The sequence below is a fragment of the Coregonus clupeaformis genome, unplaced genomic scaffold (assembly GCF_020615455.1).
Source record: "Coregonus clupeaformis isolate EN_2021a unplaced genomic scaffold, ASM2061545v1 scaf0023, whole genome shotgun sequence".
Taxonomy (NCBI): domain Eukaryota; kingdom Metazoa; phylum Chordata; class Actinopteri; order Salmoniformes; family Salmonidae; genus Coregonus; species Coregonus clupeaformis.
In genome coordinates, this window is record NW_025533478.1 from 274583 (window position 1) to 418761 (window position 144179).

A 144179-nucleotide genomic window follows, 5' to 3' on the forward strand; every position below is an offset into this window, starting at 1 on the left:
ATAACCCCGAGTCACATCTTGCTACGTGGATGGGTCTCTACAGAAGGTGTAAACGGTACAGTGAAATGGTTACTTACATAGTAGCAATATCAAAAATAGAATGTATCAATATAATTTTTTTAAACAAAAAGTGTCAATGCCAGTAGAGAAAGAACAAAATAATATACAGTATGTACAAGAACAATATCAATAATGATATCAGTGATACTGGTGATAGACAAGGTAGTTATATGCATACAATAAGGGGTAAAGTGGCTGAGCAGCAGGAAAAAAAAATAAATAAATAGTAGCAGCAACGTATGTCGTGTGTGTGTGTTAGGAGAGAGTCGTGAATATGCATAGAAGCACTGTAGATAGTCCGGATGACTGGGAACTCGTCCCCAGTGATGAACTGGTCCGTCCGCACCACACATGAACAATGGGATCTACACTGAACAAAAATATAAACGCAACATGCAACAATTTCAATGTTTTTACTGAGTTACAGTTCATTTAAGGAAATCAGTCAATGAAATCAGTCAATTAAAATGAATTCGTTAGGCCCAAATCTATGGATTTCACCTGACTGGGTAGAGGCGCAGCCATGGGCCCACCCACTTGGGGCCAGGCCCACCAACTGGGGAGCCAGGCCCAGCCAATCATAATTTTTCCCCACAAAAGGGCTTTATTACAGACAAAAATACTACTCAGTTTCGTCAGCTGTCCGGGTGGCTGGTCTCCCACGATCCCGCAGGTGAAGAAGCCGGATGTGGAGGTCAGGGAGGTGACCAAAATCTCTAAAACGACGTTGAAGTACACCGTTAGGTGTTTGTTGCCAGCCATAACTTTCCACCAGCGCCGTACCATGCTCCAGTCCATCCAGCTGTGGGATACCCCTGTCACAGTGCTGTCCTTCACCAGCAATCTCTCCACAGATTCCTGAAGGAAGACAGCCTGACTACACGTACCCCTGAAAAATACACAAATAATGTGAAATCAATAAAAGTAGTGCCAATCATGTTGGAGGTAAATTAAATAATCAGAAGATGTGTTGTTTATGCTTTACATACCAGGTGTTGTCATCGATTCCTTGTAGAGACGCCGCGCCACAGTTTTTGTCATGAGATGGCAGCAGCTTTCCACCAAAGTGTTTGTTTCCTGGGTGGCGTCCTGGTAATACTATTGCATTATCCTCTGCATAGTTGTTGATGAAGTTCACAACTTGTTGCAAGTCCTCATGATTCAGGTGTAACCTGTGCTTGCTTGGGCTGGCTCTCTTTTTGATGTGAGGCATTAGACCATTCTCGTTGTATGACTGGTGGAGGAGAGTCAGGCGTGTTCTACTGACACTGAAAGACAAATTCCAGATACAAATATTTTAGCATTATTATACAATAGATAGCCGTAATCACCACCAGACACACCTGGCTAACTTGATGGGCCATGTAATCATCTGGCGAAGTGGAGTCTTTTGTTTAGACATGCAGCTTGCTAGCTAGTTAAACAATTAACCATAATCCCAATCCATAGAGTACTAGCAATACAAACCAATTGTCATTGCTATCTTAAGATAACCAACTAGGTTCAATGTTAATTATCTAGCTAACGTTAGTCTATAACTAGCAATGTAAGTTAATTTCTGAGATAATATTACTACACACATCAAACACTTAATGTTAGCTAGCGAGCCAACCAGCTAACGTTGGCTAAGTAGCTAAAAGTACGCTTTAACTTGCAATGAAAACGACTTTATGACTAAATTAGAAACGTATAATATCTAAAAATGTAGCTAGACTCTTACCTGTGTACATGGATGAACGTTTCAGGGCAGAATGCAACCCCTTTCATTAAATAAGACGTCCTGTGTCATTTTGGTTTGTTTGTACAGCTTGCTTGGCTGTACAAGTCACTCTGTTTCACACTGACCGTATGCAATGCCGTAAGAATCAACAGATGCCATGGTTGCCCTTGGCAACCTTTACCAGTAGATGTACCGTTAGAGAGAGAGCTGGCTAAAAGTTGGCTAACGTTAGCTATTCTTTTTACCTCAATCACACTAGACCTGAATCAAACAATGAAACCAGCGGCAATTCTGACTTTTTTTAGTGCTATGTGAGTTTTTATTTGTCAGTATAGCAATGTAACATTATTGATCTGTCAGTTTCCCTAGCTAATTCCCTACTTTTCACACAAACACAGTAATAAACAGCTCTCCAGGCCTCACTGTCATGTTGCACAGTCAGAACACAACACTACGCTCATCGTGTCTTAGCAGGATTTGATGGTGACAGGTGTCCCAGCAGGGCCTACGGAGCTCAGGTGAATTTTGCAGTATATTAACAATATCAGTGAATTATACAAAGTTCGATCTTGAGTTGATGGGTAGACCTACAGTAGCTACAAATAAAATAAAATGAATTCCCCGACAGTACAGGACAGCAGCTTAATCTTAAAGTTACAGTCTGGAATCTGGGAATAATGGTCATTTCCATTATTGAACCATTGATTATATTCATGGAAATAAAATGTATAAATGTACACCAAAGTAATTATTTGTCATGCCTCATCTTAGGAGGATCAGATGATGACAGGGGTCTCAGCAGGGTCAGGCAGCCAGGGAAGACCAGTCTGTGACGGAGCTGAGGTGAATTTTAGCATTTTAAATGTTATTCTCTCTGTGCAGCAAACACTGGACAAGCCAGATGCTTCAAAGCTTGAAACTATTTTAAGGCAGTCTGACAAACCTCCAAAGTTGATTTCCAAACTGTATCATGGGTTGAAAGAGTATTTTCCCGATGGCACAAAACATGTAAAACAAAAATGTGAAAAATACCTGGTAGAAGCTATTGATGATGATGAATGGAAACAGATATGTTTGAATGCCCAGTCATGTTCATATAATCTCAGACATAAATTACTGCAGTTTAAGGCCATCCATAGAACATACTATATGCCAGTGAAACTGAATTACATGCACTCAGAAATGTAATTCCTCTGCTGGAGGTGTAAAAGACAAAAGAGGATACATTTGCATATGTTATGGTCTTGTGAAGGCTGGCTGAATTCTGGCAAAGAGTATGTTATTTTATCTCAGCATGTCTACAGATTCTCCCTTCTCCCTGTTTGTGTTTGCTTGGAAATGTTGATACTGGAGACTGTTATCAGAAGAAACTGTGTAACCAAGCATTTATAGCGGCTAAGAAATGCATTTTATTAATTGGAAGGTTGGTTATCCTCCCACAATATTACAATGGATGGCAGAAATGTCAAGTTATGTATCACTAGATTTGATTTATTACAAGATTAAGGGTTTAGAGGTTAGCTTTCGTTAGGTCTGGATGTCTTATATGGAATACACTACGACAAAAGGAGTCTGTATTAAAAACATGCCCACGTCAGGGGAGATACAGTGCATTCAGAAAGTATTCAGACCCCTTTACTTTTTCCACATTTTGTTACATCACAGCCTTATTCTAAAATGGATTAAATCGTTTATTATCCCTCATCAATCTACACATAGAACCCTATAATGACAAAGTGAAAACAGGTTTTTAAGAAATGTTTGCAAATAAAAAACAGAAATATCACATTTACGTAAGTATTCAGACCCTTTACTCAGTACTTTGTTGAAGCACCTTTGGCAGCGATTACAGCCTCGAGTCTTCTTGGGTTTGACGCTACAAGCTTGGCACACCTGTATTTGGGGTTTCTCCCATTCTTCTCTGCAGATCCTCTCAAGCTCTGTCAGGTTGGATGGGGAGCATCGCTGCACAGATATTTTCAGGTCTTTCCAGAGATGTTCGATCAGGTTCAAGTCCGGGCTTTGGCTTGGCCACTCAAGGACATTCAGAGACTTGTCCTGAAGCCACTTCTGCGTTGTCTTGGCTGTGTGTTTAGGGTCGTTGTCCTGTTGGAAAGTGAACCTTCACCCCAGTCTGAGGTCCTGAGCGCTCTGGAGCAGGTTTTCTTCAAGGATCTCTCTGTACTTTCCCTCGATACTGACTAGTCTCCCAGTCCCTGCTGCTGAAAAACATCCCCACAGCATGATGCTGCCACCACCATGCTTCACCGTAGAGATGGTGCCAGGTTTCCTCCAGATGTGACGCTTGGCATTCAGGCCAAATAGTTAAATATTGGTTTCATCAGACCAGAGAATCTTGTTTCTCATGGTCTGTGTCCTTTAGGTCCCTTTTGACAAACTCCAAGCGGGCTGTCATGTGCCATTTACTGAGGAGTGGCTTCCGTCTGGCCACTCTACCATAAAGGCCTGATTGGTGGAGTGCTGCAGAGATTGTCCTTCTGGAAGGTTATCCCATCTCCACAGAGGAACTCTGGAGCTCTGTCAGAGTGGCCATCGGGTTCTTGATCACCTCCCTGACCAAAGCCCTTTTCCCCCGATTGCATAGTTTGGCCGGCGGCCATCTCTATGAAGAGTCTTGGTGGTTCCAAACTTTTGTTGGTCCCATTAAAGAATGATGGAGGCCACTGTGTTCTTGGGGACCTTCAATGCTGCAGAATTTTTTTGGTACCCTTCCCCAGATCTGTGCCTCAACACAAATCCTTTGACCTCATGGCATAGTTTTTGCTCTGACAGGCACTGTCAACGGCCTTTCCAAATCATGTCCAATCAATAGAATTTACCACAGGTGGACTCCAATCAATGTAGAAACATCTCAAGTATGATCAATGGAAACAGGATGCACCAATTTCGAGGTATTTAAGTTGTTCATTTTTAATACATTTGCAAAAATTCAAAAAAATTGTTTTCGCTTTGTCATTATGGGGTATTGCGTGTAGATTGATGAGGGAAAAAAAGTATTTAATCAATTTTAGAAGAAGGCTGTAACGTAACAAAATGTGGAAAAAGTCAAGGGGTCTGAGTACTTTCCGAATGCACTGTATCTATTTAGGCAATCCCTAGCTGTTGGGCTGCTCAGTCCTGGCCCTGGGGGTCTGCCGTCCTGTGGGTTGTCACTCTGGGCTTAGCCTAACACACCCGAAACCAATAATGAATGTTTCACTAAGATCCTAATGCTGAGTTGGGTGTGTTGGGTTGGAGCGCTGCAGGGCGGTGGATCCTTAGGGACAGGACGGGGCGACCCCCCCACACCTCCCCCCTCCCCAAGGTGGCTTATGGTAGACAAATGAAAATTAAATTCTCTGTCAACAGCTCTGGTGGAGATTTCCTGCAACCATCATGACAATTGCACGCTCCCTCAAAACGTGAGACATCTTTGGCATTTGACAAAACTGCACATTTTAGAGTGGCCTTTTACTGATCCAAGCACAAGGTGCACCTATGTAATGATCATGCTGTTTGATGAGCTTCTTGATATGCCACAGCTGTCAGGTGGATGGATTATCTTGACAAAGGATAAAATGCTCACTAACAGGGATGTAAACACATTAGTGCACAACATTTGAGAGAAATAAGCTTTTTGTGCACATGGAACATTTCTGGGATATTTTATCTCATGTAACATGAGACCAACACTTTACATGTTGCTTTTGCATGTATATTTTTGTTCAGTGTATGTGGAGGATTTGCTGATTCTGTGTGTCAATGTATATTTGAGGTGTATGTGTTTTTTGTTGTTATTTTCTTTACTTTTGTTTCCAAACCTTTCCCTTGGGAAGGTTGGCTGGAAATTGTGTTGGGAGAGAGTTTAGTTATATACTAGAATGGTGGGGGTCGGGCATGCAGGCGGCTCGGGCTGGCTGGGCAGTCTGTCCCCCACAATTATAAAACCAAAGTTGCGCCCCTGCTCAAAACATTCAAGAAAATAGTCCTGGCCTCTAAACCTTCCAGCTGTCTACTGGACCCTATTCCAACTAAACTACTGAAAGAGCTTCTTCCTGTGCTTGGCCCTCACTAAAAGTGCCAGTAATAAAGCATCTCCTGAAAAAGCACCCATTCCTTTCATTAAAAAATGAAGCTGTTGCTCAGTAACTCACTGCCTTCCTGAAGACAGAAAATGTATATGAAACGTCTGGTTTTAGATCCCATCATAGTACTGAGACCGCACTCATGAAGGTGATAAATGACCTTTTAATGGCGTCAGACCAAGGCTCTGCATCTATTCTCGTGTTCCTAGTCCTTAGTGCCGCTTTTGACACAATTGATCATCACATTATTTTGGAGAGATTGGAAACTGTAATTGGTCTACGCGGACAAGTTCTTGCCTGGTTTAGATCTTATCTGTCGGAAAGCTATCAGTTCGTATCTCTGGATGGTTTGTCCTCTGACAAATCAATGATACGTTTTGGTGTTTCTCAAGGTTCTGTTCTAGGACCACCATTTTTTTCACTATACAGTGGGGGAAAAAAGTATTTAGTCAGCCACCAATTGTGCAAGTTCTCCCACTTAAAAAGATGAGAGAGGCCTGTAATTTTCATCATAGGTACACGTCAACTATGACAGACAAATTGAGAAAATAAAATCCAGAAAATCACATTGTAAGATTTTTAATGAATTTATTTGCAAATTATGGTGGAAAATAAGTATTTGGTCACCTACAAACAAGCAAGATTTCTGGCTCTCACAGACCTGTAACTTCTTCTTTAAGAGGCTCCTCTGTCCTCCACTCGTTACCTGTGTTAATGGCACCTGTTTGAACTTGTTATCAGTATAAAAGACACCTGTCCACAACCTCAAACAGTCACACTCCAAACTTCACTATGGCCAAGACCAAAGAGCTGTCAAAGGACACCAGAAACAAAATTGTAGACCTGCACCAGGCTGGAAAGACTGAATCTGCAATAGGTAAGCAGCTTGGTTTGAAGAAATCAACTGTGGGAGCAATTATTAGGAAATGGAAGACATACAAGACCACTGATAATCTCCCTCGATCTGGGGCTCCATGCAAGATCTCACCCCGTGGGGTCAAAATGATCACATGAACGGTGAGCAAAGATCCCAGAACCACATGGGGGGACCTAATGAATGACCTGCAGAGAGCTGGGACCAAAGTAACAAAGCCTACCATCAGTAACACACTACGCCGCCAGGGACTCAAATCCTGCAGTGCCAGACGTGTCCCCCTGCTTAAGCCAGTACATGTCCAGGCCCATCTGAAGTTTGCTAGAGTGCATTTGGATGATCCAGAAGAGGATTGGGAGAATGTCATATGGTCAGATGAAACCAAAATATAACTTTTTGGTAAAAACTCAACTCGGTCGTGTTTGGAGGACAAAGAATGCTGAGTTGCATCCAAAGAACACCATACCTACTGTGAAGCATGGGGGTGGAAACATCATGCTTTGGGGCTGTTTTTCTGCAAAGGGACCAGGACGACTGATCCGTGTAAAGGAAAGAATGAATGGGGCCATGTATCGTGAGATTTTGAGTGAAAACCTCCTTCCATCAGCAAGGGCATTGAAGATGAAACGTGGCTAGGTCTTTCAGCATGACAATGATCCCAAACACACCGCCCGGGCAATGAAGGAGTGGCTTCGTAAGAAGCATTTCAAGGTCCTGGAGTGGCCTAGCCAGTCTCCAGATCTCAACCCCATAGAACATCTTTGGAGGGAGTTGAAAGTCTGTGTTGCCCAGCGACAGCCCCAAAACATCACTGCTCTAGAGGAGATCTGCATGGAGGAATGGGCCAAAATACCAGCAACAGTGTGTGAAAACCTTACAGAAAACGTTTGACCTGTGTCATTGCCAACAAAGGGTATATAACAAAGTATTGAGAAACTTTTGTTATTGACCAAATACTTATTTTCCACCATAATTTGCAAATAAATTCATTAAAAATCCTACAATGTGATTTTTTTTTCTCAATTTGTCTGTCATAGTTGACGTGTACCTATGATGAAAATTACAGGCCTCTCTCATCTTTTTAAGTGGGAGAACTTGCACAATTGGTGGCTGACTAAATACTTTTTTCCCCCACTGTATATGCTACCTTTTGGTGATGTCATTCGGAAAACATGATGGTTGTACAGTTGTCTCAAATAAAACTGTGAAGGACCTCTGCTACTCTGGACCCTGATCTTTCTTTTGACGAACATATCAAACATATTTAAAGAGCAGCCTTTTTCCATCTTTGTAACATTGCAAAAACCTTTAACTTTTTGTCAAAAAAGTATGCAGAAAAATCTAATCCATGCTTTTGTCACTTCAATATTAGACTACTGCAATGCTCTAAATAAACTTCAGCTAGTGCTAAATAGGGCTGCTAGAATCTTGACTAGAACGAGAAAATTTGATAATATTACTCCAGTGCTAACGTCGCTAGGTTCATGGCTTCCTGTTAAGCCTAGGGCTCATTTTCAAGGTTTTACTGCTAACCTACAAAGCAATTCATGGACTTGCTCCTACCTATCTCGCTGATTTGGTCCTGCTGTACATACAGTACCTGTACATACGCTAGTCACAAGATGCAGGCCTCCTTACTGTTTCTCGAATTTCTAAGCAAACAGCTGGAGGCAGGGCTTTCTCCTATAGAGCTACATTTTTATGGAATGATCTGCCGATCCATGTGAGAGACGCAGACTCAGTATCAACCTTTAAGTCTTTACTGAAGACTCATCTCTTTAGTAGGTCCTATGATTGAGTGTAGTCTGGCCCTGGGGTGTGAAGGTGAACGGCAAGGCACTGGAGTGACGAGCCACCCTTGTTGTCGCTGCCTGGCCTGCTCCCCTCTCTCCACTGGGATTCTCTGCCTCTGACTTTATTAACGGGGTCACTGGCTTACTCGTGCTCTCCCAACCTTCCTGTCCTCAGGCTTGTGCAGTGGGGGAGCTCTTCATGGGCTATACTCCCTTGCCTTGTCTCAGGGTAGAGAGTAAGTTAGTGGTCTGTTGATATCCCTTTAGTGCGGTGAGGGCTGTGCTTTGGCAAGGTTGGTGAGGTTATATCCTGCCTGGTTGGCTCTGTCTAGGGGTAACTTTGGATGGGGCCACAGTGTCCCCCAACCCCCCCTGTCTCAGTCTCCAGTATCTATGCTGCAATAGTCTATGTGCTGTGGGGCTAGGTTCAGTCTGTCATATCTGGTGTAATTCTCCTGTCCTATCTGGTATCCTGTGTGATCTTTGGTATGCTCCCTCTAATTATCCCCTTTCTTTCTTTCTTTCAGGTCCCGAGGACCTGAGCCCTAGGACCATGCCTCAGGACTACCTGCCATGATGACTCCTGGCTGTCCATGTCCCCAGTCCATCTGGTCGTGCTGTTGATCCAGTTTCTTCTGTTCTGCCTGCGGCTGTGGAACACTGACCTGTTCACCGGACGTGCTACCTTGTCCCGGACCTGCTGTCCCCCCCTTTATAAAGGGCTTTATAAATACATTTGATTGATTGATTGATATAGAATGTTGTAGTATACTGTAGAATACTATAGTAAATACATAGTATAATATGATTGGCCGTGATTGGCCGTATCAATACAAGGATGTAGTGGATTGTTTTTCCCAACAGCGAAGCGGCTAGCTATGTAAGTGCAGAGCTTTCATTAACACTTCAGCTCACAGCAAGATTAATGTACTGTATGTAGTCTTCGGTGGTTTAATCTTATAGTACTTGACAGAGAGAGAGGGAGGAAGAGAGGGATATATATATATATATATATATATATATATATATATAGAGAGAGAGAGAGAGAGGAGGGTGAGTCACAGTCAAACCCTTCTGATCACAGGTTGTATAATGAAAGATGGAAAAAGAGGGTGATGACAAAGGGAGGCCCCTATGCTCAAGTGTCAATACGACTACACAATAAGGCAGTTATTTTGGGCAGAGTAAATACAGCTAACGTCATACTGTGCATAGCCTACTGTAAAGACACACACAGGTTAGATTTGTGATCTAGCGAGTACTCCCGGTTTGAAAAACGGTGTAATTATCAGGCGTGTGTGTGTGGAGATGTCTGCTGCTGTCTGTTGTGTACGAGTAATGTGTTTGCTGCAGCCAGCCATGCCCTCATTCTGTTTTCAGAGGGATTTATCGTGGACGCCATGAGACATAAGTTCACCCTCTGTCGTTACAATGTGAGGCGTGGCCACTTGCTCACCGCCCGCCACTCTGGAACAGTGGTCACTATGGAGACGGCACACAGCAGATCAGACACCGGCCGCGGATAATTAAATTGGCAACCCAAAGCAAAAGGCTTCAGCCGGCCAATCACATGGCCTGAATGTGTTTACCTGTGTGTGTGTGTTTTTGTGGGTGTGTGTTTTTGTGTGTGTGTGTGTGGCTGTGGCTGCAGGGTAGTGTCAGAGAGCTCCAGGTGCTCTGTACATAACCAAATGATAATGACGCTGTCCAACAGTGTTTGGAAAATATTCAGCATGCTTGTCTGGAGCTGAGCGCAGAATAGGCAGGGCAATTACTTTACCCATCAACTCATGTTACATCTCTGCTTGTGAGAGAGAGAGAGAGAGAGAGAGAGAGAGAGAGAGAGAGAGAGAGAGAGAGAGAGTTCAGTTCAGGTTCAATGAGTACACATACTGCACCTGCGTGTGGCTGTTTGGAGCCAAGAACAGCAAGAAAATACTTTCTTAACCAGCGGGGAAAGAACCCTAACTATTTCAGGTAGTCTAGACTGGAACTTTTTCACTCAGGCCCACCTTCCAGCATTGGGGAACATCAAGCGGCGTTGAGCTGGACATAAAGTTATAAATAGCTCTCTAAGGTATCCAATGACTGACATGACAAGATGAAAACTGATGATGCACTACCCAATTTCAAAATTGCGCCTTGTGCATTCTACTATTACAACCTTCAAGAGTAAGTTTAAAGCTGGACTGAGTTCCTTAAAAATAAATTGTTTTTGTTGGAGGGTGGGGCGCGCCCCACAGTTTGGGAACCACTGGCCTAGACGATCAGTAACAACCTCAGACCGCTGCAATGAGAAGCATGATGAAGGTCTGGAGGCAAAAAGTTAACAATTTTATTACATTAAAATGTTCCATACAAACAATGCATACACACTATTTAATATTGCTTCAGATGTACGTTTTTTTTCTTTCTGTTAGAATAATTCCAGTTAACAACTGTGTAACAAAGTGCAAATACAACATTTTTGAAAATATAAATATCTCTAAACAGGTAAGTCAGTCCTGACCATACAAAGAATACCGTAGAAACATTCATTACCAGTATGTCAACTGTGTCGCAAACATGTACGTTATTAAAAGTAATTCAAGTTACATGACATACTATAATACCATCTACTGGCTTCCATATGGACACATTCAAATATACTCTTAAACTGGTATTCCAATATATTATAAGTGGACTCACTTAAACGTCTTCTTTAGCAAAGATAGTACATTTTCTCTATAATTGTTCAACATAATCACAGTAAAACACTCAAATAATTTGGTCATGATGTAAGTTATACAAGCCTTAAAACAAATGGACCATTGTCAACAGAACAAAACAAACTAATATCTGGAATTTATAAAAAAACTGTTTGATAGTTCTAGATTTAGAATGTTTGCTTTGAGAGCAGTGAAATATGCTAAAGCTTAATACTGCTACTTAAGTCCTTAAATTACCCTTGGACCAGCGTCTCAACTGCTGAAAAGAAGGTGATATACAGTTAGACAGAATAGCCCTGAAAAGGTGTAATGGAAAACAAAAACGCTAGGGTTCTGATGAGTCATCCTTGACTGATGATATCCTTTAATTTAAACTCCCTGTGACTGTGTGGTAAACAAAAGCAAAAACCAACACCTGTTTTAAGAACAAAGACACACAAACAATTATCAATATGACTAATAAATAACACTAATATTTTTTTAATCAGAATCCACATGAACACCTTTCCCGAAAATCCTTTGATATTCTCACACACATGTAATTCTCACACACATGCTCTCTCTCTCTCTCTCTCTCTCTCTCTCTCTCTCTCTCTCTCTCTCTCTCTCTCTCTCTCTCTCTCTCTCTCTCTCTCTCTCTCTCTCTCTCTCTCTCTCTCTCTCTCTCTCTCTCTCTCTCTCTCTCTCTCTCTCTCTCTCTCTCTCTCTCTTGTAAAATGTGGTGTGGATGCGTACAGTGGTGTCTGCTTAAAAACAAGGAATTCATGAACCAGAAACTGCAGGTAAACTTAGACCAGCTGTTAATAGATGTTTATACATGGATTTATAATCTCCAAATCTCCTCCTCAAATTCAACACTGCCACTAAAGTACCTTAACTCTCAATAATTTTTCTTCTTTGATAATTTAAATCAATAAAATGTATTATGTATGCTAGTATATGTATCTCTGTATATACTGTGTTTACAAATTCCCTGCATCTTCGTAGTTCTCAGTAGTCTGCATGAAAATAAAATATATTTTTTAATCCAGGCACTCACTTTGATTGCATTAAGCACAACATAACATTTTTTAAGGAGTTGCACAAATTGCAGCAGCCAAAAGAGATATGAACACATATTTATAGTTCTTCCTTTTTTTTTGCACAGTACCAGTAGACGTAAATAAAACAAAACTAAACATTTCTTAAGAATTACATGTATAAGGAAGAGTATTCAAGCTCACTGGAATGGCTTTGGATATGTAAAACAGATAAATGTAAATAGACTTTGTTCTTCGAATGCAAAAGGACACAATGGCAAACCAATAGATTAAATATATTTTCTATATTTCCTCGTTTTCAAACCATAAAAAACTACTTGAATTCTAACAGTCATCACGTGAAGAAAAAAACTAAAATGACACCATAAAGGTTGTAATACATGACTTGAGTGCAACGTTATAGTAGCAGTCAGTTCATACCCAGAGGACTGACATCTGCAGCTGAATCAGGCGACTGTAAACAAGAGTAAACTTCAACACCCCAAGAAACATCACACATCCACCTAGCATCTTCACCCATTGCTCCACCCTCCCACACTCTCACTGCAACAGTTCGCTCTTTTTGGTGGGGATGGTGGTCTCAGCCTCCCCAGAGTCAGACACATTGATGGGGCTATCCCTGGAGAAGACCTCGGTGGACTCCCTCCACACGCAGTCTGCAATGGTCTTGAAGGTGTGGTTGCCACACTTGGGCCTTATCTTTTGTGAGGCGTTGTTGACAATCTGCCGACTGTTGGATGTGGCAATCTTGATCTTGAGCGCGGCATCCACCCTGTCCACCACCGTATAGGTGCCGATGCTGCCATCCTCGAAGCCGATGATGATGTTGAGCGCTCGCTGGCACAGGCAGAGGAAGGTGGGCGTCTTGTAGAGGGAGCATGTCCCGATGCTCTTTCCGTCCGCCAGACGCATCACGATCAGGTTGGACACCACGCCCGCCTCATCGTCCTCATCACTGTTCCGGAAGCAGACATAGACCAGGTAGCGCCCGTCCCTCGACAGCTTCTGCCGCCAGATGATACCGGCGGCGTGGACAAGCCTCAGCTTCCCGCTATGAAGATCCAACACGTTAATGTTCTCGTCGCCTTTGGAGATGATGCCCAGTTTCCCATTTGGTGAAATTTGGAACTCCTCCAGATTTTTTAGGAAGTTAGTAGGCAGCTGGACCCGTCTGCAGACAGACTCATCTGCCACACTCCATATAAACACAGTCTCTGTAGATGTGATGAAGACAACAAAGTCAGGGCAGTCAGGAATGAGCTTGAAGTTGACAATGCTAATGCCATCGTCACAGACAAACTTCTTCGAAATACTGCCTGACCAGAGGCTCACGGCGAGCAGCTTGTTTTTAGTGGTCCCCACCAGGAAGGTGTTTGCAGTGGTGATCAGTGCATTCTGGAGGGTCACCAGGATGTTGCACACCTTGTGTCCAGTGGCCAGCCTCCAGACTCGGGAGCAGTTCTGTTCACAGAGGGAAACCACAAACTGGTCGTTGTGGGTCATCAGGAGTTGGGATATCTTCTGTCCGTTAATGCGGAAGATGTTTTCGCCAGTGGCCGTGTGCCAGATGTACTGGCTGCACTTGTCATCAGACGTCACCATGAGATCCCCGGAGGATGTCAGGACACAGTTTTCCACCAAGCCCTCATGCTTGAAGACTGTCTCTATGAAGCCTGTGCTGAAGTTCCACTTGTGGATGGCTTCGGAGCCGTCCATGGTGAACACAAAGTCCTCCCTGCCAGAGAGCTGTAAGCTCTGGATCCTCTTGCCTGTTTTGTCGATGTTGGACATGGCTGTAATGATGTCAATGTCCCAGACTGATAGCACGCCACTGCTGGCCACAGACAGGAGCAGGTTATGGTGGGTGGACTTGATGAGTTTGACGATGGCCCCAGAGATCTCAATCAGGCTGGCCATGCACTGCCCACTGTCCCTCCTCCACACAAATATGGACGACGTGTTCTCCATGGAGGCCACGATACTTTGGCCATTTTTGGAGAGGACTGCAGCCACGAATCGCTCAGCGCGCTTGGCCTTGAACTTCTCTGCCATCTTCCACAACTTGGTGTCTAGGACCTCGATGCTCTTGTCTTTGCAGATGAGGATGGAGCGCTGGTCTTCTGACAGCTCGATACCTACCACCTCGTTCTCGTCCCCCCGGCAGTCATAATCTTCCATCAGTCTGGGATTGGTGATCTCTTTGGTGTTCCACACTGACAGGCTCCCCTCATTATCGATCATCACCATCTGGTGAATGGTGTCCAAGACCAAGATGGACTTGACAAATCCCCCGGAGAACTCTGACGTGACCGTAGCTAGCTTGTCCCCGGTCCCCAGATGGAAGATGGATGTGGTGTTGAGGTACTGACCACAGAAGGCATACATTCCATCCGGGGAGCATTGGACGCAGGTGACCTCATACCAGCAGTGGAACTGGTAGAGGGGCCAGCCATAGAGCAGATCGATGACATTGACATCTTTACTGGCCTCTAGCCAGGCCAAGGCATGATGGCTGGACAGGTTGAACCCGTTGATGAAAGCCACCCCTCCTGTGATACCACACTGCTTGGAGCCTTTGATGTCCACTTCGGACAGCAGGCAAGACTTATGGTTGTCATATATGAGCAGTGTGTTCTTGGTGGTTGCCACGACCAGGTACTTCTCATCGCTGGTTAGCCTGATTCCCAGGACAACCGAACGGGCCGTGTCTATCTGCCGGAGGAGCTGCCTGCTCTCCACATCCCATGTGCTCACGGACCCATCCTCCAGGGCCACAAGTACGATGTTGGGGGCTAGGGTGGGCAGGATCTCCACGATCTGCATGTAGCTGGAGCACAGCGGCAGCCTTTCAGGGCTGTAGGTGACATCCATGGAGGAGTGGAGGGGCACAATGGAGCAGTATTTGGGTCCGTCCTTGTCGCACTCCAGGAGGAGGTGTCGAAGCTTGGGTAAAGAGGTGACCACGGGGAGGAGCCTCTGCTGCAGCTCTGCGGACAGGGACGCCGGGTTCTTCATCACTTTGACCTTGATGCTGCGCAGCGTGGTGGCCAAAAACTTTAGTTCTTTCTCCTGGGAGTAGCTGTAGGCTACATCTATGTCAGTCAGTGCCTTCTCAAACTGCCCTATCTTGATCATGGTGTAGAGCCAGCTGAAGTTCATGATGATCCCGTACATGAGGTCATCCATGCGACCGCTCCTAGTTAGGTGGTAGAGGAGCTCGGTCATCTTCCTGTGGTTGACAAAGAATATATCAGGCTCCAGGAGGTTGCACTGGAACACCCAGGGCTGCTCGGGGGTCTGCCTGTCATAGGAGTACTTCTCGGCGGATGCTTCTTTGTGGGACGGCTGCTGGGAGTGTGGATTCTTATGTTGGGAGATGTTAAGCGAGGCAAAGTGGTTGTTGTCACAGTGGAATATCTTTTTCCTGCCGCCCGACCACGCCCCCAGGAAGTATTCGGCCAGGAGGCTGTGCATCTGGTGCACGTCCTCCTCATTGCTAAGATACAGCTTCTGGGCGATGAGTTGCAGGTGTCTGTTGGCCCACACCATCAGGGTAACATTATGCACCTGCCTTTCCAGCAGGTACCCCTCCAGTTCCTCTTTCAGCCTCGCCACCAGGTCATAAGAGATCCTCAGCGGGTTTTTTAGATTTGAACTCACCATGATATCTCCCAACACACTGTTATCCAATGACAGAATATCCTCCAGCTCTACCTCCGTTAACCCCACCTTGGCCATGGTGATGTATCCTAGCGCCCTGAACACAAACCGCTGCCCCAACTTGTTCTCCACCGAGTAGAAGAGCTGCTCGATGCTCTCATGCACGGTGGAGCACAGTGAGCGGTCATCCACATCCTTGTGTGAGCGCCAATGCACCACCTCCCGGTAGATGAGGTTGACAAACATGGGTAGCGTGCACTTGGCCAGCGCCTCGTTGACGTAGATCTGCTGTCCCGAGGTCACCTTCCTCTTCAACCCCAGCAACTGCTGCTTCAGTATCTGACTACAGGCCTTACGGTCCCGCTGCACCAGCTCTACGTAGCGTCCTTCATCATGAATCAAACAGCGGAGCTTCTGGAGGATTCCGTGCTTGTTGGGTAATGTGGAGACCACGATGCGGACAGTGCGAGGCAGGTGGGTGGGGAGCCACCACAGCTTGCGGGCCTCGTCGGCCTCTGAGAGCTGCTCCAAGGCATCCAAGACGATGACCAGGGGCCGGTGGAAAGAGGGCTCCCCCAGGAGGTTGACTAGCAGCTCCCTCATCTCCTGGATCTTGTTGGGCAGGAAGTGGATCAGGCAATTGTAGTTGATGGCTATCTGCTCACAGATGCTCTGGAGGAGGGTGCACAGGTTTGTGGCGAACTCGGAGGAGCCCACAAAGCGGACAATGACAACCGGGTCTGTTTCAGGGCCCATCTCCGTCTGGAGCCACATGTAGGCCTGGAAACAACAAAGAGAGAGAAAATAGATTTTGTCACTTTCTCAAGGTTGGGTGTCTTTCATGAAAGAGCTCAACACAGATACCAGGCCATGTTTTCAATAATGGATTGCATTTATAAAAAAAGTTTTCAAAGTCTCAAAGTATCTCAACCCTTTCCTCAAAGTGGAAAGCACTTTATCTAAACTGAGAAAGGACTTCTGTGAAAGAAGTAACTAGTTTTGTAAAAATCGAATCAAATTTCAAATCAAATTGTATTTGTCACATGTGCAAAATACAACAGGTGTAGGTAGACCTTACAGTGAAATGGTTTACTTACAAGCCCTCATTTGAGTAATTGTGTCATTTTTTTACAAGCTTTAACTTTTTGCAATCATTTCCCACACACGTTACACTTTAAAATGAGTTTCAATAATTATACTGTATGCAATCCATATTAACCCGGTCTGACTCAGGAGACAATAGACAATCAGCAGGCAACATAAAGCTCTACTAAAGTGGAGGGAGCTGAAATATGATGCCATGTTTGGAGTTTCAAGTTGTATTAGTCATATGTACGGTATACACTGTCCAACGAATCAATCAATCAATCAAATGTATTTATAAAGCCCTTTTTACATCAGCAGATGTCACAAAGTGCTATACAGAAACCCAGTCTAAAACCCCAAACAGCAAGCAATGCAGCTGTAGAAGCACTTACTTGCAGGTTCCTTCTCGACAATGCAACAACAATAAGAAATAAGAAAAAAAAAGAAGAATACGAACATAAAGTAAATGGCTCAGTAGAATAAAATAAACATTTTAGCATAAATATAATACAGGAGCTTCCGATTCATGATCCAGAAGTGTTTGTCGATCGTAGGAAATAATTGCACGAACATCTGAGCAAATAAAGTAATAATGAACGCAAACATAGCCATAAAAAAGCAAAGTCGAGCAGGAACCGGCAAGATGCGTGCAGAGAGATATTTGCTTCAATACCGGGTATTTTGTCCCCTGAGGCCATATACAGTGCCGTGAAAAAGTATTCGCCCCCTTTCTGATTTTCTCTATTTTTATCAGATCTTTAACCAAAACCTAATATTAGATAAAGGGAACCTGAGTTTATATATAAAAAATAGACTTATTTAATTTATTTAATTATCAAAGTTATGCAACATCCAACTCCCCTGTGTGAAAAAGTAATTGCCCCCTTACACTCAACAACTGGTTGTACCACCTTTAGCTGCAATGACTGCAACCAAGTGCTTCCTGTAGTTGTTGATCAGTCTCTCACATCGCAGAACTGCTTTAACTCAGCGACATTTGGGGGTTTTCAAGCATGAACTGCTTGTTTCAAGTCCTGCCATGTCTCAATTGGGATTAGGTCTGGACTTAATTCCAAAACTTCAAATTTGTTGCTTTTTAGCCATTTTCATGTAGACTCAATTGGTAGAGCATGGCGCTTGTAACGCCAGGGTAGTGGGTTCGATCCCCAGGACCACCCATACGTAAAAATGTATGCACACATGACTAAGTCGCTTTGGATAAAAGCGTCTGCTAAATGGCATATTATATACTTGATTGTGTGTTTTGGATCATTGTCTTGCTGCGTAACCCAGCTGCGCTTCAGCTTACAGACGGATGGCCTGACATTCTCCTGTAGAATTCTCTGATACAGAGCAGAACTCATGGTTCCTTCTATTAAGGCAAGTAATCCAGGTCCTGAGGCAGAAAAGCATCCCCAAACCATCACACTACCACCAACATGCTTGACAGTTGGTATGAGGTTCTTACTGTGGAATGCAGCGTCTGGTTTTCACCAGGCATAATGGCACCTATGTCGTCCAAAAAGTTGACTCAAGTTTGCCAAAAAGCACCTGGAAGGACCTAGATGATCATCAAGACTCTTGGAAGAATGTTCTATGGACAGATGAGTCAAAAGTATAACTTTTTGGACAACATGGGACCCATTATGTCTGGCAAACAGCAAACACTGCATTTGATTCGGTAGACCATTCCATTCTGGTGGGTCGGTTAAGGAGAATTGGTGTCTCTGAGGGGTCTTTGGACTGGTTTTCTAACTACCTCTCTGAAAGAGTGCAGTGTATAAAGTCAGAACATCTGCTGTCTCAGCCACTGCCTGTCACCAAGGGAGTACCCCAAGGCTCGATCCTAGGCCCCACACTCTTCTCAATTTACATCAACAACATAGCTCAGGCAGTAGGAAGCTCTCTCATCCATTTGTATGCAGATGATACACTCTTATACTCAGCTGGCCCCTCCCTGGATTTTGTGTTAAACGCTCTACAACAAAGCTTTTTTAGTGTCCAACAAGCTTTCTCTGCCCTTAACCTTGTTCTGAACACTTCCAAAACAAAAGGTCATGTGGTTCAGTAAGAAGATTGCCCCTCTCCCCACCAGTGTGATTACTACCTCTGAGGATTTAGAGCTTGAGGTAGTCACCTCATCAAGTACTTGGGAGTATGGCTAGACGGTACACTGTCCTTCTCTCAGCACATATCCAAGCTGCAGGCTATGGTTAAATCTAGACTTGGTTTCCTCTATCGTAATCGCTCCTCTTTTACCCCAGCTGCCAAACAAACCCTGATTCAGATGACCATCCTATCCATGCTAGATTACGGAGATGTAATTTATAGATCGGCAGGTACAGTAAGGGTGCTCTTGAGCGGCTAGATGTTCTTTACCATTCGGCCATCAGATTTGCCACCAATGCTCCTTATAGGACACAACACTGCACTCTATACTCCTCTGTAAACTGGTCATCTCTGTATACCTGCCGCAAGACCCACTGGTTGATGCTTATTTATAAAACCCTCTTAGGCCTCACTCCCCTCTATCTGAGATACTGACTGCAGCCCTCATCCTCCACATACAACACCCGTTCTGCCAGTCACATTCTGTTAAAGGTCCCCAAAGCACACACATCCCTGGGTCGCTCCTCTTTTCAGTTCGCTGCAGCTAGCGACTGGAACGAGCTACAAAGAAAGCTCTCAAACTGGACAGTTGTATCTCTATCTCTACATTCAAAGACTCATTCACTGACACTTGTGGCTGCTTCGCGTGATGTATAGTTGTCTCCATCTTTTTGCCCTTTGTGCTGTAGTCTGTGCCCAACAATGGTTGTACCATGTTTGTGCTGCTACCATGTTGTGCTGCTGCCATGTTGTGTTGCTACTGTGTTGTTGTCATGTTGTGTTGCTGCCATGCTGTGTTGTCTTAGGTCTCTCTTTCTGTAGTGTTGTGGTGTCTCTCTTGTCATGATGTTTGTTTTGCCCTACATTTCTATTTTTAATCCCAGCCCCCGTACCCGCAGGAGGCCTTTTGCCTCTTGGTAGGCCATCATTGTATATAAGAATTTGTTCTTAACTGACTTGCCTAGTTAAATAAAGGTAAAACATTTTAGAATAATAATTCACCGTTGAAGATCTGATAATATTCAGTATCAAAAATATGCAAAAGTAGAGAGAATTAGAAAGGGGGCAAATACTTGTTCACGGCACTGTAGGCCTACTTAGCAAATAGCACTTCCTTAGTCTGAACTCAGTTTGTAGAACGAATACATTTTTCAACAGATCCAATCCTGTGAACATTTTAAGCTGTCCTCTCCTTGCCAAGACCATGAGCTAAACAGAAATACAACAAGTGAAAATGAAAACATTCTCAAGAGTTAGATAGAAATAGCCTGGTCCCAGATCTGTTTGTGCTTTTGCCTACTCCATTGTCATTGTCAAGCCAAACATGTTTTGCAAGACAATTCCATAAGGAGTTGGCAAGAGAGCAGAAACAGACTGGCACCCAGGCTAAGATAGAAACGCCCAATGACTTTCCCATAATGAGAGAGATTTTATGAATCAGCGCTCCTCCCTGTTTCCCTTGTTTCATCCATATTCATAGTTTAATTCCAGAAATTAATGAAGACCCCTGCTGTGATTCCTAGAATCATTAAACATAATTTGATACTTTTGGAGCAATTCTTGAGGCTCTGAGATAGGCTACAGAAGTATGGGTGTGTGAGTGGGTGTGGGTATGGGTGTGTGTGTGTGTGTGTGTGTGTGTGTGTGTGTGTGTGTGTGAGTACGTGTCTGAGCAAATATGTATGTGCATATGTGAGTTGGCGTGTGTATCTCTGTGTGTGTGAGCAAATATGTGAGCATGTGTGTGTGTGGTATGCATGGCAACTCCAAGGAGAGTACGGCAGGTCTCAGAGGTCATCATGACAGAGCTAGCGTTAGTGACTAAAATCTGTGAGTCTGCTCCGGGCGATAGGCTGTCGCAAAAGACCCATCATTCCATACTTCCCTCCATTCCCCCATCACTCCTCTTATCCAAAAACACAGACCACCTCCCCACTCATCCTCGCAATGTATAACTCCAGAAGCAAATAAAGAATAACAGGGGTATCACACTTTTATATCTAGCACTGATCTCTGCTGGAGTTATGTATTCGAAAGCAAAGATCTGAACAATCTATTTCACCTATGATAAATTATGTGTCAACCGTAATATATTACAGGTGAAATAATCTTACTGTGTGTGTGTACACAACTATGCTAATGTAGCCTACCACAGTCCTCCTCTAACTCCTTCTATCCATCCCTCTCATCTCCTCCGTTGGGCCCCGTGTAGCTCAGTTGGTAGAGCATGGTGCTTGCAATACCAGGGTTGTGGGTTCAATTCCCACGGGGGACCAGTATGGAGAAAATAGAAAAAAAAAATGAAAAAAAGGTATGCACTCACTAACTGTAAGTTGCTCTGGATAAGAGTGTCTGCTAAAATGTAAAAATGTTGTTCTGTCTCAATCTATAAACAGCATTTTGCAGCACTCCGCTTGCCTGCCTTTCAGTGAATTAGGGGATAAATCACAATGGAGCAGCAGAATGAAAGTGTGCGAGTTTGGCTTTGTGCCCAAATATGTGTGGCTTAGTCGAGCGTGGCTCCCTGCCTGTATTCCATAAAGTAAATCACTTTATCTTACAAGAAGGCAATTTCATGGCATCCATTATAAAGGTTGAAGAGAGACGCAGGGTAGAGCCGCCCCGGGCAACTGCACTGTGGGCTTCCTGGAACATGACCCTAATGGGCCCGACTGGCCGGGCAGCCAGATGGCCCAGCAACAGACAGGCCAGTGAGTGAACACTGACCTGACACACACATGTAAGGGCATACAGGCACACATCCATGAATTCACAAACATAGGCACCTGTGCATAGTGATGGATGGACTCACGTGCATCAAACAAACACATACAGATGGATAATGCATGTGTAGCGAGCATACGCACACCCTTGCATACTCTCGCGCACAGAAGGAGGTACACACACAGATGGACACACTCACACGGACAAACACAGAGAGACACAAAAATGCACATTCTCTCTCACATGAATGCCTGTTGTGCTAGCTAAAGCCATCCTTTTATTTCTTAAATCAACATTGATCTAAACCAGGAAGTCCCATTAAGTCCCAAAGACCAGAATTCCACCCCCCACAGTACAATGGCATGACTCTCACCTGTTTGGCCACCTCCGCTAGCAGCAGTGTCTTCCCCGTGCATGGCCCGCCGTAAACAACCAGAGGACTCATCCTACTCCCCTTAGACGGCAGCAGATACTCCTGCACGAGGTCCAGCGTCTCGCTCGTATAATCGTAGAACGCAGAGAAGTTCTTACACAGGGACAGGTGCTGGAGGATCTCATCGTACAAGGGGTCCGTCTCTGTGTCAAAGTTCTGCTGGACTGTGGCCTGGATGATGTCCACCATATCCTCGTAGAACTGTTTACACAAGCCTTCGACGTAGTGGCTCTCCACCTCCTGGGAGTAGCCTAGCTTCATGTCGCAATGCGTCACAGAAGAGTAGACGCGGAGGTTCGACGAGGCCACCACTGTTGGGATAAACTCATCCCGCACCTTTAAGAGACGTTCGTAGGCTTCCTGGTTACGCATGACGCGGTCCTCAGCGACGACGATGTCCATGTACTTGGCCATCTCCGGGAGCTTCGCATGTCGGTCGAAGTTGGAGATCTTGCGGATGTAGCAGACACACTTCTTGAGGAAGGCTGGCGTTTGTTTGCCCAATGCAAAGTCCAGTTCATCCTCCAAGGCTGGAAAATAGGAAAAAAAAAACATACAGTCAATCAATTCAAAGTTAGAAAGTTTTAACCATAAAGAAACATTGCTATATAATGTTTCTGAGGAGTTAGGCTAACCTTGTGCATCCAATGCTATTATATAAAACCCACGGATGATTTGGAGTCCTAATATTGTTCAAAGTTACTTGAAAATGTGTCCCTGAAGTAGCCAGGCTACTAACAGGCCTACCCATTTTCTAAGTAGCTTGAAAAGGCGAGCACTGGATGCTGTTGTGTGCTCCAACGATTGTCTTCAAAACAGACACATTTTGAGATTTGGGAGGCTAAAGTAAAGCTGCACAGATTCTGGCAGTCTTTTTTTAGCCTGTCTTTAGTCTGCGATTAGATATGTTTCCCCTAAGCCTTGTTTAAGGAGAGATGTTTCCCCTAAGCCTTGTTTAAGGAGAAACATGGTTGATACAATCACATAATCCAGCATTGCAGCCTTATCAAAGACCCCCAAAGAGCCAGCTCTACACTCTTAGAAAGAAAGGTGTTATCTAGAACCTTAAAGGGTTCTTTGGCTGTCCCCACAGGAGAACCCTTCGAAGAACCCTTTTGGTTCCAGGTAGAACACTTTTGGTTCCAAATAGAACCCTTTTGGGTTCCATATACAACCCTTTCCACAGAGTTCTACATGAACCCCAAAAGGGTTCTACCTAGAACCAAATATTGTTAACCTATTGGGACAGCCGAATAACTGTTTTGGAACCCTTTTTTCTAAGAGTGTACTGAAACTCTGCCAGCATCTCCTGTGTGGTATCGCTCACACTGCAGCGTGCTATAGAAGCAACAGAGAGAAAAGAAGGGGAGAGCGGCTGGAGGGGGAGAGAAGCGAGCGTATGAAAACACTGTTTGAAGCTCGGTATAGTCAATAACTGGCATACTGAATGTATTTTTTCCTTAGGCTACACAAAGGCCTTGGCTATGCCTTTGAATGAATCAAACATAGAAATCTGCATGGTAATTAAGTTAAATTACTTTGTGTGAATTTGTAATGTCCACAGCGTATATGGCTCAGCAGGGGAACATAGAAAACAACCTCGAAATTCCCCATATATTCATTAAAAAGTAGGCTGCCGCTAGCAGTGTTGCTGCTTTCTCTCTAGGTACAAATGCCTGGCCTACAAAGAAACCCAGCCGGCACCCATGATGCCAATGTCCCACAAAACACAACAAACATTGCACGGTACAACAGCCAAAAAAAGGCTACAGAGAGATGCTAGAGAAATGCCTTGCAGATAACGGGAATATACTTATTTTTCTCTCACCCTCAAAATGGATGATCGTGCCCAATTGGATCAGTGTTTATTAGATTATCCCAAATAGAGTGACCTTTAGTCTAAATAGACCCAATTTTGAGAACTCTAGGGCATACATTTACATTTACATCATTTAGCAGATGCTCTTATCCAGAGCGACTTACAAATTGGTGCATTCAACTTATGATAGCCAGTGGGACAACCACTTTTTTTTATTTTTTTTAATGGGGGGTGGGGGAAGAAGGATTACTTTTATACTATTCCAGGTATTCCTCAAAGAAGTAGGGTTTCAAGTGTCTCCGGAAGGTGGTCAGTGACTCCGCTGTCCTGGCGTCGTGGGGGAGCTTGTTCCACCATTGGGGTGCCAGAGCAGCGAATAGTTTTGACTGGGCTGAGCTGGAACTGTGCTTCCGTAGAGGTAGGGGAGCTAGCAGGCCAGAGGTGGATGAACGTAATTCCCTCGTTTGGTCAGAGCCTGAAGGTAAGGAGGTGCCGTTCCCCTCACAGCTCCGTAGGCAAGCACCATGGTCTTGTAGTAGATGCGAGCCTCAACTGGAAGCCAGTGGAGTGTGCGGAGGTGCGGGGAGACATGAGAGAACTTGGGAAGGTTGAACACCAGACGGGCTGCAGCGTTCTGGATAAGTTGTAGGGGTTTAATGGCACAGGCAGGGAGCCCAGCCAACAGCGAGTTGCAGTAATCCAGACGGGAGATGACAAGTGTCTGGATTAGGACCTGTGCCACTTTATGTGTAAGATAGGGTCGTACTCTGCGAATGTTGTAGAGCATGAACCTGCAGGATCGGGTCACCGCTTTGATGTTAGCGGAGAACGACATGGTGTTGTCCAGGGTCACTTCAAGATTCTTTGCACTCTGGGAGGAGGACACAATGGAGTTGTCAACCGTGATGGCAAGATCATGGAGCGGGCAGTCCTTCCGCGGGAGGAAGAGCAGCTCCGTCTTGCCAAGGTTCAGCTTGAGGTGGTGATCCGACATCCACACTGATATGTCTGCCAGACATGCAGAGATGCGATTCGCCACCTGGTTATCAGAAGGGGAAAGGAGATAATTAATTGTGTGTTGTCTGCGTAGCAATGATAGGAGAGACCATGTGAGGATATGACAGAGCCAAGTGACTTGGTGTATAGAGAGAATAGGAGAGGGGCTAGAACTGAGCCCTGGGGGACACCAGTGGTGAGAGCACGTGGAGCGGAGACAGATTCTCGCCACGACACCTGGTAGGAGCGACCTGTCAGGTAGGACGCAATCCAAGAGTGAGCAGCGCCGGAGATGCCCAACTCGGAGAGGGTGGAGAGGAGGATCTAATGGTTCACAGTATCAAAGGCAGCGGATCTGTCTAGAAGAATAAGAACAGAGGAGAGAGAGTTAGCTTTAGCAGTGCGGACAGCCTCCGAGACACAGAGAAGAGCAGTCTCAGTTGAATGACCAGTCTTGAAACCTGACTGGTTTGCATCAAGAAGGTCATTCTGAGAGAGATAGCAGGAGAGTTGGCTAGAGACGGCACGCTCAAGAGTTTTGGAGAGAAAAGAAAGCGATACTGGTCTGTAGTTGTTGACATCGGAGGGATCGAGTGTAGGTTTTTTGAGGAGGGGTGCAACTCTCGCTCTCTTGAAGACGGAAGACATGGCCAGTGGTCAAGGATGAGTTGATGAGCGAGGTGAGGTAAGGGAGAAGGTCTCCGGAAATGGTCTGGAGAAGAGAGGAGGGGAGGGGATAGGGTCAATGTGGCAGGTTGTTGGGGGGCCGGCCATCACAAGTCGCAAGATTTCATCTGGAGAGAGAGGGGAGAAAGAAGTCAAAGCATAGGGTAGGGCAGTGTGAGCAGGACCAGCGGTGTCATTTGACTTAATAAATGAGGATTGGATGTCGTCAACCTTCTTTTCAAAATGGTTGACGAAGTCATCCAGAGAGAGGGAGAAGGGAGGGGGAGGAGGAGGAGGATTCAGCAGGGAGGAGAAGGTGGCAAAGAGCTTCCTAGGGTTAGAGGCAGAGGCTTGAAATTTAGAGTGGTAGAAAGTGGCTTTAGCAGCGGAAACAGAGGAAGAGAATGTAGAGAGGAGGGAGTGAAAAGATGACAGGTCCGCAGGGAGTCTAGTTTCCCTCCATTTCCGCTCGGCTGCCTGGAGCCCTCTTCTGTGAGCTCGCAATGAGTCGTCAAGCCATGGAGCAGGAGTGGAGGACTGAGCCGGCTGGGAGGATAGGGGACATAGAGTCAAAAGATGCAGAAAGGGAGGAGAGGAGGGTTGAGGAGGCAGAATCAGGAGATCGGAGGGAGAAGGATTTAGCAGAGGGAAGAGATGATAGGATGGAAGAGGAGAGAGTAGTGGGAGAGAGAGAGCGAAGGTTGCGACAGCACATTACCATCTGAGTAGGGGCAGAGTGAGTAGTGTTGGAGGAGAGCGAGAGAGAAAAGTATACAAAGTAGTGGTTGGAGACTTGGAGGGGAGTTGCAGTGAGATTAGTAGAAGAACAGCATCTAGTAAAGATGAGGTCAAGCGTATTGCCTGCCTTGTGAGTAGGGGGGGACGGTGAGAGGGTGAGGTCAAAAGAGGAAAGGAGTGGAAAGAAGGAGGCAGAGAGAAATGAGTCAAAGGCAGACGTAGGGAGGTTAAAGTCACCCAGAACTGTGAGGGGTGAGCCATCCTCAGGAAAGGAACTTATCAAGGCGTCAAGCTCATTGATGAACTCTCCAAGGGAACCTGGAGGGCGATTAATGACAAGGATGTTAAGCTTGAATGGGCTAGTGACTGTGACAGCATGGAATTCAAATGAAGAGATAGACAGATGGGTCAGGGGAAAAAGAGAGAATGTCCACTTGGGAGAGATGAGGATTCCTGTGCCACCGCCACGCTGACCAGATGCTGTCGGGGTATGCGAGAACACATGGTCAGACGAGGAAAGAGCTGTAGGAGTAGCAGTGTTTTTTGTGGTAATCCATGTTTCCGTCAGCGTCAAGAAGTCGAGGGACTGGAGGGTAGCATAGGCTGAGATCAACTCTGCCTTGTTGGCCGCAGAACGGCAGTTCCAGAGGCTGCCGGAGACCTGGAATTCCACGTGGGTCGTGCGCGCAGGGACCACCAGATTAGAGTGGCAGCAGCCACGCGGTGTGAAGCATTTGTATGGCCTGTGCAGAGAGGAGAGAACAGGGATAGACAGACACATAGTTGACAGGCTACAGAAAAAGGCTACAATAATGCAAAGGAGATCGAAATGAAATTAACTAAACATCTGGGAAAGCGAGAGAGCGGGGCCTCCCTCACTTACGTTTCACCTGAAACACTCAAATATAACTCTCCCAACTTCCACTTTAGAAATTATAATTGTTGTAAACTACAGCGGTTCAATGTTTTCAAGGAATAGACTCTAACTTAGTTTATTCAGCTAGCTAACTTGGTACAGCATACATACTACAGCATACATACTTTAAAATGGTAAACACAGAGGGTGACAATGAATATTCAATTACATCTGTTTAGGGTTATATCTGGGCTTTATGAGAAGGCTTATCTGTATTTTTCTTTAAACCGAAGACTCTCTGATGGTATATGTGCATTGGCTCATGAGGAAAACTGATTGCTACCATAAAATAATCATAATAATTGCTTAAATGTTTTAACTAAAGCCTGAGAACTACTCCCCCAGTTAAATGTTCTCGGCACAATTAATGGACCCACAAACATATCTTGGTTGTACAGTATGGCTCAATTAACATAATGATGTAAACAAGAGAACACCACAGCACTAAATAACACAAAGTACTATACTGACTTTCATGGTACAACACTCTAGTAGAAGAAGAAGAAGGAAAAAACTAAGAAGAAAACAGACGTAGAAGAAGAACAGCAAATAAACACAGAAGAAGAGGAAGAAGAAGAGAACACAGGAGTAGCCTACATACCAGAGCAGAGGAATTTCTTGGCTTGAGGGGGCTTCATGGTGCCCTTCTCCTGGAGCTGCAGGACAGACCTACGGAAGATCCTCTTGATCTCCTCAGACACGTTCCTCCACGCCTTGTCGTTCTTCAACTTGGCTGCACTGCTCGACTCCATCTGTAGAAGAGAGGGAGATAAAGGGAGTTTTTAATATTGAAATTGGCACACAGTGTATGTTCAAAAAAGCGGAACTATCTATACAAAAGTATATGTAAACAAATTAGTGGATTACACTATTTCAGCCACACCTGTTGCTGACAGGTGTGTAAAATTGAGCACAAACATTGGCAGTAAAATGGCCTCACTGAAGAGCTCAGTGACTTTCAACATGGCACCGTCATAGGATGCCACCTTTCCAACAAGCCAGTTCGTCAAATTTCTGCCCTGCTAGAGCTGCCCCGGTTAACTGTAAGTGCTGTTATTGTGAAGCTCAAAGAATGGGACCGCCATGTGCTGAAGCGTGTAGACATCCTCTGTCCTCGGTTGCAACACTCACTACCGAGTTTCAAACTGCCTCTTGAAGCAACGTCAGCACAATAACTATTCGGACGTCCCTGACGTGCTCCTCGAACGTAGCCGAGTAGATCAGGATATCGTCAATGTACACCACCACCTGTCTACTCAGCATGTCCCGGAACACGTCATTGACAAAGGACTGGAACACAGAAGGTGCGTTGGCGAGGCCGTAGGGCATGATGCAGTATTCATAGTGGCCTGAGGTAGTGCTGAATGCCGTCTTCCACTCGTCTCCTTCCCGGATTCGGATCAGGTTGTAGGCACTCCTCAGGTCCAACTTGGTAAAGTACCGGGCCCCTCGTAGCTGCTTGATGGCCAACGGAACCAGAGGGAGGGGGTACCGGTACTTGGTGGTGATTGCGCTCAGCCCCCTGTAGTCAATGCATGGTCTCAGTCCTCCGTCTTTTTTGGCCACCCCTGTTTCAGGGTCTCCGCCACATACTTCTCAATGGCCTCAGTCTCCGCCATGGAAAGGGGGTAAATGCGACTCTTCGGGGGGTGTTGTCCCTCCAGCAGGTCAATGGCAGAGTCCCAGGGCCTGTGAGGAGGGAGACACGTAGCCATTAATGAAGAGAAGACATCGGAAAGATATGCGTACTATCATTGCGGTAGAAATGGAAGAGAAGGAATAACCAGTCACTGTTATGGGAACTAAAAACAATGGTTTTGTGACAGGAGCTGACGTAACACTCACGGAGCGGCGACGGGAGTCATACCGCCTAGATAGGGAGCCGCCAGGAGATCTGTGGTCGGTGGTGGTGTAGGGGGTGCTGCCCACCACCATGGGGTGAGGACTCGGAAGCAGGGCGGCTTCCATAGCTCAGATGGGGTGAGCGTCTATGCGCCGGGAGGTGTTGGGAACGCCGTCTCTCTCTCAACATGTCGTCAAGACAGATGGACGTGGTGATGAGGGTATCAAGGTCCATCTCGTCGTCCCGACATGCGAGTTCCGTCTTGATGTCCTCCCGTAAGCCTCTCCTGAAGACTGTGTGCAGAGCACGCTCATTCCAGCCGTAAGACGCCGCCACCGTGCGAAAGCTTAGAGCGTACTCGGACACAGGCCCCTCTCTCTGTTGTAGATGGAGGAGACGCTCACCCCCGTCCTTCCCCTCCGTGGGATGATCAAACACCGCCCTGAACCTAGCGAGGAAGGTGGGGTAGGGAAGCGCCACTGCCTCCTCTCCTTCACAGACTGCCGTGGCCCAATCCAGTGCCTTTCCTTTAAGAAGCGAAATAACCAGCACTATCCTGGCTTGGTCAGATGGATATGCCCCAGGCTGACACACCAGATAAAGGGAAACCTGTAGCAGGAAGCCGCTACATTTAGTAGTTTTAACGTCATAGCGCTCCGGTAAGGCGAGGGTTCCCGCAGGTGTGGGTGATAGCACGGGAACAAGTGGATTGGGGGCACTCGCCTCTCCCTGAGGTGGAACCGGAGTGCTGGGCAGATTATGCAAAGTTTGGAGCACTTCCTGCATGGCAGCGTTCAACTGGGCAAGCTGCTGCTGGTGCTGGTCGAGGCACTGGGTAAATCCTGCTGCATCCATTTTCGTTTGGTGTGTGATTCTGTGACGCGAAGAGGCAGACGCAGGAATTAACAGGGTCAAGGTTTACTTAACAATGAGCAAGAGAAATAACAAAGATACAGTAAACGACACGAAGCTAAACAATCACACACAACATCATCCAGAACTAAATAGGGGTGATGATGAGGTGCAGGTGCGCTGGAGGTGATTAGGGTCCGTTCGGTTTCCATTCCGGTGTTGCCGAGGTGGTGCGCTCAGACCGGTGGCTCAGTAGACCGGCGAATCAGAGCGCCGGAGGGGGAGGAGACGTGACACCAACTGAAAGTTTGGTGGAGTAATAATGGTCTGGGGCAGTTTTTCATGGTTCGGGCTAGGCCCCTTAGTTCCAGTGAAGGGACATTTTAACACTACAGTATACAATGACATTTTAGAGGATTCTGTGCTTCCAACCTTGTGGCAATAGTTTGGGGAAGGCCCTTTCCTGTTTCCGAATGACAATGCCACCGTGCACAAAGTGAGGTCCATACAGAATTGGTTTGTCGAGATCGGTGTGGAAGAACTTGACTGGCCTGCACAAAGCACTGACCTCAACTCCATCGAACACCTTTGGGATGAATTGGAAAGCCAACTGCGAGCCAGGCCTAATCGCCCAACATCCGTGCCCGACCTCACTAATCCTCTTGTGGCTGAATAGAAGCAAGTCCCTGCAGCAATGTTCCAACAGCTTGTGGAATGCCTTCCCAGAACAGTGGAGGCAGTTATGGCAGCAAAGGGGGGACCAACTCCATATTAATGCCCATGATTTTGGAATGTTTGACGAGCAAGTGTCCACATACTTTTGGTCATGTAGTGTATATAGTAGATTAGAGAGTACGTAGCTAGCTCAATTGATAAACTAACAAAGCCAGAGACCTATAGAAGTTGGCAAAAGGAAGAAAGTTGAGTTGGTATATAGTAGAAACTGTTGGAGTTGTTTTGGCCCACGGCAAACCGATGCAATATAGTGCATTATCTCCACAAGCTGAACTGGACCACAGAGTCACAGTATAGAAGAAACACAATCTATACCTGCTGATCCTATTGTGTTTGTTTTTGTGTCCAATACCCTAGAGCTGCAGTAGACATCCCTGGAGAGAGGAAGTCAATGAGATTCATGAGATAAGTTTCCAGGATGCAAACCCTGCTGTTTTTCTCATTTCCCTCCTACCTCCAACCAAGAGGAAGAGCCGCATTGAGTGACAAAAGCGCTAATGTTTAGCTAGCTTTCACAGCATGCTAACCTAGCACACAGTGACACAGGCGCTAACGTTTAGTTAGACAAAACAGCTGTACTTACATGGTGACTGTTACACAGGTATACACAAACATTTAGCTAGCGACTACAGTATATGTAATATGTTTACCTTAAAACTAACTGGCCTAGCACTATAGTTAAATGGATAGGTAGATATCTGCAGATATGTTTACTGCTAGTCCCAACTCACAGTAAGATTACCAAGCTTTTAATTATTTTAAGAAAATATAGGGAAAATCTTTATAGCTCTCATAAACCTTCCACTAGGCCAACACATTCTAATGAGGGCAGAAAGTTGAAGTTTAAACGTTTTGTATAAAAGAAGGGTTGAGAATTGTTGACAAATGACTTCTATTAGCTAGTTTTACTGGCGCTTTAAAAAAACTTTTTGTGAATGTTAACCCAAGGACATTTGTTCAAGCATAACAGTTGGCTTAGACAAAAACACAGCAGAAAAGCTCGCTCTTCAAATGTGAATGTGATACTGAACAAAGTTTTGGCTGTCCGTAATGATGTTTCAGTATCTTGGGTAAGTCTAACCGAGACCTACTCAGTTAGTCTTTGCCATGATCCAAGTGAAACTGGCCACGGCCCACTCAACTACCATTCCAGAACAACTGGGTTAGGGTCTTGGCATAATGTTCTATTGGTTTAAGGCCGAAGGGTTCAGGGTTCATTTTACTGAGGTTTGTAGTTCGGGCTTTGGGTTTAAAGTAGTATGGTTTGGAGTGGCAGGGTTTGAGGCAGAAGGGTTCAAATCTTACTGAGTTCTGGTAGTTCTTCAACATCTGGGCTTTGGGTTTGAGGTAGTAGGCTGGTGGCACGGCATTCTCGTCTCGGCAGTACCACTCCTCCAGGACGTGTGTGTCCAGCCCCGCCTCCAACGCCGCATCCAGGATCATCTCAAACTCTGGAGCCTCCACTTCCCCTGGCACGCGGATACTGCCATACTTCTCCCCCACCAGCCCCTATGAGCAAGGAAGGAACGAGGAATGAAGGTAGGAGGAAAGAAAGATAGAGAGAGGTAGAACGGTCATCATCATCACCGCTTGACTTTCTATGATCATTGGTTTCAAGGTTTATAGTTACACTCAATCTTGGAGTATCTTTGAGACTATGATTATGACTTTCTGCACTGCCTTTCGCCTTGAAGTGCTTATTGTGTGAAGGCATCCAGGCAAACAGGGAGACAATGACAGCCTTTCATTTGTGTGTCTCATGTGTACCGGTCTGCTCTGTCAGCCTGGGCTTAGAGTTCATTTTTTCTGTTTTCTTTTCTTCCTTTTCGAAAGTGAATTCACAGTACACGGCTAGACTGAAAGGTACACAACTAGGCAAAATAAATGGTCAGGGCCAGCCATTGAAGGGTGACGTGCTGAGTGTATCAGAATTGTATTGCTTTTGCTATTCATTTGTCTGTGTTCTTTGTCAGTGTGTGGGTAGCTGCTTTGAATGTAAATTAATTGTATGGAATGGAATAATGGAGAATGGGTATGTCTGTTGGTACAGAGTGGAAGATACCCTGGTGGTTAAGAGCATTGGGCCAGTAACCAAAGATTAAAGGTGTACTGTTGTCATGAATGCCATAATCTTCATCATTATCATTGTCAACAGCAACACCACCATTATTGATCATCACCACGGTCTCCTATAATAACTTGGCCAGGGATACAAAATTATATAAAGCCAAACTGCTCGCACATGCTTGATAGAATAATAGTGTTTTATTTAATCATACTTTCTTTGCCTACCACACTGAAATAATTTGCACTAGCTCATTCTCTTTCTTATCACACAGAACCACACTTCTCAATATTGTCACACCCTGATCTGTTTCACCTGTCTTTGAGATTGTCTCCACCCCCCTCCAGGTGTCGCTCATCTTCCCCATTATCCTCAGTGTATTTATACCTGTGTTCTCTGTTGCCAGTTCGTTTTGTTTTGTCAAGCTTACCAGCATTATTCCCCTTGCTCCTGTCTTTTTCAAGTTCCTGTTTTCTAGTTTTCCCGGTTTTGACCATTCTGCCTGCCCTGACCCAGAGCCTGCCTGCCATTCTGTACCTTGTCACACCACCCTGGATTATTGACCTCTGCCTGCCCTGACCCTGAGACTGCCTGCCGTTCTGTACCTTTTGGACTCTGATCTGGATTACTGACCTCTGCATGCCCTTGACCTGTCATTTGCCTAGCCCCCTGTTTTTGTAATAAACTGTTGTTCCTTCGACACGGTCTACATCAGGGTCTTCTCCTGAAACGTGATAGGACGAACTGTCCATGACTGACCCAGCAGACTCGGACAAGCCCCGCAACGCCATCTCCTCCCAAGGAGCCACCATTGGAAGGCACGAGGAGTTGCTTCGTGGGTTCATGGAAGGGTTCCAAACCTTGGCCGATCGCCATGACCGAGCGTTTAACACATTGCTGGAAGCAATTCCGCGGGTTGTCTGTTAGGCAGCCTACCATGACAGTAACCTCCCAGCCCCTCAGTAACCCAGCTGTTAGCAGCGCGACCACCCCGGTTTCCAGAGAAACCCGCTTACCTCCCCCGTAACGCTTCGCTGGAGAGTCAGGAACCTGTCGGGCATTTCTCGCTCAGTGTTCGCTCATCATCGAGCTGCAGCCCTCCTCCTTCCCCTCGGACCGCTCTAAGATAGCGTACCTCATCACGCTGGTGTCCGGGAGGGCTCTCGCCTGGGCTACGGCAGTGTGGGAACAACAGTCGGCCGTATGCTTCAGTCTGGAGGAGTTCATGCAGGAGGTAAAAAAGGTTTTCGATGCTCCATTGTCTGGGAGAGAGGCTAACCGGAAGTTAATTCAGCTTCGGCAAGAATCCCGCAGTGTGGCAGACTATGCAGTTGATTTCCGCACGTTGGCAGCTGAGTGAGCTTGGAACCCGGAAGTGCTGTTCGACACGTTCCTGCAAGGAGTATCGGATGAAGTAAAGGACATGCAGCCTGTGAACTACTGACGGATCTCGCTCATCGCTTTGACCATTCGGAACAATGGGAGACTAGGCTGTCTCCAGCCGAACGGCAATACAGGCTTCACACGAAGAGTTGCCTGTATTGCGGGACTACTGGTCATTTTGTGTCCACCTGTCCACTAAAAGACCAGGCTCACCGGTAGGAGCGAGTACTCTGGTGGGCCATACGGATAACTTTTCCTCTCCCCTTACTCAATCCCCCTTTCATGCGATCTTGCTGTGGGGGAACTAGTTGAAATCTCTCTGGGTACTCATCTACTCTGGGGCCGATGAGAGCTTTATGGACGCTACCCTGGCATCCGAGCTGGGCATCTCCACTCAGCCCCTCTCCATTCACATGGACGTTAGAGCGCTGGACCAGCGCTCTATAGGCTGGTTCACCCACAATCCCACCTCCATCAACCTACGAGTATCAGGGAACCACAGCGAGACGATCCAATTCCTGCTAATTAAGTCTCCTCAGTTTCCCGTGGTATTGGGTTTCTCTTGGCTCCAGCGACACAACCCCTTTATTGACTGGTCTACTGGTGCCATCATGGGCTGGAGCCCGTTCTGCCATGCTCATTGCCTGAAGTCAGCGCAGCCTGCCCCGGGACATCTTCCTGGGGGCTCGGAAGTTGCCTCGGACCTCTCCGCCATTCCCACGGAGTACCAGGACCTCGGGAGGTGTTCAGTAAGGCCCGGGTCACTTTGCTTTTGCCGCACCGACCCTTCGACTGCGGAATCAACCTTCTCCCAGGCACCACACCGCCCCAGGGACGACTGTACTCGCTGTTCTGTCCGGAGACCAAGGCTATGGAGACCTACATTGAGGACACCCTAGCTGCCGGGTTCATCCGTCCTTCTGCCTCCCCCGCCGGCGCAGAGTTCTTCTTTGTGGAGAAGGACAAAACCCTGCGCCCGTCCATCGACTACCGGGGCCTCAACGACATCACAGTGAAGAACCGCTACCCGCTCCCACTCATCTCCTCAGCCTTCAAGCCGCTCCAGGGGGCCAATGTGTTCTCCAAGCTTGACCTACGGAACGCCTACCACCTGGTACGGGTACGGGAGGGAGACAAGTGGAAGACTGCCTTCAACACGGCCGGTGGTCATTACGAGTATCTGTTCATGCCATTTGGCCTTACCAATGCTCCAGCTGTGTTCCTGCCCCTGGTTAATGATGTTCTCCACGACATGTTGAAGCGGTTCATCTTCTTCTACCTCGCTGACATCCTCATCTTCTCCCGCTCCGCCCAAGAACACATGCTCCACGTCTGACAGGTTGGTCTCCTCCAACCTCTGCCTGTTCCTCACCGTCCCTGGTCTCATATATCCCTGGACTTTGTCACAGGTCTTCCCCTGTCTGATGGCAACACCACCATCCTGACAGTTGTGGACCGGTTTTCCAAAGCCGCCCACTGCATTCCTCTCCCCAAGCTACCCTCCGCCAAAGAGATGGCCCAGCTCATGGTGCAGCACGTCTTCCGGATCCATGGACTCTCAGTGGACATGGTCTCCGACCGGGGTCCTCAGTTCTCGTCCCGATTCTGGAAGGCGTTCTGCACACTCATTGGGTCGTAGGCCAGCCTGTCCTCCGGTTTCCACCCTCAGTCCAACGGCCAGTCGGAGCGAGCCAACTGTCACACCCTGGTCTGTTTCACCTGTCTTTGTGATTGTCTACATCCCCCTCCAGGTGTCGCCCATCTTCCCCATTATCCCCAGTGTATACATCTGTGTATACATCTGTTTGTCTGTTGCCAGTTCGTTTAGTTTTGTCAAGCCTACCAGCGTTTTTTCCCTTGCTCCTGTCTTTTTCAAGTTCCTGTTTTCTAGTTTTGACCATTCTGCCTGCCCTGATCCTGAGCCTGCCTGCCCATCTGTAACTTGTCACGCCACCCTGGATTATTGACCTCTGCCTGCCCTGACCCTGAGACTGCCTGCCGTTCTGTACCTTTTGGACTCTGATCTGGATTACTGACCTCTGCCTGCACTTGACCTGTCATTTGCCTGCCCCCTGTTTTTGTAATAAACTGTTGTTACTTCAACACTGTCTGCATCTGTGTCTTCTCCTGAAATGTGATACATATGCTTTTGAGCGACGACCAATTCATTATCATTATTAGGAACAATTACCAGTCGAGGCATGATGTGCAGAATCAAACACGTGCGAGGAGAATGGGAGCAGAACATCACTGGAAAGCATAGCGAATAGCCAGCTGATCCCTACTACAGTACTTCGCCATGAGTAGGAACCACACACTGATACCCGTGGGGCAGAGAGAAGGGATGGAGATGACTTTGAACTCTCTCAAGAAAAAAGGATGTCAGTCTGCCATCGGCAAAGGCACATTAATGCCAGAACGCGCCTTTGCAGTCATTGCATAGTGTAAGATCAGCTCTATCTCTGACAAACGATATCAAATTAGTGGCTTTTCTATGTGTTGTCTATATACGTGACTTATCGTACCATCAAGTCTAAGTATTTTTTATGAAAAAGACTGACCAAGATCAAATTAGTATTTGTATTTGTGTCCTACCTTTTCTTGGGAAAACAAGTTTGAGGTACAGCAAAAGACAAATGAATAGGGTTAGCTAGCTATTTTTTTCTACCCAAACCAATTTCGATTCGGGGCCTGCTGAACAAAATTGAGGCAGTTCCCCTGAAATTGCTTGGCAAGAGATCTGAGGGAGAAAGTTGAGGTATGCCGGCTGTTTCAAGACATGAAAAAAAGTGACAGTCGTTTGTGCATAGATGCTGACTGAGATCACAACAAACTCCCTGACATAAAGGGAATGGAATGTTTCAAAAGACAGCGGGAGATGAGATACATTCTCCTCATTAGGAACTATCGACAGTTCCAATCAAAACCTTCCATCAGCTGTTTTCTTTAACAGAGCCAGAGCCAGCTTTTTGTGGGTGCTGCAGATCAGTTTGTCATTGGGGGATAGAGACATCTGGGAAAGAGCTGAACTAAGCTTAGGGAGATTGAGAGAGAGAGATGGAAAGAGAGAGAGTGAGATAGAAGGAGAGCGTGAGGGAGAGTAATTATATGAGCTGCTGACAAAGTCTCTGTCAGCTTGCCTTGCAGGAAAGGACTTGATGGGCGAGTGACTGCGAGTGTGTGTGTGTGTGTACAGTTTTCTTTTAGTACAGTATTTATGCTATAGCTATCTGTAAATACTACAGTACACTACAGTAAATACTTTAGTATTTGCTGTAGTGTTTTTGCAGACTTCAGTCCTCAAAAACACTACAGTGAATCCTACAGTAAAGTTTGCAAAAACACTACAGTGAATACCATAGTATTTTTTCATGTGGGTTGGCCCTTTATGTACTGTCCTGTCACACACACTTGCACAGATGCTATCTCCTCTCCCTTTCTCCCCCTCGCTTCTCTTCCCTCCCTCTCTCTCACTTGTACCTCTCTCTATGTACAGTGCCTTCAGAAAGTATTCACACCCTTGACTTTTTCCACATTTTGTTGTGCAATAGCCTGAATTTAAAATTGATTAAATTTAAGAAGAAAACATGTCACTGGCCTACACAAAATACTCCGTAATGTTAAAGTGGAATTATGTTTTTTTAAATGTTACACATTAATTCAAAATGAAAAGCTGAAATGTCTTGAGTCAATAAGTATTCAACCCCTATGTTATGGCAAGCCTAAATAAGTTTAGGAGTAAAAATGTGCTTAAGAAGTCACATAATAAGTTGCATGAACTCTGTGTGCAATACTAGTGTTTAACATTACTTTTGAATGACTAAGACCAGGGAGTTTTTCCAATGCCTTGCAAAGGGCACCTATTGGTAGGTGGGTACAAAAATAAATAACAGACATTGAATATCCCTTTAAGCATGGTGAAGTTATTCATTTCATGGATGTTGTATCAATACTCCCAATCACTACAAAGGTACAGGCATCCTTCCTAACTCAGTTGCCGAAGAGTTAGGAAACCGCTCAGGGATTTCACCATGAGTGTCACGCCCTGGCTCTGGGGACTCTAGTATGTTGAGCCAGGGTGTGAGTTTTCATTTGTGTTTGTTCTAGTTGTTGTATTTCTATGTTGGCCAGGGTGGCTCCCAATCAGAGATGGCTGTAGCTCATTGTCTCTGATTGGGAGCCATACTTAAGTAACCGTTAGGCATTCATTTGGTGTGGTTTCTTGTTCCGTGTTGGTTTGTGTATGTAACCAGGGACGTCACGTTTTCGTTTTGTTGTTTGGTTCGTGTGATACTTTATAATAATAAAATGTTCGCATTCCACGCTGCGCCTTGGTCCTCCTCTGTTCCCGACGAGCGTGACAATGAGGCCAATGGTGACTTTAAAACAGTTTAATGGCTGTGATAGGAGAAAACTGAGTGTGGCTCAACAACATTGTAGTTACTCCACAATACTAACCTAATTGACAGAGTGAAAATAAGGAAGTCTGTACAGAATAAAAATATTCCAAAACATTAATCCACCAAGGCACTAAAGTAATACTGCAAATAATGTGGCAAAGCAATTCACTTTTTGGCCTGAATACAATGAGTTATGTTTGGGGCAAATCCAAAACAACACATTATTGAGTACCACACTCCATATTTTCAAGCATAGTGGTGGTTGCGTCATGTTATGGGTATGTTTGTAATCATTAAGAACTGGGGAGTTTTTCAGGATAAAAAAGAAACGGAATGGAGCTAAGCACAGGCAAAATCCTAGAGGAAAACCTGGTTCAGTCTGCTTTCCACCAGACACTGGGAGATGAATTCACCTTTCAGCAGGACAATAACCTTAAACACAAGGCCAAATCTACACTGGAGCTGCTTACCAATGTGATGAGGTGATGTTGAAGGAGTCAGGCGCAGGATGGTAAATCACAGAATAACAGGCTTTATTCCGCAAATACAGAGTTAAGCAATAATGCGTCATAAACACTCCAGTGCGCAAAAAAGGAGCACTGGAAAATACACAGGGAAATATCCTGGCGATACAAAATACACGGAGCTCCACTGAGCTTCATTATCCTCCACAATAAACAATCCCACACAAAGACAAGGGGGCAGTGGGAACACTTATACCGGTACTGATGAGGGGATATGAACCAGGTGTGTGTAATAAACAAGACAAAACAAATGGAATGATGAGATGAGGAGTGGCAGTGGCTAGAAGGCTGGTGACGATGAACACCGAAGCCTGCCAGAACAAGGAGAGGAGGCAGCCTCGGAGGAAGTCGTGACAACCAAGAAGACAGCTACTGTTCATGAGTGGCCGAGATACAGTTTTGACTTAAATCTACTAGACAATAATTGGCAAGACCTGAAAATGGTTGTCTAGCAATGATCAACAACCATTTTGACAGAGCTTGAAGAATTTTGAAAGGAATAATGGGCAAATGTTATACAATTCAGGTGTGGAAAGCTCTTAGGGACATACCCAGAAAGTCTCACAGCTGTAATTTACATTTTAGTCATTTAGCAGACGCTCTTATCCAGAGCGACTTACAGTTAGTGAGTGCATACATTATTTTTAATTTTTAATTTTTTAATTTTTATTTCATACTGGCCCCCCGTGGGAATCGAACCCACAACCCTGGCGTTGCAAACACCATGCTCTACCAACTGAGCTACATCCCTGCCGGCCATTCCCTTCCACACCCTGGACGACGCTGGGACAATTGTGCGCCCCCCCACGGGTCTCCCGGTCGCGGCCGGCTACGACAGAGCCTGGATTCAAACCAGGATCTGTAGTGGCACAGCTAGCACTGCGATGCAGTGCCTTAGACCACTGCGCCACTCGGGAGAATCTGTAATCACTGCCAAAGGTGTTTCTACAAAGTATTGACCCAGGGGATATTGCTGTATTTAATTTTCTATAAATGTGCAAACATTTCTAAAAACACGCTTTTACTTTATCATTGTGGGGTATGGTGTGTAGATGGGTGAGAAAAACAATATATTTAATCCATGTAGAATTTAGCCTGTAACACAACAAAATGTGGAATAAGTCAAGGGGTATGAATACTTTCTGAAGGCCCTTACTCTCTCCTACATCCTACCCTCTCTCCCCCTCTTTCTCACTCATCCCTCTTTCTCCATCTTATCCCTAGCTCTCCCTCCTGCCTGCTGTCCCTCTCTCTGTCACCAAGGTTGACTTTTTATGTTTTTATGGAGAGGAGGGAGGGTTGGAGGGAGGGAGGGATGGAGGAGAAGGGAGCAAGGAGGCGGCCCAAAGGTTTGGAACGGAGCGCTTTGTCTCCTTGCACTTAACAGAATGGGATAAAAAAAGCAATTTTTAGCTGCCCTGCTCTTCCCTCACATGCTTGGGAGGGTTTCACTCCAGCCTATATGCAATTTGGCTTTTGAGGTGTGGGGTACAGATTGAATAAGATGGACTGTTATAGGAGACACATAAATCAATCAACAAATCAATGAATAAATCTGCCTATAAAATCGCTCTCTATCAAACCTTTCCATTGTGCTGCACATTGCATGTGAGGGGAAAGGAACACATATATTGGTGCTATTGGAATACAGGAGAACAAATGTATACATGGAAAATCTGAATCAAGATGTCATGGAACTAGAATAATCTATCAGAAGAATCACAGTAAAGTGATACTTCACAGAGACTGGTACACATCTACATACTACATCACGTTGAACGCTTTGAAAACTGTTTGATACCAACCAGCATCAATCATCTTCACTAATCACTGGTTTGAACAGCAGGCGTTAGGGAAATCCCTTCTGATAAGGCCTTCTTATCGCTATGGTGACTGGGATGTGTGATTATGTCTGATTATGGGGTTTTCCGATTTACCGTCTTTTTGTGTTAAGATGGCTTCCTCATGCAATTGCCCTGTAAAACAACATTCTCAGAATGCAAGTCTCCAACCAGGCATATTGCCTTAACACTACATCATGTAGACTGAATCGCAGGAGACTGTACTGTAAGAATGCTGCGTTATAGTATTACTCCATTTCACTTATAAAAGTAGCAAAACAGGTAAAACAACTGTACTTTGTGAATGGATATACTGTATGTCCTTGTGGTGTTCTGAAAGAATCATAATTTTACATGTGGGAATTCTAGGAAAACAGGTCATGCCTCATTGTCATGCTTAATCTCTGGTCAATGACACCATCACCATGCCAACCCCTGCAATTGCCATGGAAACCTACTTTATTGCGGCGACAGATCGACAGGTTTGAAAAAGCCCAGACAGGTTTCTGTGTGGGTGTTTGTGTGAGTGTGTGTGTGTTTGTGTGTGTGTGTGTGTATTTAGTGGCCCTGTAGTGCCACCTGTCTTATCTGTGAGAATGTCATAACCATAACAGATAACACATTAAAGAAGTGTCAAGCACCCATCATACACTGTTTAAACAGTATGCATCATTGACAGAGACATAATTTTATGGTCTATGACTATTACACCCCTCTAGAGTAAATATTAATTGTAAAGGAATGTTATCTAATAGTAAAGTGCCAATAAAACACTAGTGATGTTGTGTATACTGACAGAAAGACCATGGGAGGAGGAGGAAGGCAATGAGGATTTCAAAGCTTCTCTGGTCCAAACCCATCCACTGTGGACAGACACAGGAGGCAATGCTTAGCCTGCTCTAAGCTGCTGAATCCAGCGGAGGAGTATTTAACCTCTCTCTCTCTCTCTCTCTCTCTCTCTCTCTCTCTCTCTCTCTCTCTCTCTCTCTCTCTCTCTCTCTCTCTCTGGCTCTCTCTCTCTCTCTCGCTTTCTCTCTCTCTCTCTCTCTCTCTCTCTCTCTCTCTCTCTCTCTCTCTCTCTCTCTCTCTCTCTCTCTCTCTCTCTCTCTCTCTCTCTCTCTCTCTCTCTCTCTCTCTCTCTCTCTCTCTCTCTCTCTCTCTCTCTCTCTCTCTCACAGGCCATGGTGGAACCCATATCACCAAGGAGCCTCTGTAACATCCCTCAAGTATCCCCATCCCCCCTTTCTTCCCTCTCTTTCCATCCCACAATTCCTTCATCCCTCCTCTGAGCCTTGCGTTCGCCCAGGGCGCAGTGGCAGTACAGGCTTTGAAGTGACTCGCACCGCCATGTGGAGAAGCAGGCAGGAGGACAGGCAGGCTAGGGGGACCTCCGGGGCTGTGCTGGCTAACAGGGACACTGGGGGAAAATGCAGCTCAGCCTGGGAGGGAGGCAGTGGGAAAGACTGGGGAAGGAGGTGGGGGGTGGATCTGTGAGTCATGGAGCTGGGAGACCGAGGAGGGTTCTGGTTTGGTTTTGCTACTGTGGCGGGATATGTACGCCTCAGTTTGTGTGAGTGAGAAGGAAAGTGTGTGTGTGTGAGGTAGAGTGTGTGTGTGTAGAGTTCTGTATTAGCCTGAGCTCCTGCTTTATAACATGTGTACTTACTGTATCTAAAAATCCTAAATCATCTCTACAGTCATATTCTATTCAAGCAACTCTACTAATATAGCAGTTTTTAGGTCTTCAGCTTTTCACCAGTGGTGGAAAAAGTACTAAATGGTCATACCTGAGTAAAAGTAAAGATACCTTAATAGAAAATGACTCATGTAAAAGTAAATGGAATTGCTCAAATGTACTTAAGTATCAAAAGTAAAAGTACAAGTATAAATCATTTCAAATTGCTTATATTAAGCAAACCAGACGGCACCATTATTATTTTATTTTTATTGACTGATAGCCAGGGGCACACTCCAACACTCAGACATCATTTACAAATGATGCATCTGTGTTTAATGAGTCGGTAGGGATGACCAGGTATGTTCTCTTGATAAGTGTGTGAATTGGACCATTTTCCTGTCAAAATGTAACGAGTACTTTTGGGTGTCAGGAAAAATTGATGGAGTAAAAAGTACATTATTTTCTTTAGGAATGTAGTGAAGTAAAAGTAAAAGTTGGCAAAAATATAAATAGTAAAGTAAAGTACAGATACCCCAAAAAATTACTTAAGTAGTACTTTAAAGTATTTTACTTAAGTACTTTACACCACTGCTTTTCACTTGTCAGACTCAATGTAAACAATAAGGAGAATCCACCCAAAACCCTTAGTTCTCAATCGACAAACACAACCCTGAACTGTCAACCGCATCTCTGACTACACGTCTGCCACTGATCAAAGAAAGTGTATCAGTCAGTCACTTCAGAGGAGGGAAAATATGGCTCTCAGCAACATTACCACAAGAACCAAGGGACAACATCTGTCAAGCTTTCACATCTATAAATGTATCTCTCCCTCTATGTGAAAAAAGAAGCTAGGGCAGGGCTGGGTCCTTAGAGTAGACACACTGATCTAAAAATTGACTCCCACCAGGCGATGATAACCCGTTAACTGAGAGAGGGTTCTAATATATCCAAAAAAATTCAACTGCAGAGAGACAGATTGCAAGGAGGTGCTGGGAGTATAATTCAAGAGGGTTCTAGTGTGTGTGTGTGTGTGTGTATGTGTGTGTGTACACACTGCTGGTGTGTGTGTGTGCTGTATGTGTGCACAGTGCTTCTTCAAGCTAAGGAGTTAGGCCTCTTAACACAGTTATTGAGCCACCCGGGAAAAACCAGAGCTAGTCGGGTGATTGCAATAGCTCATCCACAGGGCAAGCTGTCAAAAGTTTGTGTGTGTTTGTGCATGTGTATCTATGCTATCCTATGATTAAAGGCCCCCTATCCAGCACATACAGTGCCTTGCAAAAGTATTCATCCCCCTTGGTGTTTTTCCTATTTTGTTGCATTACAACCTGTAATTTAAATGGATTTTTATTTGGATTTCATGTAATGGACATACACAAAATAGTCCAAATTGGTGAGGTGAAATTAAAAAATAACTTGTTTCAAAAAATTCTACAAAATAAACAACGGAAAAGTGGTGTGTGCATATGTATTCACCCCCTTTGCTATGAAGCCCCTAAATAAGATCTGGTGCAACCAATTACCTTCAGAAGTCACATAATTAATTAAATAAAGTCCACCTGTGTGCAATCTAAGTGTCACATGATCTGTCACATGATCTCAGTATATATACACCTGTTCTGAAAGACCCCAGAGTCTGCAACACCACTAAGCAAGGGGCACCACCAAGCAAGCGGCACCATGAAGACCAAGGAGCTCTCCAAACAGGTCAGGGACAAAGTTGTGGAGAAGTACAGATCAGGGTTGGGTTATAAAAAAAATATCAGAAACTTTGAACATCCCACGGAGCACCATTAAATCCATTATTAAATAATGGAAAGAATTTGGCACCACAACAAACCTGCCAAGAGAGGGCCGCCCACCAAAGCTCACAGACCAGGCAAGGAGGGCATTAATCAGAGAGGCAACAAAGAGACCAAAGATAACCCTGAAGGAGCTGCAAAGCTCCACAGCGGAGATTGGAGTATCTGTCCATAGGACCACTTTAAGCCGTACACTCCACAGAGCTAGGCTTTACGGAAGAGTGGCCAGAAAAAAAGCCATTGCTTTAAGAAAAAATAAGCAAACACGTTTGGTGCACGCCAGAAGGCATGTGGGAGACTCCCCAAACATATGGAAGAAGGTACTCTGGTCAGATGAGACTAAAATTGAGCTTTTTGGCCAACAAGGAAAACGCTATGTCTGGTGCAAACCCAACACCTCTCATCACCCCGAGAACACCATCCCCACAGTGAAGCATGGTGGTGGCAGCATCATGCTGTGGGGATGTTTTTCAATGGCAAGGACTGGGAAACTGGTCAGAATTGAAGGAATAATGGATGGCGCTAAATACAGGGGAAATTCTTGAGGGAAACCTTTTTCAGTCTTCCAGAAATTTGAGACTGGGACAGAGGTTCACCTTCCTGCAGGACAATGACCCTAAGCATACTGCTAAAGCAACACTTGAGTGGTTTAAGGGGAAACATTTACATGTCTTGGAATGGTCTAGTCAAAGCCCAGACCTCAATCCAATTGAGAATCTGTGGTATGACTTAAAGATTGCTGTACACAAGCAGAACCCATCCAACTTGATGGAGCTGGAGCAGTTTTGCCTTGAAGAATGGGCAAAAATCCCAGTGGCTAGATGTGCCAAATTTATAGAGACATACCCCAAGAGACTTGCAGCTGTAATTGCTGCAAAAGGTGGCTCTACAATGTATTGCCTTTTGGGGGGTGAATAGTTATGCACGCTCAAGTTTTCTGTTTTTATGTCTTATTTCTTGTTTGTTTCACAATAAAAAATATTTTGCATCTTCAAAGTGGTAGACATGTTGTGTAAATCAAATGATACAAACTCCAAAAAAATCAATTTTAATTCTGGGTTGTAAGGCAACAAAATAGGAAAAATGCCAAGGGGGATGAATACTTTCGCAAGCCACTGTACAGAGAGGCCTCTCTATATTCCCTTCCACCCATACACTCCTTATCTTAAGACTGGGCTGCCTAGGGATGCTATGTCTGTGTGTGTGTGTGTGTGTGTTTGTGTATGCGCATGTGCGCGCGCGTGTGTGTGTGCGTGCATGCGTCTGCATGCGCGTGTGTGTGTTTCAGTGTGTGTGTGTGTATACGCTCCACCGTGTGTATTCATGAGTGTGTGTGTCTGTTACTGGCCAGGTTCAGCCAGGGTTAAGGTGGTTAAACAAATCTTCCTAGGTTGATATTAATGCATGCAGAGAGCCACACAGGACGTTTTATTTCTGAAGAAGAGACTCATCTCTGGTCAAAGCTTCAGATCAACCCCTTACCTTGGCAGCTATTACAATCTGAGAGGGGGCAGAGGGAAACAGAGAGTTGGAGGGGGAGAGAGGGGCAAGGAGAGGGAGAGAGAAAAATAGAGAGGCCAGAAAGAGAGAGAGAGAGAGATAGATGAGGGAGAGGGAAAAGACGAGAGACAGAGTGGTTTGAGGGGCAGAGGGATGAAGATATAAGATACGTAATTTAAAAGAGAGGGGTAAAAAGGTAGACCCTGGGGCAAGGCCCCTATCCACTATCCTATCACTCTCTCTGATCTCTGACCATAATTACAATCTCATCCCCTCCATCAAAATGACTTACTCACATTTGCATAATTCACTATCAATCCCACACCTGCGGGTCTTTACCTCCTCTGACCAGATATGATCTAGAAGAGATAGAATTGATAACCCACACAACCCGAGACCATTTATCAATATACTGATCTCTCTGAAACAGCAAGCCAAGGGTTCCAAACCAACAACCTGTTGAAACTGGAAGTACCGAACTGAGTGCAAAAAGTGTTCAATAATTAGATGGATGGATGGATGACTAGACAGACAGACAGGCAGATGGAAAGACAGACAGACTGACGGGGGGAAAGAATATCCATCTAGTCAATGAACAACCATGTGACAACAGACACACAAAACAGTAAAATGAACATCTCAGCAGGGTGTTATGAACAGGGCGGTTAATTAAAGGCTTATAAACATGCTTATTATACCCACAACAAAACATGGACCTGCAGATGTCTGGAGGCACTCCTCTAGTAGCTTCATCCTGAGACGCTGCAGGTTCGGACTGTCCCACTCCTCTGGGTCCATCCCCCAGTACAGGTCCACCACCTACAAAGGAGAGATTGTAATACATGACATAAATAATGTATATATTACATATACAGTATGAATTCAGTTTCCTGTTCACAAGGTCCTTGGTCCTCAAACCTAGATCGTTCTCTTTGGCAAGTACCAGTAATCATTTGGACCAGGGTTTTGCTTTGTTTTCACCACAGTTATAGTGTAGATCAGGTTCACATAGACATACAGCTCACAATCCGATCCAAACTGTCATATTCCACATGAAAAGGCCAATAGAAGAAGAGTGAAAAGAATAGCCAGGAGTTTCCTCTCCATCGTGGATATTGAGAGCAAAGGTTGCCAATCTCCTTTGTTGACATGAGACATAGAGAACAGTAGAGATAGAGCACAGAAAAAGCAGGAGGTTCACCGCTCGAAACCTGACAGAGATCTGATTGCCGCTGTTTGTGTCACACCAGAGGATTATTAAATTACCCCTGAACTGATTAGGGCCTCTGACACACACATACACACACACACACACACACACGTACACACGCACACACACGTACACACACACACACGTACACACACACACACACACACACACACACACACACACACACACACACACACACACACACACACACACACATAAACAGAACAGTGCCCACTTGGCTCTCAAATACTCTCCCCATGCCTGAGAGTCCACTCTGTCATCCAGGGCGATGAGGACAGGTGGAATGGAGAGTGACAGACGGCATCCGAAACACACTGGGGTGTGTGTGCGTACGGGTGTGTGTATGTACCTGTGTGTGTGTGAGTGTGCTATGCCAGGGGCAATCTCCCCAGACACATTTGTCAAAATCAGTGTCACCGGCGCAGAGAATTCTGAGTGCAAACACGCTGCGGGGGAAATCTCCTCCGGATGGATGGAATGAGAGAGGACCACATAAACGAGTGTGGCCATGCCAAGCTGTTGCTGTTGCCGCCCTTTAGAAGCAGGACAAAATCAGCCTCTGAGAGCCTGCTGGACTCTCTGTGTTCCCTCTGTTGGCCTACATTTCCCCTGGTGCCCTCTTTTGGCCCTGGGTTCCCTCTGTTGGTCTACATTTCCCATGGTGCCCTCTTTTTGCCCTGTTGGCCTACATTTACCATGGTGCCCTCTTTTGACCCTGTGTTCCGTCTGTTGGCCTACATTCACCATTATTCCCTCATTTGACACTGGGTTTCTTCTTGTTGGCCTACATTTCCCAGGTGCCCTCGGTTGGCCTGCATTCATAGGGCAGTATGGGCACACCATGTACTTTGCCCTTAACAATGAGTAAGGTGTATTAGGGATGTTCGCTCGTGATTAACCTAATGTAGCAGGCGTAAAATAAATGCCTAAGCAGCATTTCTTTCTTTCTGGTCCTGATGAGAGAAAAAAACTATCTGGGGAGGATCTCTTCTGCACTGTTAAACCAATCCAGTAAATGTGGAGGAGGAGTTAAGATGGAGTGTCGCCTTGTTAACGTCCAAAAGCGGAAGTCGCATCACGGGCTCTCTTTCCATTTTCCCTGAAAACCGGATGGTGTTACTAACCCCACAGATGGGTGGCTTGTGATTGGCATGTCAAGACAAGGAAATAGTTTGGAGAGTAAAATGGATGTGAGTTTTTAGGTGTTTTCAAATATCAACCGTCCTTTGACTCTCAATTTCATCTTAGTGTTGAGTACTCGTTGAAGGTGCAAAATGGGGGAGAGGCCAGAATGATTTAGCAGTCCATGCTAGACATCATGTTCAGTAGGCTTGTCAGAAAGCCAAGGAAAGACTCACTTTGACTGACACATTGCCAGTGAGCATAACAGAACTGACTGACAGGCCAAATAATTGAACACCGCAAATAGCAACTATTCACTGCAAACGGAGGGTGGGTGGGCCTTCTGTTTGACTTACAGCCCTCTGGGGAGCTATCCTCCAAGTGATTGGCAGGAGTGGCAGGAAGGGCTGGAGCTTAGCCCGTGTTCATTGGCTGGGTTGTTGTGGACCTGCAGGCTAGTGGTTGGTGCTATCAGCAAAGATGGTGGATAAATGAAGATAGTTCACTTAGGCTGTTTAACACTGAAAATCATTGTCAGTTCCGGTCTGCTTAAGGGTGTGGCTCTCCCACAGACACCAGGGCCCGGTTTCCCAAAAGCGTTTTAAGGCTAAGCTCATCGTTAAAACCTTCGTAGGAGCATAGTTAAATCTCTGAGCTGTTTTCCAAACCATCGTTATTAACGTTGCAATTGAAAACACTCGTAATCGAACACCTGCCTCAGAACACTTGTAGAACAGCTAAGTGCATTGTTAGATGCTTTTTTTGCCCTCCTGCATTACTTTATACACAGAAGGTCTCCGTTAAACATAGAACCACAAGGTTTGTCTGTCTCTCTTTGACTGCTGATAACTTCAGAACGAAGTTGACTACAAATACAAAGTAGCCAATGCCTTTGCAATTGATACAAAAAAGCGATGTATAAAATTATGCTGAGATTACTGCATTACAATATAAACAGTCATATTCAATCATATTGAAAAACATTCCATGTTCAATCAATTGAGTTTTATTTTGCTGCTTTCATGCTACTGTCTGTAATTTGTCCCAATATATTTAATGATGTGTAGCCTAACGTGCGCAATGATGTGCGCGCAATGATGTGCTAAATCGGTTACTATAATAAGCTACCTCAGTATTTGCAGCCGTAGGTGGTAATATCTCTCTAGGAGCTGCCCTGCTCATCAGTATTGTGAAATAATTTGAATGGAGAAAGCTGATCTGAGAGCAGCGCTCCCTTTCCTTCGACCATTTCAGTATCGAACCATGCTCCGACGCATTTAGTGACTGCTCTCTCAGCGTGGTGTTTTGGGAAATGCATGTTACATCTTTGGCCATTGTAGGAAAGATGCATCGTTAAAACACTCGCAAGCATAAGTTCCATCAGGAAACCGGGCCCATTGCGATAGCAGCTGGGTCTGGTCTACTTAGTTCAAAAATTAGGGAGTGGGGTGTCTCGCTTCGTCTTCTGTCTCTGCTATCACCCGGAGGCTGGGCTAGGGCTCACTGGCATAGAGCTGTAAAGGGTGGCGGCCTACAAGAACCCGTCGGATGTAGCGCCCACTCATTGTTGGCAAAAAGCCCCAATTCAACAAAGAATGTTTGGGATGAACATTTTGATTTGGGTTGTTTTGGATACTTTAAAGCCTGTCCTTTATTATAATTAAAAAAATATTGTATGATTGCTAAAGGAAATAAGTTCATTTCCAAGGTTTTTGACATGTGAGCTAGCAAGATTCCCAATAGAGCTCGCCAGTTTGTAGTCCTAAATAACGGAAATGAAACCTCTGGTTCGTTCAGCCATTCCTATGGGGAAAATGAATGGGAAAATAAAGGGTTTTTGGGGTAAACGATTAAAATAAGTTCTGAGGTTAACACAGGCTTAGGATATCTTATACATTTTCTTCTATAAGATAATATCAGTCAGTTAACATGACCTCTATGAATAATGAAGCATTTATGTGCTTTATGTGCTTGTTTTCGTTAAATAAATGCTTAGAAATGCACAAAAAGTGACATTAGCTGATTTAAGATTATCTTATAGAACAAACTGTTTAAGATCTACTAAACCTGTGTTTACTACAGACCTTATTAAAAAAAAAAAAAAAAAAAACATTAATTTCTCCATAGGCTTTGGTCAATGAGCCATGGCAGAGTAAGTGCCTACAAAAAGATGACATTACTATTTCTCTCAATTAGCTAGCTTATTTTAATGGACAAAAACATTTATTTTCTTTCGAAAACAAGGACATTTCTAAGTGACCCCAAACTTTTGAACGATGGTGTATGTACACTACCTGTCAAAAGTTTTAGAACACCTACTCGTTTTTCTTTATTTTTACTATTTTCTACATTGTAGAATAACAGTGAAGACATCAAAACTATGAAATAACACATATGGAATCATGTAGTAACCAAAAAAGTGTTAAACAAATCTAAATATTTTTTATATTTCAGATTCTTCAATTAGCCACCCTTTGCCTTGATGACAGCTTTGCACACTCTTGGCATTCTCTCAACCAGCTTCACGTGGAATGCTTTTCCAATATGTTCCCACATATGCTGAGCACTCGTTGGAAGCTTTTCCTTCACTCTGCAGTCCGACTCATCCCAAACCATCTCAATTTGGTTGAGGTCGGGGAATTATGGAGGCCAGGTCATCTGATGCAGCACTCCATCACTCTCCTTCTTGGTAAAATAGCCCTTGCAGAGCCTGGAGGTGTGTTGGGTCGTTGTCCTGTTGAAAAACAAATGACAGTCCCACTAAGCCCAAACCAGATGGGATGGCGTATCGCTGCAGAATGCTCTGGTAGCCATGCTGGTTAAGTGTTCCTTGAATTCTAAATAAATCACAGACAGTGTCACTAGCAAAGCACCCCCACACTATAACACCTCCTCCTCCATGCTTTACGGTGGGAAATACATATGCGGAGATCATCAGTTCCCCACACCGCGTCTCACAAAGACACGGCAGTTGGATCCAAAAATCTCAAATTTGGACTCCAGACCAAAGGGCACATTTCCACCGTTCTAACGTCCATTGCTCATGTCTCTTCTTCTTATTGGTGTCCTTTAGTAGTGGTTTCTTTGCAGCAATTCGACCATGAAGGCCTGATTCACAAAGTCTCCTCTGAACAGTTGATGTTGAGATGTGTCTGTTACTTGAACTCTGTGAAGCAGTTATTTGGGCTGCAATCTGATGTGCAGTTAAATCTAATGAACTTATCCTCTGCAGCAGAGGTAACGCTGGGTCTTCCTTTCCTGTGGCAGTCCTCATGAGAGCCAGTTTCATCATAGCGCTTGATGGTTTTTGCGACTGCACTTGAAGAAACTTTCAACGTTCTTGAAGTTTTCCGTATTGACTGACCTTCATGTCTTAAAGTAATGATGGACTGTCGTTTCACTTTGCTTATTTGAGCTGTTCTTGCCATAATATGGACTTGGTCTTTTACCAAATAGGGCTATCTTCTGTATACCACCACTACCTTGTCACAACACAACTGATTGGCTCAAACACATTAAGAATGAAATAAATTCCACAAATTAACTTTTAACAAGGCACACCTGTTAATTGAAATGCATTCCAGGTGACTACCTCATGAAGCTGTTTGAGAGAATGCCAACAGTGTGCAAAGCTGTCATCAAGGCAAAGGGTGGCTACTTTGAAGAATCTCAAATATAAAATATATTTGGATTTGTTTAACACTTCTCCATATGTGTTATTTCATGTTTATTTATGTCTTCACAATTATTCTATAATGTAGAAAATAGTAAAAATAAAGAAAAACCCTTAAGTGTGTCCAAACTTTTGACTGGTACTGTACATATTACCTCAATTACCTCGTCTCACCTGTACCCCCGAACATTGACTCGGTACGGTTACTCCCTGTATATAGCCTTGTTATTGTTATTTTACTGTGTTAATTTTTTTAAACTTTATTTTATTTAGTAAATATTTTCTTAACTCTTATTTTCTTAAAAATACATTGTTAGTTAAGGGCTTGTAAGTAAGCATTTCACAGTAAGGCCTACACCTGTTGTATTCGGCATGTTAGCATAAAAGTTTACAGTCATCACGGTGACATAAGATTGATTTCTTAAAACAGATCAATATCTTTGGTTTTGTACTGTTGGGATGAGCAGGACTTACGCAGAGTTAATTACAGTGCATTCAGAAAGTATTCAGAGCCCTTCCCTTTTTCCACATTTTGTTACGTTACAGCCTTATTCTAAAATTGATTAAATAAAATAAAATTACCCCATCATGAGAGCGCGAAAAAAGTTTTACATTTTTGCAAATGTATTGAAAATAAAAAACAGAAATACATTATTTACATAATTATTCAGACACTTTGTCATGAGACTCGAAATTGATATTCATTGAGATGTTTCTACAACTTGATTGGAGTCCACCTGTGGTAAATTCAATTAATTGGACATGATTTGGAAGGCACACACCTGTCTATATAAGGTCCCACAGTTGACAGTGCATGTCATAGCAAAAACCAAGCCATGAGGTCGAAGGACTTGTCCGTAATTGTGTCGAGGCACAGATCTGGAGAAGGTTACCAAAACATTTCTGCAGCATTGAAGGTCCCCAAGACATTTCTGCAGCATTGAAGGTCCCCAAGAACACAGTGGCCTCCATCATTCTTAAATGGAAGAAGTTTGGAACCACCAAGACTCTTGCTAGAGCTTGCCGCCTGGCCAAACTGAGCAATAAGGGGAGAAGGGCCTTGGTCAGGGAGGTAACCAAGAGCTCCAGAGTTCCTCTGTGGAGATGGGAGAACCTTCCAGAAGGACAACCATCTCTGCAGCACTCCACCAATCAGGCCTTTATGGTAGAGTGGCCAGACTGAAGCCACTCCTCAGTAAAAGGCACATGACAGCCTGCTTGGAGTTTGCCAAAAGGCATGGTGGTGGCAGCATCATGCTGTGGGGATGTTTTTAAGCAGCAGGGACTGGGAGACTAGTCAGGATCGAGGTAAAGATCAACGGAGCAAAGTACAGAGAGATCCTTGATGAAAAGCTGCACCAGAGCACCCAGGACCTCAGACTGGGGCGAAGGTTCACCTTCCAACAGGACAATGACCCTAAGCACACAGCCAAGACAATGCAGGAGTGGCTTTGGGACAAGTCTCTGAATGTCCTTGAGCCGCCCAGCCAGAGCCCGAACTTGAACCCGATCGAACATCTCTGGAGAGACCTGAAAATAGCAGTGCAGCGACGCTCCTCATCCAACCTGTCAGAGAAGAATGGAAGAAACTCCCCAAATACAGGTGTGCCAAGCTTGTAGCGTCATACCCAAGAAGACTCAAGGGTGTAATCGCTGCCAAAGGTGCTTCAACAAAGTACTTACAAAAGGGTCTGAATACTTATGTAAATGTGATATTTCAGTTTATTTTACATTTTCAAAAAATCTGGTTTTGCTCTGTCATTATGGGGTATTGTGTGTAGATTGATGAGGGGGAATAACGATTTAATCAATTTTAGAATAAGGCTGTAACGTAACAAAATGTGGAAAACATCAAGGGGTCTGAAAACTTTCCGAATGCACTGGAAATGGCCAGGAAATGGCACGGAAAATCCGGGGTGGTCTATCTATAAAAGTCGCTGGCCACACACCAATACATGGACTTGACAGTCAAACTATAACTTAAATAGCAGCCAATTGTTGTCACTGTTAATATCCTATGCCGCGTCGTGATTCGTTTAAGGATTTGATCCACGCGGGATGGGAAAAACCCACCATGACAGGTTGAAAACCAAATGGCCAATAACCTATCCTCCTACTAAGCCTATCATAAAAGCTTTAAGACAAGTTAAAGTTATGAACAGTAGCTTATTTCCCCAATATTCTATCCCATAAAGGTGTTTTCCTAAAGTTATTGTGGCTTTCAAAAATAACAAGAATGAAAGTCAATAGCCTATGCCTAGGCTATTCTCAATCACAGCTTCATGAGAGATAGAACAAGCAATATTATTTATGTTTCTATTATTGATGAGGCAAATAAAGCAATTATTATCCAGTTCAGAAGATGGTAGACTGCTTCTATCCAGCCCATGATGTAGGCCTATAACCTCCCTACTTATGGTAAGACAACCCTTTCCTCATCAGATAGTCACTGCTCCATCATGTAAGCACCACACAGACACACACAGACACAGACACAGACAGACACACACACACACACACCTCCTCCCCACCAGAAAGGAATCTTAAAAATGATTTGCCATTGCCTGTACTTAGCCTCTGGCCTTCAACAACATTATATTTCGTCATGATTCGTCCAGTTGCATTCAATTTCGTGCTATAGTCAAACTGTTGTTTTAATTTCATTACATCTTTGAAAATTAAAATATTTTGGGTTGGGTGGCCAATAGGGGCGATAGCAGTGTAACAGTCACATAATGAAGACAAATCATACAATCAAAAATAAACAGCACAATCAACCCAAACATGTGACAAAATCAATCAATCAACACTCATTAGGTACACAAAAAAAACGTCATAACCTAATATCATGACGCCCCTCAGCGTACCAACTCAATAATGGCCTCCGATTCCTTATATGTCACGATTAGTTGCACTGGGGGCCATAAGCTCAAATCACCCTTGTGTTTATGGGAGAATAGAGAGGTGTAACAGAACATTGTGTGTGTCATAATAAAGAGTTTTCCTCTCTCAGTCAGTACAGCTGGCAGGTGGAGGATTTGGTAGAGGCCCAGTAATTAAAACCCAAATGAAGACATTAGTCATCTCTCTCACCTAGCGCCGCGGGGGAAGCCGCCTCGCTAATTCAATTTCCACCTCTGACCCACATCCCCGTTGGTCTGAGCAAAGAAGGGGATGGATGGAGGAATGAGGAAGGAGGAAAAAGCTGTGACACGGTCTCCAGGAATTCAGAGAGGTGTTAGAGGTGTTTGGATAGGGGGATTGGGACGAAGGGATGAATAAAAGAGAGAATACAGTGTAGATGGAGAATGTTCCCTACTGGCATTGGCTTTAGGTTTCAATCATTCTGCAGAGTTCTTATTTCTCTGTCACTTTCCTTCTCACTGTGCCTCCCGCCCCAACCTCTCTCTCCTCTCTCTTTCATATCTCTCGTCCTCCATGTCTCTCTCCTTGCCATTAGCCATGATTATAGTAATTACATACTGTACATTTAATTGTATAGTACCTTTCAGATCCCAAGGACACTTTACACAATGTAAAAGCCACAACATTACATCTCCCCTGTATTTCTCTCTCTCTCCATCCTTCCCTCCCTATCTCTTCCTCCATCCCCCCTCTCTCTCTATATATATGTTTCTCTCTCCTCCACCCCCTCTCTCTCTCCCTCCCTCCATCCTTTTCTCATCTCTCCATCCCTCTGTGGTAGAGGAGGGGTTCTGGCTTCTTACATAAGAGGCAGAGGCAGCTTCAGTTAAGCAGCTTTCTATTGCCCATGGAAGTTTGTTTGCTCGTGGCAGGTCAAGTGCAAAATAAGACTTTTTCTTTATTGAATGTCAGACTACTAGACTTGAGGATTAGGCCTCCATGCCTGTCAGGCAAAAAAATCTAATATAAAAACAACAGAATCCCTCTGAGGCAAAATAACACCGAAATAAATACAGTTAAAATTTAATAGACTGTTGATTTAGAATTACCAACTCAACAATAGTGTGGTGTGTATCATTAAGCATGTGATGAATATTATAACCCTCGTATCCTTATGAGCTGCTGTTTAACTCATCTGCTCTGTGTGGGAAGTCTTCCTGTCTGTAAATGGAACTAAACAACAAACCTGCTTCCGTGTAAAAAATAAGTTGCACTTTACTGTAGGTGTCCTTATGCATGCATTCATGAGGCCATTATAACAGCTATATAACACATTATAACATTTGTCATAAGCTGTCATTAGTGAATTTACATATGTATGAGTAAAGGCATCTTTCACATACACTTTAAACGCAACAACTTTTTCATCTTAATAACTACATGCCGTTGAACTCATTCTAACTAGCTAACGTTATTATCCATGTTATTTCCTGTTGGTTTGCATTAGCAGATAAACTTGCTTCTGATGTGTTGTTGTGTTAGTAAATCCCACCCTTCTTCTTCCAATTTCAGCTATATCATTCACTGACACAAGAGCTCTCAATACCTTTTCATTGGATCTGCAAACTGTCCATTTTGTTTCAGCGAATCATATTGCTGAAATTTCATGGACAGTTTGCAGATCCAATGAAAAGCCCTTGTGAGCTCTTGTGACTAGCTAGCTCTCTAGCTAGCTAGCTATGGGGGCACAGTGGGACTGCTCATGCTCATGTCGTGCCACTACGGATGTGAATGGCTCGCTAGCTAGTGGTAGAGAGCTGAATTGCTGTGGTCCCCGACAGAGAGCATTGCAGCGCCGTTGGCATTTTTCATGCTGCAGGCGGTCAAACATTTAGTCTCAGACAGCCGCTAATGTTACAGATCCAAAATGTCACTTAGGGCCAATTAGAGATAAACCCCTGACATTTTGGCTCACCCATGGGTGAAGTTCACCATGTTAAGGTCCAGAATGAAGACGTGAGAGCAGGAACGACATGGTTTTACTGTATTATAATGGGGCTGTTTCTGAAGAGAAACAGCTCCTCAACTCAGAAGGCGGAAAGGAACATCCTCTTGGGATTGGTTTTGACTTCTTTGGGTGCTGAGTGGCTGAATAATTGCGTTAACGTGTGAGGGCAATCGTCGCTCCCGATCTTTCTTTTCAATTTTAGTGGAGGACAGTGGCGAGGAGAAGGGTCACCTGTCTGACCTCTGTGTAGCAGACAGGGAGGGAGACCAGGACAGTGAATGGAGATGCTGGACCAACGGCAGGAGATGAGGGGAGGGAGAGAGTAGGGATGAGCACCGTTATTCGAATATTTGAATATCCGAACCGACGTTAGTATTTGAATACTTCTGTGAGTATACATTTTTGCCCAGTTTTAAAAAAATGGCCTAATATAGGCCTATTTTAACCTGATTTGAACACAGAAAATGCTTTTTCTAAATTAAATGATCCATGTTACATTGTTACATAAAAGGATATACCATGACATTTCAAATTATACATGTAATAAAACAACAAACTTTTCAATGTAGTTGTTATGAGGTGCACGGTGCGCCTCATAAAAAAGACTGGTAGCCGACCGGTAGCCTTCACGTGTGTAGCTTGTTGTTTATGTTGGCCAATGAAAGCGGCAAAGATGCTCAATGTGTAGCAAGTGAAGTGAGAGTTCACTAATGTAATGCAAGATGGAATAAAATTACGGAATTACAAGTTAGTGAAATGAGAAAGAGTAAGCTACAACGAGCAACCAACAGGTAGGCTATTGTTTTATCTGAATTGGGTTGGGGAGAAAGCGCAGCCTGTGGCCTCCATTAGCCTAGCTAGCTATAGCTAGCTAGCTTCATTAGGCTACTCCAGTCAAGACAGGCACTGTTTTATGGGATGATAAATAATATTGTGGCTGCTACAAGTTAGCTAGTCTTGGCTGTAGTCGAATTGCCTTGGCGTCTCTCTCTTTCCCTCTGTCTGCTCGCTACATACACCGCCCCTTTATAACCTTCGCAGGCAGCTGCAGCAATAGAGCGCCAGTCTCAACCTCGTGCAGCAGTGCTCAAGTTTAAAACGTAACGTTTAAAAAAACACATGTATTTCGAATATCTGGATATCCGTCAAAAATGAATGATACTATTAGAATAGTGAATTATTTCAAACCCCGATCCCTAGGAGAGAGGGAGAGAGAGAGAGAGATAGAGATATAACGAGGGAGAGAGAGAGAGGAAGACGGAGATACAGAGACAGAGAAAGGTATACAATGTACTTGACTATCCGCATTTTTGCTGTCCTGCCAACGCTCAATTTCAGTTTTCACCCACACTCTCTCTTAGAGGAGCACAAGTTCAATTAATGTAACTGGAAAACAGTTGGTAAACTAGGGCATTCTAACGAAGACAAGGAAAACATCTCAACTCTCCCATCTGTCTTACACCGTTTGATCCTAGAACTGTGTTTGTGATGTGGTTTCGAAGCACTAAAATAATGATCCTGAAAGCACTCCTCAGAACAACAAACCAGGTAAGCATATCAAGCCTACAACTTAGCAGGTTTGAGAAAAATACATTGATGACGTGTTTTCTTCTTCAGAAAACACTTTGAGAGGCTTAAAGAAGAGAAATAATTACGAAAACACAGCTCTGAGAGTGTTTTTGAAGCCGTCGCCTTGTGTGGATGATATATTCAGACTCTCTGGCTTTTTGATAAAGCTAAAGTGACAAGCTTATTTCATCGACTTCAAACCGTGGCATTATAGAGTGCGTAAATAGTCAAAGAAAAACTGAAAGCGAGTTTCACCTCTCCTCTGTCTCTCTCTTCGGTAGCTAGTATTGTTAGGCCGCTGGAGAGACGTTTGACTGACAGCCATTAAACAATATCCCATCAACTGTAGCGGAAGAGCTGCTATTGTAATTCATCTCTGGTGGTGACAGGTGTGTGTGTGTGTTTGTGTATCTGTGTGTGTGTGTATGATGGGTGTGTCTATGACTGAGATTAGCTCAGAGAATGGCAGCCATGTTTTGCCAACCATAATAAAGCATTTACTTTCTCACTGGTACCCCATTATCAAAACAATTATTTACTGTGATAGTTATTTTACTGTATCAAAAGTGTGTCATATCACAATGAAGTGTTGCACAGAAGGCTTATCTCTATATAGCATGAACCCAATTGTGATGACTGAGAAAGACAAATTAGTTTCCAGACTAGTGAGAAACGAATGCCATTTCTCAGACATAAATCTACGGTATACTGAGCCGAATCACGCACACATGCACGCACGTACACACACACACACAATCACAAATTGTAATCTTATCAATATCCTAGTATCAATATTTCCAAATGTTCCACAACAGCAACTCCAAATAACCACCTCCACCGTCTGTACATTAAACAGCCACACAAGATCCTGCATGACCTTGTGTGGTGGTTGGCTTTAGAGTGTGTTTAAAGACTAAACCCATAAACCCATCTACATTCCCATATTCCCGTCTCAAGTCCCCACCTCCCATCCTGATCCCCTTACCGCAGAGAAAACCATGGAAAGGCCACTCTGCAACTGACTGAATGGGAACGCAGCCCAAGGCTCCTAGCCCCGTGTCATACGGATTTCCCCTCTCCATTCCGTTATGAAAAACGTTCAGGATGCAAACGAAGTCAATTGACGAAGAGCCGAGAAGAATCGGGATTCGCTACGTCGTATCAACACACAGGCTGTGTGCATGCCTGAGTGTGTGTGTGTGCGCACGTGTGGGTGTATTTGTGCATGATCCGCCACGACTACTTTTCCTGATCAATTAAACACACACCCTTATCTCTCCGTTACTTCCCAGACAGCTGCTGTATGCCAAAGAAAAGGCTATGGCAATTCATCTTCTGCCATATCTACGGCCACTTATTAGACTGTTTGTGTGTGTGCGTTTGTGTGTCTATGCTAGTGTGTGTGTTGATGTATGGCATTGTGACTGTTTATGTAACTGTGCTGACTTCTGAAACACTGAAGCATCTATGGAAAACCATATCAAATGTAACTAGCCGTTCATATCTCTGGATATCTTGAGGGACTTATTACTTGGACTGTTATGACCACTTGTTGAAGGCTTTCAAACCAGATTAGAAATTGCAAAAGCACATACAGCCAGTGAATATTCTGCCTCACGTGTGTACTATACACAATCTGTAGTACACAAAGGCAGACGTGTAAGCTTAGCCCTACAGTAGTACATACTCACACCCTGTTGGATGAGGTCCCCTTTAAGACAGGAGACACGGTAACCGGAGGTTACTCACTTTAACCAATGGTGACTCACTCACAGTCTCCCAGGCACTCCATATATCATATCAGCTGTAACCACGGCAGCCCCATGACTCACCAGCCAGGCATGTGGCCACTCTACAATCACTGCAGCTTGACTAATGGCAGAGTAGCATACTACCATAGTAGTGCCCCCTCTGGTTTGAAGAGCAATTTCAATGAGTCCTGTTACTATACTTCCAAATCACCAATTTCAGAGGTCGCTCGGCCCGACAAAGCATCACATGTCGGATATCAATGGGAAAAGCTTGACAAATCCTCCAAAAACAATCTCCGAAAAATCTGATTGACTTCACTCCAAAGGCTCTCCTGGATTTGTTTACCAAATCTCTCCTCGCAGTGCCACACCAGCCATTTGTAATGTAAATGATACCAGATCTGTGAGAGCCACAGGGGGAAAATGGGGCTAATAAATTCATGGTAGGAAGAGACAATAAAGGGAAGACACACACACACACTTGTGCGAGGTTGTGGCGAAATCCTGCACGGAGCCTTCACTGTGTGCTGCCACTTTCAGAGCGCACCAGTTGTCAGGAAGGAGAACGTAAATATGGCTCTTCCGGCTTGGCGTGGCAGTTTTGACAGTGTGTGCAACTCTGCAGAAGTCTTGTTTGTTTTCAGCATGCTTAGTTTAGGAACGTTTTAATATTTCAGATAGATTGTGGCTTCCATCAATGTAACTGTCTGCATCATATCCAATCCCCCACATATTTTCCCTCACAAATATACACATCCAAAATATATATATACAGTACCAGTCAAAAGTTTGGACACAGGGTAGGTAACAACACATCTGCCACGCTGATCCTCAACACGGGGGCCCCTCAGGGGTGCGTGCTCAGTCCCCTCCTGTACTCCCTGTTCACCCATGACTGCATGGCCAGGCACGACTCCAACACCATCATTAAGTTTGCCGACGGCACAACAGTGGTAGGCCTGATCACGACAACGATGAGACAGCCTATAGGGAGGAGGTCAGAGACCTGGCTGTGTGGTGCCAGGATAACAACCACTCCCTCAACGTGACCAAGGCAAAGGAGATGATTGTGGACTTCAGGAAAAAACAGAGGACTGAGCACACCCCCATTCTCATCGACGGGGCTGTAGTGGAACAGTTTGAGAGCTTCAAGTTCCTTGGTGTCCACATCCCCAACGAACTATCATGGTCCAAACACACCAAGACAGTCATGAAGAGAGCAGCAGGTGTTATCAAAGAGGATGTTGTTGCTAATTTGTTAGCTTCTCCCTTTTCAAGAATAACTTTCAACAAAAAGTAAAGTTTCAAATGATCATCATCTGGTGAGTGGAACTGTGTTTTTTATTACAGCGCGCTTGCTGTTGTTAGCCAGCTCTTTAAAAGTAACTTATGTGTGTGAAACATTGTTGCATTTAAAGTGGAACTGACAGCATTTCCGCAACATGAAACCTTATTAAAATCTGTTCATATACACCCCCAGGAAGAACATGACACTTTTTAAAAACATTTTCTGACAAGCGACCACTTAGATATGGTCATTTTCAGATTTTCATAAATTCTTAGAATGTTTGTGAATTATGTATGCTAAGGCATTTGTGAACATTCGATAGCAATATAGAGTGGGAAAGCAGCTGTGCGTTTGGACAACTAATAGACACTGCAGTAAATTAAACCAAATACATTCGCCAAAATACACCTGAATAGATTTCTCCAAATATGTAAACACCACGGGAGTCCTCTTACATTTGGGAACTTTACAGTCCTATTGATCAAAAAACTATGAAAAGGTAGGCTCTCTCTCCCTCAGTTATCCACAAAAACAAGATCAACAACTAATGCTAGCCAGAGCAAGATGAGCTAAAATCTAATGAAGGAACATTAGATAAACCCTCTCAAACTTATTCAGCTAGTTGGCCGTCAAAATTGCACTGATAAACGATGGAGAATTGTAGCCTCCTCGTCCTTCTGCAGCTTGCCTGCAAATGCATGCTTGTCCCAACCAAGCACCCAAGCTAACTGGCTAAAGTTGGCTAGCTTGCTAGCTAGCTACTTCCAGACACAAATGAGAGAACACCTCACTCTGACCATTTTACACGCCGTAGCAGAGCTGGATTCTTATGATTGGAACCTACTGGCTTATTACAGTGGGGCAAAAAAGTATTTAGTCAGCCACCAATTGTGCATGTTCTCCCACTTAAAAAGATGAGAGAGGCCTGTAATTTTCATCATAGGTACACGTCAACTATGACAGACAAAATGAGAAAAAAAAATCCTGAAAATCACATTGTAGGATTTTTAATGAATTTATTTGCAAATTATGGTGGAAAATAAGTATTTGGTCAATAACAAAAGTTTCTCAATACTTTGTTATATACCCTTTGTTGGCAATGACACAGGTCAAATGTTTTCTGTAAGTCTTCACAAGGTTTTCACACACTGTTGCTGGTATTTTGGCCCATTCCTCCATGCAGATCTCCTCTAGAGCATTGATGTTTTTGGGCTGTCGCTGGGCAACACAGACTTTCAACTCCCTCCAAAGATGCTCTATGGCATTCAGATCTGGAGACTGGCTAGGCCACTCCAGGACCTTGAAATGCTTCTTACGAAGCCACTCCTTCGTTGCCCGGGCAGTGTGTTTGGGATCATTGTCATGCTGAAAGACCCAGCCACGTTTCATCTTCAATGCCCTTGCTGATGGAAGGAGGTTTTCACTCAAAATCTCACGATACATGGCCCCATTCATTCTTTCCTTTACACGGATCAGTCGTCCTGGTCCCTTTGCAGAAAAACAGCCCCAAAGCATGATGTTTCCACCCCCATGCTTCACAGTAGGTATGGTGTTCTTTGGATGCAACTCAGCATTCTTTGTCCTCCAAACACGACGAGTTGAGTTTTTACCAAAAAGTTATATTTTGGTTTCATCTGACCATATTACATTCTCCCAATCCTCTTCTGGATCATCCAAATGTACTCTAGCAAACTTCAGATGGGCCTGGACATGTACTGGCTTAAGCAGGGGGACACGTCTCGCACTGCAGGATTTGAGTCCCTGGCGGCGTAGTGTGTTACTGATGGTAGGCTTTGTTACTTTGGTCCCAGCTCTCTGCAGGTCATTCACTAGGTCCCCCCGTGTGGTTCTGGGATTTTTGCTCACCGTTCTTGTGATCATTTTGACCCCATGGGGTGAGATCTTGCGTGGAGCCCCAGATCGAGGGAGATTATCAGTGGTCTTGTATGTCTTCCATTTCCTAATAATTGCTCCCACAGTTGATTTCTTCAAACCAAGCTGCTTACCTATTGCAGATTCAGTCTTCCCAGCCTGGTGCAGGTCTACAATTTTGTTTCTGGTGTCCTTTGACAGCTCTTTGGTCTTGGCCATAGTGGAGTTTGGAGTGTGACTGTTTGAGGTTGTGGACAGGTGTCTTTTATACTGATAACAAGTTCAAACAGGTGCCATTAATACAGGTAACGAGTGGAGGACAGAGGAGCCTCTTAAAGAAGAAGTTACAGGTCTGTGAGAGCCAGAAATCTTGCTTGTTTGTAGGTGACCAAATACTTATTTTCCACCATAATTTGCAAATAAATTCATTAAAAATCCTACTATGTGATTTTCTGGATTTTTTTTCCTCAATTTGTCTGTCATAGTTGATGTGTACCTATTATGAAAATTACAGGCCTCTCTCATCTTTTTAAGTGGGAGAACTTGCACAATTGGTGGCTGACTAAATACTTTTTTTCCCCACTGTATGTCCGAGTTTATGGACTGCGTATCCTTTACCATCATACTGTGTGTGACTGCTGTCTTTCCATCGGCCCTATGCAGTGGTGTAGTGGTGCATGGAGAAGTGGGTATACTCTACTTTTGCCAAAAAGTTCCCAAATGGCCCGCCCAGTGAAGGAAAGGCACCCTGTGTGAAAAAATCCAATGTTTTCCTGTTTTTTATGAGTTTTCTAATAGATTTTTCAGATTGTCACTCTCAAAATCACTGATTTTTAAAATTTAAAAAATTTAAAAATGTGATGGTCTAAGTCCACAACAACGCTTAAACGACATCAATCTGATTGGGTGGGCTTATCAGGGCCTGGCTCCCCAGTGGGAGGGCCTGTTTCCACCCAGACCCATCCATGTCTATGCCCCTGATGCAAACAGCGCATGATGACCATTGCGCAACACAAACAGCCTACTAACCAACACTTCGGACACATTTTTTTCAATACATGTACCTGTTGGCATACCCATTGTTGCCTTAGTTAGCATTTACTGGTTGTTGAAATGTCTTTCCTACCCTACCGGCTACCAATGTCATTCTTCTGTGAGCTGCTCCATGCCAAAACCTGTTGAGAGCTGCACACTCTTGTTGCCTGCAGATGATATCATGCTGAGACTAGGCTATGTGTGTGGCGCGTATGTTGATATATTTCAAGTGCTTTGCGATTGTGTAGGCTACTTTGTGCATGATTTCTCTATTGCACTACATAATTGATAAGTCATATACCTCCACTACACTACTTTGTATGCATCAGTAGGGATTAAGAAGTGAGTATACACAATGCCCACTGAAAAAAAGTGGGTGTACGATTTATACCTGTGTATACCCTCCACTACACCACTCTCCTACTTGAGTGCGCTGGTATTACGGTTGTTGATCTTTCAGAATCACGAACCTGTCACATACTAAAGGCCTATAGGTTCGCCACTGCGTAACATGTCTATAATAGATAAGGCTGTTAAGATATTAATGTTTCAAGAAAGGAGTGTATATATTTGGCCTGGCGAAGGGGTTTTATGTGCTGACAGAATGGAAGCTGATAATTATGAGTTTTCCTATTGGCCTGCCTGGTTATTGGAGAAAACTTACGCTTAAAGTACTTTGCATCCTCTTTCAAAATATAATTTGGCGAATCATGGGTGACTCCGTCATTTGTAACAAGTTTCAGTAAATTCTTTTTGGTAGCATTTCTATGTTGAAGATTTTTTTTTAAATGGTGCATTTTTCCCCATATTCCACCCAGTTCGCTTAATTTTTTAACACATATTACACTTGATCTTTCTTGAATAAGTTCCTCCATTTCTTTTAGTTTTTCCTCTAACGTATTTTAGGAAAGTTTTAAGTCAGATCGGCGTGTACCACTCTACTAGGTGTTTGAAAGCTGTTGGGACTGTTCATTCCTTGGATCTCATGGACTATTAGCAACATTGTTGTGAAGCTTTTTGTGAGTCTAATTTACAAACCAATTCGTGGGACGGATGGAGGGACAAAGATCCTTCCAGCCTACCACAGCTAAGCCCCCTCTTCTTTTCTCTCTCTCTCTCTCTCTCTCTCTCTCTCTCTCTCTCTCTCTCTCTCTCTCTCTCTCTCTCTCTCTCTCTCTCTCTCTCTCTCTCTCTCTCTCTCTCTCTCCACTTAACAACTCGGTAACCCCTCTTGGTCTATCCCTGCTTGCCACAGAGGCTAGCTCACTCCTACCTACTGATTACACTTCATAGGTAGTTTGTGATACGGTACACTACGTATCAGCGGGGGCTTTTTTGGGTATAACACCAACGAGTAATCCAATATTTATGTATAGTTTCCTCTGTACTATTTTAATACGTGGCGCGGCTCTTACTGTGTGGTTTCTCACTGTTCATGCAGGTTACGTTCCGCCACGAGGTTTAACTATTTGTTATAAGCGCAGTATAATCCCAGACACTCCTGCTAGCGGCTGGTCCTCCCTTTCTAATTGACCGGACAGCATGCTCACGGGAGAGTCACACTCGCAAAGTCCCGGGTAAAGGGTTTCAGTTAAATTATCTTTAACTGTGTTGGGTACTAACTTTAAACTTTAAATATTAAATATCCTTATTCATGTTACCATATTAGAACTGAGGGTATATACATCTACTGAGTGAGAAAGGGGAGTGCAGGAAGAACATGTTATTGTTAAATCTCAGGTATCCTATGGAGAGGAGAAGGGTCACAGTCTGGTTCCAGTCAACAGATAAGGTAGGACAGACGTGAGTTGGGAGGAGTGAGGAATTTGTGCAGTGGTCAGGTCAGATGAAGTGAGAAAGAACAGGCATCAAATCAAATCAAAATGTGCCAAATACAACAGGTGTAGACCTTACAGTGAAATGCTTACTTACAAGCCCTTAACCAACAATGCAGTTTTAAGAAAATAAAAAAAGTGTTTAGTAAAAAATAGATAAGTGAATATAAAAATAGCAAATAATTAAAGAGCAGCAGTAAAATAAAATATCAGTAGGGAGGCTATATACAGGGGGTACAGGTACAGAGTCAATGTGCTGGGGCATCGGTTAGTCAAGGTAATTGAGGTAATATGTACATGTGGGTAGAGTTAAAGTGACTATGCATAGATAATTAACAGAGTCCTGTCTAGCACTAGAGTCACTAGAGTCCTGTCTAGCAACAGAGATGTATTGGCTGTCCAGATGTGCAAGGAGGAGACTCAGCATAGGATGAAAGTATAAATATATGTGCTTGTGTAAACATGTTTTTGTCTTATGCAGCTGTGTGACCCAGTGGGTGAATAAACTTGGTTTGAGCTTTACTAGTCGTCCGTGAGTTTTACTCTGTTTATTTAGAATCTAACAACTGAAAGCAGGGGTTCAGCACTTTGTCTGGGTAGAGGACAAACACCCTATAGGCTAGACTCCCAGTACTCCATTAGTATGCCTTTAACACGGTTACCCTCGAGCTCCCCTTTTGGTTTCCTGCTTGAGTCAACAATATGGTCTGGCCATGGTGCACCGAAGGTGAACCCCCTAAGCCTATAGTTGTTATAATGTTACTTTACTTCCTAACACTTTATTCAACAAATAAATTAACTACTTAATGAAAACTAGTAACACTTCCTTTTTTGGTTTCACAACTGATATATTTTATTGATTTGTTATAGAAATTACACTCTACAGTTGCTTCTAACACTTAAGCTCTGTGCTTACCTTGCACACAACACCTGACAAACACAACGAGAACTTATAGGACACTAATGACACTAAACGATAACAGGTGTACAATACCAGACCAGAACAAACGAACATAGAAACATACAACGGTGGCAGCTAGTATTCCGGAGACGATGAACGCCGAAGCCTGCCCGAGCAAGGAAGAGAGGCAGCCTCGGCCGAAACCGTGACACTATGCCTCACCTGACTACAGCCACGCAACACATCCTCTCCCTTACACGTTACATTTAAGCAAAGTTTCCTTCATACGTGAAGACGCCCATGTGCCATCCGGTAGCTCCACCAGCTCTAACCCAGGGCTTGAGTTCGACGGGGATGTCGCGATATAAGATGAACCTCCGCCCTCCAGCAGAGGAACATCTGCATACAGTCTACCCACACCCGTCATTTCCTCCCTGCCTTTGACTGGGTTATGCTGCTCTCCAGCTGCTTGTGATTGAGTCTTTGTTCTTCCTTGTTTCAGTGTTACCAGAGTCCTGTCTGGAGACTGGAGGAGTCCTCCGGTCATATTGACCAGGCTCATTCACGACAATGTGCACACAAACACACACACACACACACACACACACACACACACACACACACACACACACACACACACACACACACAAACACACACAAACACAGTCTTATCAAAGGGAGATATCCTACAGAGTTCACCATCATTCCTTATCTCCACTGCCCTTCTGTCTGCCTTAAAGTCTGCGCAGATCGCTCGTGGGACCCTTCAAGGCATGTGGCTGAGTTTGTTTCTGCTTTCATCAATGAACCAGTCAATAAAGTGAGTAAGTTTACATGCAGACTAATAATTTGGTATTAAACTGATTTATGGCAGTAGGCCTAGTATGGCAAATTGTCTTGTAAACACTTTACTCTGCTTATCTTAATTGGGGTAAGGTCAAAATCGAAGTAAGCATACGTCAATTAAAACACCTGGTTTTCTGAGCAATCTTTTAAATTATGAAAATATGCAAACAGCTTAATCCAGCAGTGTATTTGATCTGCGCATGTGACAGCACCGGTAGCGTAAACCTCCCTCTTATGTGCGAGTGAAGTGAGTTCGGAAAAACTGAAAGTATGCATCATAGAAATAGTTTTCACATACAAACTTTATACAGTGCCTTCAGAAAGTATTCATACCCCTAATTTATTCAACATTTTGTTGTGTCTGAATTCAAAATTAATTAAATTGTTAGTTTTTTCTCACCCATCTACACAAAATACCCCATAATGACAAAGTGAAAACATGTTTTTTGACATTTTAGCAAATGTATTGAAAATGAAGTATGTAAATATCTCATTTACATAAGTATTCACACCCCTGAATCAATACATGTTAGAATCACCTTTGGCAGCGATTACAGTTGTCTTACCCAGAGTCTTTCTGGGTAAGTCTCTAAGAGCTTTGCACACCTGGATTGTACAATATTTGTACATAATTCTTTAAAAAATGATTCAAGCTCTGTCAAATTGGTTGTTGATCATTGCTTGACAGCCATTTTCAAGTCTTGCCATGGGTTTTCAAAACTGTAACTAGGCCACTCAGGAACATTCAATGTCGTCTTGGTAAGCAACTCCAGTATATATTTGGCCTTGTGTTTTACGTTATTGTCTGCTGAAAGGTGAATTTGTCTCCCAGTGTCTGTTGGAAAGCAGACTGAACCAGGTTTTCCTCTAGAATTTTGCCTGTGCTTAGCTCTATTCCATTCCTTTTTATCCTAAAAAAACGAATTATTCCTTGCCGATGACAAGCATCTCCATAACATGATGCAGCCACCACCATGCTTGAAAATATGAAGAGTGGTACTCAGTGATGTGTTGTATTGGATTTGTCCCAAACAAAATGCTTTGTATTCAGGACATAAAGCCTTATTGCAAACAGGATACAGTACATGTTTTGGAATATTTTTATTCTGTAAAGGATTCCTTCTTTTCACTCTGTCACTTAGGTTAGTATTGTGGAGTAACTACAATGTTGTTGATCCATCCTCAGTTTTCTCCTATCTCAGCCTGTAACTGTTTTAAAGTCACATTTGGCCTCATGGTGAAATCCCTTCCTCTCCGGAACTGAGTTAGAAAGGATGCCTGTATATTTTTAGTGACTGGGTGTATTGATACACCATCCAAAGTGTAATTAATAACTTCACTATGCTTTACCCATCTACCAATAGGTGCCCTTTGCGAGGAATTGGAAAAAGTCCCTGCGCTTTGTGGTTGAATCTGTGTTTGAAATTCACTGCTCGACTGAGGGACCTTACAGATAATTGTATGTGTGGGGTACAGAGATGAGGCAGTCATTGAAAAATCATGTTAAACACTATTATTGCACACAGAGTGGTGAGTCCATGCAACTTATTATGTGACTTGTTAAGCAAATGTTTACTCCTGAACTTATTTAGGCTTGCCATAACAAAGAGGTTGAATACTTATTGACTCAAGACATTTCAGCTTTTCATTTTTAATTAATTTGTAAAAATGTCTAAAAACATAATTCCACTTTGACATTATGAGTTATTGTGTGTAGGCCAGTGACACAAAATCCACAAAATGTGGAAAAAGTCACAGGGTTTGAAAACTTTCTAAAGGTATTATATATGTTCGAACTCAGAATCAAATAGGCTTAGCAAAAATAAAATGGTCTCTGTTGTAGAACGTTGATTTTGATTGCCGATTTCTGCATTAATTTAAGTCCCATCAGGTAGCCTGATTTCAGAGGTGTCCAAGTAAACAGGATTATTAGGGAAATTGTTCTTCTTGCAAAGCATGTAAACGTTTTAAGCAAACTATTATATTAATCTGACTATCAACAATAATAATTTTATTGTGTGAATGTAACCTTACTCAGTGATTGAAATCGATGGCACTGAGGAGTTTATCACATCAGTCACCGGCTTCATTAATACAGTAAGTGCATCGACGACGTCATCCCCAGAGTGACCTTACGTACAGTGGAGAGAACAACTACTTGATACACTGCCGATTTTGCAGGTTTTCCTACTTACAAAGTATGTAGAGGTCTGTAATTTTTATCATAGGTACACTTCAACTGTGAGAGACGGAATCTATAACAAAAATCCAGAAAATCACATTGTATGATTTTTAAGTAATTAATTTGCATTTTATTGCATGACATAAGTATTTGATACATCAGAAAAGCAGAACTTAATATTTGGTACAGAAACCTTTGTTTGCAATTACAGAGATCATACGTTTCCTGTAGGTCTTGACCAGGTTTGCACACACTGCAGCAGGGATTTTGGCCCACTCCTCCATACAGACCTTCTCCAGATCCTTCAGGTTTCGGGGCTGTCGCTGGGCAATACGGACTTTCAGCTCCCTCCAAAGATGTTCTATTGGGTTCAGGTCTGGAGACTGGCTAGGCCACTCCAGGACCTTGAAATGCTTCTTACGGAGCCACTCCTTAGTTGCCCTGGCTGTGTGTTTCGGGTCGTTGTCATGCTGGAAGACCCAGCCACGACCCATCTTCAATGCTCTTACTGAGGGAAGGAGATTGTTGGCCAAGATCTCGCGATACATGGCCCCATCCATCCTCCCCTCAATACGATGCAGTCGTCCTGTCCCCTTTGCTGAAAAGCATCCCCAAAGAATGATGTTTCCACCTCCATGCTTCACGGTTGGGATGGTGTTCTTGGGGTTGTACGGCGAGTGGAGTTTAGACCAAAAAGCACTCTTTTTGTCTCATCAGACCACATGACCTTCTCCCATTCCTCCTCTGGATCATCCAGATGGTCATTGGCAAACTTCAGACGGGCCTGGACATGCGCTGGCTTGAGCAGGGGGACCTTGCGTGCGCTGCAGGATTTTAATCCATGAAGGCGTAGTGTGTTACTAATGGTTTTCTTTGAGACTGTGGTCCCAGCTCTCTTCAGGTCATTGACCAGGTCCTGCCGTGTAGTTCTGGGCTGATCCCTCACCTTCCTCATGATCATTGATGCCCCACGAGGTGAGATCTTGCATGGAGCCCCAGACCGAGGGTGATTGACCGTCATCTTGAACTTCTTCCATTTTCTAATAATTGCGCCAACAGTTGTTGCCTTCTCACCAAGCTGCTTGCCTATTGTCCTGTAGCCCATCCCAGCCTTGTGCAGGTCTACAATTGTATCCCTGATGTCCTTACACAGCTCTCTGGTCTTGGCCATTGTGGAGAGGTTGGAGTCTGTTTGATTGAGTGTGTGGACAGGTGTCTTTTATACAGGTAACGAGTTCAAACAGGTGCAGTTAATACAGGTAATGAGTGGAGAACAAATCAAATCAAATCAAATCAAATCAAATTGTATTGGTCACATGCGCCGAATACAACAGGTGCAGACATTACAGTGAAATGCTTACTTACAGCCCTTAACCAACAGTGCATTTATTTTAAACAAAAAAAGTGTTGAGAAAAAAAAGAGCAGAAGTAAAATAAAGTGACAGTAGGGAGGCTATATATACAGGGGGGTACCGTTGCAGAGTCAATGTGCGGGGGCACCGGCTAGTTGAGGTAGCTGAGGTAATATGTACATGTTAAAAATGGGCTTCTTAAAGAAAAACTAACAGGTCTGTGAGAGCCGGAATTCTTACTGGTTGGTAGGTGATCAAATACTTATGTCATGCAATTAAATGCAAATTAATTACTTAAAAATCATACAATGTGATTTTCTGGATTTTTAACATGTTTGTAAGTAGGAAACTTGCAAAATCGGCAGTGTATCAAATACTTGTTCTCCCCACTGTACATATCCCAAACAGTAGCCATGGATTACAGGCAACATCCGCACTGAGGTAAAGGCTAGAGCTGCTGCTTTCAAGGAGCATGAGATTAATCCGGATGATTATAAGAAATCCCACTAAACCCTCAGACGAACCATCAAACTGGCAAAGCGTCAATACAGGACTAAGATAGAATCCTACTACACCGGCTCTGAAGCTTGTTGGATGTGGCAGGGCTTGTAAACTATCACGGATTACAAAGGAAAACCCAGCCGCAAGCTGCCCAGTGACCCAAGCCTACCAGACGAGCTAAATGCCTTCTATGCTCGCTTTGAGGCAAGCAACACTGAACCATGCATGGGAGCATCAGCTGTTCCGGACGACTGTGATCACGCTCCCCGTAGCCGATATGAGCAAGACATTTAAACAGGTTAACTTTTACAAGGCCTCAGGGCCAGATGGATTATATCTTATCCAGAGCGACTTACATTTAGTGATTGCATACCTTTTCATACTGGCCCCCCATGGGAAACGAACCCACAACCCTAGTGTTGCAAGCGCCATGCTCTACCAACTGAGCTACAGGGGACTAACATAGGAACACCTATGTTAGAATGCTGTTCATTGACTACAGCTCAGTGTTCAACACCATAGTGCCCTCCAAGGTCATCACTAAGCTCAGGACCCTGGGACTGAACACCTCCCTCTGCAACTGGATCCTGGACTTCCTGACGGGCGCCCCCAGGTGGTGAGAGTAGGCAACAACACATCCGCCACGCTGATCCTCAACCCCCTCAGGGGTGCGTGCTTAGTCCCCTCCTGTACTCCCTGTTAACCCTCAACTGTGTGGCCACGCATGACTCCAACACTATCATTACTTTTTCCGACGTCACAACGGTGGTAGTCCTGATCACCGACAACGATGAGACAGCTAATATGGTGGAGGTCAGAGACCTGGTAGTGTGGTGCCAGGACAACAACCTCTCCCTCAACTTCAGCAAGACAAAGGAGCTGATCGTGGACTACAGGAAACGGAGGGCCGAGCACATCGACGGGGCTGTAGTGGAGAGTGTCGAAAGCTTCAAGTTCCTCGGTGTCCACATCACTAAGGCTCTATCATGGTCCACACACACCAACACAGTCATGGAGAGGGCGTTATAACACCTCTTCCCCCTCAGGAGGCTGAAAAGATTTGGCATGGGCCCTCAGATCCTCAAAAAGTTCCACAGCTGCCCCAATGAGGGCATCTTGACTGGCTGCATCAACTCTTGGTATGGTAACTGCTTGGCATCCGACCGCAAGGTGCTACATAGAGTAGTCCATATGGCCGAGTACATCACTGGCGCTGAGCTCACTGCCATCCAGGACCTATATACTAGACAGTGTCAGAGGAAGGCCCTATAAATGGTCAAAGACTCCAGCCACCCAAGTCATTGACTGTTCTCTCTGCTACCGCATGGCAAGCGGTTCCGATGCACCAAGTCTGGAACCAACAGGACCCTGAACAGCTTCTACCCCCAAGCCTTAAGACTGCTAAGTAGTTAGTCTGGGTAGCTATTGGTTAACTATTTAACTATTTCGCACAAACTTTTTTGACTAATCACATACTCTGCTGTAACTGTTTATTATCTGTCACGTTATTCCTAGTTGTATGTACATATCTACAGTGCCTTGCAAAAGTATTCATCCCCGTTAGCGTTTTTCCTATTTTGTTGCATTACAACCTGTAATTTTTTTGGGGGGGATTTTATGTAATGGACATACACTAAATAGTCCAAATTGGTGAAGGACATGAAAAAAATAACTTGTTTCAGAAAATTCAAAAAATAATAATAACGGAAAAGTGGTGCGTGCATATCTATTCACCCCCTTTGCTATGAAGCTCCTAAATAAGATCTGGTGCAAACAATTACCTTCGGAAGTCACATAATTAGTTAAATAAAGTCCACCTGTGTGCAATCTAAGTGTCACATGATCTGTCACATGATCTCAGTATATATACACCTGTTCTGAAAGGCCCCAGAGTATGCAACACCACTAAGCAAGGGGCACCACCCAAGCAAGCGGCACCATGAAGACCAAGGAGCTCTCCAAACAGGTCAGGGACAAAGTTGTGGAGAAGTACAGATCAGGGTTGGGTTATAAAAACATATCAGAAGCTTTGAATATCCCACAGAGCACCATTAAATCCATTATTTAAAAAATTGAAAGAATATGGCACCACAACAAACCTGCCAAGAGAGGGCCGCCCACCAAAACTCACGGACCAGGAAAGGAGGGCATTAATCAGAGAGGCAGCAAAGAGACCAAAGATAACCCTGAAGGAGCTGCAAAGCTCCACAGCGGAGATTGGAGTATCTGTCCATAGGACCACTTTAAGCCGTACACTCCACAGAGCTGGGCTTTACAGAAAAAAAGCCATTGCTTAACGAAAAAAATAAGTCAAAAGGCATGTGGGAGACTCCCCAAACATATGAAGAAGGTACTCTGGTCAGATGAGACTAAAATTGAGCTTTTGGCCATCAAGGAAAATGCTATGTCTGGCGAAAACCCAACACCTCTCATCACCCAGAGAACACCATCCCCACAGTGAAGCATGGTGGTGGCAGCATCATGCTGTGGGGATGTTTTTCATCGGCAGGGACAAAAAATTGGTCAGAATTGAAACAATGATGGATGGCGCTAAATACAGGGAAATTCTTGAGGGAAACCTGTTTCAGTCTTCCAGAGATTTGAGACTGGGACGGTGGTTCACCATTTAAATGTCTTGGAATGTCCTAGTCAAAGCCCAGACCTCAATCCAATTGAGAATCTGTGGTATGACTTAAAGATTGCTGTACACCAGCGGAACCCATCCAACTTGATGGAGCTGGAGCAGTTTTGCCTTGAAGAATGGGCAAAAATCCCTGTGGCTAGATGTGTCAAGATTTTTTTTGTCTTATTTCTTGTTTGTTTCACAATAAAATATATTTTGCATCTTCAAAGTGGGAGGCATGTTGTGTACATCAAATGATACAAACCCCCCCAAAAATCTATTTTAATTCCAGGTTGTAATGCAACAAAATAAGAAAAATGCGAAGGGGGGTGAATACTTTCGCAAGCCACTGTACCTCAATTACCTCATACCCCTGCACATCGACTCGGTACTGGTACCCTGTGTATAAAGCTAAGTTTTGATTACTCATAGTGTATTTATTAATACCTGTTTTATTTTTCGAATATTTCTCTATTTTCTTTCTCTCTGCACTGTTGGGAAGGGCCCGTAAGTAAGCATTTCACTGTTAGTCTACACCTGTTGTTTACGAAGCATGCGATGAATACAATTGTATACAATTGTATTTGAAATAATTTTAAACCTCTTTTTGATCAATATTGGAAACCTCTTAAAAACATATTTCTTGCATTGCAAGACTGCAAAAGAGAAAGATTGGAAATGTAATTTTACCTGGAACTCAATCCCATAGTTCTCTCTGCAGAAGTCTCGTAGTTTGGGATATACATGCTCTTTCAGTGCATTCCTCTCTGCTTCTGTGTCTGAAATCAAAATGACAAAGAGAACACATTGATTAGTATGAAGACATCCACAAAAAAATATATTCATTGATATGATTATAACAGACTTCCCAATATGGCAACATGGTCCTCTGTAGCTTAGTTGGTAGAGCATGGAGCTTGCAAAGCCAGGAAGTGGGTTATATTCCTGGGACCAGCTATACTTAAAAAACGCATAACTGTAAGTTGTTTTGGATAAAAGTGTCTTCATTTATTATTATTATTATTATTATTATTATTATTATTATTATTATTATTATTATTATTATGCTACAACGAAGGTCATAAATTGGGAAGGGTCAACAATGGCAGTGTTGACAGATTAGGTTACTGAGGTTGTTATAATTGGAAAGTATTGTATGTAGGATATTACATGGCATGGCATAGTTAGGGTCTGTGGAGTGTCTCAGACTAATGAGGGCCTATGGGTCATTATTCTGTCCCTCTTTAATTCCTTTCCTCCTTCCTTCTGTCTTTCTCTCCTTTCCACTGCCCTCCCCTGGGCTACAATAATTGGAGAGGACAGGGCCCACCCCCCCCCAACTCCAGGGGGATAGGTCTGGATGGACAGACAGTTAAAAACAGAACATGCCCAGGAGAGCCAAAGTCCCTTTGATGATGGAACACATCATCAAAATGAATGTGTCACACTCAAATGTGTCCCCCGCTCAAGACTGTGTCATGCTACAAAACTAGGGCACAATTTTTAGGGTTAGATCATTTTGTTGGCATTTCGATGACACAGGCTTCTTTTCTGTTATAAAATATGTGCATTTCTAAAAAGTAAAACACTTTTCTCAGCACTCGATATCTTCCTTTCTTGGACCAGCTGAACTATATGGTAAACCACAGCTCTTTTCCCCAGATATGATGAGGTATGGCATGTTGACATCGGCCGGGCACAGAAATGTGTGTGTGTGTATAAAGTGTGTGTGGCAGACATGGCAGAGCGGAAGCACATGTTATCTCGGAAACACACACACAGTCTCTCTCTTCAAACCCATGCCAGAGCTCTTACTGACAGCTACAGCTGAAATGTCCATGTTGTAGGCTCTTACTCTGGCATGTAGGCTCTTATGCTGCCATCATTTCTGGAGAGAGAGAGAGAGAGAGAGAGAGAGAGAGAGAGAGAGAGAGAGAGAGAGAGAGAGAGAGAGAGAGAGAGGGTGTGTCCGATAGGCCAAGTCTCTCGGCATGGCCGACAGCGATATGACAATGAGGCCATGGTCATTAACATGGACATCACAGCACACAGCGTGTGTGTGTGTGTGGGAGAAGCCTGTCTGTCTACAGCCATGTATTAGTGTCAGTTAGTTAACCCTATCAGTCCCGAGATCCCAGCAAAAATGGGCTTTTAATTTATCTGCATGTCCAGCCTGTATATTTAGCCTCACAATGAAGTATTTTACAATTTTCCTTTCAGGATAACCAGGGCTACAAGTAGAACACAAAACAATTTGACATAAACAGTTGCATTTATACATTTTATTGACAAATGTCAATTTTTTTAAAAGGTCAGCCAAAGCAAAGATCTGATAAAAATATTTTTTTATGAATGCTGTAAGTACATAAATTGTTTCCTCAATGGGAAATTAATATCTAACTAGTCAGTGACAACTGTGTGGAGTTTACAGTATTATAGACACTATGTCCTGGGATTTCCTATTATCTTCTATGTTGAAGAACCCCTTACATTTTAACGACTCATGTAGCTTGTGAGCGTCATAAATAAAAATTTAAAAAGTGTTTGTGAGAGTCTCATCTTTTCATAGATTGCTTTTTATAGTTCGTAGGTCAAACCATTCGGACTCTACAGACGTTTTTGTAATAGAAAACCGGCCCCAGGCCCCTTCGGGATCTGCCCTTGTCTCACAAACGCCGCTCTAGCTCAGCCCCCATTAATCCCACAAATGGCTAATGGTTGGACGGATGCAAAATAAATAGACTAATCCAATGGTGCAACCCAGAGGTCTGCATAGCTCAAACACAATGTTTAAAAGGGGTTAGAAGTCCAAAACGCGCCAAGGTTACGGTGGGACTCATTGGGTTTACATGAGCAGAGAGCATGTGTGTATGTATAGGTACATGCTAGAATAATGTGTCAGACACGTTGAAAACGATGCAGGACATTGTCAACTAAGCAAAAAGCTTTGCTGCATAGAAGCGTTTGTGAGGATATGATGCCAAACAGTGTTGAAAAACAATCAGAACTCAGTATACAGCATCTCCTGAGTGTTTATCTATTTTTAAATGTCAAACATTAGTAGCCAGTTACCCAGTTCATAAACCCAATGTTTCAGCAAAGGGTCTTAGTCATGGGACACTGTCAATCACATTGGCACATGCTATAGGGTAGCATCACATATAGTGAATGTAGAGTATAGTAAATGTACTGCTACAAAGGGAGAGAAAGGAACATGCTACGGGCAATATGCTGTACGTGGCAACATGTGTTGCAATATGTCCTGGGCAGTGGTGTAAAGTACTTAAGTAAAAATACTTGAAAGTACTACTTAAGTCGTTCTTTGGGGTATCTGTCCTTTACTTTACTATTGATATTTTAATGACACCCAAAAGTACTTGTTACATTTCGAAAGCTTGCAGGACAGGACAATTGTCAAATTCACACACTTATCAAGAGAACATCCCTGGTCATTCCTACTGCCTCTGATCTGGCGGACTCACTAAACATAAATGCTTTGTTTGTAAATTATGTCTACGGAAAATGCATCTATTATAATATATGTACATACACTGAGTGTACAAAACATTAAGAACACCTTCCTAATATTGAGTTGCATCCCCCCTTTTGCCATCAGAACAGCCTCAATTCGTCGGGGCATGGACTCTACAAGGTGTCGAAAGCGTTCCACAGGGATGCTGGCCCTTGTTGACTTCAATACTTCCCACAGTTGTGTCAAGTTGGCTGGATGTCCTTTGGATGGTGGACCACTCTCAATACACGGGAAACTGTTAAACGTGAAAAACCCAGCCTCAATTAGCCTCACACCTAATACCATACCCTGTTCAAAGGCACTTCAATATTTTATCTTGCCCATTCATCCTCTGAATGGCACACATGCACAATCCATGTCTCAATTGTCTCAAGGCTTAAAAATACTCAATATTAGGAATGTTTTATATACAATGTATATGAGTAATACATTTATTTAGATATATTTCTTTCAAATATTAGTACATACAATATATTACAGTATGGGACAGGAGGTCAAACACAACTCAACAGCACAACTCAAACTGCAAATATATACTTGCCACATTACAGGATCTGATTCTAATTTCTATTGATTGTATGCAGTTCGTTTGCTGTCTCATTAAGGTCAACATGGCTGAAATGTTAATGCTTTGGAAAAGCGAGACCTGTGCCTTTCCCCTTCATGATAACACAACAGGGAAAGTAGCACACTCTAAACTCTATTATGCCAGTCATAAAATCATAACACCAAGACAAGGTCTCTTGGTCCTCATTGGATCTATGATTTAATTACTTCTGGAAAGATACAGGTAGATAGGTCTACAGGTTAACTTACGCTCAGCAAATCTGTCCCTCAGTAACAGTAGTTCAGTTAAGTGGCAGCAAGGTGCCAAAATTGCCTGAGAAGAGTCTCACTGGTATTCAAATAAAATAAAATAAAATTTTACTGGCCACATGCGCCGAATACAACAGGTGTAGACATTACCGTGAAATGCTTACTTACAGCCCTTAACCAACAATGCATTTATTTTTTAATAAAAAAGTAAAATAAAACAACAAGAACTAAAAAGTGTTGAGAAAAAAAGAGCAGAAGTAAAATAAAATAACAGAAGGGAGGCTATATATACAGGGGGGTACCGGTGCAGAGTCAATGTGCGGGGGCACCGGCTAGTTGAGGTAGTTGAGGTAATATGTACATGTGGGTAGAGTTAAAGTGACTATGCATAAATAATTAACAAAGTAGCAGCAGCGTAAAAAGATGGGGTGTGGGGGGACAGTGCAAATAGTCCGGGTAGCCATGATTAGCTGTTCAGGAGTCTTATGGCTTGGGGGTAGAAGCTGTTGAGAAGTATTTTGGACCTAGACTTGGCACTCCGGAACCGCTTGCCGTGCGGTAGCAGAGAGAACAGTCTATGACTAGGGTGGCTGGAGTATTTGACAATTTTGAGGGCCTTCCTCTGACACCGCCTGGTATAGAGGTCCTGAATGGCAGGAAAGTTGGCTCCAGTGATGTACTGGGCCGTACGCACTACCCTCTGTAGTGCCTTGCGGTCGGAGGCCGAGCAGTTGCCATACCAGGCGGTGATGTAACCAGTCAGGATGCGCTCCATGGTGCAGCTGTATAATTTTTTGAGGATCTGAGGACCCATGCCAAATCTTTTCAGTCTCCTGAGGGGGAATAGACTTTGTTGTGCCCTCTTCACGACTGTCTTGGTGTGTTTGGACCATGACAGTTCGTTGGTGATGTGGACACCAAGGAACTTGAAGCTCTCAACCTGTTCCGCTACAGCCCGTCGATGAGAATGGGGGCGTGCTCAGTCCTCTTTTTTTTCCTGTAGTCCACAATCATCTCCTTTGTCTTGGTCACGTTGAGGGAGAGGTTGTTATCCTGGCACCACACGGCCAGGTCTCTGACCTCCTCCCTATAGGCTGTCTCATCGTTGTCTGTGATCAGGCATACCACTGTTGTGCCGTCGGCAAACTTAATGATGGTGTTGGAGTCGTGCCTGGCCATGCAGTCATGGGTGAACAGGGAGTACAGGAGGGGACTGAGCACGCACCCCTGAGGGGCCCCCGTGTTGAGGATCAGCATGGCAGATGTGTTGTTACCCACCCTTACCACCTGGGGGTGGCCCGTCAGGAAGTCCAGGATCCAGTTGCAGAGGGAGGTGTTTAGTCCCAGGATCCTTAGCTTAGTAATGAGCTTTGAGGGCACTATGGTGTTGAATGCTGAGCTGTAGTCAATGAATAGCATTCTCACGTAGGTGTTCCTCTTGTCCAGGTGGGACAGGGCAGTGTGGAGTGCAATAGAGATTGCATCATCTGTGGATCTGTTGGGGCGGTATGCAAATTGGAGTGGGTCTAGGGTTTCTGGGATAATGGTGTTGATGTGAGCCATGACCAGCCTTTCAAATAACTTCATGGCTACAGACGTCAGTGCTACGGGTCGGTAGTCATTTAGGCAGGTTATCTTAGTGTCCTTGGGCATGGGGACTATGGTGGTCTGCTTGAAACATGTTGGTATTACAGACTCAGTCAGGGACATGTTGAAAATGTCAGTGAAGACACTTGCCAGTTGGTCAGCACATGCTCGGAGTACACGTCCTGGTAATCCGTCTGGCCCTGCGGCCTTGTGAATGTTGACCTGCTTAAAAGCCTTACTCACATTGGCTACGGAGAGCGTGATCACATAGTCATCCGGAACAGCTGGTGCTCTCATGCATGCTTCAGTATTGCTTGCCTCGAAGCGAGCATAGAAGTGGTTTAGCTCGTCTGGAAGTCTTGTGTCACTGGGCAGCTCGCAGCTGTGCTTCCCTTTGTAGTCTGTAATAGTTTTCAAGCCCTGCCACATCCGACGAGCGTCAGAGCTGGTGTAGTACGATGCAATCTTAGTCCTGTATTGACTCTTTGCCTGTTTGATGGTTCGTCAGAGGTCATAGCGGGATTTCTTATAAGCGTCCGGGTTAGAGTCCCGCTCCTTGAAAGTGGCAGCTCTAACCTTTAGCTCAGTGTGGATGTTGCCTGTAATCCATGGCTTCTGGTTGGGGTATGTACGTACGGTCACTGTGGGGACGACGTCATCGATGCACTTATTGATGAAGCCAGTGACTGATGTGGTGTACTCCTCAATGCTATCTGAAGAATCCCGGAACATGTTCCAGTCGGTGGTAGCAAAACAGTCACTGGCTTCATCAATAAGTGCATCGATGACGTCGTCCCCACAGTGACCGTACGTACATACCCCAACCAGAAGCCGTAGAGAGAGAGAGAGAGAGAGAGAGAGAGAGAGAGAGAGAGAGAGAGAGAGAGAGAGAGAGAGAGAGAGAGAGAGAGAGAGAGAGAGAGAGAGACGCTTAACTGACTCAATCGCTCCTCTTCTCCCCGAGAAACAAATCTATTAAAAAAGAGTCACCGGTGACACTGTCAGTCCCCTCCATAGCGTTCCCTCTCTTTCAGCAGATTGGATCCTGAAATGGCCCGGGCTGTAACATTCTCACTGGCTTTATAGATTTCACAGTTAAACCTCTGACATGATTGACAATGATCTGAAGGAGCAAGAGAAGAAGAAAGGATGGAGGGAGAGAGAAAGCGATATTCTAGACCAGATGGAGGGAAGTGAAGGCTAGATAGACAGAGAGATAGAAGGAGGCCTCCTGTAGCTCAGTTGGTAGAGCATGGCACTTGCACACCAGGGTTGTGGGTTTGATTCCCACGGGGGGCCAGTGTGAAAAATGTATGCACTCACTAAAAACTGTAAGTCGCTCTGGATAAGAGCGTCTGCTAAATGACTCAAATGAAAGGATGAGGAGAGGATTGAGATTCTAAACCAGAGAAAGTGAAAGAGAAAATATATATACAGAGAGGAAAGTTGGAGACCTTGAATAATATCTCCAATAGAATCAGAGTGTCTAACTAAAAAGCATTTTTTAAGTAAAAAAAAGAAAGAAATCCAGGGTATAAAAATTCTCATCTCAGAGGAGAGTTATAGATTGTCTGATAGTGTGCATGCGGAGGAATATATCATTTTATGCATCGTATCCCAAGGGGAACCACCCTCGAGCTTGCATACAAAATGCAGGCTCCGTGTAGTTCAGTTGGTAGAGCATGGCGCTTGCAACGCCAGGGTTGTGGGTTCGATTCCCACGGGGGGCCAGTATGAAAATGTATACACTCACTAAACTGTGGTCCTCTGTAGCTCAATTGGTAGAGCATGGCGCTTGTAACGCCAGGGTAGTGGGTTCGATCCCCGGGACCACCCATACGTAAAAATGTATGCACACGTGACTGTAAGTAGTTTTGGATAAAAGCGTGTGCTAAATGACATACTATTATTATTATTAATAACATCACCAATGCTTTTAGACACCCAAGGCATCTTCTATGGAGGTAATATGGAGCTAAATACTTTAAGTAGGTTTATCGAGTACACACTCACATACACACGCACACGCAGCAACACGTATACACACACGCACACACACATAGGGCTGTTGCGGTGACCATTTTACCGCCACACCGGCGGTCACGAGTCATGAAGGCAGTCAAATTCCATGTGACAGTTTAGTCACGGTAATTAGGCTTCTCCAAGCGCTGATGCTGCTAATGGTCATTAGTAGCCTACCAAACTTGCTAACTGCCTGGTACTCAGCACACTATTGTCCCTCTAATCACTCTGACATAAATGCAAATGTAATAGAAAATCTAATCAAACACTTAATGAGAGCCCATGAGCTCATGTTGCACAACATTTCTATAGGCTATGCAATTGCGGGTGAAAACAGAGTGATGGCCTCTACTAAAAAGAGAAGGATCCCATCAGCTTTCTATAGGCTAGGCCTACTATATTTATTTCTCAACTTTCCTAATATTAAGTACATTGTTTATCTTTACAACAGGAGTATAGCCTACCTGGCTGACATGACAATGAGCCACAGGAAAAGCGTCCTCCATTCGCTATTTAAGTGCATTGATGACATGTATTTTTTCCCGCTGCCCCTGTTTCGAGACAGGTGCATGATAATGGGCCATTCTAAATTTCCCACATATATTATTTAGTATATGTAAAGACAAGATTAAATCAAGAATAGTCTGATGGGTGACAATTTTAGCCTAACACTTGTGAATGATATATTATCACTTGTGAATGATGCCCAGCATAAGAAACTGCCTTTTTTTTGTGACTTTTTGGAATCATAGTCACACACCTCATGTAGCCTAGCCCATAGGCCTATATGTTTTGATAAGGTTTGTACCACAACTAAAGTGGCCAAATAACTTCTTAAAATGAAGCACATTAATCTGCTTTAAAAGGGGTGTAGAGCCTAACTGGCATACATAAGCAGCGCGTGAGTTTCAAGTTTTGGGAAGATCATTTTCACCATAAAAATGCACCTTTATAGTAAAAGCATTACATGCATAATCACATTTGCGGTCTTTTGATAATGGTGTTTTCCCACTAATGGAACATTCGCGCTTATAGCCTACTGCCATGTGTGCATTGCTGCGCTTATAATGTGAAGAAATAGCCTAATAGTTTATCAACACTTTAAGCTAAACGTTCTGATCTGCTGCGTCAGCCACATTGCGTAAAAAATGTTTTTTTGATGCTAGCGGTTGTATTAATTTGGGATCTGTCCCAGACTATGTTTGGAATATTTATTTATTGCACAGAATAGAATAGGTCGACTTTTGTACTATGGGGTATAGTAGATTGACATAGGCTAGTGCTTTTTCTGTTCGTTAGGCCTACTCATTTTGTTGGCTGACAAAAAGTAAATGTGGACAGTTCTTCTAATATCTTCAATATGCACCTCGGAATTGGATAAGGACGTGCGCAGTTGCATCCCCAATGTGTCTGTCTTCACTTGTAGCCTGTGAGAAGGACCCGATGACGTGATGGAGAGCCATGTGAGTGAGAGGCGCTTCGGATTGCGCAGCACTCAGGGATTGCGATTGCGCAGCACTCCAGGCCGCAAAAGGCATTGATTTTTTTTGGGTGAATTACTGCCACAAAGGGGATGCCGCTGTGAAATTCGAGGCATTATCAAGTGCTTGTCAAATTGTGAATGAGAGACTGATGAAATGTGTACAGCCTGCACAAAAAACTAAGCAGAGCTCATGCCTTTCAAGCAACTTTTTTCAAATCATCATTAGAGTCTCATCATGCAGCCTTACAATGTATTAAAAATCAAAACATATAGCCCAACGTTTGTAGAACAACTAAAGTTACATTAATAACTCTAAATTAAGCATATAGGAGTACCTATTTCTATGTTAACCGCTCAACACAGAATAGCCGCATGTGCACACTCCCTCAAATTGTTTGGAGAAAATATTTATATTTTATTCAGCTTTGTTCAATTCTATTCTTCATACTATTAAATAGTATAAAATAATGCCATGGAATTCTAAGCAAATCTTGTCTGATAAATTAACAGCCATTTGGCATGGCCACATCAGGACCTAACATAAGGACAACTCGGAGTATGCTATTCTTTTCTTCTGAAATAGACTACATTTTCTTCATATCATGCTTCTTTAGACCTGTCTAAAATAAATAAAGGATTTATTGTGAAGGTGTAGGCTATATTACATTGATTTATTATACTTTATTAAATGTAGATGTTCCAAAGGTCTGCATCAGTGGCTTGTAGGCTATGTGTGGAAGCCAGGAGATGCTAAATGTGTTTATGTTAATTAACGGTCAATTGCCGTAAGACCAACAGTTATTTGCTTGACAATAACCGGCTGACAAAATGTTGTGACCGCCACAGCCCTACACACACACAAACACACACACACAAATTCTAATAAGTGACCATAGATATGGAAGAATATGAATTGCCATAGCCTTTTCTTTGGCATACAGCAGCTGTCTGGGAAGTGACAGAGAGATAAGGGGGTGTTTTTAATTGATCAGGAAAAGTAGCCATGGCAGATCATGCAAACACACACCCACACGCGCGCACACACACACACACACACACACACACACACAGACAGATACACACACAGGCACACACACGCGCACGCACACTCACACACACAGGTTGAGCAGTGAACTGCTCTGACGCTGAAAATTAAAGCCCAGCCTGAAGTCAGAATGATTCATTGGCAAGATTGTGACAAAGATCTGTTCACCACAATTCATCTCGGTTTTAATGTGCACATACCCTACATACCAGTGGAAGCTGCTGATGGAAGAATGGCTAATAATCATGGCTGGAATGGAGTAAATGGAATGGTATCAAAAACATGTTTTTTATGTGTTTGATACCATTCCATTCACTCTATTCTATCCATTCCACTCCATTCCAGCCATTATTATGAGCCATGCTCCCCTCAGCAGCCTCCACTGCTACATACATTTAAAGGGACATTTTAAAGGTCCAGACATGTTTCGACTTTGAAATTAATTATATAAGCATTGATTCTTGAACAACTCCTGAATCCCAGATTGCCCCTTGAAGTAGTGGCAGACACATTGTTGCAGTGGTCGGTAAGAGACTTCTTAAAGGCAGAATCATCAATAAGAGAGTGAGAAGATGGTCTATGGTCTTTGACTATACTGGTCTGGACAGTGACAGTATGGTGCATCACAGGCTACATCCACAACCAGACAGAGAGCACATAAACCTGTAACACTGTAACACAGTAAAAAAGGCAGTCAAACTGTTATGATACTGTACTTATTTCTGGGAAAGCATGAGCACACCATATTTAAGGTCATTTCTTCCTTAGTGCACACTATATCTGAAGTGATTTTCGTTCCCCTAGTGTGCCTTATACTTTTAGATAACTTTTCCCTGAGGTCCGAGGTGGCAACACTACTTAAGCCATATGTCATAAGACCTAGATAATCAGTCATAAGGCTGACATAGTAGATGTAATTAAGAGTTATAACATGTCAGGTTATGACAAATTATAATATGACACTGTCATATTGCATGCAAGGTTCAAGTGTCAAGAGAAAGTGTGTAGCCTAATTGTCTGAATATTCAAATTATTTAATGGGTATGAGACAAGAACAAAAGCTAATCTTGTTATGATCGGACACCTGATATTAAAACCACCTGGCAGTATCCAGGTGTAGGCAATCATATAATTATTCCAGCTTTGTCATGGTTATTATGATAATACCACTGTAACTCAATATAGTGCATGAATTGCGCCCTCTAGAGCCCATAGTGGAACAGCACTGCACCTGCACTGCAGGGTATTACTGTATTATTTCTGGAAAAACACTTTCCAGTTCATAAGAGTTGCTGTTCACTTGGTGCTGGTCACAGATACTGAAGGAGTTAATTCAGGAGCAGAAGGCCTGAAGCTCTGTTCTTATTTCTCTCTCTCTCTCTCTCTCTCTCTCTCTCTCTCTCTCTCTCTCTCTCTCTCTCTCTCTTTCTCTCGCTCTCTCTCTCTCTCGCCACACCAATTCTCTCTCTCTCTCTCTCTCTCTCTCTCTCTCTCTCGCTCTCTCTCTCTCTCTCTCTCTCTCTCTCTCTCTCTCTCTCTCTCTCTCTCTCTCTCTCTCTCTCTCTCTCTCTCTCTCTCTCTCTCTCTCTCTCTCTCTCTCTCTCTCTCTCTCTCTCTCTCTCTCTCTCTCTCTCTCTTGCCACAACAATGTATCTGTGCTTTGGTGTAGAATCAATGTGTAGGCTAGATCCATGCAGCAGTATCATCAATTCACAACAAAATGTCTAGTTCTGTATGCTGTAACGTGATAAGTATTTTGTTGTATAGCAACAGTTTGTCAACAGTGTGTCAATATCTTTCCTTAAACAGTGTGTCAAATGTACAGCCATACAAAAACATAATATTTTTCATCCATTACTATTGGACCTCTGATTCCTAAGCATCTTCAGAGTTACTGTGCGTGCTCTTCCTAGTAACATTTGCATGTTGCCCACAACTAATGATTGTACGAACAACAGTTGGCAAATTAAGCCTACTATGTGTGCCATTGGATATGGATAAAACCGGTACAAAATCAGAGGAATTTTAGGTCATTTGATCACTCTATTGACATTTATTTTATATTCAGGGTAATCATGCATAATTGGTTCTGTTTTTGTCTATGGGTGTGCCTTCCTCTCTCTCTCCCTCTTTCCCTTAATCCCACCCTCCATCTTGCCATCTCTGTGTGTGTGTCTTACACTACTTCTCTTGCCTTGTTTTTTTCCTGTTTAAGAAAGCCTATTTTTACACCCTCCCTGAGGCCGTATTTAAACAGAGCAACTCTGCAAGTGAATGCCTGCACCTCTCGACCCGGTGCCAGGATAAAGTGACTAAGGTTAGTTGAAATCGGTGAGGGGGCACAATTTTGGGGGGTTCTTGCATTGGAATTATATTGAATTCTGCTTATATCACGCTATACCACAATAAACATAAAGTTCAAATGCAGAGACTCATGATTGAATATGCAGAGTATATTGATTGAGTGCTTCTGAAGTGACAGGTTGGCGTGAAATTTGTAGGTTAAAGCAAGGTCGTTTTGGTAATGAATATAGGCTACAAGATAGATAAGGTTGTTCACATATTACAAACAGCCTATGTGAATGCAGCCGTACACTCTGTCTGTGTGTAAAATAATGCAAACTAAATGATGAAAGTAATAGCCTAGTAATCATGCATGCAAACAGATCCACAGATGATGCAATCTCTATTGCACTCCACACTGCCCTTTCCCACCTGGACAAGAGGAACACCTACGTGAGAATGCTATTCATTGACTACAGCTCATCATTCAACACCATAGTGCCCTCTAAGCTCATCACTAAGCTAAGGATCCTGGGACTAAACACCTCCCTCTGCAACTGGATCCTGGACTTCCTGACGGGCCGCCCCCAGGTGGTAAGGGTAGGTAACAACACATCTGCCACACTGATCTTCAACACGGGGGCCCCTCAGGGGTGCGTGCTCAGTCCCCTCCTGTACTCTCTGTTCACCCATGACTGCATAGCCAGGCACGACTCCAACACCATCATTAAGTTTGCCGACGACACAACAGTGGTAGGCCTGATCACCGACAATGATGAGACAGCCTATAGGGAGGAGGTCAGAGACCTGGCCGTGTGGTGCCAGGACAACAACCTCTCCCTCAACGTGACCAAGACAAAGGAGATGATTGTGGACTACAGGAAAAAAAAAGAGGACTGAGCACGCCCCCCATTCTCATCGACGGGGCTGTAGTGGAACAGGTTGAGAGCTTCAAGTTCCTTGGTGTCCACATCACCAACGAACTATCATGGTCCAAACACACCAAGACAGTCATGAAGAGGGCACGACAAAGCCTATTCCCCCTCAGGAGACTGAAAAGATTTGGCATGGGTCCTCAGATCCTCAAAAAATTCTACAGCTGCACCATCGAGAGCATCCTGACTGGTTGTATCACTGCCTGGTATGGCAACTGCTTGGCCTCCGACCGCAAGGCACTATAGAGGGTAGTGCGTACGGCCCAGTACATCACTGGGGCCAAGCTTCCTGCCATTCAGCTCTTTTTTTCTCAACACTTTTTTTGTTGTTGTTTTATTTGTACTTTTTTTGTTAAAAATAAATGCACTGTTGGTTAAGGGCTGTAAGTAAGCATTTCACTGTAATGTCTGCACCTGTTGTATTCGGCGCATGTGACCAATAACATTTGATTTGATTTGATTTGAAATACTGGATTGCAGTTTGGCTTAGAATACTGACACAACTGCGAATGCGAACGAATGAATGCGTACAGAACAAAACACCATTACCAAGTAGGCCTAGTAAACAAAATATCAGATCGATAAAGGCATGACACAATTTATAATTAGGCTAGTTACATTAACAGTAAACAAACGCAGTAAACAAAAGGTGAATGGAGATCCAAATAACCAAAACATAGCCTACAGCCTACTACAGTGAGATGCAGCCATGCACATCTGTTTTGGCAAACAAATAAGCCACTTCAAACATGGAAAATCATGCCACTCATGAGTACAGCAACACATTGTGATATGGCACAATACACTTCTGTGGATCAAATTCGACCCACGTAATTAATTAAGCAATGCCAGCCTACCATAAACATGTTTCCAATACGTACAGTTCCATTTACAACCACGAAAACCATAATAGAATGCATCTATTTCTATGTTGAAAAATACTGATATCTAGCTATAAAGGGGCATCATTTGGGTTCTTGCATTGGAATTTAATTGAATTCTGCTTATATCACGCTATCCCACAATAAACATAAAAGTTCAAATACCAAGTGCTTTTGACCAAGAAGTGACAGGTTGGCGTGAAATCTACACTCTTCACCTCTGTCCTGCTGGCCTACTGTACTGTCCACCAGGTATTGCTGGAGCTTGTACTTACATAACGTCGTTGTTTGCTTGGAGCTGGTGGTGCGTCAGTGCCAGCTGGCACTGCACTGTGCCCAAATGGCTTCAAACTCGCTGTCGCACCTCAGCTTCTCCATGCACTCCAACGCACTGCAGACCACTTTGACTCCAGTGTAAAGATCCGTTGCTTTTGACTGGAGTACTTATTTTGGAGGACCGAGAAGACTGAGGATTCTGTGCATCATGGTGGCTGTAAACTTAAACTGCCTTCAGCAGCCCTGTAGCCTCAGCCTGGTCTCATAGACTAGACATAACGTAGTAAATTTAAATCCGGGACCCTGAAATTAGTATGATACACTACATAACCAAAAGTATGTGGACACCTGCTCATCGAACATCTCATTCCAAAATCATTGGCATTAATATGGAGTTGGTCCCCCATTTACTGCTATAACAGCCTCCACTCTTCTGGGAAGGCTTTTCACTAGATGTTGGGACTTGTTTCCATTCAGCCACAAGAGTATTAGTGAGGTCAGGCACTGATGTTGGGCGATTAATTCTGGCTCGCAGTCGACGTTCCAATTAATCCCAAAGGTGTTCGATGGGGTTGAGGTCAGGGCTCTCTGCAGGCCAGTCAAGTTCTTCCACACCAATCTCGACAAACAATTTCGCTTTGTGCACGGGGGCATTGTCATGCTGAAACAGGAAAGGGCCTTCCCTAAACTGTTGCCACAAAGTTGGAGGGACAGAATCGTCTAACATTGTCATTGTTTGCTGTAGCGTTAATATTTTCCTTCACTGGAACTAAGGGGCCTAGCCCCAGACCATTATTCCTCCTCCACCAAACTTTAGTTGGCACTATGCATTGGGGCAGGTAGCATTCTCCTGGCATCCGCCAAACCTAGATTCGTCCGTTGGACTGCCAGATGGTGAAGTGTAATACATCACTCCAGAGAACGCATTTCCATGCTCCAGAGTCCAATGGCAACGAGTTTTACACCACTCCAGCCGCCGCTTGGCATGTGCGGGTACTCGGCCATGGAAACCCATTTCATGAAGCTCCCGATGAACAGTTATTGTGCTGACATTGCTTTAAGAGGCAGTTTGGAACTCGGTAGTGAGTATTGCAACCGAGGACAGACAATTTTTAGGCGCTACGCGCTTCAAACCTCGGCGGTCCCATTCTGTGAGCTTGTGTGGCCTACCACTTCTCGGTTGAGCCGTTGTTGCTCCTAGATGTTTTCCCTTCACAAAAACAGCACGTACAGTTTACCAGGGCAGCTCTTAGCAGGGCAGACATTTGACAAACTGACTTGTTGGAAAGGTGGCATCCTATGACAGTGCCACGTTGAAAGTCACTGAGCTCTTCAGTAAGGCCATTCTACTGCCAATGTTTGTCTATGGAGATTACATGGCTGTGTGCTCAATTTTATAAACCTGTCAGCAACGGGTGTGGCTGAAATAGCCCAATCCACTAATTTGAAGGGGTGTTTACATTATTTTGTAAATATAGTTCTTGTTACGTTTGGTAAGGTTACATAAGACAGATGATTACTTAAGGCAAAAATTAAAGTAGGGTTGTTGGTCAGTCGGGCTGGATGGCTTGTTCGTATCTCATCACGGACGACTTTAGCACTTTAGCTAATTAGCAACTTTTCAACTACTTGCTACTTTTTAGCTACTTTGCAACTACTTAGCATGTTAGCTAATCCTTCCCCTAACCTTAACCATTTTAGCTAACCCTTCCCCTTACCCTAACCCTAACCCTTTAACCCAACTCCTACACTTAACCCTAACTTTAACCCTAACCCCTAATCTAGCTAATGTTAGCCAGCCAGCTAACGTCAGCCACCTAGCTAGAATTCGTAACATATCATAAGTATAGCAAATTCATCACATATTGTATATTGTGCAAATTCGTAAGATATTGTAAGTTTGCAAATACGTAACATATAATACCAATTGTAATTCGTAACATATAATACGAAATGGTTGATGGACATCCACAAATTAATACATACCATACAAAACGTAACACATCATACTAATTGGAGCGTCACGGATTTACGTACAGAATAATACGAAATGCTCTGAGACCAGGTTGGTGGACTAGAGTCTTACTTCTGTGTTGTACAAAGGCTTGCATTTGATGTCAGAGAGGAACTTCACAATACTGTCACAACTAACACTTTTTACAGCTAGCTAATAAGCTTACTAAACTCTGTAGTGGTGGGACTTGAGGCAGAGTTGAGTGAAGCAGCTTCAACGCTAAACTTGACCCCACCCTTTTCAATCAAAATCAAATGCTACAGACGGAGGCGTATCATGTTATTCACTTAGCCTACCACATATGAGAAGTGCTTTTTCAACTTTTTATGGAAACCCAAAGGAGTCATACCTAACCACCCCAGTGGCTTTCCATAGCCCCCCTACACACACCGCAGTTCGCTCTGTCCGTTGTGCTGACACAGCGCAACGGAGATATAGATTTTGCACCAACCTGTCACTCAATCATTTGAACTTTTGCTATTTTTATATAGGGACATCAAACTGAAGGGACACACGTTTTAACTGAGGGGGATAAGCCGCCCTTTCCCCCCTTGTGTAGCCAGGCCCACCTCTCCACCCCACAGCCTTGTGCATCATTGACGTTTTCTCACAAACCTTATGGAGTATCCCTACCTCATAGTATCTCTGACATTGCTTGAGACTAACCTGAATAACAATTAAAATAGCACTTCAAAACAAAGTGACATATATTATAATTGGCTATTCACCCATTATGACCATCGTTGACTGAACGGTAGACCACCTAGAATACTACAAGCATAATCGACCCTCTTCGGTCGAGTGGGTTTGGCTTGTAACTAAGTGAATTGAACAAGGCTATTGTGATTGTTGAACCGGGGACCATTCCGCATCACACCCTGTGCTCTCCTCAACACATTAGTCAGGGACAGGGCTGGTAGAGCATTGTGATATGGCACTCTCCTGTCCTGTCGTTTATATGGACTCTTATGATGGGGACACAATAGATTACAGACCTACCTATCCCCTCGTTCAACGCTCCTTTTTTTTCTCAAGAACTGGAAAGATCTGACATAAATCTTTGAAATTAGATGAATAAAATTTGCTCATGGGCAGTGCGAATTCTAAATCAATCTGTCTGTAATTGTACTGATTTGGGTAGGCCTATCATTGCTTGTGCGTAACAGGTGTCACCATGCATGCACCAGAAATATTGGCCTACATGTGTCACCATGCGCCAGGAATATAGGCCTATTATGATTACACAGCATCCCACTTTTCTGCAGATTGGGTCATCGATTAAAAAGTTTCTCCATGTGTCATCCAAGGACTACTAGCACATTTGTTCCCTGGCCAGAACTGTCTTACCGTCGGGGTTGGCGCAGATGAAAACCCGGACACTCCTGCCAGTGGGGACGTGGTGCTGCGGCAGGGCGAGGACATTGCCACTGATGGCCGCCCTGCGGAGCGCTGACTCCCGCGGACAGGGCTGCCTGCTCCCCACTCTCGAGGGCCACATGGGTGGCGACTTCCAGTGTAACTGCAACCAGGCACACACAGACAGGTCTTTAGTGCCGTCTAAAGGGGCTATCAGTGGCAACACACAGACAAGAACGCACACACTCGCATGCACACACAAAGGAAGTTAGGATGGATCTGCCAAGTCGTACAAAAAGGCAACCCCGAAATAGATCCATATAATAAGCCCATGCTTGCTTTTTCATTCAGTCATAGTGATTTTGCATAGTAAAACGCATGACTGTCACGTTGCATGCATGATTTCAATACATTTCCTTGGCTTTTATGGCTAAGCATGTTAATCATCATACCATTATGTGAAACAAGCAAACAAATGACAAGACAGAACAAAAAACAAACAATGGGCAAGCATCGGGCGCAATCCCACCCAGAGGAGATGCTTGCAGAGGGAGAGGGGGGAAACAGCCGTAAAATGTTGTTCAGTCTGGGAAAGATCTCAAGTCGCTGTTTTCCACGGACTTGATGTAGCCTGAGATCTTTGTTTCACAGACAGAGACTGCAAAACTGACAACAAAACACAGCGAAAAGTTGGGAAGTCCTAATGTCAAAATGTAAATCCTTTTTCGCATTTATCATGAAAATAAATACTAAATCACTGAATCACTGCGTTCAGTGGACATGACTGTTGCGGCTGAGGAGGCAGCGGATACACTCTACAACACTTCTCGATGCTCACATCTTTCATTCGGTTCATTTCGAAAATATCCAACCGTGGATCCTTGAGAATCAACAGAGATGGTAAAAACGCCCATGTAGAGTTTTCTTCACCGGGAGTCTGCCCCTGGATGAAACAGCAGCCGGTTGGCGAAGAGTGGCGCTCAGCATCTCATTGCGAGCCAGCACTGGTTTTCTGAGCTTTCTAATGGTCAGTTTGGGCTGGAGATTTCTCCAAATACCGTCTCTTTCTTTTTCTTTATCTCTCTCTCTCTCCCTCTCTTCCGGTTCCTTCAGCGGTCCTCACCGTTCACTATCCGGAAAGAATTATTAACATTTCTATGGACCGCGCGGTCAATGAGTGAGTGTGTGACAAGGGAGGTTCGCTCCTTTTTTTCTGTGATGGAGGAGCCAGGGGATGTGAACGTTTCACGGGAGGAGGGATTTGGTTGGAATTAATTATTTTATCGATAAATGTACCTCTCTTCTGCAGCCCCCTGTTATTCGCTCTGGAAGTTAAGTGCATTGGATTTCTACTAAACACAACCTAAATGATTACAGTCGTGTTCTGGGAGAAATGCTGAACCACCACATATCCTTAAATCCCAGAGTTTAAAGAAAAAAGTAACAATTTCCTTGAATTAATTACTATTAATTAGAACATAACACCTTTAAATATAACATCACACACTATTTGATCTTTATGAGTAATTGATAGGCACACATTTTACGCACACATATTTATGAAATTAATAAACTATGTAGACTAACCATGATATTTAGGAATACAGTTATTGCATTTATCACATCATTTAAAATCAATAATTCAACACACATATCATGTTTTCAGACTTAGGCCTGGAATCCAGGATCATCTGTGTGAGTTTATGCCAGTGTGTGTTTATTCCTCGGGCCCCACGCCTTGCGCCATTTGCGCCCGTTTAAGAGTCTATTGACACACCTGTGCTTCAATCTAAGTCACATAATACAAAAAGCCACTTAAAAATGTGTCAGTTTAAGCTAGAGATATCAGGTTTGTTGCATGGGCTGCGTCTCAATCCACTTATCCACTGATGTTGGCCTTCAGCATCTGCGGTGGAAGGTGGCCGAGCTACAGCAGTGTTTGTCAGACCATCAGACATACCGAAAATAGGAAAGGGGAGACTCTCACTAACACTGGTGTCATGGGACTCGTCTGAAGGTAACCCATACAAACAAATGAAAGTATATAAGTAGGTTTGTGCCAACAAAAATAAGAGGTTACATTTTTGTAAAAATAAATAAAAAAATATATACATTCGGAAAGTATTCAGACCCCTTGACTTTTTCTACATTTTTAAAAACGTTACAGCCTTATTCTAAAATTGATTAAATAAATAATGTTCCTTATCAATCTACACACAATACCCTATAATGACAAAGCGAAAACAGGTTTTTATTTACATAAGTATTCAGACCCTTTGCTATGAGACTCTAAATTAAGCTCAGGTGCATCCTGTTTCCACTGATCATCCTTGAGATGTTTCTATAACTTGATTGGAGTCCAACTGTGGTACATTCAATTGATTGAACATGATTTGGAAAGGCACACACCTGTCTATATAAGGTCCCACAATTGACAGTGCATGTCAGAGCAACAACCAAGCCATGAGGTCGAAGGAATGCTCTGAGACAGGATTGTGTCGAGGCACAGATCTGGGGAAGGGTGCCAAAACATTTCTGCAGCATTGAAGGTCCCCAAGAACACAGTGGCCTCCATCACTCTTAAATAGAAGAAGTTTGGAACCACCAAGACTCTTCCTAGAGCTGGCCGCCCGGCCAAACTGAGCAATCGGGGGAGAGGGGCCTTGGTCAGGGAGATGACCAAGAACCCGATGGTCACGCTGACAGAGCTCCAGAGTTCCTCTGTGGAGACGGGAGAACCTTCCAGAAAGACAACCATCTCTGCAGCACTCCACCAATCAGGCCTTTATGGTAGAGTGAACAGACAGAAGCCACTCCTCAGTAAAAGGCACATGACAGCCTGCTTGGAGTTTGCCAAAAGGCACTTAAAGACTCTCAGACCATGAGAAACAAAATTATCTGGTCTGATGAAACCAAGATTGAACTCTTTGTCCTGAATACCAACGTCACATCTGGAGGAAACCTGGCACCATCCCTACGGTGAAGCATGGAGGTGGCAGCATCATGCTGTGGGGCATGTTTTTCAGCGGCAGGGACTGGGAGAGTAGTAGGAAAGATGAACAGAGCAAAGTACAGAGAGATCCTTTATGAAAACCTGCTCCAGAGTGCTCAGGACCTCAGACTGGGGCGAAGGTTCACCTTCCAACAGGACAAGTCTCTGAATGTCCTTGAGTGGCCCAGCCAGATCCCAGACTTGAACCCTATCGAACATCTCTGGAGAGACCTGAAAATAGCTGTGCAGTGACGCTCCCCAATCTAACCTGACAGAGCTTGAGAGGATTTTTAGAGAAGAATGAGAGAAACTCCCCAAATACAGGTGTGCCAAGCTTGTAGTGTAATACCCAAGAAGGTTTGAGGCTGTAATTGCTGCCAAAAGTGCTTCAACAAAGTACTGAGTAAAGGGTCTGAATACTTGTGTAAATGTGTTATTTCCGTTTATTTTTTATTTTTTTATTTGCTAAATTTAAAAACCAGTTTTTGCTTTGTCATTCTGGGGTATTGTGTGTAGATTGATGAAGAAGAAAAAACAATTTAATCCAATTTAGAATAAGGCTGTAACGTAACTGTCACGCCCTGGCTCTGGGGACACTGTTATGTTGAGCCAGGGTGTGTAGATCTATGTATTTCATTTCTATGTTGGCCAGTGTGGTTCTCAATCAGAGGCAACGAGTGTCAGCTGTGGCTGGTTGTCTCTGATTGGGAACCACATTTAAACAGGCTGTTTGCCCACAGTGGTTGTGGGATCTTGTTCGTGTTGGTTTGTGTTTGACCATTGACTGTCACGTTATCGTTTTGTTGTTTTTGATCGTGTATCATAAATAAAGAGTATGTTCGTCTGCAACGCTGCGCCTTGGTCCTCATCTCTTACTGACGAACGTGACAGAAGATCCCACCAAGACTGGACCAAGCAGCGTTTCCAGGAGCCATCGCCAGGGAGATCTCTAGCAGATCTCCTTCGCCTCCTCGACTGGGTCAAGCCGGGTGAGGAAGAGAAGGGCCGGACTTGGAAGCAGAAGGGCGAAAGTCTGGCGAGGGACATGGAGACCTGGTCCACGGGTAGGAGAGACGCCCAGAAAAACGGCCAGACATTTTTTAGGGGGGGGGGGGGCTAACGCCGTGGACGACGGGCCAGCAGGAGACCGCGACAGAGCGGCCCAGCGGGTTGGCAGAGGAGGCCGCCAGGTTACGGGGGCCACTGGTCGAAGAGGGGATGGAAGGTGTAGAGGCACGGCGAGAGGTACTGGGGTGTGTTACCAGTCCGGTCCGGCCCATTCCAGATCCCTGCGTAGGGCCAGTGGTGTGTGTCCCCAGTACGGTCCGGCCTGTTCCTGCTCCCCGCACCAGGCCTATGGTGCGAGTCTCCAGCCCGGTCCAGCCTGTTCATGCTCCACGCACCAAGCCAGGGGTGCGTATCGTCAGCCCGGTCCGGCCTGTTCCTGCTCCCCGCACCAAGCCTATGGTGCGCGTCGCCAGCCTGGGTCGGCCTGTTCCTGCCACTCGCACCAAGCCAGGGGTGCGAGTCGTCAGCCCGGTCCAGCCCGTTCCTGCTCCACGCACCAAGCCAGGGGTGCGTATCGTCAGCCCGGTCCGGCCCGTTGCTGCTCCACGCACTAAGGCAGGGGTGCGCATCGTCAGCCCGGTCCGGTCCGTTCCTGCTCCACGCACCAAGCCAGGGGTGCGATCGTCAGCCCGGTCCGGCCCGCTCCTGCTTCCCGCACCAAGCCAATGGTGCGCGTCGCCAGCCCGGTTCGGCCCGCTCCTGCTCCTCACACCAAGCCAGTGGTGTGCGTCGTCAGTCCAGCACGGCCCGTGCCTGTTCTCCACACCAAGCCAGTGGTGGGCGTCGTCAGTCCGGCACGGCCCGTGCCTGTTCCACTGGTGCCTGGTCCGGCACCGGTCAGATGCGTTACGCCGGAGCTAGAGCAATCCGCTCTATCAGTGTGCTGTCCAGCTCCGGCCAGCGGGGCCAGACCGGACCAGGGGTACTTTGGGGGGTTGGAGAGGGAGTGGGGATCAGGCCCGGAGCCGGATCCGCCGCCAAGGCGGAGTGCCCACCCGGTCCCTCCCTGTGGTATTTAGTTGGCGCGGTCGGAGTCCGCGCCTTTAGGGGGTACTGTCACGCCCTGGCTCTGGGGACACTGTTTTGTTGAGCCAGGGTGTGTAGATCTATGTATTTCATTTCTATGTTGGCCAGTGTGGTTCTCAATCAGAGGCAACGAGTGTCAGCTGTGGCTGGTTGTCTCTGATTGGGAACCACATTTAAACAGGCTGTTTGCCCACAGTGGTTGTGGGATCTTGTTCGTGTTGGTTTGTGTTTGACCATTGACTGTCACGTTATCGTTTTGTTGTTTTTGATCGTGTATCATAAATAAAGAGTATGTTCGTCTGCAACGCTGCGCCTTGGTCCTCATCTCTTACCGACGAACGTGACAGTAACAAAATGTGGAAAAAGTCAAGGGGTCTGAATACTTTCCGAATGCACTCTATATGCTGTATTCTAGTCAAGGCTCATCCTATATAACTACTGCTGTACACACATTTTCTATTTATACTGTATACTGTCCATATTGTCTATACACACCATCATAGACATATATATTTATATTTCGGACTCTGAAATTACTTGTTCCGCCCTCGTTTCCAGACCAGACTCAAACATTTGTAGTTAGGCTGCCTTAGGGCCATGGTTGGGGGTGTTGATGTGTGATAATGGGTGGATGGTATGGATGACAGTATGTCGTTTTTAAGGGGTATCCTCACAGTTGATCAGAGGAGGTTTTGCCAATGGAGCCTGAGGGGCAACACAAATAGTTGGGGGTCATTCAAAGGTCATTGATAATTGGTGATATTTTAGATAGGATCTGATAGGTGTGTGTGTGTATGTCTGTGGCTGTGTGTGTCAGTGGCTGTGTGGTCTGTATGTTTGTATGACAGCCACACTCCTCTCTCTCCTCCACACACAATTATTTATTACAGTCCATGTTTATGCATGTCTGAGTGTTTACAGTAACAACATACGCCTCTGTCATACAGTAACAGCGTCAGGAAACTCATAGAAAACCTGGGCTCCGCTGATGAGCTCAGACATAATCTTGCTATTAGTGATGACAGCCCTCCAACAATGGATCTCCCCTTACGCTCTCTATCTGCCAAAAGAGAGGATGAGGATGTGTGAATCAATCTGTATGTTTACCCACCACAACATAGTCATTATCAGCACTGTCGCAAACACTTTGCTTCGTCATCAAGATGTGTTAATGCCAGGGCCGAGGAACGAGAGAAACGAGATGCTGTCACCTTTTTGAAAATGTTTCCAAATCTTTGCAAATAACGTTGAGACAGGAGGCAGTCATTTAAGCCTGACGCTGTGATAGCCGTTAATCTCATCGCCGTCACCTCGTTGATGATGACAACAATAGCGACAGGTGAGATAGGAGAGTTATTTACAGATGTGCATGGCGGCGGCGCATTTCAGCGCAAAAGAGTGTGTTTGTGTGACGTACAGGTCATTAACAGCTACACTTATCGCTCCACAACACCCACATCACTGCCGATCATTACCGTTTTAATAGGAGGCTATCGTTTTTGCTTTAGTCTGCCCAAGGCTTCTATAGTAGTGTATGTTCACAATATCCACCAGGCCAGGGTTTGCTGTCTAAATTACAAGCATTGAATTGCATATCTATGAAGAAATGTATCTGTGTACATTACTTTGGTCTTTCTATATCACCTGCTCAAAAGTTGTGCGCTTTATAGACGGATCTACAGTATGTAGTGCACTTTAGGGAGTCAAGTGTATAATATCCCATGTATCCATACAACAACGTCATGGCCTTCATAACGTTTTCATGAAATCTACTTTATGGTATATCATTTCTTGTTTTTTCCTATCGGTTGTTCTCTACATATCTCCCTCACCATTGAAATAAGTTACTGTCTATAAGCATGGAGATTCAGTTAGGACAAACACAACATCCCACTGGGCACACACTGGTTGAATCAACGTTGTTTCCAAGTCATGTCAATATATTTACATTGAACCAACGTGGAATAGATGTTGAATTGACATCTGTGCCCAGTGGGATGCCGTTTGTAGACGTTTTACAGAATCAGTCATGAAGTATTCAACAGGAATCCGCTAGCCTTGTTTTCTGTTTGCATAATAATTTAGTATGCAGATGCTGTTTTACATAAGCTGTCAACGTAAATAATTAATTTAGTTAATTACAAGCCACTGTTTACCCAAAATATTTCAGCTTTTGGAAGGCTCAGAAAATTAACAGTCCAAAAGGATCTTTGACTGTCTCATAGAATGTCCAAATTGACAATGCTTGATACGAGATAATACTGATATCAAATAACACAAGACTGATTTATTTTTGAAAAGGAGATGTACATACTGTATATTTAATTGTATTATGTATGCACACATGCACACACACATATGTTATTACTACATCAGTATCATTAAAGGAACACATTGAAGGTGCCTTAAGGGCAAATAGATTTAGTGGCCTCAATGGCCTTGACGTTTGAGTGTCTGCCCTAAGATTGGAAGGTTGAGAATTCGATCTCCGGGCCGAGACATAGCAAAGAGTGTAAAAATGTAACCCGATGAGTCTTTGCTTGGCACTCAGCATTGAGGAGATAGATTCAGGAGAAGGCCCAGCGATAGACTATAGTCCATGGGGTGTATTTGTACAACAAGTAGCCTCACGCTACAGAAACAGGAGTAAGGCTCCTATGAGCCATTGAGGCTCGCACAAGCCAAGGTTTGTGTAATGCTGGCTTACTATATTGTATATTTAGTTATATTGCCTATGCACACATGCACACACGCTGACAGACACATATGCTATTATTACATCAGTATTATTAAAGGAACACATTGAAGCTGCCTTGAGGGTAAGTTTTGTGGTTGCATCAACAGTAGATGGTGTGTTCACTCTAGAAGAGTAGGAGAGTAGCATTTCAATTGGACTCAATTGAACCCACCATTCTCACAAATGACATTAAGAAACAGTGCCCCCTCATCTATGATGGATATGCCAGATAAACCAATACTGGGCTGAAATATCACAGAGCTCTTTAAAGACCGTAACAGGGCTGTGCATTGTTTTTCTTCTGCGTTTTGTTTTGTGAATGAGGTTTTCCCTGTAGTCTTCCAGGAGGACACTTCCACTCTTACTGCTGTGTGAGAGAGAGAGAGAGAGAGAGAGAGAGAGAGAGAGAGAGAGAGAGAGAGAGAGAGAGAGAGAGAGAGAGAGAGAGAGAGAGAGAGAGAGAGAGAGAGAGAGAGAGAGAGAGAGAGAGAGAGAGAGAGAGAGAGAGAGAGAGAGAGAGAGAGTTGTAGTGGAAGGACAGAGAGAGTTTGAGGAGACAGAGAGAGAGGATGAGAATGGAGAGACAGCGAGCGAGGCTAGGGTGAGATAGTGGGAGAAAGAGAGAGAGTGAGAAAGAGAGAGAGAGAATACAGAGTCAACCAGCGATGGACGTCACTCCCCTGACCAGCAAGGTCCAGAGCGAGGCAAACATGTGCTTCACCTGAGAGGTATGACTATTCTTCCAGGCCCGACAGCACTGGTCCACCCCACGATGTGATGCGCCTGCACGTCACCACTACTCTTCAGCAGATGGAGAGGGGTCAATGTGCCGCCAGCGAGAGGAGAGGCGGTATTCCAGCTGCCATGACTACTACCGACAACGACACCCCTCAACTTATACAGAGCAATGTGAGCCTCCCAGGTATTCCCGCTCAGACGCAGACCACAAACCTTCACCCTGTCACCATGGCAGGTCCTGCAGATGGAGACCCCACTGGGAGAAGAGGACAACACACTGATGGGGAAACCTCAACAACAACTACACACACAGCAGCGAGGGAGTGCGACATTGGGATCACCAGCCTCGGCCTGGGTGCTGCACCATCACCATCAGCCATTGCTGACCCTACACCTACTTACGAAACCAGTCAGGAAATGAACATTGACAGAGGTGAGCACGCCAGCACAGTGTTTTCATGGACAGACACTAAAAGCTCACCATGTCACACTCACAGCTCCACCACTGCTACTGTGCTAGCCCCACTTTAGTCTACCCAGACTGAGCAGCCATTCCTAGACACGGCGGCTGGCCTAACAGAGTGGCCCGTCATTCAGCAGGATTGCCCGTTCTTCTGGACAACACAGCTCCACACATGGACATACAAGCACCCAGACCATTCCAGGTGCTGAAGGGGATGGACCCAAAGGCCTCACTGACCTCATTGACACCGGGGAAAGACAGAGACTCAGACACTTCCTGCCTGACTTGCCCGTCAGCCCCGCCATGTCACCAGAGCCTGGTGATATGGACACTGGTCAGGTCAGACAGAGCCCCACCCTTACAGCAGTACTGGGTACTCTGCTGTATCACTCCCCACCCCAACCGCCAGACTCCACAGGTGCCCCTTGTGCCACACCCCATCCACTTGAACCCCCAAAAATGCCTCTGATGGCTGAAGTCATGATCACCCGCCCACGCAGAACTGACTAATAACAGTGTTATTTTTGGTGCCTACTATTCATGCTTAGTATTGCATGGTTATTGTGAAATGCTAATGTTTTTATGTCTTGTCTGTATCTCAGAGTTTTTCAAGTAGAAAATTACTTCTCAGGTATACTATAACATTTCTTTCTACTTCTATACAAGTGCCTGAAACGGGAACATTTATTTTGTAGCCTAGGTTTGAGTACTATTACTTTTATTCTGAAATTATATGGAATCACTAGAATTGACTGTACCCCTTTAAGACTTTTGTGAGGCACTTAATTATTCCCAGAAGGTGCCTGTGTGTGTCAGAGGGAGTGAGAAGAAGCTTTTGATGTTGACGTGATTCCTACTTGACTGCGTTCTTGAGATCGGAGAATTAAGACAAGACAAAGTACTTTATCCGTTGTAAACCGTGAGTTAAGACCCACAAGTCCTCCAGAGGAGATTGAATATAATATCCACGATCAAGAAGTTAAGGTTACACTTATAACACAACTTCAAATCAAATCAAATTGTATTTGTCACATGCGCCGAATACAACCTTACAGTGAAATGCTTACTTACAAGCCCTGAACCAACAAGGCAGTTTTAAGAAAAGTGTTAAGTAAAAAATAAAAATAAATAAAATTAAAATTAAAGAGCAGCAGTAAAATAACAGTAGCGAGGCTATATACAGGGGGTACCAGTACAGAGTCAATGTGCGTGAGCACAGGTTAGTCGAGGTAATTGAGGTAATATGTACATGTAGGTAGAGTTAAAGTGACAATGCATACATAATAAAGAGAGAGTAGCAGCAGCGTAAAAGAGGGGGTGGGTGTGGGGCTGGGGGAGATGCAAATAGTCTGGGTAGCCATTTGATTAGTTGTTCAGGAGTCTTATGGCTTGGAGGTAGAAGCTGTTAAGAAGCCTTTTGGACCTAGACTTGGCACTCCGGTACCGCTTGCAGTGCGGTAGCTGAGAGAACAGTCTATGACTAGGGTGGCTGGAGTCTTTGACCATTTTCAGGGCCTTCCTCTGACACCGCCCGGTATAGAGGTCCTGGACGGCAGGAAGCTTGGTCCCAGTGATGTACTGGGCCGTACGCACTACCCTCTGTAGTGCCTTGCGGTCGAAGGCCGAGCATTTGCCATACCAGGCAGTGATACAACCAGTCAGGATGCTCTCGATGGTGCAGCTGTAGAACTTTTTGAGGATCTGAGGACCCATGCCAAATCTTTTCAGTCTCCTGAGGGGGAATAGGCTTTGTTGTGATTTTTAATATAAATAATAATTGTGTCCTTCAAACTTTGCTTTCGTCAAAGAATCCTCCATTTGCATTAATTACAGCCTTGCAGACCTTTGGCATTCTAGTTGTCAATTTGTTGAGGTAATCTGAAGAGATTTGTCCCCATGCTTCCTGAAGCACCTCCCACAAGTTAGATTGGCTTGATGGGCACTTCTTACGTACCAAGCTGCTCCCACAACAGCTCAATAGGGTTGAGATCCGGTGACTGTGCTGGCCACTCCATTATAGACACAATACCAGCTGACTGCTTCTTCCCTAAATAGTTATTGCATAGTTTGGAGCTGTGCTTTGGGTCATTGTCCTGTTGTAGGAGGAAATTGGCTCCATTCAAGCGCCGTCCACAGGGTATGGCATGGCATTGCAAAATGGAGTGATAGCCTTCCTTCTTCAAGATCCCTTTTACCCTGTACAAATCTCCCACTTTACCACCACCAAAGCACCCCAGACCATCACATTGCCTCCACCATGCTTGACAAATGGCATCAAGCACTCCTCCAGCATCTTTTCATTTGGTCTGCGTCTCACAAATGTTCTTCTTTGTGATCCAAACACCACAAACTTTGATTTGTCTGTCCATAACACTTTTTTTCCAATCTTCCTCTGTCCAGTGTCTGTGTTCTTTTGCCCATCTTAATATTTAATTTTTATTGGCCAGTCTGAGATATGGCTTTTTCTTTGCAACTCTGCCTAGAAGATCAGCATCCCGGAGTCGCCTCTTCACTGTTGACGTTGAGACTGGTGTTTTGCGGGTACTATTTAATGAAGCTGCCAGTTGAGTACCTGTGAGGCGTCTATTTCTCAAACTAGACACTCTAATGTATTTGTCCTCTTGCTCAGTTGTGCACCGGGGCCTCCCACTCCTCTTTCTATTCTGGTTAGAGCCAGTTTGCGCTGTTCTGTGAAGGGAGTAGTACACAGCGTTGTACGAGATCTTCAGTTTCTTGGCAATTTCTCGCATGGAATAGTCTTCATTTCTCAGAACAGGAATAGGCTGATGAGTTTCAGAAGAAAGTTCTTTGTTTCTGGCCATTTTGAGCCTGTAATCGAACCCATAATTGCTGAAGCTCCAGATACTCAATTAGTCTCAAGAAGGCCAGTTTTATTGCTTCTTTATTCAGCACAACAGTTTTCAGCTGTGCTAACATAATTGCAAATGGGTTTTCTAATAATCAATTAGCCTTTTAAAATGATAAACTTGGACTAGCAAACACAACGTGCCATTGGAACACAGGACTGATGGTTGCTGATAACGGACCTCTGTAAGCCTATGTAGATATTCCATAAAAAATCAGCCGTTTCCAGCTACAATAGCCATTTACAACATTAACAATGTCTACACTGATCAATATTTTAATGGACAAAAAAATTGCTTTTCTTTCGAAAACAAGGACATTTCTAAGTGACCCCAAACTTTTGAACGGTAGTGTAAATTCATATCATTTTGTTGAATGATTTTCAATTTGAGTGTCAGTATTTCTATATAGTCTACACTTTCTTGTTCTGAATTTCCTAAGCGGGTGTGATGGGTGTGACTTCGTGACAACCACAAGAGCAACCGCTCACCGATTTGACAGCTCCAACGCAGTTACACCTCCGACATCGCCTAATCCAAAATGATAAACTATGCTGTTTGTCAGTTATTGCGGGTTAACGCTGAACTGATTGAATCTAGCCCTTAGCTGCCCTGGCTGCAATTGTTCGGCTACAATACAGTAGTCATTACTATCATACCCTACAGTAGTTCCACTTTCACGCTATGCTAGTGATAACAATCAAACTGTATTATGTCCTCTTCACATCCATTACATAACTGCTAACTTTTAATTAATCACATTCATTAGCGCTATGCTAATTATGATGTTCCTTTGAGCTGTGCTAGCTGTCTGTGTGTTCAGTTGTTGTTGTGCGTTGAGCGGTGAAAGGAGCTCACTCGGTCGGTGAACCTGACTGAAGAAGTCACATTCCGTGAAGAGGACACGACGGGAAGGCTCTTCTCCCAATGACTCTTTAGCTCACATTTACCCATGGTGCATTTCACATGGCGTTGGATGGGGCGGGAGTCCTTCGTTTGTTAGGAACCTCTTTAGGTCAATCTGAGAGGAATGACAGGAGGGAGAGGTATGAGAAGGAGAGAGAGAGATAGAGAGAGAGAGACATTGGGAGCAATTGATAGAGAGATACAGAGAGAGAGAGAGAAAGATTACCAAAATGTCAGAACCTGAAGGTGAACCACTGTGACAAATATAAATTGCGATTTATTTATTTCCTTACACTTAGCAGAAGTGTTAGACCATCACACAGTGTTGCTGATAATGCTCATTCTCACACACACTACCTCTACAGCATCTCAATTCACACTCTCCAACTCTCACGTTGAGGAAGCACAGAAACATACAGTAACCCTTCCAACGCATTCATCCAAGTGAGAATGTCATCCGTGTTTTCTCAAGCATGAAGGACAAACAGTATAAATGATAGTTTTCTCTGTGTGTTATTATATGTTCCTACAGTAGCTTCATCAATGCAAATTCCATCAGCCGATTGCCGATGATGATTGTTGTTGTCTCTCTTCATAGTTGTCCTCCTGATCAGCTGACATTATGAGTGATCACCCCTGACAACCACAGAGAGAGGAAATAGTACCTCTGGTGGGTCTGGTGTTCTTGCATTATTGATATGTGAAATGGCCGCAGAAAAACGAATGCTTTTACATGTCACGTGCAATAAGAGCACTGCACGCAAATACACACACTCTCGCTCAAGGACACACATATGTGTGCATGTATACAACAATGGTGGTTTTATAGTGTGGCGAGAGATATGATGAGTAATACACACTCAGACACGCAAACACACGAACACAAACGCACACACACACATACACACACACACACACACACACACACACCCACCCTTAAATGTCAGAAGAGTTACTGTAGTTGTAAGATGGTGGCTCTGAGACGGTGCGCGTCTTGCCGGTTCCTGCTAGACTTTGCTTTTTAGGGCAATTTTAATTTATGACTTTGTTTTCTCTGAATGTTTGTGCAGTAATTTCCATGACCGACAAACACTTCTGGATCATTAATCGGAAGCTACACTCTCAGCCTCCAAGATCTGGAATGTTACAATCGCTCCTTTGTTTCCCGCACAGCGGGCTTACCTGATGCTGATGAACAAGATGACCGGAAGCAACGCTGGCGAAGAAGAAGAGGAAGGAAAGGGCTAAAAAAGCTAGGCTGAAAAGACTGGCTACATGGCCTCCTCTTCCTAGTATCCTGATGGCTAATGTCCAATCGCTGGAAAATAAACATTGTGAACTCAGAGCAAGGCTTCAATCGCAGAGGAACATCAGGGAATGCTGTGTCTTTGTTTTTACTGAGACATGGCTTTTGGACAATACATTTGACTCTGCTATATTTAACCAGACGGCTTTTCCATGTTCCTTATAGATCTAGCAGCGGCTTCTGGAAAGAGTATGGGGAGGTGTTTGCTTCCTCATCCACAATTCCCGGTGTACCGAAGTTGAAAAAGTCTTGAGCTCCTTTCCACCTGACCTGGAGTTTCTGACGCCACTATATGCTGAGGAATTTCACGTGTGTTATTATCACAGCTGTGTACTGGACATACTGCCACAAGCAAATACATTTACATCATTTAGCAGACGCTTTTATCCAGAGCGACTTACAAATTGGTGCATTCAACTGATGATAGCCAGTTGGACAACCACTTTTTTTTATATGGGGGGTGGGGGAAGAAGGATTACTTTATACTATTCCAGGTATTCCTTAAAGAGGTAGGGTTTCAAGTGTCTCCGGAAGGTGGTCAGTGACTCCGCTGTCCTGGCGTCGTGGGGGAGCTTGTTCCACCATTGGGGTGCCAGAGCAGCAAATAGCTTTGACTGGGCTGAGCGGGAACTGTGCTTTCGTAGAGGTAGGGGAGCTAGCAGGCCAGAGGTGGATGAATGTAGTGCCCTCGTTTGGGTGTAGGGTCTGATCAGAGCCTGAAGGTAAGGAGGTGCCGTTCCCCTCACAGCTCCGTAGGCAAGCACCATGGTCTTGTAGTAGATGCGAGCCTCAACTGGAAGCCAGTGGAGTGTGCGGAGGAGCGGGGTGACTAGAGAACTTGGGAAGGTTGAACACCAGACGGGCTGCAGTGTTCTGGATTAGTTGTAGGGGTTTAATGGCACAGGCAGGGAGCCCAGCCAACAGCGAGTTGCAGTAATCCAGACTGGAGATGACAAGTGCCTGGATTAGGACCTGTGCTGCTTTCTGTGTAAGGTAGGGTCGTACTCTGCGAATGTTGTAGAGCATGAACCTGCAGGATCGGGTCACCGCTTTGATGTTAGCGGAGAACGACAGGGTGCAGGGTATTGTCCAGGGTCACGCCAAGGTTCTTTGCACTCTGGGAGGAGGACACAATGGAGTTGTCAACCGTGATGGCGAGATCATGGAGCGGGCAGTCCTTCCCCGAGAGGAAGAGCAGCTTCGTCTTCCCGAGGTTCAGCTTGAGGTGGTGATCCGACATCCACACTGATATGTCTGCCAGACATGCAGAGATGCGATTCGCCACCTGGTTATCAGAAGGGGGAAAGGAGAAAATGAATTGTGTGTCGTCTGCGTAGCAATTATAGGAGAGACCATGTGAGGATATGACAGAGCCAAGTTACTTGGTGTATAGAGAGAATAGGAGAGGGGCTAGAACTGAGCCCTGGGGGACACCAGTGGTGAGAGCACGTGGTGCGGAGATAGATTCTCGCCACGCCACCTGGTAGGAGCGACCTGTCAGGTAGGACGCAATCCAAGAGTGAGCAGCGCCGGAGATGTCCAACTCGGAGAGGGTGGAGAGGAGGATCTGATGGTTCACAGTATCAAAGGCAGCGGAAAGGTCTGGAAGGATAAGAGCAGAAGAGAGAGAGTTAGCTTTAGCAGTGCGGAGAGCCTCCGTGACACAGAGAAGAGCAGTCTCACTTGAATGACCAGTCTTGAAACCTGACTGGTTTGGATCAAGAAGGTCATTCTGAGAGAGATAGCAGGAGAGTTGGCTAGAGACGGAATGCTCAAGAGTTTTGGCGAGAAAAGAAAGAAGGGATACTAGTCTGTAGTTGTTGACATCGGACGGATCGAGTGTAGGTTTTTTGAGGAGGGGTGCAACTCTCGCTCTCTTGAAGATGGAAGGGACATGGCCAGCGGTCAAGGATGAGTTGATGAGCGTGGTGAGGTACGGGAGAAGGTCTCCGGAAATGGTCTGGAGAAGAGAGGAGGGGATGGGGTCAAGCGGGCAGGTTGTTGGGCGGAAGCCGTCAAAAGTTGCAAGATTTCATCTGGAGAGAGAGGGGAGAAAGAAGTCAAAGCATAGGGTAGGGCAGTGTGAGCAGGACCAGCGGTGTCATTTGACTTAGTAAATGAGGATTGGATGTCGTCAACCTTCTTTTCAAAATGGTTGACGAAGTCATCCACAGAGAGGGAGGAGGGAGGGGGAGGAGGCCTCACTCAGCTAACTGTACAAGAACATTAGCAAGCAAGAATCCTGTCATCCGGAAGCAGTCTTTATTGTCGCAGGTGATTTTAACCAAACATCGTTTAAAACACATTTTTCCAAAATATCACCAACATGTATCCTGCCCCACGAGAGGAGTCAACGTGCCACAAAATGTTTATACAAAAACATCCATGTACAAAGCCATCCACTGCCCACACTTCAGCCAATCAGATCATGTCTCTTTGTTCCTACTCCCCGCTTACAAGTAGCAACTCAAGAGGGAACAACCAACAAAGAGAATAGCGAGGCGATGGACAGAGGAGGTAGACTCAATGTTACAGGACTTTTTTGAGAATACAAAGTCATCCCCCGCCCCCACTTTGACCAATCAGATCCTCTCTCTCTGTTCCTACTCCCCGCATAGCAGCAGCAACTCAAGAGGGAACCACCAACACAGAGAATAGTGATGCGCTGGACAGAGGAGGCAGACTCAATGCTGCAGGACTGTTTTGAGAATACTGATTGGAATATGTTCAAAGATTCATCCACCCAGGTGTAAGCGTTGGTGTGAGGTGTGACCCAGGTACGGTGCAAGATAGACAGTAGGCAGAGATGAAGACACAAGGATCTTTACTGGTGGTCCCGAAGCCAGGATACAAAACAACGGACTTAACACGATAAAATAAAGGTGGAGCAAATAAGTCTCCAAAAACAGGCTGACAGCCAAAATACGAAATAGTAACTATGACTGAAAAAATAAAGAAACAGGGAGAACACTCAGATCAGACACTGATTAGTACTGCTGAGCATAGAGAAACTAGCAGAGAAAACTGAGCAATTGAACACAGGGAAGTGAGGGCATGGATACACAGGTGAACAGGTAGACACAGGTGACACCAATAGGATGATGATCAGTCCAGACTGTGAGTGAGGAGGTGCCTAAGGTTGTCGGAGGATGACACCTAGTGGGTCGCTCTGGACCCCCTCCTGTAACACCCAGGACTCATCCATCAACATTGTGGAATATACATCGTCAGTCACAGGCTTCAATAGGAAATGTGTTGATGATGTTGTACTTTGTTTTGTAAACAACAGGTGTAGGCTAACAGTGAAATGCTTACTTACAGGCCCTTCCCACAATACAGAGAGAAAAAAAAGAAAAATCATAGAAAAATTATAACAAAAGGAATAAATACACAATGAGTAATGATAAATGTGCAGGGGTATGAGGTGAGGTAGGTATGTACACTACCAGTCAAAAGTTTGGACTATTTCTTACATTGTAGAAAAATTGTGAAGACATCAAAACTATGAAATAACACATATGGAATCATGTAGTTACCAAAAAAGTGTTAAACAAATCAAAATCTGTGATATATATTTCAGAATCTACAAATAGCCATCTTTGCCTTGATGACAGCTTTGCACACTCTTGGCATTCTCTCAACCAGCTTCATGAGGTAGTCACCTGGAATGCATTTCAATTAACAGGTGTGCCTTCTTAAAAGTTAATTTGTGGAATTTATTTCCTTCTTAATGGATTTGAGCCAATCAGTTGTGTTGTGACAAGGAAGGGGGGTAACACAGAATACAAACCTATTTGGTAAAAGACCAAGTCCATATTATGGCAAGAACTGCTCAAATAAGCAAAGAGAAACGACAATCCATCATTACTTTAAGACATGAAGGTCAGTCAATACGGAAAATGTCAAGAACAAGTGCAGTCGCAAAAACCATCAAGTGCTATGATGACACTGGCTCTCATGAGGACTGCCACAGGAATGGAAGATCCAGAGTTACCTCTGCTGCAGAGGATAAGTTCATTAGAGTTACCAGCCTCAGATATTGCAGCCCAAATAAATGCTTCACAGAGTTCAAGTCACAGACACATCTCAACATCAACTGTTCAGAGGAGACTGTGTGAATCAGGCCTTCATGGTCGAATTGCTGCAAAGAATCCACTACTAAAGGACACCAATAAGAAGACGAGACCTGCTTGGGCCAAGAAACATGATCAATGGACATTAGACCGGTGGAAATGTGTCCTTTGGTCTGGAGTCCAAATTGGAGATTTTTGGTTCCAACCGCCGTGTCTTTGTGAGACGCGGTGTGGGTGAACAGATGATCTCCGTATGTGTAGTTCCCACCGTAAATTATGGAGGAGGAGGTGTTATGGTGTGGGTGTGCTTTGCTGGTGACACTGTCTGTGATTTTTGTTTAAATTCAAGGCACACTTAACCAGCATTCTGCAGCGATACGCCATCCCATTTGGTTTGGGCTTAGTGGGACTATCATTTGATTTTCAACAGGACAATGGCCCAACACACCTCCAGGCTGTGTAAGGGCTATTTTACTGAGAAGAAGAGTGATGGAGTGCTGCATCAGTTGACTTGGCCTCCACAATCCCCCGACCTCAACCCAAATGAGATGGTTTGGGATGAGGCGGACGGCAGCGTGAAGGAAAAGCAGCCAACAAGTGCTCAGCATGTGGGAACTCCTTCAAGACTGTTGGAAAAGCATGCCAGGTGAAGCTGGTTGAGAGAATGCCAAGAGTGTGCAAAGCTGTCATCAAGGTTGGCTATTTGAAGAATCTGAAATATATAACAGATTTTGATTTGTTCAACACTTTTTTGGTTACTACATGATACCATATGTGTTATTTCATAGTTTTGATGTCTTCACTATTATTCTACAATGTAGAAAATAGTAAAAATAAAGAAAAACCCTTGAATGAGAATTTGTGTCCAAACTTTTGACTGGCACTGTACATATAGTTAGCGATAAAGTGACTAGGCAACAGGATAGATAATAAACAGTAGCAGCAGCGTATGTGATGAGTCAAAAGAGTTAGTGCAAAATGTGCAAATGCAGATAGTCCGGGTAGCTATTGGTTAACTACAGTCTTTTAATCTAACTATTTATGGCTTGGGGGTAGACACACTCCCACTCCAATTTGCCTACCGCTCCAATAGTTCCACAGAAGATGCCATTTCCATTACTATTCACAGGGCTGTAACACAACTGGACAAGAGGAACACCTATGTGAGAATGCTGTTCATTGACTCCAGTTCAGCATTCAACACTATTGTTCCCTCCAAGCTTGACACCAAGCTCAGAGCCCTGGGTCTGGACACCACCCTCTGCAATTGAATCCTGGACTTCCTGACGGGCAAACCACAGATTGTGAGGATTGGCAACAACACCTCCTCCACACTGACTCTTAACACAGGGGACCCCCAGGAGTGTGTCCTCAGCCCTCTGCTGTACTCCCTGTTCATCCACGACTGCATGGCTTTGCCCGACACCAACTCCATCATCAAGTTTAGGACTGATAACCAACAATGCAGAGTCAGCCTATAGGGAGTCAGCAAAACTAAGGAGTTGATTGTTGACTTCAGGAAGCAGAGTAGGGAATATGCACCGATCCACATCAACGGGACTGAAGTAGAGATAGTCAGCAGTTTTACACTTTTGTCAAGAGGGTGCAACAACGTCTCTACTTCCTATTACAGAGCTTCCTGACTGGTTGCATCACGGCCTGGTACAGGATTTAAAAAATGTTTTATTGGCACATTCACCAGATAAGTGCAGTAAAATGTATTGTTTTACAGGGTCAGCCATAGTAGTACGGCACCCCTGGAGCAAATTAGGGTGAAGTGCCTTGCTCAAGGGCACATCTACCAATTTTTTACCATGTCGGCTCAGGTTTTTGAACCAGCAACCTTTTGGTTACAGGCCCAACACTCTAACCAGTAGGTTACCCGCCGCCCCACGACTGAATGAATTGCTCCGTCCATGACTGCAAGGCCCTCCAGCGGGTGATGAAGACCGTTTTCAGTTGGACCGTTTTCCCACCCATCCAGGACATCTACTCGAAACGGTGCCTGAGGAAGGCCCGCAGCATCATCAAAGACCCCACACACCCTAGCCACGAGCTGTTCACTCCCTAACCGTTACAGACAGTATTGGAGCATGAGGTCTGAGACCAACAGGCTTAGAGACAGTTTCTATCTACAAGCTATCAGACTACTGAACACTTGAACTAGACTGACCACCTGCACTGAGTCTCTGCATCTTAGCACACACGTACTCATTCACACATGCACACACCCACACAAATATACACACACACACACACACACACACACACACACACACACACACACACACACACACACACACACACACACACACACACACACACACACACACACACACACACACACACACACAAAGAGAGTAATGTATAACTAACCTTAACGGGACACACAATTCAGTCCCATAACCTTTTTAACTATACTTGATCCCCACAAGTATAGTTAAACACATACACACACACAGACGCGCTCACACACACACACACACACAATCACAGGGGGGTCGCTACGGAGCCGGAGAGAGGTGATTTGTTGTTCCTTTCTCCATCTCTCCATCTCTCTACCTCGCCTTCTTGCTGTCTGACATGTTCCTCTCTTTCGTCTGTAACATCTGTCCCTCTTTGTCTTCATTTTCCTTTTCTTTTCTTCTGTATTTTCACAACACGAAAGCAATCCACAAAACACCTCTACCGAGTATAGCAGGAAAATCCATACTTTGTAATAAAACGTTAATCAAATACAACCATTGACTGCTTCCTTGTTGAGATTCAATTGGCACATGTGCATTTGCACTGAGTTGCCATCTTAGAGCAACAGCGAATGCACGTGCCAATTACAGTTTTTTATGATTGCTTAAACACTAAAATTAAACTTTTCCCACAATTAGCAAAACCTTACACTCAAGGAGCAAAACACAAGGCTAGATTTGCACAACTGTAAGCACATTGTCAGCTTCACACTATTTGCAAAACATTACACACAGTGATTTGCAAAACACTAAACACACTTGTATACATCAGACACAGAAGTATATCATGATGTCACTTCCTTGCAATTCCAAAGCACTGACTGTCAAATTACCACACCTATGAGCCAATCTGTTAAACACAGCCATCAGGTGCACAAACACATGATTGCTAAATTGTAGACACACCAATCAGGTTTAAGCACTATAAAAATGCAGCAGGTAGGTTCACCTGCCTTCAACCAAAAATGGAAGGAGTCAGAAGAAGAGTGAGGGTGAGAGGAGGAGTACACAGAGGAGGAGAAGGAGGTAGAGGAAGAGGCAGAGGCCGAGCCAGAGGTCGAGGAAGACCTGAAGCAGGAGGAGAACAAGCACAAAGAAGAAGAGGACCAAACTTATCAAATGACATTCGTGCAACAATGACTTTTCGACAGGAAAACAGGTAAAATAAGATCTGTCTACAGTTACAGTAATCAGCCGCTTATTGTATGCACCATATCAGCACTTGTGATACCCCTTCCTGTGACACTGTACAGTAAGTTACATGTATTATTCTCTACATAGGATTGAGGGTCGGGAACGACAAGGAGGAAGGGGGCCCATATTCACGCAAGAACAAGAGAGAGAGGTTATCAACATGGTTTTGGCCAATAATGCTATCAGGCTCAGAGAACTACAAGCCAACATTATCGGTGACCATGCCATTTTCAATAATGTCCATCAGGTCTCTCAGTCAACACTGGCACGCATCCTGAAAAGAAATCAGGTTCAAATGAAACAACTTTATCGAGTGCCTTTTGAGCGGAATTCAGAGAGGGTCAAACGGCTGTGGCACGAGTATGTGGAGGTATACTAGACCTATCCTGGACTACACAATCTTGTCTTTCACTGTATTTCAGAGAGTTTTGCAGATGGATGCTGAGGAAATCCTGCATGAATTCATATATATTGATGAGGCAGGGTTCAACTTCACAAAAGCAAGAAGGAGAGGCAGAAATATCATTGGCCACAGGGCTATAATCAATGTCCCAGGGCAACGTGGGGGTAACATCACCCTTTGCGCTGCCATTTCACAGCATGGGGTTCTCCTCCGTCATGCCAAAATGGGCCCTTACAACACACCTCACATTCTCGCATTTTTGGACCGATTGCACCACATCGTCACAACAGGTAATGAAATGCACCAGATGCAATACACTGTCATCTGGGACAATGTGTCATTCCACCGCTCTGCTTTGGTCCAGAACTGGTTTCAACACCATCCACAGTTGACAGTACTATACCTTCCACCATACTCTCCATTTCTAAACCCTATCGAATAGTTTTTCTCTGCATGGCGGTGGAAGGTTTACGATCTCCAGCCCCATGCTCAGGTACCCCTCATTCAGGCCATGGAGGACGCCTGTGACCAAGTCGACACCGCAGCTGTGCAAGGATGGATTCGACATTCAAGACGGTTCTTCCCACGTTGTCTTGCTAATGAGGATATTGCTTGTGATGTTGATGAAATTCTCTGGACAGATCCAGCTAGGCGAAGAGATAATGTATAGTATGTTTACTGTAGTATTTTCTGTACAATATTGTCCGTTTCTTTCAGATTATTTTTTATGTTTGTTGTTGTTGTTATTTACTGTAATTGTAACCTGTACTGGATACAGTATTTTACGTTTGTCTGTTGTTTGCTGAGCTAACAGTGTTATGCACACTACTGTAGTAGCATGAAAACTGGGACAGGTTTTGTTGTGGTTCTCCATGTTGACATATTTGGGTAAATGGAGAGAAATAAATGATATTTTCCTCAGTCTGCAGCATTGGTCTTGTGTAGTGTTTATATAGTTGCACTTTCTCTGTGTACTTCATTTACAGTACTCTAATCACTGAGAATTAGACTTGCTAAAAGTGTTTTAGGTTAGCAACAGCAGTGTGTAACTGGTTCAAAAAGATTGAAGTCATATGAAATGTGTGTGTTTTGTACGGTAACAAAATATTGTTTTTATGAAGTTGTGTATAGTTTTGACAAAAGTGTTCCATTTTGCAAATGATCTGAAGTGTTGTGCTACTTTGGTGTAGGGTTGTGCTAATTGTGTGTAGTGTTTTGACAAACCGGGCCCTGTTTTCAAAATTGTGCTTAAACAATTGAAAAAAACTGTAAATCTCAACAAGGAAACAGTCAGTGGTTGTATTTGATTAACGTTTTATTACAAAGTATGGATTTCAGCAAACAAAAAAAGGCACGCAACAACAGATGACAAACATAGGTACATGGTAAGGGTTTAAGAATTTACATTCTTTAAGTATCGACTGCATAGCAACTCAAAGGAGTCGGAGGTTCATTTATAACCCTCTAATCTGTGCTCAACTCCGTGGATGAAATCATTGTGGAGTTGAGGTACTTGGCTAGCCTATAACCAAGTTCATGCTTATATCAACGATCCCACAACAATGGGAGAACTTTGACAATATCAGAGAGTGTTAATTCAGAATAAATGTTTAGAAAATCTGGCCCCTGGACTAGCTCACTCATAACATTCTAGGACTACTATGTAATGAGTGAGCATCAATCAATCCGCTTCATTCTGCATAGAACCTAAACAAACCTTTCACTCTTCTAGGGAGAGCATCCCGCTGGTCTGGGTGAGGAATTTCCCCTGTTCCTGCTCCGCCCCAGTGGCCATGCTTCCCGGGAACGCCGCAGCAGAGTGAGCGGAGCGTCGTCGCTCGCAGCCTGTTGCTGTGTGTGTGTGTGTGTGTGTAATTGAGTGTGTAGCTGGATGGATAGATATGAAACCGTTGAACTGCATGTGTGTCTGTCAGTGCTTGTGTGTGTGTGTACTGTATGTGAAAGTGTATAGGCCTGCACCTCTGAGAATATGAATAATGCTGTGCGTTGCCTACAGGATGTGTATATGTACTGTAAATCAGAGTTAGGCAACCCTGTTCCTGGAGTGCCGCAGGATTTTGTTCCAACTAGGCACCACACCTGACCAAGCAAGCTAATTGATCAGTTCAGTGATTGCCTAAATTCAAACACTCCTGGTCTTCCAGATCGGTTAAATAAAAAACAGATCGGTTAAACAAAAAACCAGAGTTCCCTACCCCTGATGTATATGTGTATGTGCATTCGATTTCCTATAAGAACATCTATATGTGTATGGATCTGAGGGACTAAGGGGTGGACGATGGGCTCATTGTGTATGGCTGCTGCTGTACTCTAGGTTCAATAGGAGCAACACATTGTTTTTACTGAGAGTAATTTAGATTCTGATTGATAAGAATGCCATTAGCAGCTACCGCTTCTCACTGTTGCCATGACGACATCACTTACGCAGAGGTCGGTCCAGTGCCTCAGGTATTTCTCTCCAGGGAACAAGCAAGCAGTGTGTGTGTGTGTGTATTTGTGTCCAGAGGGGGTTGGGTGGACATACTGTATATCTATGGGTTTGTTTAATTATGGGTATGTGTGTGTGGGTATGTGTGTTAAACAGGCTAGATAGGTGTGTGTTTGTGTGTGTGTTTGTGTGTGCGTGCGTGCATGTATGCTCGTGTATGCTTCCTTGAGAATAGCTCGTTAGATAACACACACAACATCTGGACCTGTCAATCACAGCATCACCTGGGCATAGCTAACATCTGTAGACGTTAAACAGCATCGGGCTGTATAGTAACATCTGTATACTGTAACACAACAGATGATTGACAGCTGTTTGTGTGTGTGTGTGAGGCGGGTGGGGTGAGTGTCGCCATTTCTTGATGGAGTTATTACAGTTTTTTTTGATTGCTTAAGCACGATTTTCAAAACAGGGCCCGTGTTTTCAAAACACTACACACAATTAGCACAACCACACACCCAATTAGCAAAACACTACAGATCCTTTGCAAAATTAAACACTCTTGTAAAAACTATACACTTCTTTTTAAAAACCACACTTTGTTACCATATGAAACACACACGTTTCACATTACTATACTCTGTTTGCACGAGTTACACTCTGCTGTGATAAACCTAAAACACTTTTAGCACTTCTACTTCCCTATGATTAGAGTAGGCTACTCTCAACAAAGTACAAATATAATGTAAATTCACCAAACACTACACAAGACCAATGTTGCAGACTGAAGAAACTCATTTATTTCTCAACACGCCCAAAATGTTGACATGGAGATTCATAATACTGTAACCAAACGTCACTTTACGTATTGTAAGTTTACAGTTTTTTTTGATTGCTTAAGCACGATTTTCAAAACAGGGCCCGTGTTTTCAAAACACTACACACAATTAGCACAACCACACACCCAATTAGCAAAACACTACAGATCCTTTGCAAAATTAAACACTCTTGTAAAACTATACACTTCTTTTTAAAAACCACACTTTGTTACCATATGAAACACACACGTTTCACATTACTATACTCTGTTTGCACGAGTTACACTCTGCTGTGATAAACCTAAAACACTTTTAGCACTTCTACTTCCCTATGATTAGAGTAGGCTACTCTCAACAAAGTACAAATATAATGTAAATTCACCAAACACTACACAAGACCAATGTTGCAGACTGAAGAAACTCATTTATTTCTCAACACGCCCAAAATGTTGACATGGAGATTCATAATACTGTAACCAAACGTCACTTTACGTATTGTAAGTTCAAAAAAATTTAAAAAATAACTAGACATTGTCTCTTCGCCTAGCTGGATCTGGCCAGAGAATTTCATCAACATCGCAGGCAATGTTGTCTTAGCAAGACACCTTGGAAAGAAACGTCTTGAATGACGAATCCATCCTTGCATTGCTGCTACCTCCATCTGGTCACAGGCCAGGGGTACCTCAGCCTGGAGACGGAGATCATATACCTTCCACCGCCATGCCGAGAAAAACTATTCTATAGGGTTGAGGAATGGAGAGTATGGTGGAAGATATAGGACGGTGAAATGTGGATGTTGCTGAAACCAGTTCTGAACCAGAGCAGAGCGGTGGAAAGACACATTGTCCCAGACAACAATGTATTGCATATGATCGATTTGATGCTGTTATGTTGTGCAATTGGTCCAAGAATGTAAGTATGAGTGCTGTGTTGTAAGGGCCCATATGGGCATGGCGGTGGAGGACCCCATTCTGTGTAATGGCTGCACAGAGTGTTATATTACCCCCCACGTTGCCCTGGGACATTGACTATAGCCCTGTGGCCAATGATGTTTCTTCCCCTCCTTCGTGTTCTCGTCAGGTTGAACCCAGCCTCATCTACGTAAATGAACTCATGCTGGATCTCCTCTCCATCCATTCGTAAAACTCTCTGAAAAACAGTGTCAGGCAAAATTGTGTAGTTCAGTGTAGATCTAGTATACATATTACAGTACAGTAAAAGATTATGAGACAGTATGCAAGATCACACTGCTAAAGTGAATACATACCTCTGCATAATCATGCCGCAGTCGTTTTCACCCTTTCGGAATTGCGCTCGAAAGGCACTCGATACATTTGCTTCATTTGAATATGTTTTTTTTTAGGATGCGTGCCAGTGTTGATGTTGAGACCTGATGGATATCGTTGAAAATGGCGTGGTTATTGACAATGTTAGCTTGGAGCTGCTTGAGTGTTATAGCATTGTTGGCCAAAACCATGTTTACTATCTCCCTCTCTTGCTGTTCTGTGAACATAGGGAGGCCTTTCCCTTGTGGTCCCTGACCCTCAATCCTATGTAGAAAAAAAAACAGTATACAATAGTACAGTAATTTCACAGGAAAAGGTAACAGAAGTGCTGATTGTTTTTTTTATCATGTTTTTGATATGATGATATTTTTACAATACCTATTTTCCAGTCGAAATGTTCTCATCACACTTGCCACTGTATATCGGCTTAGATTTGGCTGTACTCGCAGTCCAGCCTCCCTCAGCGTCAGGCCGTGGTTGACAATGTGGTCAACCAGTGTTGCGCGGATCTCATTTGTCAGATTCGGTCCTCTTTGAGCACCTTCTTGTCTTCCTCTTCCTCTTCCTCCTCTTCCTCCCCCTCCTCGTTCTCCTCGTCCTCCTCGTCCTCCTCGTTCTCCTCGTTCTCCTCGTCCTCCTCCTCGTTCTCCTCCTCGTCCTCCTCCTCGTTCTCCTCCTCGTTCTCCTCCTCGTCCTCCTCCTCGTCCTCCTCCTCGTTCTCCTCGTCCTCCTCCTCGTCCTCCTCCTCGTTCTCCTCCTCGTTCTCCTCCTCGTTCTCCTCCTCCTCCTCCTCCTCGTCTTACTCTTTCTCTGACTCTTTCCATTGTGCTTGAAGACCGATGAACTCACCTGCTGCTTTTTATAGTGCTTATACACCTGATTGGTGTGTCTACAATTAAGCAAACGAGTGTTTGCACACCTGATGACTGTGTTGAACCAATTGGTTGGACGGTGTGGTAATTTGACAGTCAGTGCTTTGGTATTGCAAGGACGTGACTTCATGATAGATTTTTGTGTGTAATGTATGTTAAGTGTGTTTAGTGTTTTGCAAATCACTGTGTGTAGAGTTTTGCAACAAGTGTAAGGTTGACAATGTGCTTATAGTTGTGCAAATATGGGCTGATGTTTTGCTTCTTGAGTGTAAGGTTTTGCTAATAGTGTACTACTTTTAATTTTAGTGTGTAAGCAATCCAAAAAAACTGTAAAAAAAATTAAAATAAATAACTAGACATTGTCTCTTCGCCTAGCTGGATCTGGCCAGAGAATTTCATCAACATCGCAGGCAATGTTGTCATTAGCAAGACACCTTGGAAAGAAACGTCTTGAATGACGAATCCATCCTTGCATTGCTGCTACCTCCATCTGGTCACAGGCCTCCTCCATGGCTTGGATGAGGGGTACCTCAGCCTGGAGACGGAGATCATATACCTTCCACCGCCATGCCGAGAAAAACTCTTCTATAGGGTTGAGGAATGGAGAGTATGGTGGAAGATATAGGACGGTGAAATGTGGATGTTGCTGAAACCAGTTCTGAACCAGAGCAGAGCGGTGGAAAGACACATTGTCCCAGACAACAATGTATTGCATATGATCGATTTGATTTGCTGCTGTTATGTTGTGCAATTGGTCCAAGAATGTAAGTATGAGTGCTGTGTTGTAAGGGCCCATATGGGCATGGCGGTGGAGGACCCCATTCTGTGTAATGGCTGCACAGAGTGTTATATTACCCCCACGTTGCCCTGGGACATTGACTATAGCCCTGTGGCCAATGATGTTTCTTCCCCTCCTTCGTGTTCTCGTCAGGTTGAACCCAGCCTCATCTACGTAAATGAACTCATGCTGGATCTCCTCTCCATCCATTCGTAAAACTCTCTGAAAAACAGTGTCAGGCAAAATTGTGTAGTTCAGTGTAGATCTAGTATACATATTACAGTACAGTAAAAGATTATGAGACAGTATGCAAGATCACACTGCTAAAGTGAATACATACCTCTGCATAATCATGCCGCAGTCGTTTCACCCTTTCGGAATTGCGCTCGAAAGGCACTCGATAAATTTGCTTCATTTGAATATGTTTTTTTTTTAGGATGCGTGCCAGTGTTGATGTTGAGACCTGATGGATATCGTTGAAAATGGCGTGGTTATTGACAATGTTAGCTTGGAGCTGCTTGAGTGTTATAGTATTGTTGGCCAAAACCATGTTTACTATCTCCCTCTCTTGCTGTTCTGTGAACATAGGAGGCCTTCCCCCTTGTCGTCCCTGACCCTCAATCCTATGTAGAAAAAAAAACAGTATACAATAGTACAGTAATTTCACAGGAAAAGGTAACAGAAGTGCTGATAGTGCATAGAATATAGTACTGTAAGCAGTTACTGAAACCGTGCAGATGTTTTTGATATGATGATATTTTTACAATACCTATTTTCCAGTCGAAATGTTCTCATCACACTTGCCACTGTATATCGGCTTAGATTTGGCTGTACTCGCAGTCCAGCCTCCCCTCAGCGTCAGGCCGTGGTTGACAATGTGGTCAACCAGTGTTGCGCGGATCTCATTTGTCAGATTCGGTCCTCTTTGAGCACCTTCTTGTCTTCCTCTTCCTCTTCCTCTTCCTCCCCTTCCTCCTCCTCCTCCTCCTCCTCGTTCTCCTCCTCGTCCTCCTCGTTCTCCTCCTCCTCGTTCTCCTCGTCCTCCTCGTCCTCCTCGTTCTCCTCGTTCTCCTCGTCCTCCTCCTCGTTCTCCTCGTCCTCCTCGTCCTCCTCGTCCTCCTCGTCCTCCTCGTTCTCCTCGTTCTCCTCGTCGTCCTCCTCCTCCTCCTCCTCCTCGTCTTACTCTTTCTCTGACTCTTTCCATTGTGCTTGAAGACCGATGAACTCACCTGCTGCTTTTTATAGTGCTTATACACCTGATTGGTGTGTCTACAATTAAGCAAACGAGTGTTTGCACACCTGATGACTGTGTTGAACCAATTGGTTGGACGGTGTGGTAATTTGACAGTCAGTGCTTTGGTATTGCAAGGACGTGACTTCATGATAGATTTTTGTGTGTAATGTATGTTAAGTGTGTTTAGTGTTTTGCAAATCACTGTGTGTAGAGTTTTGCAACAAGTGTAAGGTTGACAATGTGCTTATAGTTGTGCAAATATGGGCTGATGTTTTGCTTCTTGAGTGTAAGGTTTTGCTAATAGTGTACTACTTTTAATTTTAGTGTGTAAGCAATCCAAAAAAACTGTAGTATCCAGTTTATTTATTTCCATTTATTTTCTGTTGACAGACACACTGATTGTTGATTCCAATCTCTCCTTGGTTTTCGAGACGATTCCCTCTATTAGTGTCTTATCGACAGTGGTCCTCCCCTCCCTCCCTTCCCCTCCTCTCTCCCTCTTCAGGAAATATGTTCATCTTCAGCACTAAAGTGGTTGTCGGGGAGACAAGGGAACCAATTGATGGAAGGGAGATGTTTTTATATGAGATCAAATAAGTATTTTGGAGCAGGGTTTCCCAACCCCCTCCTCGGGCCCACCCAGACGTTTCACATTTAGGTTTTAACCCTAAACTGACACACCGAGTCAATTAGTCATCATATCATCAAGCCTTCAACTAATTGATTGAGGTGTGCCAGTTTAGGGTAAAAAAAGGGTTGGAAAACCCTATTTTGGAGGGTATTTCTATGGAGGAAGCATTTTACACCGTAACATTGTACAGCCTAACAAAACTCTGACACATGGAAACAAACACAGTCGTAACACCCATACACAAATACACGCACACCAATGCACACACTTTGTTCTCATCTTCAGGGCCAAGCTTACTGTTAAGTTAAACAAATATTATTCTCCCTGTCAGAAAAATAGAAACGTTTTAGTCTCTCTCTCTCTCTCTCTCTCTCTCTCTCTCTCTCTCTCTCTCTCTCTCTCTCTCTCTCTCTCTCTCTCTCTCTCTCTCTCTCTCTCTCGCTCTCTCTCTCTACGAGGCATGCACTGGCAGCTTTTGGAGCCTCCTCAAATAAAATTAATCAGTGCTTTAATGGAAACTGCTGGAGCGTTCAAATTGAATAGCGCCTTGTTTAGCATATCCTGAAGACACAGCAGTTAGTCAGTGTCTTCCTGGGGCTAAAACAAACATGGGACAGTCAACACTACTTCATATGTGCACGCACCTATAGGTACGGCTGAGGGTAATTGCTTAGTATGCATTACCATTACCCTAATAAGCATGCATGCTTCTGCGAATGACCTATGAAAACCAATCATATAAAAACTTTTTGCCAGTGTCAGGCGGGCAGTAAACCAACATGAAGTAGTGCGCAGCTACAATTCACAGAGACCACGTTAGAGAGTTGTTATTGTAATGGGTGCCCTCTTTGAGCCCTTCCCTGGCTCATCCTCAGTAGGTGGGGGAGGAAATTTTAACTAGGCTGTCACAATGGCCCACTGTGTTTAGTGCTCTTGTCACAATGACTGCCATATCTTTAATTAGACCCCACGCACACACCAAGTAAAATGACATTCGTAGCAAACAGCTAGCAATATGTCCATCCTGATTGATTAGACTGCTGTCTGAGTGCTATCACTTGTTGGAGTGCTTGGGTGGGATCTGTACGCGTGACTAGGGTGTGTGTGATTGTTAGAAGGAGAGTGATGGTAGGTTGGTTGAGGGTCTTTCTCAGAATAGCCTTGTGATAAATCTCTCTCTCTCTCTCTCTCTCTCTCTCTCTCTCTCTCTCTCTCTCTCTGTGTGTGTGTGTGTGTGTGTGTCAGTGGAGGCTCTTCAGAGGAGGAAGGGGAGGACCATCCATTTTTAGTTAAAACTATACTAAATATATTAATGTCACCAAATAATTAATAAATTGCAATGAAGGTCTACAGTAGCCTCAACAGCACTCACCATGGTGTAGACAGAGGACAGCTAGTTTCCGTCATCCTCTGGGTACATTGTCTTCATTACAAAACCTAGTAGGCTTGTGGTTCTCACCCCCTTCCATTGACTTACACAATAATTATGACAACTTCTGGAGGATGTCCTCCAACCTATCAGAGCTCTTGCGGCATGAACTGACATGTTGTCCACCCAATCAAAGGATCAGAGAATTAATTTAATACTGAAAGTATAAGCTACTGCTAGCTAGCACTGCAGTACATAAAATGTGGTGAGTAGCTGACTCAAAGAAACAGAAAGACAATAGTTGAACAGTTTTTAACAAATTAATTTATTCAAATATGAAGGAGAAGCAAGAAAGCGAGAGAGAGAGCTAGCTATATTTATTTGTATTTTTTTCTCACTTACTTAGCTAACGAATGCAGCTAGCTAGTTTGGCCTATTCAAACACCCGGCTCAAACAGAGAGGGATGCTATGTTGCTAGCTGGCTATGGCTATCCAACACTGAAACTCTTCCAAGTTAAGGTAAGCTTTTGGTTTTATTAATTTATTGCCACCGGGACCCACCAGTGTAACTGTGTAACTGCTAAACTTCTTGCTGCTGACTGTACACTGCACTGCATGATTGTAGATGGTTTAATAACGTGTTAGTTCTAGTAGCTAAACTACATGGCCAAAATTATGTGGACAAATTTGACTATTTCAGCCACACCCGTTGCTGACAGGCGTATAAAATCGAGCACACAGCCGTGCAATCTCCATAGAAAAACATTGGCAGTAGAATGGCCCGTACTTAAGAGCTCAGTGACTTTCAACGTGGCACTGTCATAGAATGCCACCTTTCCAACAAGTCAGTTCATCAAATGTATGCCCTGGTCAACTGTAAGTGCTGTTATTGTGAAGTGGAAATGTCTAGGAGCAACAGCTGCTCAGCCGCGAAGTGGTAGGCCACACAAGCTCACAGAACGGGACAGCTGAGTGCTGAAGCGGGTAGCGCGTAAAATCGTCTGTTCCAAACTGCCTCTGGAAGCAACGTCAGCATGTCGGGAGCTTCATGAAATGGGTTTCCATGGCCGAGCAGCCGCACACAAGCCTAGGATCACCAAGCGCAATGCCAAGCATCAGCTGGAGTGGTGTAATTCGCCGCCATTGGACTCTGGAGCAGTGGAAACGCGTTCTCTGGAGTGAGGAATCACACTTAACTATCTGGCAGTCTGACAGACAAATCTGGGTTTGGCAGATACTAGGTGAACGCTATCTGCCCGAATGCATAGTGCCAACTGTAAAGCTTAGTGGAGTAGGAATAATGGTCTGGGGCTGTTTTTCATGGTCTGGGCTAGGCCCCTTAGTTGCAGTGAAGGGAAATCTTAATGCTACAGCATACAATGACATTCTAGACGATTCTGTGCTTCCAACTTTGTGGCAACAGTTTGGGGAAGGCCTTTCCCTATTTCAGCATGACAATGCCCCCGTGCACAAAGTGAGGTCCATACAGAAATGGTTTGTCGAGATCAGTGTGAAAGAACTTCACTGGCCTGCACAGAGCACTGACCTCAACCCCATCGAACACCTTTTGGATGAATTGGAACGCTGACTGCGAGCCAGGCCTAATCACCCAACATCAGTGCACGACCTCACTAATGCTCTTGTGGCTGAATGGAAGCAAGTCCCTGCAGCAATGTTCCAACATCTAGTGGAAAGCAGTCCTAGAAGAGTGGAGGCTGTTTTAGCTGCAAATGGAGGACCAACTTCATATTAATGCCCATGATCTTGGAATGAGATGTTCGACTAGCAGGTGTCCACATACTTTTGCCATGTAGTGTACGTTGACTATGACCTTAATATGGTGACAACGATGTAGACTGTGTTTAGCGGTTAGCAGTTATGATATGAAGGTTTGGCTTGTAAAGTTTTTTTTGCCTGGTCACAGACAGCTGATGTGTTTATTGTGCACTGAAGTCCACAAGCGAAGGGGCAAAGGTGAGAGGAGGAGAGCGCGTAGATGCGAGAAGGAATTATACAACTGTCAAAGGGATCATGCTGTTTGTATGTGGCTGCTATGAAAGTGAACTTTGTTTGCATGTGATCAGCGGTGTATTCATTCCGTCGAGTCTGTTGAAAAATGTTTCTTAAACGGAAGCAAACAGAACGAAAACGGGATAAACATACCTGAATTTGTCCAATAGAAATTCTTGGTTGTAACTGTTGGACTAATAACTACACCTTAGATCAGCTAGATGAATGCAAGAGTTTGCAAGGCGGTATTGAATGTGTCAATGTCTGTCACCTTGATTACTAAAATGTCTCTTGACCTATGCACGTACTTTGTAAACTTTCATTCATAGGCTAGGTTGTAGCAACCTCATGATGGATATAGGGAAATTGGAGTATCATATAGTAGCCTAAACCTATCGATGTTACATTGAGCTTGGTGAATGGAATATGAATGACAGTCATCCAATATGCTGCAATAGAAAAAAAGCCATGCTTATTAGAAATGTTTTTGTCATATTAAACGGCACCGACCGCCACTGGTGTGTTTGGTTGTGTGTGTGCATGAGTGAGTGCATATGTGCTAAGGTGCAGAGAATCAGAGCAGGTGGTCAGTCTAGTTCAAGTGTTCAGCAGTCTGATGGCTTGTAGATAGAAACTGTGTCTGAGCCTGTTGGTATTAGACCTCATGCTCTGATACCATCTGCCCGACGGTAAGGGAGCGAACAGCTCGTGGCTGGGCTGTGTGGGGTCCTTGATGATGCTGGGGGCTGCCTTCAGGCACTGTTTCGAGTAGATGTCCTGGATAGGTGGGAGCACGGTCCCAGTGATGTACTGGGCCATCTTCACCACCCACTGGAGGGCATTTCCCGTACCAGTCCGTGATGCAACCGGTCAGGGCGCTCTCGATGGTGCAGCGGTAGTATTTGGAGAGGACCTGGGGTGGCATGCCTAATTTCTTAGGAAGTAAGAGGCACTGTTGCACCCTCTTGACAAGCAGCTAGGTCACCGCTTGATACAAGTCAGTAATCGACATCCATCCATGTCTGAGGATGTCAGGAGATGATGTGGAAACCAGCCACTAAGGGCAACAGTGAGCGCTGTTACCTTCAAGTAGGTTTCAGTTTTTCCATGGCATTGTGGACGGGGATGGCGGATGGATGTAAGCATCTGCCTCTGGTGCAAAATGTCACGTTTTCAAATCCAGCAGTAGAAAGTTGTTTTTGAGATTTTTGTTTTAACCCTAACACTAACCTTAACCATTCAGAGTTCATGCCTAACCTTAAGATTTCGTAGGTAATGCCTAAACTTAACCCTAACCTTAAAAATGCAGTTAATCCCTAAACCTAACCTTAAACACTTCGAAATATGATGTTTGGAACAAGCTTGAAATTTGACGTTTGAGAAACATGGATGAATGTCTAATTCTGACATGAGACAGTGAGAGCTTGTTGTGACAAGTGTGGTGGTGTTGTTGGTCCATGACAAGTCCTCGTGATGTGGACGAAGAGGAACTTAAAACTGCTGTGTCTCTCTACTGCAGTCCCGTTGATGTGGACCGGGGCATGTTCCCTCCTCTGCTTCCTGAAGTCAACAATCAACTCTTTTGTTTTGCTGAAGTTGAGGGAGAGGTTGCTGTCCTGGTACCACAATGCCAGTTCACTTACCTCCTCCCTACAGGCTGACTCGCCGTTGTTGGCTATCAGGCCTACAACCATGGTGTCGTCAGCAAACTTGATGATGGAGTTGGTGTCATGCAAAGCCACGCAATCGTGGGTTGACAGGGAGTACAGCGGGGCTGAGGAAACACCCCTGGGGGGCCTCTGTGTTAAGAGTCAGCGTGGAGGAGGTGTTGTTGCCAATCCTCGCAGCCTGTGATCTGCCCGTCAGGAAGTCCAGGGTCCAGTTGAAGAGGGTGGTGTCCAGACCTACGGCTCTGAGCTTGGTGTCGAGTTTGGAGGGAACAATAGTGTTGAATGCTGAACTGTAGTCAATGAAGAGCATTCTCACATACGTGTTCCTCTTGTCCAGATGTGCTGTGGCCATGTGAATAGCGATGAAAATGGCATCTTCAGTGGATCTGTTGGAGCGGTAGGCAAGTTTGAGTGGGTCCAGTTTGTGTGTGTGTGTGTGTGTAATAATTGTCATGACTTGCCCTCATTGGCTGAGGATCAAACATTCCTGCTAGGCAAAGGTTTGAACACCCCGTTTCATGGGGGCCAGTTTTATGACCTGTCGTAAATTCCTTGCAGAGACTTTCTCTTCCTTGGCATGAAGTATTGGGAGAAAGGACCCCTTTGTTAACAAAGGAAGTCTTCCTGCTAAAACTCCAACATCCAAAAGTGGATAATGAAACAACATTCCTACTTAAAAGTATGTGAGAAATGGTTGATGGGTACTTAAAGAACAATCATGTCAAATTCGTTACTATGTTTTGATGCAATTAAAGACGGTGGAACAACATAACTGTATCTCTGGGGGGTACACTTCCCAGTTATGAGGTTTACATCTATTTGTTGTATAAAACGAATGATTAAGTATAATAATACTTTTGTGAAGATAACAATTTGATTTTAGCGTTCTAGATTAGATGATTGTTTTCCATATTGATTTGTTCTCAGTCAGTGGCCACGCCCAGATGAGCACAAACAAGATGGAACGCCCCTTTTACCCTGAGGGCATAAAAAGCCTTGAAAAACAAATCAACCTTTAGACTAGCAGACGTGGAGCGTGAGCTAAACGTTGCAAACGGTTGAATTTCTACCAGACCAGCAAGCCCCACGGCTTAAAATGGTTGACACTCTACAAGACCAGCAGATGTGGAGCGTAAGCTACACGTTACAAAATGGTTAGACTAGAAAGACCAGAAAACTTGAGACGTTAGTCCACACGTTTGAATTTGAGAAACTCTGAAACTCTCAACCTCTAAACGAGGTGAAGAAGAAGACAATGCACTAGACCTTATCATCTCAGTCTGCAGCTGGCATGTATAGTCGTCTAGAGAACATTCACTAAAGACACAAAGTGGGAAGGACAATCCCTCTCAGACAACCGCTAGTACATCTGAAGTATGCATTCTAACCACTACTACAACCAGAAACACTACCAAGGACATTGGGATCTCTGGTGGGCAAACCAACGTCCTACATCATCAACTCAACTATCGAGGACAGCAACACGTAAATACATGTTGCATTTCTAATCCGAATCAGCATTATTAGGGTGCATAAGTATTATGATTACTGTGAGCATAGTCTCCAAAGTAACTACGATAGTTTGAATCTCTGTCGCTCCCTTCCATTCTGACCCCTCCACTACCCAAGCATTCATGCTAATGTAAGTCCAGTCCACTAGGGACCTGTTTTCATTGTATTACGTTAGTAAGGTTGGTGTTCAACCTTCCCAAGTTCTCTCACATCACCCTGCTCCTCCGCACACTCCACTGGCTTCCAGTTGAAGCTCGCATCTGCTTCAAGACCATGGTGCTTGCCTACGGAGCTGTGAGGGGAACGGCACCTCCATACCTTCAGGCTCTGATCAGTCCCTACACCCAAACGAGGGCATTGCGTTCATCCACCTCTGGCCTGCTGGCCCTCCTACCTCTGCGGAAGCACAGTTCCCGCTCAGCCCAGTCAAAACTGTTCGCTGCTCTGGCACCCCAATGGTGGAACAAGCTCCCTCACGACGCCAGGACAGCAGAGTCACTCACCACCTTCCGGAGACACTGGAAACCCTTTAAGGAATACCTGGGATAGGATAAAGTAATCCTTCTACCCCCCCTTACCCCCCCCAAAAAATAAATAATAATAATAATAATAATAATAATAATAATATTGTAAAGTGGTTATCCCACTGGCTATAAGGTGAATGCACCAATTTGTAAGTCACTCTGGATAAGAGCATCTGCTAAATGACGTAAATGTAAATGTAGTAATCAATAACCTGTGTGTGTTTGTATTGTGTTATTATTTAGTTAGTTAGTGAATAAATAATTAAGCCAATTTGTGTATTGCTGATTCATCAATAAGGTAAGGGTTCTTTCAGGTTCAAGGATTATGCAACGTTCTGAATGAGACTGATAAGAGGGCATTATTTAATAAGTGACTGTTATTGATATATAACATTTATCTTCTAAGAGTTTAATTCGGTATATGATAACTCGTTAAACAACTTATTCCGTGGTGCCCCAAATTCCTAATGAGTTAATTGTTACATGATTAATTTAATCGAGTGACAATTAAACATAGTTAGGTGATTCGATAAATAACAGTCATACATTAAAGTAAGTCACGTCACGACACAATGCATGTACAAATGGTGCACAATGTATCATGAACCATCACCAATGCACGTACACAAATAAATACAGATACCAGACACACTTATAATACACACCCCTCTATCCAAAATAATGAGTGTTTCTCCTAAGCGGTATAAGAGTGAGTAGCTGGCCGTATTTTATCAGATGTTTTTTTTCCGCACCGTTAGCAGATTAGCGTCTCATTCTGAGTTAGCGCTTTGCCTGTGTGTCTGTGTCAGGAGGCCTCACACAACCTAATATTTTAGCCAACACAGCCATTTGTGCAGTTTAAACACACACATATTCACAACACATTAACGGGCACACACACACACATATTTACACACACACAGGGCGGCTCCATGCAAAAACGACATATGCAGTTTGTTTGTTTTTAGTTTTTTTAGGAACTCAGTCTGGATCTCAACTTATTGTTGAGAGTTATAATAGTAGAATACACAAGGTGCGTGTTCGAAATGTGGTTGTGCATCAGCAATTTGTCTCTTATGTCACTGACAGTCACTCAATTTGCCATGTCAGCTAAAAGGGCCCCCAAAAGGCTAGAGCCGGCCCTGCACACACACAGACACACACACACACACACACACACACACACACACACACACACACACACACACAAACACACACTTCAGTCAGAGTCAAAAAAAATTACTTGATGTCTGGCATTTTCCTCACCGTTATTGGGAGAAATTGACCATTTACTGTAAAAGCCAAAATGATGGAGAGAATGAATTAGAGTGCATGGCCTCGAACCAAATGGACTGAACAGACCAGTGCTCTGCTAAACATTCTCATATTTACCACTGTATAAGAGCAAACTGCTCTGACGAAGAGAGCATTGGAGTGAGTGAGAAAAAAGAGACATGATGGAGAGAATAAGGTGTGGAGGATGAGGAGATGAGAGATGGATAAGACGCGAGAGAGCGGAGGGGGCAGAGGGGGAGGGAACTAAACATTTTCTGATTTCTCAGGACTGTTTACAGTAGCCTCTCTCCCTCTCCCTCCTCTCTGTCTCTCTCTCCCTCCTACACTCTTAGAAGAAAAGGTGCTATCTAGAACTAAAAAGGCTTATTTGGCTGTCCCCATAGTAGAACCCTTTGAAGAACCCTATTTGGTTCCAGGTAGAACCCTTTTAGGTTCCCTTTCCACAGAGGGCTCTACATGGAACCCAAAAGAGTTCTACCTGGAACCAAAAAGGGTTCTCCTATGGGGACAGCTACAGAAACCTTTCTCTCTTCAACCTCCATCCTCTATCCCCACGAACAACCGAGCCAACAGATCACAGAGCACTCCATCTCCCTCTCCTTCCTTCCTTCACTCCCTCTTTGCCTCCCCCTTTGGCCTCTCTACCCTCTCTCCCCTGGTCTCAAAAACCTGACCGTAGGCAACACAATGACAAGGGTCTGGTTTCAATGATGGACTCTTTTGGCATAGAGTAACTACATCACTGCCTACGTCGATAAGGGAAAAAAGTTTTTCGGAGACTCTCCCAAGTAATCACGAGGAAGACATACCAGAATGTCGCAATTCAAAACCAAAGTTTGCAGGCAAAGCCTTTGCAGTGGTTTTAGTTAAGTTAGTTGATGCAAACTAGCACTTGCAAAATGCACTCATTCAAAATAACCTCTATGATCTCCATCTTGCTAGCTGCTGTTTTGTATTTTATTTAGGCGGATAAAGTAGTGACATAGGCAGTGACGTAGTTCCTCTATGCCAAAATAGTTCATAATTGAAACCAGACCCTAGTCACTGTGTTGCCTAGGGTCAGGTTTTCGAGACTCTCTCCCCCCTCTCCCCCATGCTTGTTGCTGCTCAGTCATTGGAATCCATTTGTTCTCTGTGACAGTTATGGCAGATACAGTACAGCACTTAGTCCTTATTGAAAAGGTAATTCATCTTTAATTCACTTTAATTCACTGTTTTTCTATGTATGAATCTGTTATTCAATGCATTGCTATGGGATAATAGCAGTAAAGACAAATTCAATGTTTCATCAAACAAGACTTAACAGTACAGGACAGGGGGGTAAAAATATTTGGTCCCACTTTATTTTAAGTACGTCTTATGAAGGCTTCAAAAAGCATTCAAAGGCTTTATAAGCACTACATTAATGGGTCACAAATAATCTATAACCATATGTCATGCTCTATAAAGGTTGAATAAATGTGAACAAATAAATTGATGGTTATGTCACACAGTTATGACACATTATTCATCTTTATAGAGCATGACATGCGGTTATAGATGATTTATTTGTGAAGCATCTATGCAGTGCTTATGAAGCCTTCATAAGATGCATTTCAAATAAAGTGGGACCAAATGTTATGGCAATTTCATGAAAACAGACACGCAGAAACACACACACACACACACACAGAAACACATTCACACACAAAGAAACACACACAGAGAAACATACACACGCATAAACACAGACACATTAGTCATGTGGAAAGGCTACTACCATAGGGGACAGTAATGTAATTTCCCTTCAACAGTACAGTGGGTACCATAGACTGTTCATTACATACCATAGCATTATCCACCATTGAATATGTTAGAGCAGTGCTCCTGCTGAGGTATTCATTGTTGCTGATTTACACTTTGTTACATTGTTTATACACTGAGTGTACAAAACATTAGGAACACCTGCTCTTTCCATGACATAGACTGCCCAGGTGAATCCAGGTGAAAGCTAAGATCCCTTATTGATGTCACATGTTAAATCCACTTCAATCAGTGTAACTGAAGGGGATGAGACAGGTTAAAGAAGGATTTTTAAGCCTTGAGACAATTGAGACATGGATTGTGTATGTGTGCCATTCAGAGAGGGAATGGGCAAGACAAAAGATTGAATAGTGGATGTAGGATCTGCGCTGCGGTCTTAAAATAGACAACGCTCACAGGCATAACAACACACACAATCCCCACTATAGACAGTCCCTACACACACAAACACACACACACACACACACACACACACACACACACACACACACACACACACACACACACACAGACAGACAGACAGAGAGAGAGAGCGCAATGGGAGATAGGGGAGAGGGTGTGTGAGAGATGGAGAGAGAGTGTTTTGGGGTGTGTGTGTGTGTGTCTGTGTGTGTGTGTGTGTGTGAGAGAGAGAGAGATTGGGTGTGTGAGAGAGAGAAAGAGCCAGGGATGCAGCTTGAGCCCCACCCTCTTCAACATATACATAAACAAATTGGCGAGGGCACTAGAACAGTCTGCAGCACCTGGCCTCACCGTACTAGAATCTGAAGTAAAGTGTCTACTGTTTGCTGATGATCTGGTGCTTCTGTACCCAACCAAGGAGGGCGTACAGCAGCACCTAGATCTTCTGCACAGATTCTGTCAGACCTGGGCCCTGACAGTAAATCTCAATAAGACAAAAATAATGGTGTTCCAAAAAAGATCCAGCTGCCAGGACCACAAATACAAATTCCATCTAGACACCATTGCTCTAGACTACACAAAAAACTGTACATACCTCGGCCTAAACATCAGCGCTACAGGTAACTTCCACAAAGCTGTGAATGATCTGAGAGACAAGGAAGAAGGGCCTTCTATGCCATCTAAAGGAACATAATATTTGACATACCAATTAGGATCTTGCTAAAAATACTTGAATCAGTTATAGAACCCATTGCCCTTTATGGTTGTGAGGTCTGAGTTCCGCTCACCAACCAACAATTCGCAAAATGGGACAAACACAAAATTTTGACTCTGCATTCAGAATTCTGCAAACATATCCTCAGTGTACAACGTAAAACACCAAATAATGCATGAAGAAAAATAATTATGCTGATACCCGCTAATTATCAAAATCCAGAAAAGAGCCGTTAAATTATACAACAGCCTAAAAAGGAAGGGATTCCCAAACCTTCCATTACAAAGCCATCACCTACAGAGAGATTAACCTGGAGAAGAGTCCCCTAAGCAAGCTGGTCCTGGGGCTCTGTTCGCAAACACGAACAGACCCCACAGAGCCCCAGGACAGCAACACAATTAGACCCAACCAAATCATGAGAAAACAAAAAGATACAGTGGCTTGCGAAAGTATTTACCCCCCTTGGCATTTTTCCTATTTTGTTGCCTTACAACCTGGAATTAAAATAGATTTTTGGGGGGTTTGTATCATTTGATTTACACAACATGCCTACCACTTGAAGATGCAAATTATTTTTTATTGTGAAACAAACAAGAAATAATTCTGACCAGTTTCCCAGTCACTGCTGATGAAAAACATCCCCACAGCATGATGCTTCCACCTCCATGCTTCACTGTGGGGATTGTGTTCTCGGGGTGATGAAAGGTGTTGGGTTTGCGCCAGACATAGCGTTTTCCTTGATGGCCAAAAAGCTCAATTTTAGTCTCATCTGACCAGAGTACCTTTTTCCATATGTTTGGGGAGTCTCCCACATGGCTTTTGGCGAACACCAAACGTGTTTGCTTATTTTTTTCTCTAACCAATTGCTTTTTTCTGGCCACTCTTCCGTAAAGCCCAGCTCTGTGGAGTTTACGGCTTAAAGTGGTCCTATGGACAGATACTCCAATCTCCGCTGTGGAGTTTTCCAGCTCCTTCAGGGTTATCTTTGGTCTCTTTGTTGCCTCTCTGGGACTAAACACCTCCCTCTGCAACTGGATCGTGGACTTCCTGACGGGCCGCCCCCAGGTGGTAAGGGTAGGTAACAACACATCTGCCACACTGATCCTCAACACGGGGGCCCCTCAGGGGTGCGTGCTCAGTCCCCTTCTGTACTCCCTGTTCACCCATGACTGCATGGCCAGGCATTATTCCAACACCATCATTAAGTTTGCCAACGACACAACAGTGGTAGGCCTGATCACCGACAACGATGAGACAGCCTATAGGGAGGAGGTCAGAGACCTGGCCGTGTGGTGCTAGGATAACAACCTCTCCCTCAACGTGACCAAGACAAAAGGAGATGATTATGGACTACAGGGAAAAAAAAGAGGACTGAGCATGCCCCCATTCTCATCGACGGGGCTGTAGTGGAACAGGTTGAGAGCTTCAAGTTCCTTGGTGTCCACATCACCAACAAACTATCATGGTCCAAACACGTGAAGAGGGCACGACAAAGCATATTCCCCTCAGGAGACTGAAAAGATTTGGCATAGGTCCTCAGATCCTCAAAAAATTATACAGCTGCACCATCGAGAGCATCCTGACTGGTTGCATCACCGCCTGATATGGCAACTGCTCGGCCTCTGACCGCAAGGCACTACATAGGATAGTGCGTACGGCCCAGTACATCACTGGGGCAAAGCTTCCTGCCATCCAGGACCTCTATACCAGGCGGTGTCAGAGGAAGGCCCTCAAAATTGTCAAAGACTACAGCCACGGTTTGCCAAATCTAGGTCCAAAAGACTTCTCAACAGTTTCTACCCCCAAGCCATAAGACTCCTAAACAGCTAATCATGGCTACCCGGACTATTAGCACTGCCCCCCCACCCCCACCCCATCTTTTTACGCTGCTTCTACACTGTTAATTAATTATGCATAGTCACTTTAACTCTACCCACATGTACATATTACCTCAACTACCTCAACTAGCCGGTGCCCCCGCACATTGACTCTGCACCGGTACCCCCCTGTATATATAGCCTCCCTACTGTTATTCTATTTTACTTCTGCTCTTTTTTTCTCAACACTTTTTTGTTGTTGTTTTATTTTACTTTTTTATAAAAAAAATTAATGCATTGTTGGTTAAGGGCTGTAAGTAAAGCATTTCACTGTAATGTCTACACCTGTTGTATTCGGCACATGTGGCCAATAACATTTTATTTTATTTGCCCTCCTTGCCTGGTCCGTGAGTTTTGGTGGGTGGCCCTCTCTTGGCAGGTTTGTTGTGGTGCCATATTCTTTCAATTTTTTTTAGAATGGATTTAATGGTGCTCCGTGGGATGTTCAAAGTTTCAGATCTTTTTTTATAACCCAAACCTGATCTGTACTTCTCCACAACTTTGTTCCTGACCTGTTTGGAGAGCTCATTGGTCTTCATGGTGCCACTTGCTTGGTGGTGCCCCTTGCTTAGTGGTATTGCAGACTCTGGGGCCTTTGAGAACAGGTGTATATATACTGAGATCATGTGACAGATCATGTGACACTTAGATTGCGCACTAATTATGTGACTTCTGAAGGTAATTGGTTGCACCATATCTTATTTAGGGGCTTCATAGCAAATGGGGTGAATACATATGCACACACCACTTTTCCGTTATTTATTTTTTAGAATTTTCCGAAAAAAGTTATTTTTTTCATTTCACTTCACCAATTTGGACTATTTTGTGTATGTCCATTATATGAAACCCAAATAAAAATTACAGGTTGTAATGCAACAAAATAGGAAAAATGCCAAGGGGGATGAATAATTTTGCAAGGCACTGTAATTTCTTGACACATTGGAAACAAACAGAAAACAGAAAACTAGAATGCTATTTGGCCCTAAACAGAGAGTACACAGTGGCAGAATACCTGACCACTGTGACTGACCCAATCTTGCTATTGAGAAAGGCCGCCGTAGGCAGACCTGGCTCTCAAGAGAAGACAGGCTATGTGCACACTGCCCACAAATTGAGGTGGAAACTGAGCTGCACTTCCTAACCTCCTGCCAAATGTATGACCACATTAGAGACACATATTTCCCTCAGATTACAATGACCCACAAAGAATTCAAAAACAAACCCAATTTTGATAAACTCCCATATCTATTGGGTGAAATACCACAGTGTGCCATCACAGCAGCAAGATGTGTGACCTGTTGCCACAAGAAAAGGGCAACCAGTGAAGAACAACCACCATTGTAAATACAACCCATATTTATGTTTCTTTATTTTCCCTTTTGTACATTAACTATTTGCACATAATATGCTATTTGAAATGTCTTTATTCTTTTGGAACTTTTGTGAGTGTGACGTTTACTGTTATTTATTTTTTATTGTTTATTTCACTTTTGTTTATCTATTTCACTTGCTTTGGCAATGTAAACATATGTTTCCCATGCCAATAAAGCCCCTTAAATTTAAATTGAATTGAAAGAGAGCGAGAGAGGAGGGATGGAGAGATATGGGGAGACAGAGGGAGAGGAGTGGAGGCAGAGAGAGAGAGGGAGGGAGGAAGGGAGAGAGGAGGGGATGGAGAGATATGGGGAGATAGAGGGAGAGGAGTGGAGGCAGAGAGAGAGAGGGAGGGAGGAAGGGAGGTAGGAGGGGATGGAGAGATATGGGGAGATAGAGGGAGAGGAGTGGAGGCAGAGAGAGAGAGGGAGGGAGGAAGGGAGGGAGGAGGGAATGGAGAGAGAGGGAAAAAAGGCCATACATGCTGTTACACAGTTCTGGCATGTTACCATCCTCAAGGGCCTGAACACCCCAGAGCATACTGTGAATGTATCTCTCCCTCCCCCTTTTCACTGCCTCGCTTCCTTTCCCTCTCTCTCTCTGTTCTTTTCCCTTGCTTATCTCCACATCCCTCACCCCTCATTTCCGTTATCATCCAGTTTTTCTCTCTCACTCCATTGCTTTTACCATCCATCTACAGTATCTCTACATCTATGTCCCTCACAGCCTATTACTGTAGTGTGTGCATCCTCTCTCTCTATCCATCCCTTCCCCCATTTAACTATCTCTCTCTCTCCCTCCCTCCCTCTCTCCGCTTGTAGGCTGTGCTCCTCAGCGTGTCCTGTACTATGTCTGTGTGTGTGTGTGTCTGTGTGCGTATGTGTGAGTATGTATGCGTATTGATTTGAGGAGTTGTGACAGGCTTGGGCATGGGCTACGCTGACGCCAGGCCTCTATCTCTCTCTCCCATACGCCTGGGGTCTCCCTCTCTCCTCTCCTAACTCCCTCTGTTCTGGTGTGGAGGCTGTTCAGCCAGCTGCTTCTGTCAAGACCTTCTCTCCTCTCCTCTCCTCTCCTCTCCTCTCCTCTCCTCTCCTCTCCTCTCCTCTCCTCTCCTCTCCTCTCCTCTCCTCTCCTCTCCTCTCCTCTCCTCTCCTCTCCTCTCCTCTCCTCTCCTCTCCTCTCCTCTCATCCCGTGTGTGAGACTACACTGTCTATGTGCGCAGACATCAGTCTTCATTCCCCAGCATCAGCATCAGTAGACCCATATCCCCCATGTCTCCCTGGCTATTACTGTAGACTGGACAAGGATGCCTATCATCAAGACACAAGGAAATAGCCTCCTAGCTCCAGTGGTTTATTGAAGTCACAAGGGCATGAAGTCAATGAATGACTGAAACTGAAAAGATACAAAACACAGCATGCTGACTCTTAAAAAAGATAACAAAATATTTGAGACAAAATCTAATGACGTTCTACTCAATATACTCTTTAAACTAATTTCTAGTATCCCCTTCTCCCTCATACTAGATCTCAACCTCTCTCTTTCCCTCTGATACTGCCCACACTGTAGCAATACATGCTCCACGGTATCTGTTTCCTGGCAATGACCACACTTTCCTGTTGGATGCTTTCCAATCACATTTAAGGTCTTATTCAACCGGCAGTGTAATTGATCATGATTGAGATCAACACAGGTCTAATCACGTTCCCCTGCGGTGTACCGTTATCTACCAGGTAGCTGCCTGATAGACTTCCCCATCCTCACCTGGATAGACCTTCCAAACAGGAAATCCTTTATCCAGTTGTACGTTCTTCCTCCTACCACAATAATATCAAGCTTGATTAACAACCCCTCCTTCCACATCATATCATACGCCTTCTCCACATCAAAAAAGACAGCTACAACAGTCTCATTGTTCACCTGAGCCTTCCTGACCTCTGCTTCTAAGCAGAGTACTGGGTCCATAGTTCCCCTACCCTTCCTGTGGTGATGCTAGCCCCCTGCTCTCCAGAAAGTAAGTTAGCCTCTCCTATAATCATACTTTCCATAATCTTACATACATGTGATGTTACAGTTTTTCTCAATTGCTAAAACACTAAACCCTATTGTCTGAACCAAATGCTCAGTTGCCTGAACCCACTGATTGAATCAATCACTCTTTTGGCAAAACCATAAGCACTTTTCACCTGTTTAGACACAACTTGCCAACACATTTTCATTGGGATGCACCCGTGCTGCATAATGGTGAGCACATGTGACAAAAGTCAAACACAATTAGAGCACAGGTATCACCACTTGAACACAACAACTCAAAATTGATCACACTTGTGGCTAATGATGTGAGGGAACATATACAGTAAGCCAGTTCAGAGAGCACTGGTTTGTGAGGCCCTACAATGGATAGAAATCTGAGAGGAAGAGTTCGTGTGAGAGGAGGTCGAGGTGGTCGAGGTGGTCAGCGAAGACAAAGAACAGTAATATCTGATGAAATCAGAGCTACTGTGATTGACCATGTTCTTGTCCATGGTATGAGCATGAGGGAGGCTGGACAAAGGGTACAACCAAACATCAGTAGATTCACTGTGTCCACCATAATCCGAAGATTTAGAGAAGAGAACAGGTAATTACCTTTTTCTGACATTATAGTACAGTATGTAAATGTTGACAGCAATTACTGTATGACATACTATATACTGTACCACAGTATACTGTAAGTGAATATATGTTTCAGTACATCACTGTACCAATGTACTGTAGTATTGTAATGGAGGGTTGGTCTAACTGTTTGTAGGCCTAGTATTCCATGTATATTTTTGTAACTCCATGTTCTCTTTTTGTAGAATTGAAAGACTGCCACATGGGGGTGGGAGGACAGGTATGTTCTCCCCACACCAAGAGACCCTAATTGTTGATATGGTCCGTAAGAAAAATGCCATTAAACTGAGCGAAATTCAGCAGAAGATCATTGAGGACCATTTACATTTTGAGGGTATCAACAGTGTCAGCCTCTCTACTGTTGATCGTGTCCTCAAGCGCAACAGACTGCGCATGAAACAGCTATACAGAGTGCCCTTTGATCGCAACTCAGACAGAGTCAAAGAGCAAAGATTCCAGTATGTACAGGTTGGCATATATCCAGACACATTCAATGTTGATTACTCTAAGTAGTGATTTACTGTAGTGGCCTAAATCACTTTTTCCGTATCACTTACAAAACTATATCTATTTCTACAGAGGGTTTTTCAACTGGATGCAATGGAAAGACCCCATCAATACATCTACATGGATGAAGCTGGGTTTAATCTCACCAAAAGGAGAAGGAGAGGCCGTAATGTGATTGGCCATCGGCCATTGTTGGTGTTCCTGGGCAGCGTGGTGGCAATGTCACATTATGTGCTGCCATCAGCAATCATGGGGTTGTCCACCATCATGCCAACCTGGGGGCCCTACAACACTCACCAGCTCCTCATTTTCCTCAATCACATGCGAGATGCTTTGTTAGGGCAGCAGGATGAGCATCCCATCTATGTTGTTGTTTGGGACAATGTGAGTTTTCACAGAGCCCTCCAGGTTAGAGAGTGGTACAATATGAACCAAGGTTTTATCAATCTTTGCCTTCCACCGTACTCCCCTTTCCTAAACCCCATTGAGGAATTCTTCTCCTCATGGCAGTGGAAGGTATATGAACGCCAACCTTACACCAGGGTAAATCTCCTGCAAGCCATGGGACTTGCCTGTGGTGACATAGGTGTGGAGGCATGCCAAGCCTGGATACGGCATGCCAGGGGTTTTTTCCCCGTTGCCTGGCCAGACAAAATGTGGCCTGTGATGTGGATGAAGTCCTGTGGCCTGACCCAGTACGGAGACATGATGCTGTGGCTGAGTAATGCACTTATTTGTATATTTTTGTACTTTATTTTTACATGGGCTTACTGTACACAAGTGGCAAACGCATAAGATTTCTGTTTGTTTTTACAAGTGCTACATGTAAATGCACAATATTTCTGTTTTGTTTTTTTGTACAAGTGCTAAATGCACAGGTTTTTTTGTTTTGCAACATGCATTTAGCCTACAGTGAACAATAAACATTTATTTCTCCAGCTTCATGTCCTGAGCATTGTGTTTTCTATTTTTCTACGTAGTGTTTAGTGACTGTTCAGTAGTGTTTTTTATTTTGATTGACTCGGGGCACGATTTGACAACATAGTTCAGTTTTGAGCACAGATTGAACTGTTTTGAGGTGAAAGTTTGGTTTTGCAAGAAGAGTCTGAGGTTTTGTGAATGTAGCTTGAAAATTGGGTTTTGTGTTCACAGTTAAGAGAAAAGGAGAGCAGCTTTCAAGAAATGTGTCTTAGCAATCGAGAAAAACTGTAAGGCTATTGGCCGATAGCTTGTTGGCCTCGTTGGGTCCTTCCCTGGCTTGGACCACTACTGCCTCCTTCCAGTTGCATGGTAGTTTCCCCTCCTCCCACACTCTGTTATACAACATCAATACCTTATCCAGTGCCACATCACTAAGATGGGCCAACATAACATAGCACACCTCATCTTGGTTAATTCAACGCATAATTTACATCCTCCCTCCTATCCAGCACTCCAGGATGCTCTTCTCTCGTTCTCTCTCTCCCCCTCTGCCCCTCCTCTGACAAATTGGCAGAGCTATGCACTTTGGCCATCATCTCTGCCTTCTCGTCATCTGTTACTGCCACATTCTTCCCACTTGTCAACACTGGATAATCCCACTCCCTTCTGACCCCACTCATCCTCTTAATCATCCCCCACACTTCTCCCACAGGTGTCGCCCTTCCAAGGGTGTCACAGAACCGACGCCAACATTACCTCTTCGTCTGATCAATAGTTATCCTTACCAGGGCCTGGGCCTGCTTGTACTGAATCAGATGTTGGAAGTTATGCATCCTTTTCAGTACTCTAAATGCCCTGTTCCTACTCCTCACCATTGCCCCACACTCCTCCGTCCACCATGGGACTGCTTTCCTCCTCCTCCTCCTCCTCCCTGAACTCTTAGGTATAGCCTCAGTAGCTGCCCCCACTAACGCTGTTCTCACCTAGTTATTCATAATATCCACATCCCCTCTCATAAACTGATCCCACTTTGCACTTCCAAACACACACCTGCTTAGTCCATCCACTGACACCTCCTCCTCCCTCCAGCCTACTGTGCATACTATGGGGTAATGATCACTCCCTACTGTCGACTCCTCCCATACCTCCCACTCACAGATTCCTGACATTGCACTAGATACCAGAGTGAGGTCCAAGGCAGACTCTTTCCCTGTGGCTACATCAATCCTGGACCCTCGGCCATCATTCAGGCACACCAGATCTTTCATTTATATCAGATTTTCCATCACTTGGCCATTTCCATCCATCCGTTTTTCGCGTTGTTTGTAACTTATTTTGTACATAATGTTTCTGCCACCGTCTCTTACGACCAAAAAGAGCTTATGGATATCAGAACAGCAATTACTGACCTCGAACTGGACAAAGATTTTTTCTTTAACGAGTTGGACGCAAAGGATTTACTCCAGATACCGAACAAGGCCCAAATCCCCGTAATTCGCATGAAGAAAAGACGCCAATACAGGGAACGCAGGTCCGGGTGCCTTGTGAGAATTCGTTGGCGAGTGGGTAACCCGCCTCTACCATCCGTCCTATTGGCCAACATGCAATCATTGGAGAATAAACTGGATGAGCTCCATTCAAGACTATCCTACCAACGGGACATTAAAAACTGTTTATCTTATGTTTCACCGAGTCATAGCTGAATGACAACATGAATAATATACAGTTGGCTGGTTTTTCCGTGCATCGGCAAGACAGAACAGCTGCCTCCGGTAAGACAAGGGATGGCGGTCTGTGTCTATTTGTCAATAACAGCTGGTACGCAAAATCAAATATCAAAATCAAAAATCTAACTATTTACCAAGAGAGTTTTCATCTGTATTTTTCGTAGCTGTCTATGTACTACCACAAACCGATGCTAGCACTAAGACAGCGCTCAACGAGCTGTATAAAGCCATAAGCAAACAAGAAAATGCTCATCCAGAGGCAGCGCTCCTAGTGGCTGGAGACTTTAAGGCAGAACAACTTTAATCCATTTGACCTAATTTCTACCAGCATGTTACATGTGCAAGCAGAGGAAAAACAGATCTAGACCACCTTTACTCCACACACAGAGACTTGTACAAAGCTCTCCCTCGCCCTCCATTTGACAAATCCACCACTATAATTCTATCCTCCTGATTCATGTTTACAAGCAAAAACTAAAGCAGGAAGTACCAGTGACTCTCTCACTGGTAGCCGATGTGAGTAAGACCTTTAAGCAGGTCAACATTGTCAAGGCCGCAGGGCAAGACTGATTACCAAGACGTGTACTCCAAGCATGCGCTGACCAACTGGCAAGTGTCTTCACTGACATTTTCAACCTGTCCCTGGCCGAGTCTGTAATACCTAAACGTTTCACTGCAGACCACCATAGTCCCTGTGCAATAGTCCCTGTGTAATACCTACATGTTTCACTGCAGACCACCATAGTCCCTGTGCCCAAGAACACCAAGGTAACCTGCCTAAATGACTACCA

The 144179-nt window shown here is 44.2% G+C and overlaps 1 protein-coding gene across 1 annotated transcript; it reads right to left on the minus strand.

Annotated features, from left to right (window-relative positions):
• Positions 1-11921: 11921 nt before the first annotated feature.
• On the minus strand, positions 11922-94100 carry LOC121554687 (NACHT and WD repeat domain-containing protein 2-like). The gene is made up of 8 exons (XM_041868363.2): positions 93467-94100; positions 92929-93100; positions 75398-75486; positions 46756-46872; positions 32163-32366; positions 28029-28179; positions 22233-22822; positions 11922-16720 (listed from the first exon to the last, which is right to left on the minus strand). The coding sequence occupies exons 2-8, from the start codon at positions 93077-93079 to the stop codon at positions 12821-12823; spliced, it is 5202 nt and encodes a 1733-aa protein (XP_041724297.2). The 5' UTR covers positions 93080-93100; positions 93467-94100; the 3' UTR covers positions 11922-12820.
• Between the last annotated feature and the right edge of the window lie 50079 nt (positions 94101-144179).

Bases quoted from the DNA above. Each gene is read 5' to 3' on its own strand.
- LOC121554687 (XM_041868363.2), bottom strand. From the start codon at position 93,079: ATGTGGCCCTCGAGAGTGGGGAGCAGGCAGCCCTGTCCGCGGGAGTCA. The intron at 46,873-75,397 runs GTAAAATTACAT...TCTCCTTTGTAG, and splicing joins ACTATGGGATTGAGTTCCAG to GTGGTGGACCTGTACTGGGG. The intron at 22,823-28,028 runs GTATGTAGGCTA...CCTATTTTCCAG, and splicing joins CAAGAAATTCCTCTGCTCTG to CCTTGGAGGATGAACTGGAC.